A 144179-nucleotide genomic window follows, 5' to 3' on the forward strand; every position below is an offset into this window, starting at 1 on the left:
CGCAAAGCTTCCCCCTTCTTAACTTATCTTTGATATTTTTGACCCACCCAAGTTGGGTGGTGTGCTGCTTTGCTGCTTCGAATTGTAGTTAGACCGCTTTGTCAAATCGCCTACTGGTCTGGTCATCGTCCAGTGACAATCGACATTCTTTGTTCCATTGGGACTGTAGCCTGTGGTCGTTTTCGTTGCGCTTGCCTTCCCCTCTTTGGTCTTTCCATAACCTTGAACCTTCCAAGTTGGAAGGCTGTCGGTTAACGCTACGGAAATGTGTTGAAGCTAGGTGTCAGGACGTCGAATGTCTCAGTACTCTGTCAGTTTTGTGCCTAGTTGTTGCACTTTCTGACTGTATATAGTATCTAGTTACAGTGGTGGAGAGTTACTCTCAACTCGTTTCCATATGTCCTTTTCCTTTCTACTATTACTATTACATGTATTACTACCCCGTGCTTTAGGGACATGCATACACATGGAGCTAGAATACAATATAGACACACGCATGAAGAAAACAACACTAACATTGCCACACATACCGGTATGTGCATTCCTGATGCATTAAAATCATTGCTAGCGTAGTAATGAGAGAGACTAACGGAAGTAAAGACAACGCTGAAGTCGCAGAGGCTATTGGGGCATTCACTGAGCTGCCCCACTGCCTTGCGAGGTGGAAAACTCCTACTACCTCTACAAATATATTGAATACTCATTCATTATGTACCTCCATTGAGGAGCTCTCAATGAGTGAACTGTCTGGAGGATATGCTACATCTACCAACAAGTGAATGTGGGCCAAGAGCGCAGTTTGGAGTAGTGGAGAGTTCCAAAATATTATTTTGCATTTATTTATTTATTTCTCTCAACTCGTCGTCCATGACAAATTGGCACGCAAAATGCGTTATTACATGAAAAAGGGACAGTTTCGTTGGCACCCACTTGTTATTTCATACAGCTTTTCAACAATCTAGATATCATCTGTGACGGTGGATAGTGTTGAATTGCTGACGGATAGTGACCATCGACCCTTTTCCACCTATAGGGAAGCATAACTAGGCGCGAATTGATTATTATGATTTTTATCACCAGCTTTGTCGTGTTGGCATCGTGAAGCAGGCTTGCCTAATTTTCGCTTAGGCCAAAAGGCTTTTTTTATCACATTGCACGTACCTACGGAAGAAGGTGAAACAACAACACAAAGACAAAACAAAAAAGAACAATGGGAGTGTAGGCGCTACATGAGCTGCGCTGGTGAGGTGCGGAGGACGCCTCTGGCCAAAGGTCTCAGGATCGGCGTATACAGCTAGCACCATGGGGGTGGGTGGGTGGAGGAATGACGGGGAGAGAGAGAGACAGACAGACAGATGCGTGAGTGAGAGAAAGAGAGACAGAGGTGAAGAGGCATAAGTCGAGAGAATCTGTCCAAAGATTCGAGTCGAGAGAGAGAAAGAGTTCTGGGGTCATATCACCGTGTATAACTATAATGCTAGAGGGTTTAACAAAATATTTGGATCTACTGATGGCAGGCCAGTATGATACATGTGTGCCTGTGTATCATCTTGACCTTGTGGTCCATACTTGTGTGTTCTTTGCGATTTTTCTATCCTACTATATTAGATCTTTGACATACAACTATTGGCTAACATCATTGCCATCCGACCTGCTTGCAGATTTGCCTAAATTGACGGTATTGTGAGTAATTATTTCTTCTTTTTTTGTCGCTTGTAATGCGATTATCGATTTCCATCAAAATATCGCCTTGTACATATGTAAATTCAGTGACCAAACATTGGATTGCACAAGTCCGATGCAAGACGCTTATAGCCGTACTTCCCGCCGAATAATTGTGTCTCGTGGAATTATTCCGTTGTTTCGGGTCACTTCATTCATTCGTACCAGGGTCGGTCGATCGGGTTTATTTTTTATTTATTTTATTTTATTTTGGTTACGACCATGTGCATACATGTACAATTGTGGATATCAAATAGCTTTTGTCCATCAAGCCAGTCGATCAAATGTGACTGTAGACGATGCAACGCAGCCATTGTCCCACCAGATCCAGGTCCCCTTCAGCACCAGATCTTGGCCTCGCCGGCAAACGAGTATGACGAGCAGCTCTCACCTTGTAAACTTCTGTCAATGAGCGACGCAGTGTCGGAGCTGATGCTGTTTCAGGACCGATTGAGGAGATAGAGGAAATTTCGTCAAGCGCCGCATCCTGTCATTTGGCTCCTTCTGATGTTGATGCCAGGACTGCCATGATTGGAGTGGTGTGTGTTAGGCATCAACCGGCTGGCCGAAAATTGACCTAAAACAGTGGTTTTATAGAAATCACAGATCTTCTCGCCGAATACGCAATTTTCGCACTGAATTCCCCGAAAGTCGATGTTCTAGTGCCTCAACAGCATGCAAATACAATTTATGTAGCCATTATCTGCGAAAGATGACTGCGACTTTAGCATTTCCGAAAACGATCAGCGGGAAAAGACCCCGAAATCAATGGCTGTGAAGAAATCGCCGATAACTGCGCCGAATTTACATCATTTTTTGGGAATGAACTCCTTGAGCCTCTTGTACGGGCAAAATAACACATTTTGTGAAGGATCAACACAATAATACATAAAACGAACCATCAAATACAGTCACGATTATACAGACTCTGTCACTCAGTAGGATCACTGCAGGCTCACTGAAGGCGTGCCTCCGCCACCACTAGCACAGCAAGGGACTCACTGAAATTCCTGTTCTAGTGCCTCTACAGCGTGCGTATAAACGTGCATGTATGTCGCGAGGGGTGTTTTTTTTAAGTACGGCTTTGAGCCGAATTCTGACTTTGGGGCTCATAATATGGCCGAATTTGGACATTTTATTCTTCTTATTATTATATTGACTGATTTGAGGGAAAGAGACAAACGGGAAAAGTCTGAAGAAAAAATTGACTGTCACCACCAGGACTCGAACCAGGGACCCTCGCTTGTAACCAGCGATGCTCTAACCACTGAGCTATGGTGTAGTCGTCATCCCAGCAGAGGCCGTTCAACATTTTCTTCAGACTTCGTAACTCACACTTCCTGTGAATCCACACAGGCGGGTGGGACGCAGCCCTCACTGTAACCCACACACTTCACGTACAAACTAGCACGCGGGGAGCCCCAAGTCATAAAATATTAACTTGTTTGAGGGAAAGAGACAAACGGGAAAAAGTCTGAAGAAAAAATTGACTGTCACCACCAGGACTCGAACCAGGGACCCTCGCTTGTAGCCAGCGATGCTCTAACCACTGAGCTATGGTGTAGTCGTCATCCCAGCAGAGGCCGTTCAACATTTTCTTCAGACTTCGTAACTCACACTTCCTGTGAATCCACACAGGCGGGTGGGACGCAGCCCTCACTGTAACCCACACACTTCACGTACAAACTAGCACGCGGGGAGCCCCAAGTCATAAAATATTGACTGATTTGAGGGAAAGAGACAAACGGGAAAAGTCTGAAGAAAAAATTGACTGTCAGCACCAGGACACGAACCAGGGACCCTCGCTTGTAGCTAGCGATGCTCTAACCACTGAGCTATGGTGTAGTCGTCATCCCAGCAGAGGCCTTTCCATAGCCTTTCCAGATCCTGCCATCGCTGCTACATCCGCAACCTCCGTGCCACGATATCTCCCACAAACCCTCGCCTCCCATCCCTCCCTGTGCTCATTCGTCAACTGCGAAATCCTACCAGCGCCCGGGTCATACCTTCGAAGATGGTGGGCCCCAATGGTCGAACAAGCACCTCTCCGGCATCCATTGGTAACTTATTGAACCGCCACTTCGTCAGTGCTGGCTTACAGGTTGACCCCGATGCTCCTATTCCCACTATTTCCTCCATACCTCCTCCAGCAACTACATTGCACTCCCTGATCATCACCTCATCGACTGTTCACAAGTATATTGCAAGACTGCCTCTGAACAAATCCCCCGGAGCTGATAGGATCACCAATGAGATCCTCAGGAAACTGAGCTACTCAATTGCCCGCCCACTCTCCATTCCTTTTAACCTTTCCCTCTCCTCCGGCACATTCCCGTCACGATGGAAGTCAGCCACTGTCATTCCTGTGTCCAAAAATAAAGGCGACAAGAACAACCCGTCTAATTACCGACCAATCTCCCTCCTGTCCTGCGTCTCCAAGCTGCTAGAGAGAATAGTGTACGACCGCTTGTACGACAATATGTCCCCTCTTCTCCACCCCGCACAATCTGGCTTCCGCCGTAAGGACAACACATCCCTGCAATTTTCCCGCATAATCCAAGACCACTGCTCCCTAAAAGACCAGCGGCAGGTCTCCTGCATCTGTTTCTTCGACCTCTCCAAGGCCTTCGACACCGTGTGGCACAAGGGCCTGATCGCCAAACTTCGTGCCCATGGTGTCTCCGGCTCCCTACTCGCCTGGATAACTAGCTACCTCTTGGACCGAAATCAGTGCGTCACAGTAAATGGAACCTTATCTGACCCCGAGTCTGTGACATCCGGAGTGCCCCAGGGCTCCATTTTGGGTCCCCTGCTCCTCCTCACATACGTTAATGACCTCCCCTATTCAATTCCCAATATTTCCTTGTTTGCAGATGATACCACTGTCCTTGCTTCCTCCCCATCTCACGCCACCCTGTACCCCAAAGTTCAGACCTGTATCAACGACGTTGTTCACTGGATGAGCACTTGGTACCTTAAGCCAAATGTGACCAAAACCGAGCTCCTCCTTTTTCCCCCTCCCACAGATCCAGTGCCCATCTTCCACTTCCCCGATGATTCCGGTCACCCTATCTCTGTAGCGCCCCACCATAAACACCTTGGCATTGTCATAGATTCCGCCCTCTCCTGGTCTCACCATGCTGATCATGTGTCGTCCAAAGTATGCCGATCTGTCGGCATAATGTCAAGTCACTTGTCCCATTTGCCCCAAAATTGCCGGATTAATTTTTATAAATCAAAACATTCTTCCCCTCTTCACGTACGGCTTCCCTGCCTGGTCCACCATTAACAAAACCCACATAGGTAAATTAGAAGTTCTCCATCGCCGTATACTGCGCATCATATTTCGTACTGATCGTTATATCACAAATCTAGACTTGTATGCTGCTGCATCCACTACCACTCTGCAACATTACCTTGATGCTTCCAAGTGCACCCTGGCACATTCATTTTTTCTTGACCAGCACCCTGCTCATTTACAGTCCCTTAATTGGTTCAATTCAGGTGGCACCACCCGAAGCTGCGTTCGTCTCCCCCTAGCTAGGTCTACCCTATTCGTAAATTCCCCTTTTTTTCCTCCTACTCCACGTGGCTCCAACTGCCTCCCAGTGTTAGACAAGCCCCAGATATGCCCAAATTCCGTACCCTCGTCAGACAGCACTTCAGTATCTCCCAGTAAACAAAGTCACAGTCACCACTTCCGCTGCATAGCTCGCTGAGCATCCTATTGCTTTTTAAGTTGCTAATCCCTTCCCACTTTGTGTACGTGCTCTTCATTTTCTTTTTTTCTCTTCTTCCGTGGTTGGTCTCACTCTCTCCTCAATTCAATTGGCTGTCTTGACATGCCACGAGGGGCAGAAATAAATAAATAAATAAATAAATAACCTTTTCGCGTTGACATCGCCAAGCAAGCTTGGCTAGTCTTCGCTTAGGCCAAATGGAATGAAGAATGAGGAACGAGCGGTTTCAACGAGGTGCTAACAGGCATGGAACAGCAGAATAGGAAAGAAAGATAAATTATATCAAAACACAGTCCTAAAACACAGGGACTGTCAACTATTTACTTGAACAAATAAACCCGAACACTGCTGAGTACATGTACTGCAGTCTATACTGTAACTTCTGTAAGTATGACACATGTACAGATAATTGATATTTTCTTAGCCAATCGAAAAGCCGGTTAGGTGTAAAAATCGGGCCGATTTGGGAAATGCATAGCGTGTACATAGTCTAGTCATGTACGTTTGCATGCACTATAAACAAAATGCGGTCGGGTGAAAAAAGACGGTCGGTCGTGTGACCCGAAACAACGGATTAATTCTGGGTAGCCTGACTTGTTAGTTCCGCCAAGCCCAACTGCTAGTAAGATTCCAGTCGTATCTGGTTCAGATATTCGTACTGTTTGTGCTCAAGATTTTCTGTGCACATAGCGCTGACAACGATGCACCAGGAAGTATAGTATATATGACTGTCTAGACCGTTTAGATACCAAATTTCTATAATCGCTGTTATTAGCTGTTTTCCTCTTCTCTTCTGATTTCATTCAGGTCGCTGCACAGCAACACGCGACTTCTGATACCGGCAGGACTGCTGGACAGTGTCCCTCTTCTGACTTTTCTGTAAGTTAGAAGAAGTTTTTCAGGCAGACTAAAATTGCAGGAGAAATTATAAATTTACATCCTCAAATCAAGAGTATATAAGCCCTCAAGAGTGTGCAACTCCTGATACCCTTTCTATCGGGTGTTCCAAAGGCGAAAACTCCCATCACGTGGTGTAGTGTCCCAGCTGTACGTTTCCAGCTCGTTTCTAGCGAGCGGAGGACTTATAATAAATGCACTCCCTGGCAGAAACACACTGCGCGTATGAAACTCGCCAGCATAATCATGGCCGATTTTTGGATTGCGCGCACCCTATCCTTAGTTGTGAGTACGTAGTACAAACCGTACATGAGATACGTGATGTGAGTTTACGCCGTTGGAGACCCCATATGCAGAGTTGCACACTCTTCGGGGCTTATAAACTCTTGATCAACTGTGTCGCTATTTATTTTTCATGGAGCATGTATTGCAAAGTCAAACAGATTTTGCATAGACAGTTCCAGAATCATCTTTCGCATTATAACATTGCCAACTCCTCCTTCTATGAAAATGTCTTCATGATGTAAATCGTACTATGGCCTTCTGGTGGCTTTTTTTCAATATCGTTTCAGTTCATTGGACCATACACCAACGAGCTCAATCGATGCTGATTTATTGTCCAAGGTTCCAGGCCTCACTATATTGTAAGTAGAAGGACTTCATTTCTACCCGCGTCAGTAATCTGTGCCGAGAAGTGAACCAGTACTCTTGTCACTTTTGTGCCTAGTTATTGCACTTTCTGACTGTATAATTAAAGTATCCAGTTACAGTGATGGAGAGTTGCTCTTAACTCGTATCCATATGTCCTTTTCCTTTCTACATATAAAATAATGACGAAATATGGCGTGGGGATTGGATAAGCTCGGTGTTCAAGGGTGGAGCAGGTTCAGCTCGGGGCGAGCCGAATAATCCCACCTTGCCATGTAAATGCGCACTCTTAAATGACTGCGTGACAGATCAACGCGGGTCAAACGTAGGCCTAGAGTTGAAAAAATAAAATAAATAAAAAGAAATTCGACGGGTTCGCGTACCGGGCAGGTCAAGAACAAGGAGTCGTACAACTCCCTGGTCAAGAACCACCTTTCCGCTTCCGTGGGACGCCACCACCCCATGATCAGGCGCCAGATGCGGCTCCTAAACGGTGGGGGAGGATAGATCAGATCCACCAACCATAGGCCAAAGGTCTAAATCCCATTTGCCACATCCATGATTTACTCGTGCCAGGCCACGAGTTCCCAATTAACTGTGGGTCGCAGCACGGTTGGAAAAATCCTTCCGCTTCCAAGCAGGACTTGAACCTGGTACCTCTCGTTCATTAATCATGGTCTTAGACCAACCCACTGTGCCTGCCTGCAGAGTTGAATAAGCCCACTTGTTTTCTCATGTACACGGTTTTTGCTTCACCAATTCCTACAATCACGAAATGTTATCATTGGTTTGAGGGAGAGTTGCAAGCAGTAAAAGTCTGAAGAATAACATTTGACTGTCACCGCCAGGACTCGAATCAGGGACCCTCTGTAACGGCCCGCAACGCTAAGCTATGGTCATCCAAGCAGGGACAGTTCTACATACTTCCTCACAGACAGTTATGGACATACTGACCAATCTTAACTCCTACAAGTCTGCTGGTTCGGATGGCATTCCCCCATACATGTTTAAGTCATGTAAGGCGTCCATTGCCGCCCCGCTAGCGTCAATTATCAACCAGTCTCTCCTCTCGGGTGTGTTTCCTACAGCGTACAAGCACGCACATGTCTGTCCTCTATTCAAATCAGGAGACAAACTGTCGGCTACAAACTACCGTCCCATATCTCTGTTGCCACTTGCCTCCAAGGTATTGGAGAAAATCGTTCATAGACAGGTTGTGGAGTTCTTTAGTGATCACAATGAGCTTTCTGCCCTTCCACCGGAACAGTTTGCATATCGCTCCAACCACAACTGTGAGGATGCCCTTGCTCTCTGCATTGATAGATGGAACCGAGCATTGGACGATGGTCAACGATGCGCAATAGTGTTTGCAGACATGCGTAAGGCATTTGACCGCGTTCAACATCAGCAGTTAGTCTATGAGCTGGCTGATGTTGGGTTACGGGGCACTGTATTGCAGTGGTTTGCAGATTATCTGTCACGCCAAAGTCAACAAGTAATAGTCAATGGCGAGCATGGTGAGACTGTGCCTTGTACCAGGGGCGTCCCGCAAGGGTCGGTCCTGGGTCCCCTGCTCTTTTGCATTTATATTCGCAAGGTGCCGGAAATTCTCAGGCACAGCATGTCACAACTCTATGCTGATGACATTGCCTTCTTCATCATCGGACTGGACCTTCCTGCTATGGTACAGGATCTCCAGGACGATCTAACTGCCCTGGAGGTCCATTTAGATCTGAAGGGGCTCATCATGAACCCCCACAAGACGCAATTTCTAATCCTGCAGCGGTCACGCCTGCCAGCAGCGCAGTTGCCACAGCCCTTGACCTGTAAAGGAAAGGCTATTATCCCTACGAGCACTGCCAAATACCTTGGTTTATTGATAGACGAGCATCTCACCTTCCAGCCACAGGTCCATAAATTGTGTAACTCGGTTTTTGCTAAAGTTGCTGCTTTCCGACATGGCCGTAGAAATTTAACAAATGATGCAAAGCGAACATTCTATTTGTCTATTATTCAGTCTACCCTAGACTATGCCAGTAATGCTTACCTACATTGTTTAAGCACAACTCTGTACAATAGGATTGTGACCGTTAGTCACATAGCAATGAAGAGAGTGTTTGGACTCGATCGTACAACGCCCATTGAACTAGTTCTTCGCTTATATCACCTCTATTCTTTGGAACAGCGTATTAGCCTCAAGCTCTATGTTTTTGTGTACTGCTGCTTGGCCCAGCATCTTGCTAGTCCTCTTCTTCAGTCTTTGTACCAGCTTCGGGCAACTGCACCTGGTCACCAGGCATGCACCCGGGGCAAGGCACAAAGAGCCTTAGTTCTCCCACTCGTTTCTACGCAGTATGGCATGCGCTTTATTTATTTTCTGGCGGCAGGCAGGTGGAACTCTCTTCCAGCTGACTGTCGACAGGCCCACACTCTTGCTCTGTTCATTAATATGGTTAAACTTCACCTAGGGTTCCCAGTAAAAAGGCAGTAGCCTGTTGGGACTCCCCTAGTAAAATAATAAAAACTACTACTACTACTCCTCAGTCTTCGAGACTCACGTTTCCTGTGAATCAATCTAGACTGACAAGGCAAGTTCTGGAATACAACTGTGGTTGCCCTGTTCATGATACTAGCACGCACATTGTTGCCTCTATTGCATTACTACATGATCCTGAACACACTTGCCGAATTCAGATCGGCTTCACTCATGTCCTTTTTGGGTCGATCCCAGAAACACATCTTTAATCAAAAACGCGTATCTAGGTAGGGGTAGGTACGCGTTGTTCGAGCTAATGTGTGGCCATGGTTTGCCTCAGATTGCAGCCAAGTGTCCCCCGCTATGCCGTCATGTCATCACCGCACATGAGCAGCACAAGAAAAGCACCATCTCTCTCTCGCTCTCTCCTTCTCTCTCTCTCTCTCTTTCTCTCTCTCTCCCTCTCTCTCACTCTCTCTCTTTCTCTCCCTCTCTCTTCCCGAAATGCCTCTGCCCCCCCCCCCCCGCCCCACGATGGTGCTTGCTGGGTACGCCGATCCCGAGACCCTTGGTCGGGGAGTCCTCCGTACCTTGGAAGTGAACACGCTGTGTCCACTACGGCTTAGCCGCAGCCAGTAAACCCGGAAACCTAAAACATACCCGTGGTGAATATCAGCGCTCGCATATCTCTTCACCCGTCGCAAATATCTTCACCACGCTGTTATGAGAAACCAGACAGACACCCAGCTATTGGACCAGTACCGAGCAGCAAGAAGAGAAGGCACGCTGCTTAACAAGCACCTAAAGAACCAATATTTCGTTAGGGAGTTTTCAGACTGTCGAAATGATCCTGGCCGCCAATGGAAACTGCTAAACAAATTCCTTGGTCGGAACACCATTCGGACACCTCTCAAAGCCGAAGTTTCTATCTCTACTCGCCATCGTACCTAAGCTTCTAGAAAAGGTCGTCCTTCATCAACTTGAGCGCTATTACAACACCCATCCACAGCTCAACATTCGTTCTTCCCAACAGTTCGTAGACCACTCCGATTACTCCACAGAGGATGCACTTTCACTGGTGATATCAAAGTGGCCACAACGTTTGGATGACGGTCAGTACACCGGAGTGTTAGTCTTGGACATCAGCTAAGGCTTTCGACCGGGTCAAGCACCAGCCACTGATCAAAAAGCTCTACTCCTGCGGTATTTGTGGCACAGCACTATCTTGGTTCGCTTCCTATCTAAGCGCTCGTCGACACACAGTGACGAAGCACTCAACTAAAGCTTCAGCAGACTCCGTGAACGGTAGTCGGGGTCTCTCAAGGCTCTTTCCTGGGCTCCGTTCCTTTCACGATCTACACAATACACGTTACAGACGTCACACCAACTCACACATCTAACATACTCTAAAGCAGACGATATAGGAATCTACACATCGAGCAGCTGCATCAACACGACACCGAACCGACTATCAGAGAACGTCGATGTGGTTCAATCACACCTCACGGAACTGGGCCTCCTGCTGATCCCCGACAAGACTCAATTATCGATCGTCCACCGGAAGACAACCCCAGTTTTACCTTCACCGTCCTCTGTGGTAACTTTCCACTGTCCCCTTCCCAGTGTACCCGTTACCTCGGAGTGCTAGTCGACCACACCTCGCCTTCAAAGAGCAGGTCTGGACAGTTGTTGCTGATCTCAACCGTAGGCTGGCCGCAGTCATCAGAATACAACACCACATTACTCCCCGGGCACAACGTTCCTTTTGCCTGAGCATGATCCAATCCCACATGGAATATGCTAGCAACTGCTACGTTCACATTATATCAGCAACCCTATACAACAAACTCATTCGATGCTTAAAGCGTAGCCTGAGGATAACATTTGTCTAACCGCCATGCCACCCAACATCCACCATTTGTCAGCGCCACAAAATCATTCCTGTCGCCAGCCGGTATACTCTAAACACGTTTTGCCTTATCTATGTTAATGTTTGCATGGCCGCCGCAGCCCTCTACTCGTCGAGCTTTTGTGGTTAGATAAAGTTGCAACTGTACGGATGCCTTGACCAGGGGACAGTCCAAACGCTCGCTTTAGCCTTGCCTAATGCTTCGTCCGGTATGGTTTCTATGCTTTGCCCTACCTGGCTGCTGCCAGTTGGATTTCGCTTCCAGCAGCATGCCGCCAGGCAGCCTCCTTTGCAATGTTCAACAGTATTCTAGGTAGCCTCTGTTGCAATACATAATGGCACAGTATGCAGCCACCGTTTTTCTTTACTCTATTTCACTCACTTACCTGGGGTACCCTAGTAAAAGGACTTACAATCTGGCTGTGGGGATTTCCCTAGTAAAAAAATAAATACTACTGAGAAGTTCAACTCGGATGGTGAGCCAATTAAATTATGGTGAAAAGGAGAAGGACAACATGTTACGAGTTATAACTAACTGTCCACCAACGTAACCAGATCTTATACAGTCAGCGAGTGCAACAAAATGGCACAAAACTGACAAGGAATACTGAGACATTTAGGTCGCCGAGTGTGTCAGTGCTCCTTGTCAGCTTTCTGATGAGCTCCGACAGGGAACGAAACAGCTGTCTAGAGGTGTGGAACAATGTTATCCTAGTGAAGCAGCGGCGAAGGTCCTACACGGAAAGTCTAAAACATAACAACCACGCACTCACAAGCAAGGAGAGTTCCAAGTTCTTTAACCTCGTGTTTGTTTTTTCGCCTCGCAAGCAACCCCGTGTTTTGTTCACGCTTTCTTTCGCGCTAAATCGCTAAACATTTATTTATATTTATTTTTGTTTATTTTTGTTTTCCTCCCTGCCCACTCTGCCTGTCTTCTGGCACATGCGAATACGTGGACTTACTGTTGACGTAAACGCGGACGTGCGTATAATAATAATAAATCGCTAAATTGCTTTTTCGCGCTAATTACTCGACAGTGCTCAACGCCTGTCTGTCCAGTTCGCTGGTTATATTGAGTTCCATATTGTCATTTATCCTCATTCCTCTGATGAAGTGACTCATGTCACAGAAACGGGTCAGGTTAAAGAACTTGGGACTCTCCTTGCTTGTGAGTGTGTGGTTGTTATGTTTTTAACTTCCCGTGTAGGACCTTCGCCGCTGCTTCACTAGGATGTCTACTTCTGGCAAGTCCCTCGGCTTAAAACGGAACCACAATACTCTAACGCCCCTGACGCCCGTGACGGACCATTCTACGCCCCCACTTGCTAAAAGACGAGCCATGGCGAGGTGTGTCACCGCCAAGGATGTTTTGTGCCACGACCTGCCCCAGGCCGTGCACTGTTATGTGTCCTGGTGTTCTAAACTCATTGCTGATGCCAACGTCAGCATGTCACGTCTAAAAGAAAAGGTCAAGCGACTTGAATCACAACTGAAGGACAAGGACTTCCCGGATTTCGTCCAGAAGAAGTTTTGTCGTCTCACTTCAGAAGCCGCTACCCTACAATATATTGCCTTCACTACGCAAGCTGTTGAAAAAGCCAGAACGTCACTCGACGCGACTACTACGAAGAAAGAAACAGCAGAACACGACTTCAAAGCGTTGATGAAGGAGTTCGAATCCGCAGATATTTCGTCTGCACTCGTCCACGAGGCCCATGCCTTGTTCGAGAAACAACTCAACGAAGCCGAAGCCTCTGAAATTGCCATAAAGCTAAAAACGGATCTTATCACATCGCGTAAGAAGCAGAATTCCAAAACTACGATTACGCAAGCTACCACTGTGCCTCCCTCTACTGAGGAAATTGGACACTTAATCCAGAGAGAAGTGTCTGCCCAGTTGGCACTTCAAAAACCGCCTCTACAACGGCAAGCTAGCCGGAACAAAGCCAAAACGTCTTCCAAGTCTTCCCGGCAACCACCCCGCCCCATATGGCAAGTTCATGAATGGCAACAACAGGGACAGACGAGACAACAACGGCATCAGCCGCAGCGGCAGCAGCCGCAACGGCAGCATCAGCAGTGGCAGCAGCAGCAGCAGCAGCAGCAGCAATGGCAGCAGCAGCAACGACAGCAGCAGCAACGACAACAACGAGAACAACGGCAGCAACAACATCCACGGCCATCGTCCAATGTGCGTCGCTACAGCGACGTCGTGAAAGATGGACGTGCGCAGCCAAAACACGTGAGGGGGCGCTCATGCTCCGCAGTGATACCTGGAAACGTGGCACCTGCCCGCCAGCACGCTCGAAGACAATAGAAGACCTGCGACTGCGGTGGATATTCCATTTGCGTTTGTCCACGCATGAGCGCCTTGTCACCAACTTTGGTGTTCACAACCTCAGCCGTTTTGAGTTCTCTGATGTACAACGCTACCTGCTTGGCTTGGGATCACGCTTCCGAGTCACATCCTCATTCGCGAACCACAACAATTTCTCGACTGATTTAGCGCATTTTGAGCGACGTGTACGCTGGAAGGAAGCTATCGAGGAAGGTCCACACGGTCCCCCTCAACAAAAAGGATCCATAAAGAAATTCCACATCGCCAGTAAACGGTTGCCGCCACCTGCATTCCATGGTACCGAACTGAAACTATTTGAGCTCCGGTCGGAGGCGACCGCCTTGCGCGACGCCTGCAAGCCACGACGTCGAAACACCACCAGAGCCCGGCAGTATATTGTTCTGTCACTGCGACAGGATCCACGTATCATTGTCCGTGACGCAGACAAAAATCTGGGTACAGGTATCCTGAATTCCGATCAATTTGCCGTCGAAAAGCCCGACAGCTCGCGGACACCTCAACATACGGCATAGGTTGCCCCGTTGGCCGGGACACTGCCCTCAATCCAGAACTCGAGGCCATCGAAACGGAGCTAACGAGGATCATTTCAAGCTATAATGTCACTAGGCGAGACGCAGAAGCCCTACTTGCGAATTTCCCTTTCAAGCCAGCCAAGTTTCGGCTCATTCCCAAAATCCACAAGCTCCTTGGGCCCTGTGGAGTCAAAGGCAGGCCCATTGTGTCGTGTCAGGGCTACTGCACAACCCCAGCTTCTCGCTATGTCGACTACCATATAAAGAGTCTCATGAAATCAGCAGGCATTGTGTTTACTTCTACTAACGATGTTGTAAAGAGTTTGATCACTCCGTCGAACGATGACTTGAGTGACTGCTCCCTTTTGACTGCAGACGTCGAAAGTCTTTACACATGTATGTCGTGGAAAGACACGACCAATGCCCTGCACGTGTTCCTCGACGAAAATGGTCACCCCATGAAAGACCATCTCTCAACGGAAGTGTCCTCGCTGGTGTCTGTATGGTTCGGCTTACAGAGCGTGGTTGTGATGAGTTGGAATTGCAATAAATTGGAAATATGGCCGAAAGCTCTGTAGCAATACTTGGTTCTGGAGTTTTGATGCGCCGTTAGTGGCAGAGCAGAGTGGCCAAGACGAGTCGGTGAAGAAGCAAGGAGAAAAGCAAGACACATCTGCAACATCCATGTTTGATCAAACTGAGCTGAGCTGCTGATACGAAGCGTCGACCAAGCAGCCCAGACTGGAGTGAATGCCCCAGCTGACCTCTCGTTAGGCAGTGGTGGCTACTAGACCTGCTAGTATTATCACACTCACGTGACTACAAGTTTCCTGGTGCACACTGACATCGGCATCAGTGGGGCCTCCCGCTGTCGATCCTGTTGACGGACGGACAGGTCAGTGTGAATCCTGAAGGGCAACGGAGCCTGTGGCGTTGGGGGATCTCGGCAGTGAATCGCCCTTCGCCTGCACACATGGACATTGCAACATCATAATGATAAATAACATACATATAATTTCCAGTGGCATCATTATTCCGCGTAAGATTCTCGTCGCCTGTTGGTGTGTTCCTCTTCCAATGAGTGCGTACTTAACATATTTTATCGCTGTTCTCACACTTTACCATTTAGCAGCTTGCATATGCCATTGTGATAATTATGTGGAAAACGCGCTCTTGCGCCATTTCTGGTGTATAAAAATGATAACAATAAAAATAATAATGACAGTTCGCATATCACTCATTGCATGAGGTCTACGCATCTGTTGACAATTTCGAGCCAAGCAGCTCTATCAGAAGCAGATTGCACAGCATCCAGAAGCGAGAGATTAATGCATTGTAAGTCTTTCTTGACAACGTCAGTCCATCTCAGATGTGGTCGTCCGCGGGGTCGTCATATGTCTGTTGTGTTGATTGAGATTAGGAGGGCTTGGAAAGAGGACGATTCTGCGCCTTCCCTCACTACATGGCCGAACCACAGAAGTCTCCGTTGCCTGCAGACTTGGGATAGTGGGGTCTCCTCGGTTCTGGCATACAGCGCTGTGTTCGAGATTCGTTGTGGATACGTGATACCAATGATGGTACGTAGTTTCTTCCGGTGCCATACATTGACGACGTCAAAGAATGATCATTTCTCCATTATCATCATTATCATCCTCTACTGATGAGCTCCGACAGGGAGCGAAACAGCTGTCTAGAGGCTTGGAACAATATTATATCTCTCAACGGAAGTGTCCTTGCTGGTGTCTGTATGGTTCGGCTTACAGCGCGTGGTTGGGAATGCAATAAGTATATGTTATCGCATGGTTGCAAGGGCCTTATGGCATATTATTGCCCCGAGAGGTTAGCCCGAGGGCCGTAGGCCCGAGGGCTAACCTCGAGGGGCAATAATATGCCATAAGGCCCGCAGCAACCATGCGATAACAAATTTATCACATGGCCCACAGAGCAGACCATTGGGCTGCTGTTGAAATTAGCCCAAATGCCAACACATTATGACCACAATGTATATTGATGTGCTATCATTATCAAAACAGGAAAAATGAAGATATTTCTCCTACACCCTAACAAAAAGTCTGCTACAGGCCATCAGAGAGTATACAGTACTGAAAGACGGAGACAGAAAAAAAGTGCCGGCACCGCATCGTCATAGCAATAGACATGGCAACGACAATAAAATACAGCAGAATCATAATTTCAGTTGAAAAATTAAGAGTGCTACCACAAAGATTTTCTTCATGTTTACATGTGTATCAGGAAGTTGTCAAATACAGTACTGCAACAAGTGCAAGTATTTGACGACTCCCTGGTGTGTAATTTTGAGGACAATTTTTCTTCTTTTTTTCAGCTCCAGATAGCTGTATTTTTCATTGCAAAACATTCCTGAATTGTTGTGTTTGTTGTTCAAGCAAAGGTGAAGGCAGAGGACAGATGAGCCTGGTAAGAGTTTTGCGTGGCACATGAAGACCACACACAGGCAGTGACTTTGCGAGGATTTGAAAACGCACGACGCTGAGTTGAATTTGTGTTATTTCAAATAATTGTTTGTGATCACAGTACCACTTCGAGCAGAACTGAATCTTATCCACAAGCTTACCGACGGTCAGGCTGCCAACATGACTGAACAAATGATCCCTGCAAGCACCACACGGCAGACGTCCGAGGCCATGTCCATTGCCGGGATGTCCATCTCCAAAAAGAATTCCATCTTCGTCTCAATGCTACACTGCGACTCGTCGTAGAGTCGTACAGTCTACAGAGTCGTCGTAGTCACGCGATCACTGAAATAAACTATTTTTTTGCGGGCAAATAAACTATTTTTTTGCGGGCAATATCGCATATTATTGCCCGCGGCGCGAAAGGTGCTGATTCGCTGGAGTACGGGCAACAATCACGTGCCATGTGATAAAGTGGAAATATGGCCGAAAGCTGTGTCGCAATATTTAGTTCTGAAACAAAAATGTTAATTCTAATAAATTCTACTTGGCTTGACACTGTTGACAGATGCGTCGACTTGGCTTGACACTGTTGACAGATGCGTCGACTCTGCTCCTGTCTAACAGGTTCAGGGAAGATGCGAGCTGTTTATTATTATTATTATTATTATTATTATTCACAGGAAGTGTGAGTTACGAGCTCTGAAGAAAATGTTGAACGGCCTCTGCTGGGATGACGACTACACCATAGCTCAGTGGTTAGAGCATCGCTGGCTACAAGCGAGGGTCCCTGGTTCGAGTCCTGGTGGTGACAGTCAATTTTCTCTTCAGACTTTTTCCCGTTTGTCTCTTTCCCTCAAACAAGTTAATATTTTATGACTTGGGGCTCCCCGCGTGCTAGTTTGTACGTGAAGTGTGTGGGTTACAGTGAGGGCTGCGTCCCACCCGCCTGTGTGGATTCACAGGAAGTGTGAGTTACGAAGTCTGAAGAAAATGTTGAACGGCCTCTGCTGGGATGACGACTACACCATAGCTCAGTGGTTAGAGCATCGCCGGCTACAAGCGAGGGTCCCTGGTTCGAGTCCTGGTGGTGACAGTCAATTTTTTCTTCAGACTTTTTCCCGTTTGTCTCTTTCCCTCAAACAAGTTAATATTTTATGACTTGGGGCTCCCCGCGTGCTAGTTTGTACGTGAAGTGTGTGGGTTACAGTGAGGGCTGCGTCCCACCCGCCTGTGTGGATTCACAGGAAGTGTGAGTTACGAAGTCTGAAGAAAATGTTGAACGGCCTCTGCTGGGATGACGACTACACCATAGCTCAGTGGTTAGAGCATCGCTGGCTACAAGCGAGGGTCCCTGGTTCGAGTCCTGGTGGTGACAGTCAATTTTTTCTTCAGACTTTTTCCCGTTTGTCTCTTTCCCTCAAACAAGTTAATATTTTATGACTTGGGGCTCCCCGCGTGCTAGTTTGTACGTGAAGTGTGTGGGTTACAGTGAGGGCTGCGTCCCACCCGCCTGTGTGGATTCACAGGAAGTGTGAGTTACGAAGTCTGAAGAAAATGTTGAACGGCCTCTGCTGGGATGACGACTACACCATAGCTCAGTGGTTAGAGCATCGCTGGCTACAAGCGAGGGTCCCTGGTTCGAGTCCTGGTGGTGACAGTCAATTTTTTCTTCAGACTTTTTCCCGTTTGTCTCTTTCCCTCAAACCAGTTAATATTATTATTATTATTATTATTATTATTGTAGAAGAGAAAAGGACATATGGATACGAGTTAAGAGTAACTCTCCATCACTGTTACATGATACTTTATACAGTCAGAAAGTGCAATAACTAGGCACAAAACTGACAGAGTGATGAAACATTCGACGTCCTGACACCTAGTTTCAACACATCTCCGTAGCGCTAACCGACAGCCTTCCAACTTGGAAGGTTCAAGGTTATGGAAAGACCAAAGAGGGGAAGGCAAGCGCAACGAAAACGAGCAAAAGCTACAGTCCCAACGGAACAAAGAATGTCGATTGTTACTGGACGATGACGAGACCAGTACGATATTTGACAAAGCGGTCTAACTACAATTCGAAGCAGCAAAGCAGCACACCACCCAACTTGGGTGGGTCATAAATATCAAAGATAAGTAAAGAAAGGGAAGCTTTGCGAAAACGAATTGTACAAGCCGAAATCCAAACTCCTACAGTACTCCTCACGCATGACATTGTGATGGACTAGTTGACTACAAAACAAGTTGTTTCACACGACGTACGTTTCGCCGTATGGTTCGTGACGGCTCATCAGGTGTGCAATATGAAACTCGGATGTTGAGCCATAAATAAATGTAGAAGAGGAAAGGACATATGGATACGAGTTAAGAGTAACTCTCCATCACTGTAACATTCCCCTCTTTGGTCTTTCCATAACCTTGAACCTTCCAAGTTGGAAGGCTGTCGGTTAGCGCTACGGAGATGTGTTGAAACTAGGTGTCAGGATGTCGAATGTTTCAGTACTCTGTCAGTTTTGTGCCTAGTTATTGCACTTTCTGACTGTATAAAGTATCATGTTACAGTGATGGAGAGTTACTCTTAACTCGTATCCATATGTCCTTTTCTCTTCTACATTTATTTATGGCTCAACATCCGAGTTTCATTATTATTATTATTATTCAAAGGATCAGTCGGGGAAGTGAACTGCCTGAAAAGAGAAAAAAACGCCAGACCCACCAGGATTCGAACCTGGGACCCTGCTTGTCATAAGCAATGCTCTAACCACTGAGCTATGGGACCAGGCTGAACCTAGAAGGCGCTGACAAGTTTTTCACTCCAAAGGCAGCTCACAACACGTGCCACACATACTGATGGCACTTGGGTCTTTTTCCCTCCCCAAGGGGACCAACCACTGTGGTTCGAGTCCTGGTGGGTCTGGCGATTTTTTCTCTTTTTAGGCAGTTCACTACCCCAACTGATCCTTTGTATTTGAAGTTCTCCCAATCCGTTCAAAAATGTATCACTTTTCTCTCACTTCTGGTAGGGTCCAGAAACTGACCGTGGTTGGTCCCCTGGGGGAGAGAGAAAGACCCAAGTGCCACCAGTATGTGTGGCACGTGTTGTGAGCTGCCTTTGGAGTGAAAAACCTGTCAGCGTCTTCTAGGTTCGGCCGGGTCCCATAGCTCAGTGGTTAGAGCAATGCTCATGACAAGCAGGGTCCCAGGTTCGAGTCCTGGTGGGTCTGAGCTATGGGACCAGGCTGAACCTAGAAGGCGCTGACGAGTTTTTCACTCCAAAGGCAGCTCACAACACGTGCCACACATACTGATGGCACTTGGGTCTTTTTCCCTCCCCAAGGGGACCAACCACCGTGGTTCGAGTCCTGGTGGGTCTGGCGATTTTTTCTCTTTTCAGGCAGTTCACTTCCCCAACTGATCCTTTGTATTTGAAGTTCTCCCAATCCGTTCAAAAATTATTATTATTATTAATAAATACTACCAGTACTACCCACGAGCGTAGCTCATGTAGCGCCTACACACCCATTGTAAATTTTTACTTTATTTTTTTGTTGCCCCTTATTTATCAGGTATGTGCAATGTGATAAAACGAAAACAAAAATAATAACGTACAGGCCATAAGGGGGTATGGGTGATGTGTCGATGTGGTGGGTAAGGCTCTTGCAACCGGAGGCCTCGGGATCATAGCCTACGCCCAGGAATCAATAGTAATGCATCTAGGGAGGGAGATAAATAGAGAAAGAGATCTACAAGAAAGAAAGAAGGTATAGAGAGTAATACAGTACTTGTAAAAAAGACATTTGTGCTGACGTTCCATGAATATAACGTCGCGCACTCGAAGGCCAAAGTTGCCAGTGTTTTGAAGTATTCAGAAAGAATCATAGTGCGGCGGTGATGCAGTATCCACACTATATAAATGAAATCCAAGAGCTGCATTTGTAATTGAAAACGTCGAAACGGTAGTTCGCTGTCTTACTTCACATGCAAAGCAGCAAGTACACGCAGTCAGGTCGTAAGATAGTTGTTGCAATTGACCATCGCCAACTCTGTGGTTTCTTCTTTTTTGTTGTTCAGGGGTTTGGCAACATTACCCAATCTTAAAACGCTTCCCTACAACCTCTTCACAGCCAACAAGAAACTGTCAAAAATGTAAGCATTTCAAAGGATAGAATAGCAATGAATAAATTAAGTCTGAATTCATAACCATGCATGTGTCGCCCCCTTTGCTCCTGCAGTCGGTGGCTCCTTTGTCAGTGACCACGGACGCTTTGGTTGAGGCGGTACCACTTGCAAGAGAGTCGGCTGAAACTCCTGAGAGTCACCTTCGACAACACTCTGAGCTACTCCTTCCACCTCCGCTCCCTAGCTTCCGGTGCTAACCAGCGGATTGGCTTCCTGAAGCGAGCATCTCCCATTCTGGACGTCGAGAGCCGCCAACGCCTCTACAACGGCTTTGTGCGACCCACACTCGAGTATTGTCACTAAGAGTGGTTGGGCTCACCCTCGTCCCATCTTAAGAAGCTTGACCAGATCCAGCGAAGGGCCCTCCGCATCATCGGAGCAGGTACTTGGCTCCCTAGCCTGGCACTCCGTCGCCTGATAGCTGCGCTTGCCTATACCTACAAGCTCTGCTATCTGGATGCATCCAGCCCTCTGAACCAGATGCTGCCCAAACCAGCCACTCACCGTGCCCCCGAGAAAAGACCCACCCGTCACTCTCTCCAGCTGCAGGATTCCCAACCATGCCAGATGACAACTGGCCTGCCTGCCAACATCCGGAATAGCTGCCTCAAAGGATTCCCTGCTTGCACCGTCGCAACGTGGAATGCCCTGCTACCAGACCTATTGCAACACCCACCCGCCCGGCTCCACATGCAAAGCTTCAAGAAAAGGTGTACCGTCACCTTTTTGCCCAGGACTGGCTCTCTGCTACTGATGCACTTTGAATCTACTCGCCAACGCTTTCCCTGTTCTTATTAGATATCCTTAGCTAAAAATACGCTAACGTAAACGCAAACCTTTCCGTACTTCGGATCGTTCAAGCTAACTTTTCCCTTAGCACAAAGTACGTTATAGTTGAGACGAAGTAGTCGTGACAACCATGGCGATATGAATTTTCGTGGAAACAGGTGCGGGAAATTCAAAATTTTGAACCAGGGATTAGTTTGCCGTCGTTCCGAAAGAATACCTTGGCGAGGTCTTTTACTCTGGAATAGCAAAAGCACAGCGAAAATGAGTTTTCGCTGTTCCCAGGTCCTTGGAAAACCTTTCCTAAACGCAGCACCGAAGACTGTAAGGGTTCTCCAGCTCCAGCACGTCTGGCCCGGGAGAGGCTGATGAATTTCTTCCTCAGGAGTGCCGTGGAACTGGTCCTTTGTTTCCCAGATGGGATAGAGGGAGAAAGGCACGAAGCAGAGGACGCAGACATTGTCAACTGAAAGGCAAAACTCGCCAAAAAAGCTAAATGTCACAAGAGGAAGCAATCTCGACTCTCATCTCGATCTGCACGTGCTTTTTATCTCCCGCCAGTTACAAAACAATGCGAGTTTTTTGCATTTTTTGCAGAATTTCCATAACGAACGTCGGCCCGTTATTTTGAGCTCTGTAACGTTTTTCCGTTATCCGATAACGTCTTTTGTCACGGCTGGGAGTGAGTACCGTAAAAGTTAGCGTTATCGTACTTTTGCTAAGGATGTCTATTAGAGTTCAGCTGCTTACCTTATAACCTTGCTGTCATCACCACCAATATTCTGATTCTCGTCCACATGTCCCAGAACCTGGTATCCTTCGCAGTCGCCATCACCAAGAGAACTGTGCTTCTCTATCTCCCAGCTCTCTCTCTCTCTCACTCTTGCTCTCTCTCTCTCTCTCTCTCTCTTGCTCTCTCTCTCTCTCTCTCTCTCTCCCACTCTCACACGCACACTCTCTCCCACTCTCACTCTCTCCCTCTCACTCTCTCCCTCTCTCTCTCTCTCTCTCTCTCTCTCTCTCTCTCTCTCTCTCTCTCTCTCTCTCTCTCTCTCTCTCTCTCTCTCTCTCTCTCTCTCTCTCTCTCTCTCTCTCTCTCTCTTTCTCTCCCTCTCCCTCTCCCTCTCCCTCTCCCTCTCTCTCTCTCTCTCTCTCTCTCTCTCTCTCTCTCTCTCTCTCTCTCTCCCCCTCTCTCTCTCTCTCCCCCTCTCTCTCTCTCTCTCTCTCTCTCTCTCTCTCTCTCTCTCTCTCTCTCTCTCTCTCTCTCTCTCTCTTTCTCTTTCAATCTCTCCTTTTCTTCTCTTCTAAATCAACGTCAAATACAATAATCATGCCACATATCTGCAACTACACGAGGGTACTGGCAAAAGTCCTGCTGCACGGTGGCGGGGGGCTTCGCCCACCGCCGTGCAGCCCAATACGTGTTTTTTTACGTGATTTTTCTGACTTTTTGAACTTGGAGCAAAATTCTGCACACTTTCGCGTGTTTCCATGATACGACAAGTTGCGCACGGTCTGCTCACATTCAAATACAGTGCTGCAAACAAATGACAGCGTGCAACAAAACAATCTTAACTCGCAAGGGCACAATTTTGGCCATAACTCTTGAACGGCGGGTCAGATCGGGACACAATTTTCAGAGAATTTGCAACTATTCATACTCTTTCAACTGACGAAGCACTCAATGAATTTACAAATTCGATTTTTCAACTAATTTTTGGGTAGTCTGCCACCTTAAAAGTTCTTGCGCCTCACTGACAGGCTTTCTAGGTTGCCTTTCCCAAATCGGCCATTTATTTTGGCCTATTCGGCTTTTCGATCGGCTGAAAAAATCGCCAGAATCGGCTGAAAAATTATGTAAAAGGTTGAAATTCGGCTCTAAAGTCGCAGCCACCTTTCGCAGATAATGGCTACAGAAATTGTATTTGCATGCTATTGAGGCACTAAAACATCAATTTTCGGCGAATTCAGTGCGAAAATTGCGTATTTGTCTCAAAGATCGGTGATTTATTCAAAACCACTATTTTCGGCCAATGTTTGCCGATTTGGTAAATGCCCACGGGCCGTGACGCAGGCGCGCACGAGTGGTTATGCCCAGTTGCCCACGACCCTGCAAAACATGTATCGTCGGCGATTTCTTGTTAAAATCGCAGAATTCGGCCAAAAGATCGCCGATTTTCTCAAAAGGCTCCTGTTCGGAGAATTATTCTGCCGGCCGATTTGGGAAGGGCCTACTTTCCAGACCGGAAAAATTGAAAATTCCGGCATAGTGCCACGGGGTGCGAGCCACCCAAGAGCCAAAAAAATGCATATACAATATTTTTCACATTTTCTTGGCCATTCTGTCCGTGCTAGCCCTTTCCCAAAAGTGCTCGCCCTTTCCCAAAAGTGCTCGCCCTTTTTGGAAAAGCCCGTTTCTTTCGCCCTTTATTGCGTTTTTTGGTGAATATTGATTGCTCTTTTTGAGTTTTTTTAGCTGAGAAAGTGCTAAAATCGGTTTCCGAGTGCTCGATGGGCCTTGGCACGCCGCTTTTCTGGGGGGCAACAAGTTGGTGTACCCTACACAATGCTGTAAAAAGTTGGTTTTCTTGAACTTTACTTCCTGTTTTGCCTTTCGTGGACCCATAAATAAAAAAAATAAAAAAGTGTGTATTCATTTCTCAGCTTGAGTTCATATCTGAACATGTACCATGGCTATGTTTTACTGAAAAAGAGCACTTTTTGCCTGTTTTCACTGAAAAAAAGAGCACTTTTCAGCATATTTTGAGGGACGCGAAAAGCACCAAGAGCGAATTAAAAGAGCACCTTTGGGAAAGGGCTAGTCTGTGGGCGGGATCCAACCCTAACAAAAGTCCAGAAGCAGCCATGGGTGGTGGGATAGGGCCCCTCAACGTGGCCCTGAAATCTGTCACAACGGCAGGAGTAGGGCGTTCTCTCACAGACTCCCGCAGACCGAAGTCAATTTTTTGATTTTTTAGGTTTAGCACGTGCTACGAGGTCGTACATTTGATACAACATCCAGTGCTGGGATCTCCACAGCAAGCCATTTCCACAGCGCTGCACACCGAATCCAGGATACCCTCAGAAATCGGCAAAGACTACCACTCACGTTTCACTACTGCCTAGTACTGAATCCTACCTGACTTCTTGACACGACTCAAACTTGCCAAAGTCACTAAATCAACGTCAACTACAATAATCAAGCCACGTATCTGCAACGTCACGAAGGTGCTTGCAAAAGTCCTGCTGCACGGCGGCGGACTTTTGCCTTCAATACGTGGCCAAAAAACATGATTTTGACTTGGAGCAAAATTCTGCACACTTTCGCGTGTTTCCATGATACGACAAGTTGCGCACGGTCTGCTCACATTCAAATACAGTGCTGTAAAAAAAAGAAAGCGTGCAACAAAATATCTTTCCTTGCCAGGCACATTTTCGGCCATACCTCTTGAACAGATGGTCAGATCGAAACAAAATATATAGAGATTTTGCAGCTATCCATGCTCTTTCAACTGATGTAGCACTCGATATGAATTTACAAATTCGACCTTTCAGGGATTTTACGACCAGTCTGCCCCCTTAACAAGCAATTGGAAAAGGTGAACCCTATTGCTCAGCATTTCGCCAATCAGTGTACGTTACAATAAGAAGCAAATCCCTTTTTCCCTCGTTAAGATTCCTCCTTGGACACTACCACTCGAAGCAAGAAAAATTGTAATACATTCAAATTATATTGATGAAAAGAAAGAAATAATAGCAATGAAAAGTATGAATGCCGCAGACATCACCACGCAACATGACAATTTGTTCAAGGTTTGGTTTTGTGTGTTTCCAAAATCGATTTTCACGTTGCGATCATCAGTGGAACTTTCTGCACTGTTCATGCCCGTTTGTCACACTTACTCTTTATTTTAGTTCTCACTTTTTGTAATACTTACCACAAGTTACCCGTCATGTGTCACACTTCTTTGGATTTTTAACCTTTGTTTTTCCCTTGATCTCTTTAGTTGCGTATTTCCACTGATGATCGCAACGTGAAAATCGATTTTGGAAACACACAAAACCAAACCTTGAACAAATTGTCATGTTGCGTGGTGATGTCTGCGGCATTCATACTTTTCATTGCTATTATTAAACTTTTATCTCCACGTAGATTATTTGTAAAAGAAAGAAAAATAAAATTTTATACAAAGTGCAGTGAACCTCAGTATGAAATGGAACGCAAAGTGCAGTGGAACACAATGGATATGGGGCCACCAATCGGAGAAAACCTCATCAAGAAAATGACCAAAAGCCAAACAAACAAGAACAACAATATAAACACGGCACGGAGGACGAGCTTAAGTTACATTTGAATTACTTCAGCACATGCCTTATTGCCATTTTAAAATTTGTCGAATATTTTAATACTTCAGGTCGAGATATAGCTAGACCCAGATAGGTATTCTGAACAATGTGCTGAAATAATCCAAATGTCACTTCAGCTTCTCCTCCTTATTGCCATTTTAAACAAGAACAATCTGTGGAATAAAACAACACACATAAAAAACAGCACCTTAAACGTGGATATGAGTGTATAGTCAGTTTTAACCACTCCTATTTTACGATTGTTAGGTCCTTGTCGGTTATTTATGAGCGCATTTGAAAACAGAAAAACGTATAATTATGATGGCTTTCTAACACGGCAATGAATAACGGGCCAGTAAAATTTGACTGGAATGATGGAGTGACATATCGCTTGAAATTGTACCCTTCGTCAATGCATTGGATAATTGGATGCATTGGCCAGTGACACTAAGTAAGTAACGCTACATTATTTTTTCAAATAAAATAAATCCACCACAGGTTACATTCCACATGTACTGATATAGTATGAAGAGGTAGTGGCGTGCGGTCTGTCTCACTTCGTGCTCGCGTAACTTCCCCTCTTTGGCTTATCTCCGATAACGGGGGGGGGGGGGGGATCTCACGTTGTGCGGTCGTTGTTCCGCGTTCTTGAAGTGAGTCGTGAGTCGTAGTACTTCCTCATTTTTCATCAATTTGTCATAGCTAACATTCTCAGTTCGCTATGATGTTAAGCTTATTCTCGTCTTGGAAGCGCACACCTTCACCTTTCTTACGATATTTCAATAACACAGAACCTTCCTAGTGGGAAGACTGTGGATTTGCGCATTCTAGACGTGATAAAGCTGAGCATAAGGTCATTTAAGGTCAGTATAACATCATTCGATGTTGTGCTAATTGTTGAATTTTCTGACTCACCGTATGTTTTCTTACTTTAATTATAGTAAATTGTGGTAGTGTTGGATACAATGAATGGATTGTTTGTAAACGTTTTCTCATTCTTTTTTCACTTACACCCTTGGCTCTCAACCCGAGTCTAAACATAATATACGTGACAATGAAACGAATTGGTAGCGTAGCAAGTAGTGTCGCATAGTGGAGATGATGATTGTGTTCTTTCTCGCAAATCGAAGCCCTTTTCAAAGTACAGCATCTGATTATTAATTTTCGCCTAGTTTCGTACACGTGTTGAAAAACTGGCGAAAATCTAAACTGGCCTCGTCCGAAATCCTTTCTTCCGAATGTTCTGACATTGGCAATGACATTTTAGTTCGAGGATTCTCCAGAAGCAAGTGCATGCTAATCAAAGAGAGTTTCCTAAAGAGTACGAGGTGAGAGGGATGAGGTGACTTTGACCCCCCCCCCCCCAGGGGTTTCTATAGATTCTTGGGGGATTAACTCCCTGATGACAGGCTGTGTTCCTGAGATCCTATTGTTTTTGGCACAGATATCTCGACAAGACATTCATCACCCTTGACTTTGCCAGCGCATGTCCTCTAGGCATGGCAAAGGAAAGTACCTCAGGAGGGACATTCAATGCTGATACGCCCACCAGGAACTTTTCTCAGGAATGTAAGTTGCAGCTAAATGCTAGCCCGAACAAACCGTGTTCTAAGATGGTGGACATGCCTGTGTCAACAATCGATAGCAGATAAAACATCTAACAAGAACCATTAAGAGTGCAATCGATGCAGACACGGCCACACAACATCACGACGTTGTAGAATTTTAAGTTTATTATAATCACACAATGTGAAGAAGAAGTAGTACGAATTCTCACTTGACTGACTTACGCTGCGATCCAGAGCACACGAGAAGTCCATGGAACCGTCCACTCGGCAAACCTGCAAGAAAGCACCACTTCCTGCTCAACACACAGTGTTTCGGGGAATTCACCCCTCATCAGTTGAGCTTGAGTAGGCTGAGGATGATTGTGCCTGAAGAGTACCGCTTATAGTACTCTCCAGGCACAAGGATCACCAGGGATATAAACTTACGGAGACGCTCCGTTTCCAGCGCGACAAACACCTCGTGAACACCAGATAGCAGCGTGAGTCGGTGTCGCTCATGAAGGTGCTGAACAAGCGCTGAGGACCGTTGGCCATTCACAACGTTGTCGCATACAAACCATCTAAATCGCAAGTCCGCGCTTGGGACAACAAGAGGTTGGTGCGACTTCGGCGATAGTAAGGAGGAGTGTGTTGCTCCCTACAAGGGTACTCGCGGTTTTCCTGCGGACTTGAATTCTCACTTGTAGTGATCAACACACTCTTCCCCTGGTATCGCCGAAGTCGCACAAATCTCTTCTTCACATTGTTGCCCCCCGCGCGGGCTTGCGAATTAGATGGTTTGGAGGCAAAAACGTTGTGAATGGCCAACGGTCCTTAGCGTTTGTTCTGCACCTCCATGATCGACACTGACTCGCGCTGCTATCTAGTGTTCACGAGGTGTTTGTCGGGCTGGGAACGGAGCGTCTTTGTAAGTATTCATTGTGATGTTTGTGCCTGGAGAGCACTATAATAATTATAAGTGGTGCTCTTCAGGCACAACCTTCCTCAGCCTACTCAAGCTCAACTGATGAGGGGTGAATTCCACAAAACACTGTGTCAAGGGTGTCTTGCTTTCTTGCAGGTTTGCCGAGTGGACGGCTCGATGGACTTCTCGTGTGCTCTGGATGGCAGTCGTGAGTCAGTCAAGTGAGAATTCAAGTAGGCAGGAAAACCACGAGCTCCCATGTAGGGAGCAACAGACTCTTCCCCTATAATCATACAAGTAGACTAAAATCTAGGTGGTCGCGTTCAGTTCATCACTGGATCATATCAGAACCTGGGGTAAGATAAGCCGGGAGTGAGATAAAGAATCACTTACCACATCCGTAACATTTCTAACGATAGCCATGAGTGGTTTTGTTAGGTTCTCAGCAGAGAGTATCACCAAGAAGGGTGAAGAATTCTATTGTGCTGTGTTGACTTCGAACAAGTGGAAAGGGAGTTCCTTGGAGCATAGGAACCGAGGCTTCCCGCTGTAATCGTCAACATCATGCAGAAGACCTTAGTTAATAATATTATGACCTCGCGGTTGTGAGAATATTACTTTGCTAATGATTTCTTGGCATGTCCTGCGTTTGACAACTGCTGCAGTGGTTGATCGTTGCAATGGCATCTCTACATTTCAATGCTACTCCAACAAAGGCAAGACGGACTACTTCTGCCAATGCCAAGCGGGGTTTGTATATGATGGAAATACATGCGTCAGCATATTGGTGTGTAATCCTGAAAACCGCACCATGGCATGCAACAAGTACCCAGTGTGTCAGTTGAATCAACGGTCCAGTGCGTACGAGTGCGGCTGCAGAACGGGACTAAAACTAGGCAGCCATCTTTGTGAACTGGCGGACGAGTGTTTGGAGGGGACGCACGCATGTCACGTGAATGCTAGTTGCCACAACACCGAAGCCAACTACACGTGCAGCTGCAAACCTGGCTTTACCGGTGAGTGCTCGAGTCGTTTGGAGAAAATGAACCATTGCCCAGTTACATGATTTTTTAATTTTATTTTTTACGATGCAACACAATATAGTGGAAAGTACACAAAAATAAGAGATAAGTTAGATAAGATACTACACGGAACAACCTTAGGCGGTATCCACACTACAACAAAAACCGCGTACAAGTCACTTTTCCTTGTAAGTTGTCATGGAGAACCGTGGGAAACGGCGCGAAAGTGAAAAAGTCGCTTGAACGTAATCAGCAACTTCCGAACCCCGATACAAGGCCACTTTTTACTTTCAAGTAGCTTTTCCAGGTTTCGGAAGTAGGTACTTGTTGAAGTATTTGTTGAAGTATCTTGAGAAAATGCCGAGGGTTGTGTTCTGTGAAGAGCTGGAAGGAAAGCTCATTGAGCTGTGGGCTGCAGAACAGAAAGCGAGCAATGGGACGATGAAAAAGCGGTCGGTGAAGGAGAAGGAGATTGCCGTGAAGTTGAATATATTCGGCCGCGAGCTGTATGGCGATAAATTCCAGAATGAGATCACAGTGCCGATTGTTCACAACAAACTGGACAACCTACGTACCAAGGCCAGGGAGCAGTACAAGAAATATCGCCGCCACACCGCCACCGGCTCTGGTGCTCCAAGCGAAGACTCCGGCGATGCCGACATAGATCTGGAAGCTGCTTGCAGAGCTTGGGGTAATTTCAAGACCTGGCACTCACTATTCAAATTGGTGCCGGGATATGGCCCCATTACGAGTCTTAACTCCGCTGCCCTGCCCACTGAAACTGCCGTGGAGACCCTACAGCGACCAGCTCCTCTTCGTTTTGGAGTGGCCAGCTCTTCAAGTTCAAGTCCACTTGAAAACCCATCCAGTGGTAGTGCGCCCCCAACCCCTGTGATACCTGCACCATCACCATCACCACACACCGTGAACATGCACCATGGGGGCCAGTCTATTGGCGATGACACCGACCATTTTGCACTGGATGAAGCAATGCTTGCAAGGGCCAGTGGCAGTGCAGCTGCCACAGCAGCAGTTACCAGTGCATGCAGCACTCCAGGTCGTCCAGCGGCATACAAACCAGGATCCCATGGCCAAGCATCCAGGAAGCGGTCAAGACACATTGTGCTGGACTCTGACTCGGAGAGCGATGAACATGGGTCCGACAGTGACCATCACACACCTGTCACTCCCACCGAACAGCCAAGTGTGCGTACAGCGGCGGGGAAAAATGAGGCAACCAAAAAGACAAAAAAGACGAAAAGAAAAGCTGCAGGCGAGTCCTCTATATCCGATGCTGTCACCAAGTTGTGTGACACTCAAGTCCAGCTGCAACATAACCAGCAAACGTTTTTGGCTGGAGTTATGCGGCAACAGCAGGATCATACGCAAGCGCTGATTCAAAGCCAAATGAAGTTCACGGCGGATCTTTTCAAGAAGTGTACCTCTGATGATTGATTTGCTCACGACTTATTCACTATCGTACAACTTGTGATTTTGTTTTTATCTCTTCAAGAAGATCTTCATAGTTTGTTTTGACACGTGTATAATGAAATTATGTTACCAAACTGGTGGCAGTTTCTAGTTTGTACTCCCCTGTCCTTTTTTCTCCTTCACTATGAGCATGTTGGATATTATGAAGACTTGGTGTGTGGCCGAAGAACTACTGCACTTGTCGTTTTGTTGCATTCACTTTGCGTATACTGTCTTTTTCTCGCTCCAAGGTTTTGTAACTTTCAATACTTGCTCACTTTCTGCATACAATTGAGTAGCAATTATCATCGTGTGACCAGCAGCAGAATTGAATTACATGTACAGTCATCCCTCTCTAATCCGGCACCTTTTGCTACGGCGTTTTCTGCTGGATTAACGAGGGTGCTGGATTAAGAAATCCTGCCCTCTGACCCGGCCCAACCCAATTGCATGCATGTATCATATGTACGTCAAAACGCAGGGTTTTTCCGTGTCGACCCAAGTATTTGGTGCACGGCTTTATATTCTCAATTGTTCTCCGGGAATATACACAGTGATAAAGTGATAAAGTAAAACAGAGAACATGTTCACATGTACTCCTGCACACACACGCACACACACACACCTGAAAATTGGCAGGACACTACTCCTTGCTAAAATAAGAAAGTATGGTTGACTGCCGTTGTCTCCTGGACAAGCCTAGCCTGGCTTGGCAAGGAGTGCACCTGTACGGTACGCGATTTACGATTGCCGGATTATGAATTTTGTTTTCCAGGTTTGAACAGCACTGCAGATCTTCTGAGTAAAATCAGTGAGCATGTCATGAAAATAAATCCGAGAAGAAAGAAAAAGGCCCAACCCTGCCCTGCCAGTTATTTGGACTTACGGGGGTCGCCATGGCAAATAATAAACATAAAACTGCACACGTTCGGGCTCTCCGCCTTCTCCGTGAAATTATAATACCGTAAAAGAGAACTAGAGGGGAAAAAGAAGCAACAATGAGGAATAGGAACTGATTTAGGAACCACTAGCAGTCAGTTACACATGGCAGCGGGCCTCGGCAACGGCCAAGGTAGCAGATGCATCCGCCACATCGCTGACGCGCATGGGCGGATTATGAAATCAAACTACGTGCAGTTTGAGCGATTCGTTTCAAAAAGTCACTGCCGGAGGCGGAATTCAAGTGCCGGATTAAGATGTAGGAATTGAACGAAAAAAATCGGTTTCGTCAGAAAGTGCGCCGGTTGGCAAGGGTTCCGGATAAACAAGTGCCGGATTAGAGAGGGACGACTGTACTACTTTCAGCACATTCAGTGGTCCAATTTATGTAGTGGTGCCAGTGGTGGCAGGTGTGCGAAGACACACTGTAGTGAATACTGTATGAAATTATCTATCGTAATTCTTGATTCACATTGATATGAGATGAGGTGAGGTTCAAACATTGTGAACATGGAGAGCCAAGCAATTGCGAATGTCAATTGCAGGTGATGATAGCAACTCAGCAGGTGGCAATGGTGCATAATTTGCAAGGCAAGGCAGGTATCCTGAATGCCTTCGTTCAATAATGTTGTGGAGTGCACAACTCAGCATGCCAGCTCGGCTGGCAAATTGAGGATCACAGCTGTTGCGCTTGGAAAGAACTGCAAAGCGTTCTTTGGCTCGTCCAAACGCGCACTCCACTACACGTCTAGTGCGAATCTGAGCCCAGTTGAATGACTCTTGCTCTGGTGCCAGGTTGCCATCATCTCTGAAGATACGCATCAAAGTTGTAGAGAGTGGAAATGCGCTATCTCCCACCAGATATGGGCGAATGGTTGTTCCATCCGGGCAAAGCCAGACAGGTGCGTTGAGCCAAATTTTGTAATCTATATTCCGCTTCAGTTGACTGATGTTATAGACAGCAGCATCTCCCGCTGAGCCAGGCGCATCGATGTCCACATAGGTAAACAGACCACGGCTATCAACACACGCTAGGAGAAGGATTGACGTGTAGCCCTTGTAGCACCAATAACGGTCACACAACAGAACTGGCTTTGTTATCTGCGTAAAAGTCCCATCTACAGCACCGCAACACATTGGTAGATTGCTCAACTCCTCGAAACGTCTCATGGTGCGTAGGAGTTGTGGCCCAACAGGAAAGACGATGGACTCTTGCGCGACTTCAGCATAGAGGGAGTCGATGGTCTGGTGGACAATTTCCCCAACAGTGCTCGAACCAATGAAGAACAGGGCAGCGATCTCAGAATATCTTTCAGAATGAGCAAGAAAATACAGTGTAATGGCAAGGCGCTTGGCGGGGGAAATCGTCTTTCGAAGATGTGTTGTGTCCCTCTCAAACAAATGTCGATATCGGCACAGTAGGAACTTGAACGTCTTCTTGCTCATCCGAAAACTAGATATCCAAGCCGATTTCCACCAACGCCTGGACACCAGCCTCACGCTCTCCCAGTTCCCCAGCACTTCTCGTTCCCAGAAACCTCTGCCACCGTGGGTTTCATTTTCTGGATGAGCGGTCCACAATTGACGGCCAAGCGAAGTAGTGCTTGCACTCAGGAGCAGCAAGAGTCCTGCTGTGGGAAAGAAAGAAGATTCTGACTGTTCATCCATTTCCAAATCGCGCGTGCAGTCAAAAAAACTTGATCGGCTCAATGATTGGCTGAGGTATGTCGCAAACAGCAACCTCTTTCGTCTTCGATTGTCCATAACTGGAGGCATTCTCCTCTCGAATCAACAAACAGGGAGACATAGGTAGGAACAACAAGATAAAGCCTCCACGAACAAATTTCTGAGTTGATGGTTTCTCTTTCAGATCAATGTGGAACTCTCTGAGATAAAATTTTGAATATGAGGGGAAATTCCCGCGGGCGCTCCTCAAAAGTCACGTTTCACGCTGGCTGTTCTTGCGAGTGTGGATGCAAGTGCACTTGCACGCCCCTTGAAAGAGGACGCTACTACGTTTCACCCCTGTAGTGTGGATAGGGCCTAATGTATATTAATTTTAGTGTATCTCCGCATATAAGCGTACGGCGTCTGCTGCATAAAAGCTGCTGCGCATTTCTGTTTTAATTAGATTAGATTAGATAGCCACGAAAGCTAACTCGAAGAAGAAGTAGTCAACCTCTAGGTGAGCACCGGAGAGAAAGTTATTCATTTTGCCGCTTCTTCTTTCACTAATAATTATATCTCAGGTGTGTACCCGAGAGAAGTAGAATAAAACTAATTCTTGTTGATTTCACCGCGCCTACCACTTGGCTACCCATTACACAACTACCGGTAGATCTTCACATACGTAGTCATTCGACCTCTTTTAAGTTTTCCAAATCCTTACTAATGTCTTCTGATTGGTTTCCGAGTTAGCCTAGTCAGCTCATGGCGGGTTTTGACGCGGACGGGCGAACCTTCTATTCTGCTGAAAGAGGTGACATGTTTTCCGATTTCAAATCTAATGAAAATGACAAAAGGTTGTGAAAGATAATTATCTGCTTTTGTTGATAGCCAATTTCTAAAAGCCTTCTCAGGGAATAATGTTGCAATGGAAGTGACATCACCGTTCTTATCCTTTTATAAGCGACGTGCCAATACATCTCCAGTCACATTAGGGCTCAGTGAGAAAACCTTAATTTCATTATCAAAGACATGGTTAGTTCATTCCCGCGACAATATTCATGCAACCTCCAAGTGACGACGGGCAGGAACGGATTCCACTGCCCATCGTCACTTGACGACGGGCAGGAACGGATTTCACTGCCCGTCGTCACTTGACGACTGACTCTCTACTTCATGGAATAATGGTCTTTCGGAATACTAATAAAATAACTAAAGCAGAAGAGCGACTGTTTGCAACCACAACTGTCATCATGGCGCTCCAACATTTGATCTGGAACTGGGAGAAAAGAAGCCCCTTTGTTGAACGATATTGGCGATGTGAATGAGCTCCTCCGAAAAGTTGAGGAAGAGACTGAAACTTTTATTGCGGAGTCGCTCGCGAAGGAGATCTTGGCCGAGCCGGATGAGCCTCAACCAAAGCGTGCAATGCTCAGCAACCTGCAGGACCCGCGCAATTTGCCGAGGTTTCCGATCAAGACGTGGGAAAAATCCGTAGGAACAGAACAGTCAGAATGCCCAATCAATGGCACCACGAGAAGAAAAACACTATGGACTATTACAAAAACTGTACCAGAAAACAATCACAATGCAGGTGTGTCTGTCATGTATCTCTTTATTTGGCTTGGATGCACACGGGAAACACGTTCTAGTCACTCATACTCGGCCAGTACCTCTGTTCATCCAGCCCTTGCCGCTATCGCGGCGCGGGCTGGATTCTGCGGTACTGCCCTCGTACTCGTGCGGGAACCTGTATGTAACAGTTTAGACTTGATTGATTGGAGAATTCGTCGAATGATGTTCAAACCAGAGGTTATAAAGCAAAAGAAAGGTGAGAACCGCAGGAGTGAGAATAGTAGGAACACAAGGTGTTACAATAAGACAAGCAAGAAGTGTCAAGGTAAAACTATTACACTGTATGCTATTGAGTCGTTTTCGTTGTTCAATGCAACTGTGTAGAAAGTATAAATTGACACATTAAGGACGTTTAGCAATGCGAAAATTCGAACTTTTTGTGGTGGTGAGATTTAGCGAAAATCTGTTTCGAAAAAGAAAACTTATTTATTTATTTATTTATTCAACATCTCCTGGCCCGTCCGAAGACTGCCAATAAACATGAGAGGTCAGGTGATAGCCAACCACGGCAAGCTAAAAGGGAAAAAAAGAAAAAGAAAGATGCTGTCAGAGAGGGAAAGGAGATAGGGAGAGAAAAAGAAAGGGAGGCACATTAATAATACATGGGATCACTTCGGATGAGACAGTGTGGAAAGCTGGACTGTGAATTTCCTGATATCCTGGCATGTCTTAATGCTAGTAGGCAGGTTAGACCAAAGGGAGTATGCTGAGAAGAAAGGGGATTTCAAAAACAGAGAGGAACTAGCTCGGGGCAGTGATAAGGCATTGCGTGTTGGTCTAGTGGTAACAAACCAGTTGTACTTGGCAATATGTTTCGGGACTTGGGCTAGGAAGATTTTTTGCACAAGGATACAAAGATGCTGCTGATGTCGGGCAAGAAGAGGGTGCGTGGAAGCAAGTTTATAAAGACAAAGGGAGGCAAATGTTTGGTCTTTTCGAAACAGAATTTTCAGAAGCAAGCGTTGATGTACCTCCAGTCTGTGGAGTAAAGTCTGAGACAACCCGCACCAAGCTATATCGCAATAGTCAAATATAGGCAAAATGTACGACTTAAAGAACAATTCTCTGCAGTTATCATTCAAGTGTTGGCAGTGGGGTTGTAGCATACCTAAGGACGCACTCGCACGCTTGCACACAGACTGGACTTGTGGAGACCAGGAGAGTTGGCGGTCGAGAATAACGCCCAGGTGCTTGTGCTCGTTAACAACTTTAATAGGTGTACTATTTAGACCAGGAAAATACAGAAGTTGAGTGGGGGGCGAGGGAGAGAAGAACATGGCCTCGGTTTTGGCGAGGTTAGGCTTCAGTTTCCAGGTTTCCATCCATGTTACTGTAGCGTTGACCCCGGACTGCATGGAGGCCGTGAGGTTGTCTGCCGAGCTGTCGGAGCACATCAGAGCAGTGTCGTCAGCAAAAAGACTTACATTTGGTACAAGGGCTGGCAAGTCATTAACGTACAGTAGAAATAGGAGCGGCCCAAGTATGGACCCCTGGGGTACCCCAGACACGACTAGTAATGGGTCTGATAGGGAGGTAGATACTCTGACAGTCTGGTGGCGGCAGGAAAGATAGGATGAGAGCCATTGCAGGGCTGGACCGTGTACCAAGAAGAAGAACTCTAGCTTTGCAAGCAGACCACGATGCCAGACGGTGTCGAAAGCTTTCGCTAGGTCAAAGAACACGATGCCAACATGCCGCCTGAGGTTCCGCTGGGTGTAGATGTCTTGTACTAGACGTGTTAGTTGGAAAGTTGTGGAGTCTCCACGGCAGAAACCGGATTGAGATGGTGAAAGCGCTGGGGTGACATGGCAGTACAGAGACTCAAAGAAAATACGTTCACAGACCTTGGACACAGCGGGAAGGAGAGAGATTGGTCTGTAGTTGCCAGCCTGAGAGCGTTGGCCTTTCTTATAGATCGGGACGATAACAGCAGATTTCCAGACGGACGGAAATACTCCTGTACGATATGACATGTTAAAGAGCAGGCACAAGGGATAGGACAGAGATGGCGCAAGCCATTTGAGAACCTCATTGGGTATGCCATCTTCGCCAGGGGACTTACAAACTTGTGAGGTTTAGCAATGCGAAATGACCTTTTCTCGAAGTTATGAATCTTGTAGTACCGTACCGTATATGCAGCTCAGTCTCAAGCAGAGGCTGTAAAATTACTACTCCCTGTAGTCAAATGCGTACCGAGAAAAGAGAAAGTTACTTTCGCAAATCACAGCAACTTCGCTTCCAAGTTTTCGAAGTTTCGAGCTTTTTCTGTACCCATTCCCAGACTGGAATTTTCTTTCGAACTTTCGTTTTGCTCAACGTCCTTATTGATAGCAATGAGAGAGCTTCGAAGAAAGATAATTCACATTACTTTAAGCGATTATTGTCCTTTAAAAATTGAGGAGGATAATCTTGCTTATGCCCATAAAATGGTCAAAATTATAAGTCATTGAGAAAAGAAGCAGTAAACTGACACCAATTCGAGATTAGCAATGGAGAGAGCCAGCTGAATGGACAAATGTGATTTGTTAATCACTGTCAAAGGAACCTTTTGCCCTGCGACTGCAGGACATCTTAAACGCACTACTGTCATCAGATCTACCGTTGTTGCATGCTCCTTTGCCGAAATATTCTGTTCTGTTCATGCAAACGTGAAATGTACATGGTAGGTGCTGACTTGGAATGCTCGGATATTGACGAGTGTAGATCAGTGAACGTGACTTGTGAAAACCACAGCACATGTATCAACTCAGTTGGTAGCTACTCTTGCGAATGCAACGCTGGGTTCATCACATCAAACTCATCGTCTCCAACAGGTAAGAGAGCCAACGTGCTTGGTTTGGCTTGACTGGGTGCTAGTGATGAGGTGAAACTGCCTTCAACAGTAGCAAAGAATTGCAACACGAAGAGGTGGGATATGGTATTGTGACTCGGAGTTTCACGCACACATAGGCGGTCAGCTGTGGTCGTAGCTGGACGCCTGCATGTAGAGGAAAGATGGGTGCTCTCATCTTTTACCCAGGCCACTGGCAACAAGCTTGAGGTGGCCGATGAAGCCGACACAGGTTCATGTCAGACCAGGGTGGGCACGGGAGCTAGATTTTCTTGTCGCAAGCCTAAGAGACGTAGGTCTGCAAAAAATGGAGTTTTCGATATAATAATTAACTTTATGCTCACTATAAACTCGGGTGTTTAGCCAATAGTAATACGTAAAGAAATTATTAATCTCGTTACCTCGGTGGGCTGTTAGTTGTAACTAGTCCTTTTCTCTTTACTTTATGCTCACTTTTGTATATTGAGGCCTACTTTCTGGGTACTACCGGTATGTCATATGCATCCAGTTAAAGAGGCCTCCCAACTACCCCGTGGAAGTTTCCCAACAATCGCCCAAGTCATATCTGATAGTGTGCCAACTTGTTCCGGTGTTCACGTTTCCAGCTTGTACATGAAAATCTTACTTGAGTAATATTCGTTCTCATGATACCTGTAGACAAGAAGGGAGCTACACAGTGCTGGCAACTGAAATCCGACTCCTGAGCGGTGCGCTCACATCGCAAAGACCCAACACGCGGTCGTAAAAGTACGAAATAAAGACCGCTTGAATGCGAACGCACCGCTCAGGTGTCGGATTTCAGTTACCAGCACTGTAGACGTATGCACTAGCGAGCGGGTTGTAGCGCCTATATGGCAGGATGTGAGCTATGCACCAAACAATGGAGAAAGCCATGACCGCGTGGGAAGCAGCTAGGGTACGGATAAAAGGAACTGTTGCGACCTAGGCATGTCTACGTCAGGGATGGCAGGATATACTTACATTATTGTTTCTCTCAATGTTCAACCAGATGATGACGTCATGTGCCTGGATAACAACGAATGCATTACAATCACCACGACCTGCGGTTTCAACAGCAAGTGTATTAACTCCATTGGCAGCTACTTCTGCGCGTGCTATGCTGGTTTTGTCGCCTCAATGCCATCGACTGAACTAGGTAAATGCTCATCTGTGCAGTCCTATAGTGGACGTTGTGTGTCGCGCAAAGTATCTGGTCCGTCGTTTGAGCTACATGTAAATCATGCGTGTGGGATTGTGGGCGTTCATGCATGTGTGCGTGCTAGCTGACAAGCTTGTTTCGTAGCATTTCACAACAATGTTTGCCCACTGCTGTGGCTCCAACGTAACACCACACCATTTAATAGAAAATGGATAAACAACGCGGAGACAGCAATTTTTTATTGCAATAAATCGAAATTACCCTGCCGTCATCAACATGTATTAGTGTAGTCAAAGGTTTGTCCAGAAACGATCTTCAAGTCACTTTAATCAGTGGAATGTCGGACAATTGAATCTGGCAAAACGTTTGACTTCGCAGTTACTAGGTGATGAAAGCAGAATTAGTTCGATTTATTGCTACATTTAATAACAACTCGATATTTCACACTGGCATCCAAACGCAGGCAAAGCTACGCACTTCTCCGGCCACCCCATATTACTAACGTTAACTCCTCACTCCCACACATGCACCATATTGCCACATTTCCCAACATCTTTCACCGAAAGTGTGCAAGTTTTCTTTGGAACTTTAGCTCTCAAAGGTGCACACCGACGCCTTTGAAAGCAAAGGGAAACAAGCCAACTGGACCATGATTGTAGCAGTGTGACTACGAGTGCTGCATCACAGCTGTTACGCACCAGCTTACTGTTAGCCTACGCGCTGTGAGCTCAATATGCGCGCGCCTCCATCTATAAAATTTAATAACCCTTTTTGTTCCACGAACAATGTCGAATCCAACAGCATTGTCCTTCGGTGCGTGCTAATCGTTTACAATGATGATTAAGTTTACATGCAATTCTCCGGGCAGCTCTAAGCTGTTTCCACATTGTAAGGTCTCCTGTGCAAATATCAGAGATACTGGCTATGTGTATGTGTGTTCTGCTAGGAGAACAAGACTGTGTCAATGTTAACGAATGCCTTTCCCAGCCCTGTAACCACGGTTATAAATGCTTGGACACAATCGGATCCTTTTCGTGCGTATGCAACGATGATACCCCGTTGAGCAATGGAACGCACTGCTTTCGTACGTGTTTACTCCAATGTTTTACTGTCTCGCTCTTTTTCTTTGTCGCTGGGTACAAAACCAGTGTAATTTTACCATGTGCGGTTTATCCACCGTCCGCGGAGGGGTCAATTTGCAAAGAGCGGAATACACAGGCAGAAGAACGAGCAGTTGCCGTTTCATAACTCTGAGTTTCACGAACTAAATCGATCATCAGACGCTCCAGTGTAATTTTGTTTAACATTGTGATCTACATCACAAGTATGCAACTGTGATCTCGTTTTGGGTTGTTCAATATTGCTTAGTATAATTGGCAGATGGTGGACGTAGCAAACCTAAAGCCTAAACACTCTCCATAGTACACGTAAAACGTGTGTGCATGGTCCACTGCGCTATGAAGGACCTGATTGTTGGCCACGATCATTTCAGTGGCCATGCTTCAAGCAACATTCATTTTGATAATGCACATGCACTAAGCGTCCCCTTGTAAAATAATAGCAAAACCATGCTTTTCAACTCCCATCTCCCACTGCTCTATTTCCGTGCAGGGCTACCTTCAAACACAGGACATTCGGATACAGCGACCGAAGCTCTAACCTCTTTGACCATGATTGCAATGTATGCGAGTCTAGGGGTTGTGTACATCGCAGTGTGCATACTCGGCGTGCTTCTGTGCAAGTCTCGTCGGGACAGGAAACTCACCCTTCTGAAAGCATCCCTGACTTCAGGCCATGATAAACGATCAAGTCAGGAGGACTACTCCAGGCACATCGTCCAAGGCAACTGTGGGGCGAGTACCGGCGTGGCCGAGTTACCGGCTACAACAGAGCTTCCAATGGGCCCGATCTTCTCGTCAAACGATTGCGATGGTTGTGATGCTGTGTATGAGTGCCCGGAGGAGATGGACAACATGGTCGACAATGACGCCTATGGTGTTAGGGAGGGCTGAACATGCCTACTCACTACTCTCCAGATCAAGAGAAGATCTGGCAGGTGACTTGCTATACGCGTAGTTGACGTAGTGCTGTTCACCCTCCATTTGATGTGCCATATCCCATCCAATGATAGTCCCGAATCGTCAGTAATTTGGATAAATTCCCAGATAACCCTTTCATAGAATACCTGTGTATACACTTTCAACGTACTGCCTTATTACAAAATAGGACGGGACGTTACAAATCCATAACCCATGCACTTCAAAACGCTTCATTTAATAATATCACCTCCTTTGCCTCTTTCTGTTGCAGATGCGTTGTACTGGTGCATAAACCAAACCTGTTGTATTTTTCCTACTTAACCCTTTACCTTCTGTGTGTACATGAAGCGACCGAATTTGGTCGATGGACATGCATGCACTAAAACAATCGTAACTCGATCACTTCTTGACGGAATCTCAAAACTAAATAGGTAGGAAGAAGCCGAAGAGCCCAGCTGTTCATTGCAACAAACTAGACAGATCCGCAAAGGAATGAAACCTTAGGCTAAGGCTGTACTTCGCAACGTATCCGCTTCGGCTTTAGTATATTATTATTAGTATTATTATTTGAGGGATTCCCCAAAGGCCGGAGCCTTAATCAAGGGGGTCTCCGAGAATAAATATACGTGTACAATGCGTGTACAATAGGGTGCATTTCTCAAAAGGAAGAAAATATTAAGATAAAAAGAGATTAATTTGAAGAGGTTAATTAAGAAGTCTGAGTAGAAGAAAGCGAAAAGGGAACTGGTAAAGAAGGGGGGTAATCAGGAAGTGAGAAAACCTCGAGGATGGAATCTATACCTTTGGATATGGGACGTAACGAGCCGGCTAAACACACCACGGGTTTCAGATATCCTAATCTCGGTAGGCAGGGAGTTACTGAATCTGATATTGGAAACCAACTGTCCATGAGCGATCACTGCCATCCGTCTGTTACTGTTCGAACACCAGTTAGTGCGATCTCTATCATGTGTTAGCTTGCCTGCGGCTCACGGCCGCGTTGCGTTGAGCTGGAAACGGCTAGCTCGATGAGCTTTGAACAAATATTCACGTGGTCATGGAAGCCAAATGCCTTGTGATCACTCTTCGCACGCGGTTTCGCAGCAACGCACCCGTATATTTTGGCATCAGGTAACCGATGCATGAGGTCAAAATCCGAAAAATCATATCCACAACAGCACAGCAGCATGTTGTCCGCTTAGTTTGTCGTTGATGCTGAACATCAATTGCTTCAAAAGACAGTCCGCTCCCGGCGCCCCTGGTGAAATTATTCCTTGGATAGTTTGGCCACTCTGTGGAAACACCAATATTTGGGAGCATTTCCTCTTGCAATCTCTTCGAATTCTCCTGGAGTAAAAAAGAGCAGCCTGCAGCGGACGAGCGATACAGCTATCACGGTGAGTACAAACGCTTTGTGACATCATGGAGGCATGACGTAGGTGTCTTCCCATTTTTTACTGCATCTCACAGCAGTGATAAAGCCTCTTTTCAGGCAAAAGAAACACAATGGATGAAAATTCAATGCAAATGCAAACCCAGAAAGCAGAAAAGGAAACAAATTTAACCCAAAGGTGTCTTCCGTTGATTTCCAACCAGGATTCTTGAATGAAATTATGTCATCGTTTTGCGCGATGTAGCCGATGAATGTTTTTTTTAATTTATAGCAATTTGTAAACCAAAACGACCAGAATTGCCCTATTAATAGGTGCATGACAAATTCATTTTCGTCATTTAATTAAACTGGAGCTACAAATGAATAATACATTTTTACGTATATTGTAATGACTACTGCCCTCCGACGCACTGACCTAGACTTACCCCAATCCTCTTTGGTGGTACCCCTTTACCTGAGGAAACCAGCATACCACTGCTGCTTGGAGTTCGATTTGACTCCAAATTGTCATTCGCTAGTCGCCGCAGGACCGTGACCATACGCGCCCAGCAGAGCCTGGGCATTACGAGCGGGCTACATGTCATTCAAAAGCCAGCTGGTCGAACGACTGTCTATAAGGCATTCTAGAGGCCCCTGAAGAAGTATGCCCCACTTGCGCGGAAGTGCGCGCCAGCCAGCCACATCCAACGCCTGGATAATTTTCAACGACGCGCACTGCGGATCATTGGCCCTGGTGCAATTCTCCCCAGTCAGCTGTCCCCACGACTGTTGCTGCTCTCTTGTGCATGTACAAATTGCATTTCATCATGGGTCCTCCTCAGCTACTTGATGTATTGCAACCCTAGGAATGAGCACAATAATGCCACTACCCACGCCTATCAACTGTCAGACACGCAATAACATTTCCTTCTTCTTTTTTTCGTCTTCTCATTAACGGCTTTTTTCTTTTACCTCAAATAAAAAAAGTTAATTATCGTGTCCATTCCCGAAGGGAACTCACGACGGCCGCTAACATCCGGTAAACCCTATCGGAAGATGCAGCGCCTAACGGTGGGGGTGAGTGGATAACTCTCACAACCACTGGCACAAGTGCTGAGAACGACCCCATTAGTTGCATCCATGTACCCCTTGTGCCTGGCCACAAGTTCCCAGTTGACTGTGGGTAGCAGCACTGCTGGAAAAACCGCTCCCAGGCAGGACTTGAACCAGGTACCTCTCGTATCTCAATCATGGTCTTTGACCAACCCACTGTGCCTGCAACGGTACCTCAAATGGTCTTTTACATTCTCATTGTGTATTAAAATTTGTGGGTTCAGCAATAAAGGATTATGATACATACCGGTAACCCCAAAGGGTTATGTACTCTTGATGTCGGTGAGTGGTACTACAACAAGTTCATCAACAATCGCCTGCTACTTTCCTCATAATTTAGCAGGCCCGTGCATGTCTACAGGATCCCTGACTATCCAGCGTAGAGATGCCACTGCAGCTAGCCCCATACAGTGAAGATATAAGCCAATTAATTGTTAGGGGGCTCTTGTATTTTGCAAACATTCCGTGCATTACGGTTAAATGGTCCACTCGAGGTAGTCACTCACTAGCCGAATCACTATTGAAGGATGAACCGACCAACATAGCAAGGTATTGCTACATCATGTAGCCTTGCTAGTCAACTAGTGCAGAAATCTACTTCTTAATGACAACGCACAGCCTGAACCATGTGTCGGACAAGAGCGGTAACTACTATGTGGAACGGTAGCTTATTCACGCAAAGTGGAAGCCAATGCGGTGCGGTCTGGCAACGACTCATCCACATCCATTGCACAAATCTAAACAATGCACAGAAATATTGCCTTTGAACACTCACGCACAATGGGATGAAGTGTAAGGTTGCAACTACATGTACGCGAAGATAAGTACATGTATTGCCAAATTAATACATGTACTATCAACCAGATTGAAGCTTATCATTCGGTAAAAGAACCCACCTTATCAGGTTCAGTTGATGTAACCACCTGCTCTGCCAATGATGCCATCCATGATCAATACCTCGCGACAGTAAATGCGATCTGCTACGTTTGAAATGCCCTTGAATTGGGGCATGCCAGGTAAAGTCTCCGAAAAGCGAGTAGCTTTTTCTTTTCTTTTTTTTCTTCCTTTTTTTACTAAGGCCACAGCTTCCAATCATGACATGCAAAGCAGCGGTGCAGCTTCTATTGAGCGAATCCTCCAAAACTGCTTAATGAACGCCTTGTCTTTTTAAGCAGAAGCGTGCTTGCTGGAGAGTGCTCCTTTGCTTGTGATTCCACCGAAGACGCAACAACCAAGACTTGTTCGAAGGCCTTAGGTTTTGGAGCCGTCCCATCCCGGACAGCGGACTGAGAGGACCAGGTAGGTCTACGTGTTGGTGGTTTGTGTCCAATGGAATACTGAACATTTTCTGAAATTTGCTCAAAATGCTAGGTATTAGGGCAAATAACCATGGTAGATGAGCAGAAGATTGACGGGCCGATAAGCAGTTTGGATTTTGATTATGTGTCCCAATGCCGCTCTGTGTTTGAAAAATTATGGCATTGTCGAATATACCTACCGGTAATTATATTAACACTCAATCTGCGGACAGCATGCTGTTTCGTTCTTTGTGAACTCATCAGTGCAGCACAGAGGAAATGAGACCGAACCTGATAGCAATGAAAATAAAAGTTTCCACTCAGGCCCGAACGTACCTTGCCAGAGTGCTCAAACTGACAAGTCAGATTATGACAAATTATAATAACAAGTAGTAGAATTAGTAGTATTTTTTTGTTTTACTAGGGAAGTCCCAACAGGCTACTGCCTTTTTACTTGGAACCCTAGGTGTAGTCTAACCATGTTACTGAAGAGTGCAAGAGAGTGGGCCTGTCGACAGTCAGCTGGAAGAAAGTACCAACTGCCTGCCGCCAGAAAAGAAATAGAGCGCATGCCATACTGCGTATAAACAAGTGGGAGAACTAAGGCTCTCTGTGCCTTTCCTTGGGTGCATGCCTGGTGACCAGGTGAAGTAGCCCGAAGCTGCTAAAAGAGAGGCGAACTTGTATCAAAGTGTCGCCAAGAGAATAATTACAGCTAATACGTACAGCTGTACTACCTTCGGAACTTCAATCCATCCACAGGCACCACCGAATCAAGTGGCAGACAACTAGCTCCAATTCCTGTCACTTGAAATGTTATTCACGCCATGATACAATATTTCACAACTTCTGTCATTTACACCTTTCCTTTGGCTGTATATAAACCAGTATCCAAATTTTGCAATAATACTTGAAGTAATAATAATAATAAAACATTGCCTGTAAAATGGAAAGAGTTACTGAGTACAGTTATCCAGTATCCATATCCATTATTTATAATAAAAATAATATGCTGCATATATAAAACTTTCTCATGATCTGTGTCATCATCTAATACTTGTATTAGCGATAATGATGTTGATACTCTTGTACTTCACAGATGGCTTCTAGTGGAGTGATGTGGGTATGCCTGATGGTTATGGTCACCGTGGAGTTCAACAATGCGACAACAACATGTTCATTGTACTGCACATGTAGTGGGGAATCAATGTCGTGCAGCAATCTTCCGAACTTCAGCTCCATTCCTGATCCCCTGCCTCGCAGCGTGAAATATTTGTAAGCTATAGTTTGTAGTGCCGTACATTAACTTTAAACAATTTTTCGTCTTCTTGCCATGAAACGGAGAACACCCTCAGTTTCAAATGGAGTGCCAGGTTACGCATCAAAGGAGGCAAATTTGCCTCGGGGTGACGCAACTTTAAGTATATATAGACCACAATATAAACAACAAAATCACCAGGCAACTGGTCTAGTAATTTGTGGCTACCAACACCAAGAGATACATCCGACAGCCAGTAGTCACAATCTTTCGAAAAACGTGTTTTCCTACCCAGCTGCTCATCTCGTCCGTTAAGGAATAGTCACCTGTGCTTTTGCCTGGTGACAATTAAAAAAACCTGAGGGCAGATATAGGAGAGAAGGACCTTGGGTACATCATACAATCGCTTAGGTACAAAGGCTCCCTGAGTATGCTGCAGGTGTAGCGTAGAGGTGTCAAGGCAGAAAAAGGAGAACAGGAAATCAGCGCTTCTCTCAGGTTCAAATTTGTGTGAGCGGATGACAGAACAGAACAACAAGGTTTGTTGCTTGTTTGCTGCGACTTGAAGTTTCATGCTCTCGCAATCATCAGGCAACATCCCCCGTGAGCGGATGACGTAATATTCTTACCTTGTAGGTGTGCTAAGTTATATGTATTGTTATTACAAGTTCCTAGAATATGAATGCCTAGAGAGACGAAACTAAAATGTGGAGACTCAAGCTCAAGAAAAAACATGAAGAGTGAAAACAGCTAAAATTACAGCTGGTGAGCATGCATGCATCCAATCAGTATTATAGCGTACGCATGACATCACAACATGTGTGCGCGTGCATGCAGCACAAAGACAGGAGCGCGAGCGTAGTATGCATATACATCACACGCGCCCTCGAGATTATACTGGATAACGAGAACAGTACGATCTAACAAGAGAAATCAAATAAATAAATACGAGACTGCAAGAATACGAAAAGCAGTAGAAATACAACAGAAATCAAACATATGACTGGGGAAGAAATGTCCAAACGGTCCGTAGCACGGCGGTTGCGAGTGCTCCGATGTGGAGCTACAGGAGCCGGTGGATCAGCAGGTAGATTGGCAGGCACAGTACCATCAGGAGTAGCAGACACAAAGGGAATGAACGGGCGGAGAAAACGTCAGTTACGCAAGTACACTCTTCACGTAATAATCAAGGTGACGACCAACACTAACGATAACACCACGCTTGCACCACAGCTTCGACCTGGGGTCCTGTACGTCCACATAGGTGCCGACACGGAGCTCGGACAACGGGCGAGCAGAGACATCGAATTGAGCCGGAACAGAAGATTCACATAATGGGACTGGCCAATACCCATGACGTGCAACAAGCTTTGTGAAGTAGTGGCCACTGATGCTGGCAATGACGCCTCTTGGTGGTTGCATCGGATGAGCAGGGCGTTGAATCTGGTCATTCACCTTCGTGAAGTCGACTGTCAATCGCTTCCCAGACGTGCCATTTTTGCCTACAATCACAACCGGGTGACACCATGCGGTCGGTGTGGAAAACTGGTTCAGTAATGTCATCCTTCACCATTCCGTCCAGCTGGTCCTTGATGTGGTCACGAAAGGCAAAGGGGACTTGCGGCGCATGATGCGTGCAAGCTGGCTTAGCATCGGCTTGGAGCTCAATATCCATTGGTGAGCGAGAGATGAGTTTCAAATGGCCATCATCGAACACGTCTGCAAATTCTTGCAGGAGTTCATCACGGATCTCGTCAGCAGTACGGTCTGGCGCTGGTTGAATTTCAAGTCGGGAAACGTTAGGCCAGTCAGCTGGAAGCAGACCATGCGCAAGCAAAGAAGTCCGAAACAACTGAGCATCAGACAGATCAGGGAAGACATGGATCGTCGTGTCTTAGCTCCAATGGCGAGAGAGGAGTGAACCTGCTCAGCAGATTCAAGACTTTGACAATTTACACCAGTCACTACATCATAATCGGTGGCAAGATTATCGGGGAATCCGCCAAGCAATTCCAAATGCTGTAAACCGGTGGCATCCACATCACTACCGGTGTCGGGGATCCAGTCGATCGGTGCACCAGTGGTCTCCGCATTCAGGGTGGCATGGACAGTCACGGTCCCTTGGTTGCCTGACGATGCTTGCTGCAACTTCAGTTGGCCGATCTTGTCATTACGGTGCGCAGACTGCGATTTCCTTGGGCACATATTTTCAAAATGTCCCGACGCCTTGCAGCCATTACATGTCTTGCCTGCAGCAGGACAGTAAGACTTGGTGTTAGCGCTGTGACCACAGTTCATACACTTCTTGGGTGGCTGGGCTGTTGCGGTTCTGTCACTGAACTGAGACTTTTGCTTCTGGTAAGAAGACTTTTTCGCAACAGCGGCCTTAAAGGAGCCGGAAGTCGGCATTCCATCGTTGGTCTGCTTGGCGGCTTCCTCCGCACAACAAATCTTGGCCGCGCTGGAAAGGGTCAAGTTCTGCTCGGAAAGCAGCTTGTACCGTGTGTCATCGTCCAGGTCACCGACAACGATCCGGTCAAGAAGGAGCTCTTCGTTAGCTATTACTAGGATCTTGGGGCAGTCAGTACACATACGCCCAGCGCACGTGGGAAAAACACGTAGTTCCACAGAGTCACAGGCGCTAAACAATTCTTTCAGACAAGTAAAAAAACTGTCGAAGGACTTGCCTTTATGTTGACGCCTATTGTAGAAATCGATGCGGTCCAGCAGGGGGTTCCGTTTTCGACGAATGTACTTTTTGATGGCAGCAATCACTGCTTGCACTTAAGAGAGCATGTCTGAGAATACCAAAGTATGTGTGCAAGTGGATCTCTTCGATTTCGCTCAAAATTTGCATGTAGGTTGCCTTTGGGGTGTGGATCGACTGTGCAAAGCCCTTGAAAAAGTTTCTGAAGGGAACCTTGAAATTTGCATACCCCTCAAAAATGGCCGAAATATCACATTATTTATGGGTCTAGAAACGAGTCACGCCACAGCGTATACGAACAAGCTATGAACAAAACTACATCAAGCCAACATTGCCTCACCTTAGAAGAGTTCCTGGAGCAGTACCGCTTAGCCACGCCAGCATCCCAGAAGACGAGGTCCATCACCCCCTGACGCCACAAATGATCGTCTTGAAAATAGCCAATTTACAAGCGCTGGCAAAACAGCCAGCTACGTCCTCAATTGGCCAGAACTATACACCGGCAGATAGTAGAACACCTCTTCTAGCGCTGAGGACATGTCCCCCATCTTCCTTTTGGGGTTTTCTTGAAATAAACATTTTTGAATTTTTCCACTCGACCATGCTGAAATACGGCCAAAGTCATACCTGCGCAGGAAAGCTCGCCCCGTCGCGACGTCTCCTCAGCAATTTCTACTCCAACACTACTCCCAAGGCCGCAGAACAAAGTGTAGTTTTGACTCTGACAAGGAAAAGCAGCGGTGATCACTTGTCACTCCAAACGACAAGCTTCTCCTTGCGCCACCAATAATTTTTTGTGCGACTGTTGATGCAAAAGTGACTGAAGGCCTGAGCGCAGTTTTTGAATTTTATTGCAAGATGCACGGTGAAATCACGTGCCTTGTGACGCAAGAATGCCAAGTCGCATGGCCCACGGCTCACGAGATTTCAGAGTCACCTTCGTCAAGTGCGCTTGTTACTCGCCTTGAACGCCCGTTGGTCTGGAAGTCATCCCACTTGTGTTGTTACTGCGCTCAAGAACACGCTGGTAGTGTTGTAGGCCTACGAACCGGGACTTTCCCTGACCATGTAGGTCGAAGACCAGTGAAATGATGATGAAATCACATTCTTTATGACGTAAGAAATCTCTCATGCAGTTCACGCGACAAGTGCGTGCAGTCAGTGCTACTCGCGTGCCAGTCAACACAGGGACCGAGCTAGCCGCTTTTGTCGAGCATCGACATGAAAACAAGGGACTTTTACTGTTGGACTATGTTCGGGATTGCAGGAGGTAAGTGTGAAAGACGAATAACTCTCCATGCTGTACGGGGCATATTTCAACGGCTTGCTGCCATTGCAACACTCCTAGGACAGTTTGTTGGGGTACTCAGCAGTTCAAGCAGGAAATGAAGCTCATCTTACCTCTGCCATCATGGTCTGTTCCGAGTAGCGTTCCAGGCACTTTCACGATCGTTGGCCGCGTATCGTGATGCAGGAAGCGTCATCCTACGTCACAGAGCACGCGATCTCACCGTGCATCTTGCAATAAAATTCAAAAACTACGCTCAGGCCTTCAGTCACTTTTGCATCAACAGTCGCACAAAAAATTATTGGTGGCGCAAGGAGAAGCTTGTCGTTTGGAGTGACAAGTGATCACCGCTGCTTTTCCTTGTCAGAGTCAACACTATACTTTGTTCTGCGGCCTTGGGAGTAGTGTTGGAGTAGAAATTGCTGAGGAGACGTCGCGGAGGGGCGAGCTTTCCTGCGCAGGTATGACTTTGGCCGTATTTCAGCATGGTCGAGTGGAAAAATTCAAAAAAGTTTATTTCAAGAAAACCCCAAAAGGAAGATGGGGGACATGTCCTCAGCGCTAGAAGAGGTGTTCTACTATCTGCCGGTGTATAGTTCTGGCCAATTGAGGACGTAGCTGGCTGTTTTGCCAGCGCTTGTAAATTGGCTATTTTCAAGACGATCATTTGTGGCGTCAGGGGGTGATGGACCTCGTCTTCTGGGATGCTGGCGTGGCTAAGCGGTACTGCTCCAGGAACTCTTCTAAGGTGAGGCAATGTTGGCTTGATGTAGTTTTGTTCATAGCTTGTTCGTATACGCTGTGGCGTGACTCGTTTCTAGACCCATAAATAATGTGATATTTCGGCCATTTTTGAGGGGTATGCAAATTTCAAGGTTCCCTTCAGAAACTTTTTCAAGGGCTTTGCACAGTCGATCCACACCCCAAAGGCAACCTACCTGCAAATTTTGAGCGAAATCGGAGAGATCCACTTGCACACATACTTTGGTATTCTCAGACATGCTCTCTTAAGCACTGGTATCTAGAGGAATGACTTCTTCCCTCAGGCACCTACGAAGTTCCTCGTCAAGCGCCTGTCGCACGGCGCTAACTTGTGTCCGTGTGGCCTGGATTGTCAGTTTTTGGCAAGGGACGTAGTCGTCCCACGCTTCCTCCCAAGCGGGGAGGTCGTTAAGCGTGGCAGAGGCCAGCAATATCGAACGCTCCACTGATATTGGCTTGCCTGTAGACGACGGTTGAGTGTTCTGATTCCGGAGTAACGCTGTCAGTCGGGCCTCGTGACCATCAGCAGCTTTCATTTGTTGCTGCGTCAAGGTCATGAGAGCCAGTACATCTGGGCTCAAGGCAGGTTGGGCAGCACCGTCCAGGGTACTTCCAGCATCACTTATGACGAACTAAAAGAAACGAAGTACTCAACTACAAAAAAATTCAACTAGCCTAGGCCGATCACAACCGGGTGAGCTAAAGCACGGTAAGAAATGTTCACTGCGCCATGATTATGAATCTAAAGACTGCTTATAGATTCTGATTCTGATTATTATTGCTACTACCTAGAATATGAATGACAAGAGAGACGAAACTAAATGTGGAGACTCAAGCTCAAGATCTACAAGAAGACTGAAAACAGCTCAAATCACAGCTGGTGGGCGTGCATGCATGTAATCAGTTTTATAGCGTACGCATGACATCAGAATATGTGTGCGCGTGCATGCAGCACAAAGACAGGAGTGCGAGCGTAGTATGCATATACAACACAGCTCTGTTCTCGTGTGTCCCATCCTATCAGGAATGTACAAACCTCCAATTTGGGATCCCTCATTGATCAAATGTTCCCAACGGTCGAATCTATGTAAGTGATCAAATACTACATTCTTATATGCACTTTATTTTCTTCCAGTTTGACCTCACTGCGGAGTCTTTGAAAATAGTAGGAGTCATTCCACAAAGTCGTTTCCTGGTTCTTTCCATATTCCGAAAATAGTCACTACAGAACACGGAGGCTCCACTGCAGCCAATTTTTTTTTTTTTTTTTTTTTACTACAAAGCACTGGCCAGCAACATAAAAGGGGAGGTAGACAAAAGTGGACAAGCGAACTTTGACAACACAGAGGAGCGTGGCATGCGTGCCGATGAGGTAGGTCAACCTCCCCCGACCTAGTGGTCTCCGGTTCAACAGTTGGTCTACGCATCAGGAAGGGGAAATGGACAGAGAAAGGGAGAATGAGCATGAGGAGCTTCCCAGGAGAGGAAGAGTGAGAGAGAGAGAGAGAGAGAGAGAGAGAGAGAGAGAGAGAGAGAGACAGAAAATGATAATAATAGAGACAACCGGTTATTCTCAGTGCTGGTGGACTTCAGTGGCCCATAGCCAATTGGTCTGGCGGAGGTGATGGTAGGCCTTGGTCTTGAATGTCGGCAATTTCTTGAGAGTTGGGCGTTCGGCGAGGATTGGGGCAGGCAGTGTGTTCCAGCTCTCCAGGACAAAGTATGGGAAGGAGCGGCGGATGAACTCTGGACTGGAGGCTGGCAGAGGAGTTGCGAGTTGGAAAGAGTGGCCACCGAGGGACTGGCGTTGCCGGCGCGTCCGGGGTGCAGCGTTAACTCTTGCTGGGGGAGGTACCATGTTGGTAAGCAGAGCTGGACCTGGTATGCATTGCAGCTTATACAGGTAGCACAGCCCGTAAACATGCCTTCGGATTGCCAGGCTGGGGAGCAATGAGGGGCCAATAACCTTCATGGCTCGACGCTGGACCAGGTCCAGCTGATGGAGGTGACAATGTGCCGCACTTGCCCAGACGAGAGGGGCGTACTCCATTATAGGCCGTACAAATCCTTTGTACACAGTTAGGCGCCCTGCACTGTCCAGGATCCGAGATGCCTTTCGGAGCAGGCCGAGTCGCTGGTTGGCTCTAACGGCAAGGGAACGGATGTGGGCCCGGAAGGAGAGAGTACTGTCAAATAACACTCCTAGCAGCTTGAGCTGAGGGCTCTCAGGCACCTGCATGCCATCAAATGTGAGCTGTGGGACATCCAGGGATGGTCTGTGGCGGTCAAGGAGTATTGCCTGAGATTTTGATGGCTCGAACTTTATCTTCCATTGGGCACCCCAAGTCTGCAGGCGGTCAATAGATGCTTGGAGGCTATTGCAAGCAGCAGCGATGGTATCTGGGTTTCTGATTAGGGCATAGAGTGTTGTATCGTCCGCGTAGACAGCTAGACTGGAGCCTGGGGCTAAACACTGTTCTGCATCGTTTACATATAACAGGAAAAGAGTGGGACCTAGGAGGCTACCCTGGGGCACTCCAGCCTTGATCGGGAACAGTGGGGAGGACTGACCGCCAACAACTACAGTCAGTTTTCGGTCATGGAGATACGACCTTAGCCAAGCCAGGAGTTGGCCGTGGATGCCACATTGCTGTGCCTTCGCAAGGACACCTGGGTGGGAAACCTTGTCGAATGCCCCGGCAATATCAACTGCCAGGGCATGCACAAGACCGCCGCCAGCCAGGGTAGTGGCCCAGGAATGCTGGAGAGCCGTCAGTAGGTCACTTGTGGCCAGTCCACGTCGGAAGCCAAACTGGGACGAGGAGAAGAGTTGATGGGTTTCCAGGTGGTTCACAAGCTGCCGATTGATGATACCTTCCATGATCTTAGAGATGATCGTCAGGAGAGATATAGGCCGGTAGTTCTTCATCATGGATTTGGGTCCTTTCTTGTGCACTGGAACGACACGGGCAATTTTCCATGATTGGGGCTGGACTCCATTTGCAAAACACAGGCGAAACAATCTAGCCAGAGGATGTGCTAGTTCAGCTGCACACTCCTTGAGTACTCGTCCTGGGATCTCATCTGGACCAGTGGATTTGGATGTGTTGAGACGCTTCAGGCACTGTTGGACTTCAGAGACGCGGAAGCGGACGCGCTGCAGGCCCGGAGTGGTAGTGCAGGGTGTTGCTGGTAACTCAGCATTGTCGATGTCATTATCCCCAAGGCTACATTTTTCAGCAAAGAATCTAGCAAGGCACTCGCTCTTGGCTTTCGATGTACTGTGCTCGTGCCCGTCAGCATCAGTGAGTGTTGGCACGTCTGTAGTCCTACCCAGACCGGCGGCGCGCTTGACATTCCTCCACCAGTCCTTGTCTCTCATGGAACCACGTGTGAGACGCTCTCGGACTGTCTGCTCTTCAGCTTGTTGTGCACGATGTTGGGTTGTAATAGATTGAGTGACAGTTGTCATGAACGACTGCTTCAGGCATTCGCTGGGCCCCTGGTGACGCCAGGCCTTCCACGCTTTCTCTTTGGCACGTTGAGCCTCAGTGCATTCTGGTGTCCACCAGCTCGGATCGGACGGCCTTGTTTCCAGCATCTTGTGGGGAATAAACTGCAGCATCCCAGACACGATGTGCCTAGTAACAAGGCTGCATGCTTCCTCTGGGTCCTCCGGAAACTCAGCTGCCCAGGCAATGCGACGGTAGTGGGCACGCAGTCTGTTCCAGTCGGCTTGGCCATATCGCCACACACGTCTCCGTGTGCTGGGCTCATTTTCAAGCGGGGCTTGAGCGAGCACAGCGTGGACAACACAATGGTCTGACCTTCCTATCGGCGGCGAGATACCGGTGGTCACAGTACCAGTGAAGTCAGAGAGCACTAAGTCCAGGGTGTTGAGACCTCGGGTTGGTTCTTGGACATGCTGCATGAGGCTGTGGGCAGCGCTTAGTTCCTCCATGTACTCCCCTGCACGGGTGGTCTTAGAGCTGCCGAGCCAAGCCGTGTTGTGGACATTGAAGTCTCCGACCAGCATGGTGTGGGTGCCGTGTTTTCTGACGCTATCCAGGATGCCATCGAGGTGCTCAAGTGTTGAGATATCAGTCTCTGAGGCGGATCCTGGCCTGTATACAGCACCCAGCACTATCTTACCATGATGGGCAGACTGCACTGTGAGCCAAGTTACTTCGTGAACAGATGAGTCATACTGATCTAGATGATGGTACGCCAATGGGCTGCGTACCCAGATTGCTATGCCACCACCATGTTCAGTCCTGTCACGCCGGAGTGGGCCGGAGTACCCTGGGATGGCTGACTCATGAAGGGAGAATTTCTCTGCGGTGATCTTGGTTTCAGTAACAACAGCGATATCAGCTTTGGAGGATACAAGCGCGTGTTGAAACTCTCCAAATTTGGACATGATTCCACCAGCATTTGTAAGGAGGATTTTCATTGTTGCTTGCTTGCAGTATCTGCGCTGCTGCTTTTGTTGTTGCTTGCAGTATCTGCGCTGTTGCTTTTGTTGTTGCTTGCAGTATCTGCGCTGTTGCTTTTGTTGTTGCTTGCAGTATCTGCGCTGCTGCTTTTGTTGCTACCTGCGCTTTGCAGTGGATTGGGCAGGGATGGGGATGTCTCTGGCGTGTCAGTTGGTGGGCAGCCAGGCTGAGCTGACCCTGGTACTGTCTTGTGAGTGTCGGATGTGTGGAAGGTCCACCTCCTGCAATAAAGTGGCCTTGGCCAGAAGTTGGCAGCCAGCAGGATATGCAGGGAGCTGGCATCCACAAACGCTCTTGCAGACATGCAGCCGCTAGCATTGACATGCATGCTACAGGTGTGGAGCACTACTGGTGTGTCGGAGTTGACGGCCCTGCTACGCAAATCAACAAATTCGCGTAACCGGTCTTCAGTTGTCTCCCTGCTGAGGTTACCAACATATACGGCAGCTCTCTTCGCTCTGTGGGGCTCATCTGCAATTAGTTTCCATGCATCGTCGGAGATGGGCTGCAACACCTTTGTGCTCTTGTTGCGCTTTCGCCTCCGTGGCTGCTGAAAACCGTCATCCGCGTCACTCTCGCTCACGCTGTCCACATTGTGGCCAGGGCTGGCTGCTGGGCGAGCATCATTTTCAGTACGGGGCGCATCGGATGCTGGACCTTGGTTCAGCGCGCTGCTGTAGCTGGTAGATCTGCTCGTACTCGCACTCATGCTACACTGCCTGCAGGCTGTGCGGGGGTCAGTACGGGTACGGTCAGGGTTCGTAGTACGTCCTGGCTGGCATGGCTGAGGAGCTTTCGCCGCGGCAATGGCGGATTCTTTGAGAGAAGCTACCTCCTCCTTCAGCTCAGATACTTGTCTGGATAGCACATCGAACCTATTGTTCAGGCGATCCTCGCGATCGGCGGCCTCGGAGACAAGTGCGGCCAGACTTTTTAGCACTGCCGATACATCCGACTCGATACTAGGCAGGGAGCCCAACATTTTCGTCTCAGATTCAGTCAAGGCTGATACACGAGAGTTAGTTCTCGTGGTAGCTCCGGGCATGGCAAGTTTCCGACACTACTCTACTTCTATCTGCTATTTCTAATCACTGATCTAGTCTACTTCCAGTCCGGCCTGATGCCGGCTGGGCTGCAAAAAAGGGAAAAAAAGGAGAGCCCGAAAAACGCGTGCCTCACTTTTCAAAATCCCCGACGGTTTGGGTCTGGAGGGTTGTTGTTGTTTGGCTCTATTTAGAGTGGAGGTCCAAAACAGGCTTAAACCTAATGATGAGGGTCATTGTCAATATCCCTATATATGCCTCCCTTAATGAGCTCAGGAGGAGCGAAACAGGTGTCTGGAGGGTCATTGTCAATATCAATCTATATACCGGAATTGACCTCGCCGTGGTCATGTTGATGTGAGTGCAGAGTTTAGAATTTGCAGCGTCAACGACCTTTGTATAGTGGTGGTGACTGGTCATAATTATATAACCACTACAGGGTTCAATATTATCGTCTTGATTGTTTAGCCATATTATACAGGTACCTTTCATGGGATGTACCATTTACAGAGGAGTCTCACATCATCTTTAGTCTCACCGCTGCTTCAACCGCTCGTTGTGACTCCTACTTACAGTATTTCGCATGCCACGTATTGCTGACGCTCTGGGACTAAAGGGCTTATTGGGAAAGCTAAGACTCGCTGACAGCCTTGTCCAAAATCCAAAACCCAGATGTTTGAGATTTAAAGAGGGTTTTTGATCCTCAATTCGGCCCAAATCGGTCTTTCAAACCGGTAATCCGTATAACTTCTCTCGAGGTTCAACGTGAACAATTTTTACTATTATTAGAGCAATATCCATAGCCTGCACAGTCATGGCTGCCAACATCCCCATCCGAGGCAGCGCTGCAACGCGTCAAGGTAGCAGTGTACAAGTACCTCCTCGAGCAAACTTGTGGGACTGCTGTCGACGTGCACACCGCAGACTAGCGTACTACCTGATGGCCTAACTCTTTCTTCTTTCTTTCTTTTTTATCCCCCCCCCCCCCCCTGGTGCGCGTTGTGTGCAAGGATACCCAGACCTCTGGTCGGAGGAGTCCACAACACCCCAACTACACAGCCCCACCTACACAGCTGCGCTAGTGGATACCAGTAGTCAGCCCCGACTCAATAGTTGTTTATTCTGTCAACCCAAAACGTCTGTGCTCTAGTCGTTTCCTCGTTCTCCCTGCGTGCAACTTTGTTATCTTTCTTGTTCTTATTTTGTCTCGAGCCGGGTTTGTGTTCTTTGTAGAAGAAAAATAACATCCAGTGGTCATGCCTCTTTAAAGGGGAAGTTAGGCCTAAAATCAAAATTTCACCAGTTGTAGTCTTCGGGGTGCTGGGTCAAATAGTCTTGGACTCTTGGTCGGAGGAAGCTGAGACGCTCCCTTCCTCCTGTATTCCCAATCGAGCTCGCGCACTTCCACCGCAACTGGGTAACTGCGCCCTACTAGATGGGGATTTGTATGCAAAATGTCACTACAGTCCATTCATTGGAAACTGGCACCCTAACTTTTTGGTGTCTCCCTCACATACATGTGGTGCCCCAGCACTGCGTGTGGATGCTGCAGACCTATGTCCCTCGACTACCCACCGCCATCTAGGAATCACCCTGGATCCCCGCCTGTCTTTCCAGACCCACATCAATAGTGTCACCTCCAACTTTCGTCGTCGCGTTGTTCTGCTATCCTACATGTCACCCAATCTGACCCCTGCTCTCATTGCCCGCCTCTACAAAGGATACGTCCGTCCCTCCATTGAGTATGCTTCACCTCTGTGGAATAACAAACTGACCGCAGGAAATATTGACACTTTGGAGCGATTGCAAGCACGCGTGGCCAGGCAGTATTTACACCGTCGGAAAGTGCCCATTCCTCATGGCATGGAGAACGTGTTTGAAGCTGCTGAATGGGAAAGTCTTGCGTGGCGGCGGCATATACATTGCCTCAAACTGTTTTACCATTTCACCCGCCAATACCCGGAAACCCTCAATAATCTCAACATAGTTCTATCCAAGAGTGCACGACGTCCCCACTTTTACCTCCTGCCCACTCACACTGGTCCCTGTTTCCGATCCACTCTACTACATTCCATGATCACCACGTGGAACTCCCTGCCTACCGAGATTAGGATATCTGAAACCCGTGGTGTATTTAGCCGGCACGTTAAGTCCCATTTCCACAGGTATAAATTCCATCCTCGAGGTTTTCTCACTTCCTGATTACCCCCCCTCTTTACCAGTACCCTTTTCGCTTGCTTCTACTCAGACTTCTTATTTAACCTCTTCACATTAATCTTTTTTATCGTAATATTTTCCTTCTTTTAAGAATTGCACCCTATTGCACACGCATTGTACACGTATATTTATTCTCGGAGACCCCCTTGATTTAGGCTTCGGCCTTTGGGGAATCCCTCAAATAATAATAATAATGTAGTTGTAGATGTCGTGAAAACAACAGTACATCCTGCATTGGGTGACGCGTGCAATTACTCCTAGCCACATTTGAGGCCAGAAAAGTCCAAGAACAGGGAAATAGAAATTCAGGCAGGTTTACGAAATTGGGGCAGGTATGCCATGGAAAGATGTATGGAGAAGCAGATCCCAAACCCTTATTTGGGAGATTTAAAGTGGGTTTTTGATCCTCAATTCGGCCCAAATTGGACTTTCAAAAGCCAGCGGGACAGTTTCCGATGAATGGACTGTAAAAGCGCCATTTAGTTCTTATAAGCATAGATGATCGCGATTAGCCCATAAGCTGTAGTCTTTTGGATGCAGAGCCGACTAATTTTAGTCCGAGAAGGCTGCGATGTATCATTCCTCCTTTACTCCCAATCGAACATGGTTGAACAAGCGGTCACGTGCTCCTGTGTGCCCAAGTCACCTGGTCACCGCGCCAGCAAGCTACAACTTTCACACCAACGTTCAACTGGAGTTCAACTCGAGTGACAGGAGCGTGTCCAAACAAGGTCAAACAGGCTGTAAGTTGTACCCTGCTGGCTCTAGGCTAGGCAAGGTGACTGGTGTACGCAGGAGCACGTGACCGCTTGTTCAACCATGTTAGATTGAGAATAAAGGAGGAACGCTGCATCGCAGCATTCTCGGACCAAAACCAGTCGACTCAGCGTCTAAAAGACTACAATATATGGGCCAATCGCGGTCATCCACGCTTTTATAAGAACGAAATGGCGCTTTTAGTGACATTTGCGTACAAATCCCCATCTAGTAGGGCACAGTCACCCAGTTTCGGTGGTAGTGCGCGAGTTCGATTGGGAATAAAAGAAGAATGGAGCGTCTCAGCTTCCTCGGACCAAGACCATTCGACTTTAACATGCTTCGTGTAAATGTATGCGGAGTTTTGCGGACTTCCCGTCACTATCTTGTCTCCGGATACCTGATGAAGGCTGATTCACTCGCATCTTCTGCTTCATTTATTGTATCAGTGTGTGAAAGGACTTTGAAGAAGACAAGTTCGGATGATGTGATGCCCTGATTTCCACCCTGCTTTTCATTGAAAACACTTTCTGCATGACCTCCGAACCCTTTAGCATGCAGATCAGCAGCACTGATCAGGTGCGTTGTTCACAATAGTGAAGATTACATACTAGAACTGTGGTACAATCGTGTAGTTATGCTCCTACCTCCGAAAGAATGCCACATTCTGCTCCAAATTGTCAACAACCAAATTATGCCAATAATAATGCCGGCATAATGCGCCGGTGCTTTGTATAGAGGCGACTTGTTCTAAATTTATTATTGTTGTGTGCGTTGTTGTAGCGCTCCCTTTGAGTCCCAAACGTCAGTCCTTTTTAGGCTCATATTTTGAAGCACCACCCAGAGTTTCCATACGTGATGAAAGAAATCATTAATAATAATTATTATGCATACCGGTAGTTGATTTAAACCCAAAGGAAACATACCTGCAATTGTTGAGGGAATATGGGAAGACCGCCTAGCCTACACACTAGCCAGAAGAGCTGTGCCAGATGAAATGATGCTGGACATTTTGGTTTCAATTTCACTTTTTGTTTATATTCCTTTTTGGTATGTGCCGCAGATACTTGCGATGGTGCAATGTCACATCCATCTCCCGTGATGCATTCAAGAACACTCCTGATCTGCGGTTTTTGTAAGTTCAATTTGCCACCATGACGATATTAATGAGGAAAGTATTTTAAAAGAAGAAGCAGTGAGTGTACAATGTGTTTTCTGTTATAATCATGTTTAGTTATTCACGGGTGATCTCTTGCACGGCTAGAGATTTCCTTAAGTGTTTATTTGAATTCGGATAGCTCAACAGTACAGAAGTACAACTACAAAGAGTACCGAATAGAAGTCCCGGAGAACGGAAAACCAAAAAGAAAAAGAAGAAGAAAAACACAAAACAGCAACATCAATTTACTGATTATGCACATTGCTTGAAAGCAAATCTCAAATTGGCAATTTGGCTAAAAGACAGCTTAACACTTGAAAGAGTTAAGTTGTTAATAGCCAATTTGACGCGGAAATCTGCGATAGTAGTTCAGGACTTCTGGTCGTCTGGTAAATAATTCCAAACAAGAGCCGATTTACTTGAAAAGGACAGAAAGCCAGACATAGATCTATAGCGATTGATACTCATGTTATGAGTTGTTGAGCCGCGAGTAGTTCGAGTAGACGTACAGATGGGAAAGAGGGACTACAAGAAAACAGCCGGCTTAATACAGTAACAGTGGAAAATAAATACAAGGAACAAAAATACTGAGAAAGTACCCGACGGGCGATAATTTCAACAGAATAATTGTCAAAATAAATTTTCTGCCCGCGTGAACGACTTGCCGAAAACAAATGTGTCCAGCAACCAGGAACTTTTTAATGTTTTTGATCTTTTCGATGTAGCCCAATCAGCTTCAGCCATGTTAAGTTAACCATGAACTTCAGTGTCAGACCTAGTGAAATGTCAGACCGGACTCGGCCCAAATTGTCCTAAATTGAGGTTAAACATATCAGATCTTTCCAACATACCTGTAGTCTGTTGAAGGTTACGTAATTACGTGCCAGTTCTAACAATGTCAGAGGTGTGTGCATCCTGGTTGGACCAGACGATACTTTTTGTCAGTAGTAGGGCTCTTCGCATCGAATACACCCAGACGCTCGACTTTAGACCAGACCATTCCTGAACCTGCAGATCGCATCGATTTTCGACTGTCCAAATAAATCAGCCTCTGAAGCCGCCTGGTCGCTCATTGACATATTTCTGGAGGCGAGTTGCTCGTCAGACTCCCTTGACAGCGAAGCCAAGATCTAGTCCAGCCCCGAGAACTGACAGCGCTGGATCGTTTACAGTCAGTTTTTATCGAATGGTTCCTAAATCCCTAATGTACATGATATATGCGTGGCAAGAAAGAGGGAAAGCAAACAAATCGACCGAACAACCCTGGAACCGAAAGGTGACGTCAGGGGCGTAGATCTACACAGGATCCAGAATGAAGGGGGGGGGGAGGGGGGGTGCTCCAACCCTTTCCCAAAGAACCGAATAATGCATTATCACTCTGCATGGGATGCATGGATGGTTGATATCTTTAGTTTTAGTGCGCTATTTACCATGATTTACCAAGCGGAGGAAAAATGTAGGACCTGTTCTGTAGGATTGAGCAAACGTGAGGCCTTGAAGTACCCGATCCCAAACAACTGATAAATCGAATACGGTATTTTATAGAAGAAGAAAGAGGACCAACGAACTACAATTTACGCTTTAATGTCCACTAATAGCACCAGTTACTAAACAATCAGCTCATGCGATAACATTGCACGACACTGACCAACGCTACTGACGTTCTACAACTAACTGGCTAACATCTCTTGCACATCTTGGATGAGCACTCAGCTTTCCTACTAGGAAGGTTCTAAGTTATAGAAATACCATAACGAGGGGAAGATTAGCGAAAACAAGATAAGTACGAGCTGAAAGTCTCAGCTGCGAAGGACGTTGGCGGATTTTCATGTATATTGATGACGATACGGAAGCGGAAAGGTGGTTCTTGACCAGGGAGTTGTACGACTCCTTGTTCTTGACCTGCCCGGTACGCGAACCCCGTCCAATTTTTATTTTATTTTTGTTTGATGACGATACTGACAAAACCATTGGACAATACGGTCAAACCACGATTCAAGGACGCAAAACAACATTCCACACAATTTGCGTGGCACAAATGATGCGAAGATCACGAAAAGGGGGCAGCTATGAAACCGAACGCCTCAGTAAAACAGCACCGTACTTCGACTATGCCAATTTAGATCTACAATAAGCAGCGGTAAAAAGCAGCAATTTCACGCGACGATCCTTTAGCTATAGATATAGACGGCTTGTCAGTTGTGCAGGAATGGACTCGGATGGAGAGCCAAGGATTATATTAAAGAGTTTATAGCCAGTTAGTTGTAGAACGTCAGTACCGTCGGTCAGTGTCGTGCAATATTATGGCATGAGCTGATTGTTTCGCAACTCGTGCTGCTAGTGGATGCTTGAGTAAATTGTAGTTCGTTGGTTCGTTTTTCCATCTATACATTAATCCTTGGCTCTCCATTCGAGTCCATGGGAGATTTATATAAATTAATGAGTTCCAGAACGAGGCAAGCCTATAGAGGAAGGATGGCGGCAACTGCGGGAGATGGTGAAGCTAACATGGCTAAGTAGTGATTGAAATCGATAGAATACATGATGAAAATGCGCTACAGAAACGATTTGACGACGCCAATGGCGCGATTCCTAGTCAAACAGATAATTCAGAACACTCTTGGATGTTGTCCAAGTAGGAAACTGTCGGGTCTTATACAAGAGCTAGGATCGCGCTGAAGTAGTTTGCAGTCGGTCCAATGTGCAGAATTGCGTAGACGAGACGGCAAAGAGCCAAACAGGGACAGCATACTCCAGGGAGAGTCTTTTTTGAAACGCTCTTTCCGCTGCGAAGAGAAGGAGTCCACACTTCACTCCATGGATGGCACAAAGCCTGCTCCAGAGTGCAGCAAATTGACATAGGTCGGGCCTCGAGGTGCAAGATATACTTCCAAACTTTCGTTTCAACGCCATTTCGCAGACCTTTCTCGCACAACTCTGGATTTCTGAATCTCTGTAGAGAAAAGTCCATCTCGCGTTATTTGACTCGCGCGTTGGAAAACAACGCTAGTGACACGCAGCACCCGTCGAAGTAAGGAGTTTACGCCAAATGTGACGTGAAATTGTCCATCACGTCAGAAATATCATGCAACTTATGGAAGCTCGGAGAATGAGCCTGTACGTAAAATTTAAATCTTCGTCTATGTTTATACTATCACACGGCGAGGAGACAATAATTTAATAACCGCAATCAATAGAACTAGCTGAACCGACATTTGTGTACTTTATTCATGTAATGTAAAAACGGTGGAGACGATGTGCAATAAAACGATGAAAATATGAAGAAATGGTGTAGGAAAAAAAATGGATTCAAACAAGTTTTCGTACAACACTCATCAGGAATCGTCGTTGTACTAAAGGACAAAAATTGAACTATTATAGAAAATCTAAGTTAGAGAAATAACACTAAGAGCAACAGCAGTGAAATTTACAGGTGTGTATTTTAACAACCAAAGCGAGAAATGAACAAAGGAGAAAGGAAGGAAAGACAACGTGATAACACATAACAGAAGTACATTACACCTAGAACATTAACGGCCGAGCTTGGCCGCACTAAACACGACACGTTACTTGAACAATTTCAACCCAATTATACTATCTTTCTGTACACACAAATTAGGCTTATACAGACGCTGATAGATAGCTTCCAAAACTAATAACCACAGCTAATCCACCATCCAAGCCCATAATTGAAAGACCAAGACGATCAACAGCCAACTACAACAGAAGCTACGCACTCAGCGGACAAGGGCGAAATGAGGGACGTGATAGCGGCGTGACGGCCGAGTTGAGTTCAATGGATCCGGCCAGGCGGGATGGACGAGACAGAGAGAGTACAGAGGAAGCGGAGGATGGAACGGACGGCGGAGGGAGCAGTGAGTCGGAGAGCAGTGATGGGAGTGATGGTGAGAGTGCCGGTGAGAGTGTTAGTGTTGTGCGTAGGTTTCGTGGTAGCAAGTCTTCAGTGTACAATCATCTGCTAGCTAGTCCTGATTGTTGCAATTCGTATTCCGACTCTTCGTTCACTGTATTGTGCCGTGGTAGTCATGGTTATGGACAACAGTTAAAAGTTTTGGAAGCTATCTATCAGCGTCTGTATAAGCCTAATTTGTGTTTACAGAAAGATAGTATAATTGGGTTGAAATTGTTCAAGTAACGCGTCGTGTTTAGTGCGGCCAAGCTCGGCCGTTAATGTTCTAGGTGTAATGTACTGCTGTTATGTGTTATCACGTTGTCTTTCCTTCCTTTATCCTTTGTTCATTTCTCGCTTTGGTTGTTAAAATTCACACTTGTAAATTTCACTGCTGTTGCTCTTAGTGTTATTTCTCTAACTTAGATTTTCTATAATAGTTCAATTTTTGTTTCAGTGTCCTTTAGTCCAACGACGATTCCTGATGAGTGTTGTACGAAAACTTGTTTGAATTCATATTTTTCCCTACACCATTTCTTCATATTTTCATCGTTTTATTGCACATCGTCTCCAACGTTTTTACATTGCATGAGTAAAGTACACAAATGTCGGTTCAGCTAGTTCTTTTTTTATATTTAATACTGGCTCATTAACCGAGTTAAAAATTTACATGCCTGATGAGCCGTCACTAACAACACGGTGAAACGTACGTCGTGTGGAACTACTGTTAGTGTAGTGAACTCGTCCACAATAGTGTCATCCATGAGGTGTACCGTTAAATAACGGCGTTTGGTTTTGTACAATTCATTTTCGCAAAGCTCCCCCTCCTTTATCTCTGATATTGCTGACCCACCAAAGTTGGGCGGTGTATTCCATTTCTGCTTTGAAATGTAGTGACACCGCATTGTCATGTTATTAACTGGTCTCTGCAACACTCGGCATTATTTGTTGGCGTAGGACTTAGCTTGTGCACGTTCTCGTTGGGCTCACTTTCCTACGTAACCATTAACTTTCCAAGTTGGAAGGCCGTTGGTTTGCGCACTGGAGGTGCATTAGAGCTAGGACTCAGGTCGCTGAGTGGCCCAGTAGATTGTTAGTTTTTGTGCCCTATTATCGCACTTTCTGACCGATTATCATCTTGCTACAGTCGTGGATAATTGCGGCATAACTCGTTCTGATGTATTTTCTTCTCTTTTTTATATTTATTACTGGCTCAGTATCCGAGTTAAAATAATTGTAAATGACCAAATGTTGCAGTCATCGACCTTCTCTCTGGCGGTGCTAAACCGATCGCACGTCATCTTAGCTATGGTCGCTATGGCAACGAATATCATACAATTGGCGAGTGTGGCTTTTCGCACAGAAGCCAGAGATGTGCCATTCGCCCCGATATCTAACTATCTTTCATCTGAACCATACTTAATCAGTAGATTCTACGTCAATACAACCACACCTCATGAGCTGACTATATACCACCCGATCCACAGGAGATCCCCAACGCACGCAGCATAACATTAATTTTTGAAAAGTTTGAACAATCTATGGCCCTGATCCAGATTGGCGTAAACACACCTGCAGATTTTTGGTAACAACAACGACGACGACGACGACGACGACAACAGGCGTGTTTCTGAGATGTTCAGCGTGGTGAAACGAACAAATAACTGCTGGCCAGAGGCGAGAAAGGTCTGCCCAGATCCTAGAAATCACAGTTGCCACCATGTTGTGTTTCTCCTGCAAGCCATGCAGGACTCCATTCCATGACAAGACAAGGACTTATGTATTTGCATCGATCATGCGCATACTATATCCAGATGAAAGAGAGAGAGACAGACAGACAGAGGAACAGGAAGAGAAAGAGAGACAGAGGAACAGAGAGAGAGAGAGAGAGAGAGAGAGAGACAGACAGACAGACAGACAGACAGACAGACAGACAGACAGACAGACAGACAGACAGACAGACAGACAGACAGACAGACAGACAGACAGACAGACAGACAGACAGACAGACAGACAGACAGACAGACAGACAGACAGACAGACAGACAGACAGACAGACAGACAGACAGACAGACAGACAGACAGACAGACAGACAGACAGACAGACAGACAGACAGACAGACAGACAGACAGACAGACAGACAGACAGACAGACAGACAGACAGACAGACAGACAGACAGACAGACAGACAGACAGACAGACAGACAGACAGACAGACAGACAGACAGACAGACAGACAGACAGACAGACAGACAGACAGACAGACAGACAGACAGACAGACAGACAGACAGACAGACAGACAGACAGACAGACAGACAGACAGACAGACAGACAGACAGACAGACAGACAGACAGACAGACAGACAGACAGACAGACAGACAGACAGACAGACAGACAGACAGACAGACAGACAGACAGACAGACAGACAGACAGACAGACAGACAGACAGACAGACAGACAGACAGACAGACAGACAGACAGACAGACAGACAGACAGACAGACAGACAGACAGACAGACAGACAGACAGACAGACAGACAGACAGACAGACAGACAGACAGACAGACTGAGAGAGAGAGCAAGAGAGAGAGAGAGGGAGAGAGAGAAAGAGAGAGAGAGAGAGCGATAAAGAGAGAAACAGAAAGAGCAAGAGAGGGAGAAAGGGATAGAAAAAGAGAGACAGAGTGACAAAGAAAATGCTGTGACGAACTACAGGCTCTCTAAAGAAAACATATTATTTTCAATTGCCACACAGAGATTAACCTTTTTTCATTAACTCTAAGGGTCTCACATGATACTGTGTCTGAACCCGTTGGTCTTATTATTCTTTTATTGCACGATGGCGTGACGCCAATAACAACGATTGATAAGTGCGATAGAACTGGTACTAGCCAGAAACAGCTAGATTGAAATTAACCGGGGAGCCAAGAAGCGATGGATCATGAAAAACAAGCGGGGGCAATAACGTTAGCAGGGATGATGGAGATAGTTTAAAAGTACACGTTCGAGATATCAGAAACCAGGAGGATGCGCGGAGCAGGAACAGGTACTGCTAAAAAAAAGACTGGATGCATTGTTTCGAGAAGAATTTCTACGAGGCTGCGTTGTGATGTCGATAGCGAGTGAGTTGTAGAGGGTGAGGGCACTGTTGATGTGGGAATCTCGGTGCCTGTTTGTGTTTTAGAGTCATCAGTGCGAACCCTTTACTTACCAGTTTGCCATCAGACTTGCTGGCAAACGTGCCGAAACTGACTCACCTGTGAGTACAGATATACATATCAAACCCCAATTCCTTTGTTGTTCATTTTCTTCAATAGCTTTCATGTTCTTCTTATCGTGTATGCAAGTACACACACATGCACAACCATATTATAGAGATTTTCACGCAAAAGTGATCGTCAATGATCACACGATCGCTTTTGTGTGAACCTCTGAGAAATACAACACTAACGAGTAATTAAAGCAATATTATTTATAACGAGTGTCTCCTTCCCTGGGAGACGACCAATCAGAGACGTCGATACACCCGATTACACAATTTTAGCCACAGACATGAATTGCATCCCAAACATATAACACACCGCTGAAATTTAAAGATGTTATTAGCCTCACCTGTTCCGGATTCCTTCCTAGCACGGCATTTTCTGCAACCATTGCGTTGACTCAATGCGCATCCAGTCATAAAGCGGCTAGCGCAATTAGGTCAGCAGGCTGTATAAGCAAATTGCCTAGTTTCACGAACTCAAAAAATACAGAACATACTGAACTTATTCAAGTAGTTGAACTACGACCTCGGTTTAAGTCCGGAGCGCATGTTCTGAGGAGAGTGACATAACGGTAGTGTGCATATGTAGCGAGCCCCAAGGCGATAATGTTATCGGCAGGCGGACAAGAGAAGCAAGAGGAATATGCATGAATCTTGAAGAATGTTCAGGAACAGGGAACAGCCATTAGAAGATGCTATAGGCGGTTTCATGCAAGACGTATAATTATTATAATTTCGCTCCTTACAGACGTGTCAACAAAGAAGTGCGCGAGCATGAAAACAATTACTAATAATATTAGTAATTGTGTGCGGAGGAAGTCCACATGTGTGACAAGTACAATGTACAAGATTAATTTAGGTGACAGTTCCTTCCTGACACAAAGCGCGATGGTCAAACGCTATAATATCACACTGCATGATAGTTGTAATTGGGAGGTAAGTACCGAGCATCTAAATGGTGTGGTCATGGTGCATGTACTACACTGGGTTCACGTGCTAACAGTCAATGGCGGATCTTGTTCCTTGACCTCTGCTCGTTCATACTTGTATACTAACACAACCTCCATACATCATCCCAGATGTTACTATCCACCCGAGCTTGATGATGCTCCTCTAAGTTTCTGTAATGATTTAATTAGTATTATTTTTTTAGAAAGGGTTTGCTCCCCACACTGGAGCTCGCGCTATTCCGCCGACTTTACTTGACACTTGCCTGACTCACGACTGCCATCCAGAGCACACGAGAAGTCCATCGAACCTTCGACTCGGCCAACCTGCCAGAAAGCACCACTCCCTGCTCAATACACAGTGTTTCGGGGAATTCACCTCTCATCAGTTGAGCTTGAGTAGGCTGAGGAAGATTGTGCCTAAAGACCACCACTTATATAGTGCTCTCCAGGCACAAACATCACCAGGGATAGGCCTCGGCGTGTAATGCTAGCTTTGTAACTGGCATTACGAGCATCGTTTTGAGAACTAACAATGCTCCAGCATTGTACCCGGATTTGGAGCCAAAACAAGCATTAGCGCCCAAAAGTGTCATTTCCTCACTTCATGAGTGTGCATTACTGAATAAAACAGGAGCTCTACAATGTAACGTACACACTGTACTTTGTACCAGCGGCTTTTGGCAGTTTTGCTTAAACCTTAGCCTGCGACTTCGCAACATGCGTCTCTTGTTGCGAATCTTAGTGGCAGCTGCTAGGTATAGACGTACCACGTTGATGCCATCATGGGAAACGGAAAGAAACCTTGTCTTTCCTATTCATAGAGTCATGCAGTGCTAGCTTGCACCATGAGTACATCAAATGGAAATGTGTTGGAAGTCTCTGATTCTTCGGAGGAAGAGAGTGAGGAAGATGAGCACGAGACAGAGGAGGATAATAAGGAAGACGAGAACGAGGCAGAGGTGGAGAATGAGCCCGGTGAGGCATGCACACGACTGCCCAAAGCAAAAGGAGCAAGCATATCGAGGGTTAGATCACTTATATTGTACTTTTTCATACCACACAATATACTAAATTTCCAAAATAGCATTCCGTATGCACCCTCAAAGTACTTTGAAGACTGTCGACGTAGGGTTCTGATTTACTGGTATTCACTGCTAGTTCATGATAGCAACTTCAGTTCCACATCATTTTGAAATAGCATCACCAATATAATCTACTTTCAAAGTACTAGGTACTTCCAATAGCAGTATTCCGTGCAGTGTGACTTACATTATGACACAATGCCATATGAGTGGTTCACATTGCCTTTTAAACTAGCATTACAAGTCCAAATTAGTATTCTAACGAGCATTATATGACCGAATAACTAGCAATGCTAAAAGCATTTTGAGCTGAAATAACTAGCATCACCCGCCGAGGCCTAACCAGGGATACAAACCTACAGAGACGCTCCATTTCCAGCGCGACAAACACCTCGTGAACACCAGATAGCAGCGTGAGTCAGTGTCGCTCCTGGACGGTGAGACCAGACGTTTAGGAACCTCCGTCATTCGCAACGCTGTCAACTCCAAAACCAACTAGTCGCAAGCCCGCGCTGGGCACAACAGTACGAAGTAGTGGTTGCGACTTCGGCGTTGATTTGTAAGAATAGGGTTTGCTCCCCACACTGGAGCTCGCGCTATTCCGCCGACTTTACTTGACACTTGCCTGACTCACGACTGCCATCCAGAGCACACGAGAAGTCCATCGAACCTTCGACTCGGCAAACCTGCAAGAAAGCACCACTCCCTGCTCAATACGCAGTGTTTCGGGGAATTCACCCCTCATCAGTTGAGCTTGAGTAGGCTGAGGAAGATTGTGCCTAAGGAGCACCACTTATATAGTGCTCTCCAGGCACAAACATCACCAGGGATACAAACTTACAGAGACGCTCCATTTCCAGCGCGACAAACGAGCTCAAATGTGGGGAGCAAACCCTTTCTTACAAATCATCGCCGAAGTCGCAACCACTACTTCGTATTATTTTTTTACTTCGAAGTAAGATTTTCAAACGAAACACAGAAGCCACAATACTTTTCTCACCATTGCTATACAAAGTCGGTGAATTGCTAATACAAGCCGCAGCAAACCGGTGCTTATAATCTAAATTTTGTAGAAAATCAGAGCAATTACGAAGAAGAGTACAAGTGGAGAACGCCTGTATAACTCAACCATCAATACTCGTACTTGTGCAGAAAGTAACATGGAACAACAGTTGGCTAGGGGACTGAAACACCAAGCAGTCACCAATTTCGCACGAACGTTTTCTGAAAATATAGTTCAGGTTTCATCTTAGAAATATACACCGCGTGGAGGTGATATTGCTAGTTAGAGGACGGGTTTATCCACAACACCACTAGTGTAAGACCACTAAGTAAGAACCAAAGCAAAAAGACAGCCAAATTTCGGAAAGAAGTAGAACAGTCAATTGAAATGTAACATTGAACGCACAAGCTGGCCTACCTGCACGCAAAGGTGAAGACACGCCTCTCCCTGAACTGATATTGCTAGCTGCCAAGATAAAGCACACACTGTGTTTGATTGCAGTAAACCGAATAGAATAATGTCGTGCTCAGCACCGCTTCGTTGTAGATTGTTCATCCAATAGAGGATTGTTGTCTGGTTTTATTCTCATCATTTGGCAGCGTACTGGGTGACAACTGGCTACTGACGATTCCGCCGGATTTGCTTCGCAGTGTTCCACTTCTTACCCTTCTGTAAGTAAGCATTTACCGGTAGATCGCTACTTGCCATGTCATTGAGTGTAAGGTCATTTGAGTGTGTTCAGAAGAGGAATTGTATAGCGGAATGCGCTTCAGGATAATCTGATTACCTTGTGTGAGTGCCTTCAGCTCTCGAGACCATTGAATAGCTCAATACCATTCTTTTCTTAAACTTTTTCTAGAATAAGGGTATACAGTAGAGGCTAAAACTAATAGCGCCACTGGCAAAGGCAGCATTCCTTCGGCACATCATATTCCAGGAAACCACCATAAGTATACAGTAGTGGCACACCTTCATGTGTGCCAAATAACTGCCAATTTTGCTTATTCGTGTTCCACTAGGGTTGCGTTCACACACACACACACACATTCACACACAAACACACACACGCACACACACACGCACACACACACACTCTTCTCTCTCTATACTTATATCTTTCCACCTCTTTCACTTTCTCACTCACCAATCTCTCTCTCTCTTTCTCTCTCACTTTTTCTCTCTCTTTCTATTGTTTGATTTTGTTTGAAGTTTAAGGTGACATTGCAAACCAAGTGAGTCTCTATCTTTCTTCCCCCAGTATCTCTCTCACACACATACTCTCTTTCTCTCACTCTCACTCTCTCGCTCTCGCTCTATATCTCTTACTTTCTCTTTCTCTCTGTCTCTGTCTGTCTCTCTCTCTCTTTATCTCCATGTCTCTGGTTTTACTCTTTTTCTCTCTCTCTTTTTCTCTATCTCTTTCTGTCTCTTTCTCTGTCACACAGACACACAGATACAGACACACACACAGACACAGACACACACATACACACACTCTCTCTCGTCGTCTCTGTCTCTCTTTCTCTCTCTCTCTCTCTCTCTCTCTCTCTCTCTCTCTCTCTCTCTCTCTCCCAGTCATTTCTCTCGCCCCCCCCCACCCCCCTTGGTGCTTGTTGTATACGCAGATATCGAGAGCCTTTGCCAGGGGAGACCACCGCACCTCACCAGCGCAGCTCATGTGGGGTCTACCAACCCACTGCTATTTGTTTGTTTTGTCTTTGTTTTGTTTCCCCTTCTTCCGTGTATGGGCACTGTGATAAATCATGTAAAAAATTAAAACACCGGGGAACCGTGTGCCGCTACAGCGTCTCCATCGTGGTTTTCATATTTTCAGACGTAATTCGTGATACGTTACGAATCTATAAGTCACGCTAGAACGTCCACTGACACCACCAGATATTTGACAATCATATCCTGCGATGACATTGCACGACACTGACCAACGGTACTGACGTACTACAACTACGGTAATTGCCAATCAGCTCACGTCTTGGATGTGCACTACACTGCTACTTGTGTGAGAGAGTGAGAGAGAGAGAGAGAGAGGATAGGTGCGGAATGCTGTTGGAAGGTTCTAAGTTATCATGGTTATACTGTAGTAGTAACGTAGGAGAGGGAAGGTGTTTTCAACGAAGACAGTTGTTGAAAAGGTAGAAATGGTTAAAATAATACTTCAATGTATAGGAAGATGAAATGATACAAGGATCAGTGCGAACAACGAGAGGTGAGAACAGAAGCTGATAATGAAAAAAAGTTGAAATCACAAGCAAAGAAATTAACACCTACAAGAAGATGCCATATCCAACACTGAAACCTACAGATCTAAATTTAAAAACAACTTTAAAATGAACAAATTCTTCTTTTCTAAAAAAGAAATTCCACGGGTTCGCGCACTGGTAAGGTCAAGATCAAGGAGTCGTACAACTCTCTGGTCTAGAACCACCTTTTCTTTCCTTTCCTTTCCTTTTTTCTTCTTCTTTTCTAATTGTCCGTGAACTCCAACGCAGCCGCTTACACATTTAAACTTCACTTCTCAACTCCAAAACGGTCTCAAATAAAATTTAGATTTATATTACACCAAATGTGCGGGCCTGGCATCAGGGTAATGAATGACAAAATATCCATTGCAAAGATACTAATTGAACTACATGTACATGTATATGAAGACAACAACTATTGACACTGAGAACGTTAAAATATTGGTGTGAATATGTTAGTTGAAGAATAGGAAAGAGGTAAGTGTAGGTGGTGTATGTCTCAGCGGTAAGGTGTGTTTGTGTTGCAAGGAGGGAAGGGGTTCAATAGAATCTCAGTGGACAGATGTGAAGACAGAGTGAAACAATGTCTACCTATTGCTACGGCCCCCACCCCCCCCCCCCCTCCCACAACACAAACGCACCTTACCGCTGATACAGAAACCACCTACACTTACCTCTTTCCTATTCTTCGCCTATGTAGAAGTGTCCACCTCTCCACATTGCGTTGCACTCTTAGCCTATAATCGCCTCACTATAGCGAGGATGGTCGCTCTTGGGTAGATGTTCCATATCCTCCAGACAGCTATTCGCTCAGTGGTAGCTGATAGCCAAGAAGGGCAGATAAAGGAGTGAGTATATTTATAGGGCAAAATTGGCGCAACTGTGCACTTTCTGCATAGAAAAGTGGCATACCGAAAGACTTTGAAGGTGGGCCAAGAGCGCATTGCGGAGAGTGGGCTGAGGCCTTCATAAACGAATATAATGAAAAACCACGCGAGACCAGTTTTACAGGCAGTACACGTTTCCAACGCTCGGCCTTCGCTGTCGAGAATGCTCCAGAAAGGTAAGGTGGGTATTTCAATGGCGACTTTAAAAACAATACCCGTACACGTTAATGCGCATAAAAGAGAGCCTAAGGGCCCGTGCACACTACATAGAAAATCCCATTTTTGTTGCGTTCCTGTAAAAGTTACCATGCAAACGGTCTGCTTTTCGCGGGAAACCTAAAATGTTGCGCAAACGTATTCAGCAAACTCTGGACGGGTATACAAAGGCGCGTTTTTGTTTTATTTGCATTTCTGGACTGTAGTTTGCTTTGCACCTTCCGTGAGGCTTCTTGTCGTCAGCTCTTTCTTTCCTTTCGATTTGTTCCTTGTTTTGAGTAGTTGCACGTTGTTTGTTTCCTTCTGTCGCGTTGAAGCTAGTTTGAGAAGTTGAAGTTCAGCATGCCGAAAGTTGTCTTCAATGATGAGATGGAGGGGAAGTTGATCGAGCTGTGGGCATACTATCAGCGGGTGAAAAGTGGAACAATGAAGAAGAGGTCACAGAAGGAGAAAGAGATCGCTGAAGACCTCAATCTCTATGCTAGGAGTGTTGGCCTGGACATGGCATACGATGGGAAGATGGTCCACAATAAAATCGATAATTTGAAGGCCAAGTCCAAAGAGCTGTACCGAAAATTTCGAAAAACTACATCGACTGGCAGCCCAGCACCTGGACCAGACGATGCCATCGACCTTGAGGGGGCCTATGCTGGGTGGGCCAATTTTAAGAAATGGCACAAGCTTTTCAAGGACGTGCCTGGGTTTGGGCCCTTGACCAGCATCTCATCGCTCTCTGTTGCTGCCGCAAGTTCCAGCAGCTCGGTCAGCAGCAGATCTCCAAGTCCAATCGTTGACTTGGAGAGTTCAACTGGTCTTGTAGAAACTGCCAACGCCGCTGCAAGCTTGGGAACTGCAACACCCCATGACCGGCACAGAAGTTCCCCTTCATCTTCTGCAGCTGTGAGCATCCCCGCGACCCCATCTAGCACCGGGCAGGCTTCACAGCCAACGACACCTCGTGTCAGTCGTCCACCACTTCGTCTAACTGGCGACGACAGCGATGACGATTTTGTTGGCGATGTTGTAACCGCGACTGACAGCGAACAGCTCGCCACAACGCCTGCCACCCCAACGTATCAGCCAGGGCAGCACAGAAACAAGCGTCGTCCACATGACGATACTCCCGAACCATTAGAGGGTGACGAACCTGGTGCTGCAGCAGCTGTGGGCGGAAGAAAGAAAAAAAGGAGAGCCGCACCAGGTCACACGGACGCAACTCTCACGACCATCGAAGATGTCGGTATGAAGATGGTGGAGAAGCTGACCACTTCTCAGGCCAACCTCCAGGCCAACCAGCAGACATTTGTGTCTGGCATGCTCCAGCAGCAACGGGAACACACGCAGATGCTCGTGCAGAGCCAGATGACATTTTTGAAGCAGCTATTTGATAGTGACAAATAATACTTCGCATCTCCCTCTCTTTCTCTCTCTATTTCTCTATCTCTCTCTCTTTCTCTCTCTCTCTCTATCTATCTCTGTATCTCTCTCTCTCTCTCTCTCTCTCTCTCTTTCTTTCTGTCTCTCTCTCTCTATCTATCTATCTCTGTATCTCTCTCTGTATGTCTGTATCTCTCTCTCTCTGTATCTCTCTCTCTCTCTCTCTCTCTCTCTGTCTCTCTCTCTCTCTCTCTCTCTATCCCTCTCTCTGTATCTCTCTCTCTCTCTCTGTATCTCTCTCTCTGTATCTCTCTCTCTCTCTCTCTCTCTCTCTATCTATCTATCTATCTCTGTATCTCTCTCTCTGTCTCTCTCTCTTGTCTCTGTCTCTCTCTCTGTGTCTGTCTGTCTGTCTGTCTCTCTCTCTCTCTCTCTCTCTCTATGGCTTTGCTTCCTGGCTGTACATCTGCTGTCTGTCTGTACATTCAATATTCAGCTGTTGAGCCCCTCACAGCTCATGCATACCAATATTTCAGTGGCAGTGACCACAAAACAAAGATGTCCAACTGTGCGAAGCCAGCGATGAAGAGCGAATGTTTGCGTGTGGTGTCTCGTATGGATCCATGCCTGTGTAGTTTCGTTCGAACTACTGTGTAATCACGATGTACCAAATAGACTGTCATCATAAATAAAATTAATGATCTTCAACAAAACTACAAGGGTGAAAGACATACAGCACATCAAGAGATAACAAACTTTCATCCGACTACATGTATCATTATAGTTTTCCATTCTACCCGCAGCATGATTCAGACTGTTCTGCACAATGACACGGCAAAGCTGTTTTCAAGGTACGTGAATAGCACGTGACGTCAGACCACCATCTTCTTCCAAAGTACTATTGTCCAATCAGTATAATAAAAAATAGCACCCCAAATTGCTATATACACAATTTAGAAAAAGGGAGTCATAAACATAATATAGCGCTGCACTTGCACCAACAAATTTAATTGATAAACAAAAGTGAATGAATAGCCCAAGAAACCACAACAAACAAAATAACTAAGAACATCACAGTGAATGCACAAAGGTTGCCAACGCATTCCGCATGTCTTCTCCGGATGATGAATGCATCTCAAGCAGTGGCGTTGGTGCATAGTTCCGGTAGCACGGCAAGTGGCCAAGATGACGTCGCTCAATGATGTTGTGGAGTGCGCAACAAATTAGACCTGCCTTGCTCACAAACTGTGGATCATTGGAGTTGGTCTCATGCACCAAGTTGAACCTCTCCTTCAGCCGGCCAAACGCACATTCAACAACACGCCTAGTTCGAATCTGCGTGTAGTTGAAGCTTTCTGCAGCGGGAGTGAGGTTGTCTCCAGCGATGATTTTCATCAGAACTGGACTCAATGCAAAGGCACTGTCTCCAACCACAAACGGCCTCACTGTCTTGCCATTGCATTGCCACGTCGCAAAGTTTCCCCATTCTCCAGCAATCAGCTTGGCCTTCAGGGCACTGCCATTGAATACAGCGGCATCACCAACACTTCCAGGTGCGCCAATATCCACAAATGTGAACAGGCCTCTGGAGTCCACACATGCCAGGAGAAGAATAGCCGAATGCTGCTTATAGCACCAATACGAATCTCCGTAATCTTCTGGTTTCACCATGCGGATAAATGTGCCGTCAACAGCACCACAGCATAGGGGCAACGTGCTCATTTCTTCGAAACGTCTCATTGTGCGCTGCAGTTGCTCACCGACTGGAAATACTATGCTGTCTGCAGTCAGTGGCGCAACCAAAGACTCAACCAACTCATGCACAATGGCCCTGGCAGTAGTCGTTCCTACGTGAAACAGTGCACCAATCTCTGAGAACGTTTCACCCTGGCCGAGGTAGTACAATAGAATAGCCAGGCGCTTGCCAGGGGAGATGGTTCGTCTCAGATGCGTTGTTTGCTTCACGATCAGGTGGCGATACCTCTGGAGAAGAAATCTAAATGTTTTCTGCTCCATGCGAAAATTCGCAATCCACGCAGTCCTCCACCAGTCGATAGATTGAAGTTTGGCACGCTCCCATGTCCCCAAAACCTCCTTCTCCCAAAATCCACAAGGCGTTCCAAACTCGTTCTCAGGGTGAGCTGTCCACAAGTTGCGACCAATTCTGTATTTGACGGTACCATTCCGCAACAGCATGCTGAACATCGTCGTGACCATGAAATTTGAGCAACTGTGATCAGTCATCTTGAAAATATCAAGAACAGGACCGCCATCAGACGAATTCACTAGCTTCTGCAGGTCCTGCAACATCATGGCGGCAACAATTTTACGTCGTCGCTTTCTCCTTGCCGGAGTCAACCTGAGGTCCATGGGCATGGCTCCAACACGAAAGATGCAGAACGAAATAGAAGAAGAACACACAGCATGCACTCGTTCTGAGAGCAAAAATTTTCATCCCAACTGCACTACATTTTCTTGTTGAATTTCTCGCCACCACAAGGCTACCATGGCAATGAATACGTAAAAAGCAGATCACCTGCTAGTGTGCAACTGCACTTGATCAGGCTGGCGCATACGCAACGTATGCTCAAGTTAGTTGCGTTTTACATGTACGTAGTGTGTAAGGGGCCTAAGCAAACGAACGGATATGCTTCTGAATACATGTTCCCAATGTTTTTGTTGTTAATGCCTTGTTGCGCAGACGACTGGAACACAGTCCACGGATAACTATTCCTCCAAGATTTCTGGACAATGTTCCCCTTTTGGAGTACCTGTAAGGGGCAGGAATCGGGAAACAGGCTAAGTTTACGTGGCCTTTTGATGTGCTCATCGCAATACCTGATTAATGATATGATTGGATGTTGAACAGTTTCATTACATGATTTTTTTCATTCTCATGGATGCCAAGGGTAAAAGTGAATCCTGGGGCCCCACCATCCGGTGAATGACCATTTTCGTACTTTTAAACAGGGCTGCAGGTTTAGGGCCTCGCATTACAGAATGCCCTTCCCCAGTATGCTATTATCGATAACTGGAAGAGGGTGAAAAACTGTAGACATGATGCCGTCTACTAACGGCATTGGCCTGCAGGGATATCGCCAAGCAGTTTCCATCAGTGCCAGTGAAGTCAATTGATGTCCTCGCTCGGTAGAATATAATTCCTGCGCCACCATAACATTTCTCTTGTAACATGGCTCCGGTTTATGTATTATTTTCGCGGGTTTCGCAACAAGTTGCAAGAAGCACTAATTCGTACTTTTAACTTTTTCTATAATATTGGGCCATCCAAAGCAAAAACAGACCTAAGGGGTCAAATTTTGGAAAATTGTTGTTTGATTGGAATTTGTTTATATGGACATAGTGAACCTCTGTACAAAATTTTAGACTGATTCGACACGTAAATCATGCTTAAAATCACATTATTATGTCTTGGGGTCCATATTCTACTATCGCAAACAGTATTTTCATCTTTCACTGTCGTTTGTTCCACATACTCAGTACACGATGTTTTCTAAGCCCAGGTTACCTTTTTGCCTTGGCTAAGATAGGGCAGTATTTCCAAGTTCCTTGTTGAGGAAGGAGCAGCGCTGGGGTCATGATCCACTGGGCGCAAGGATGGCAGGGCACAAGCTGGAATGCCAGCATTGGCTTTCAATAAGTTTTTCTTAAATTCAGTACCATCGCTGATCTCGCGCACCCACACTGTTTCCACATTGCACATAAATCTGTTTGCGGCTTTAAAAACTCCACATCAGAGCACTGATTGACCCAAGTCCTTCTGAAAACGTCATAGGACACTCCATCATCTTCCTCACACGCTGCAGAACACGTGCACAAGGAGCTTGGACAGTGATGCTGGCAGGAATTTTGGGGCTACTCCTGCTTTGCCCCGTGGTGCAGCTGGCTGTGGCATTCCATGGACGGATGCATACTTCCTAATGAAGGTCACAACACGCTCAGCAACATCCGCAGGAGTCACATTCACAGGCAATGTGCCAGCCAAGCCATGCAAGGGTGGTTCTGCTTTTGCATCTTCCACAATGCCCTGTAGCGACTTCAGCATGTAAGGATGGAGACCAAACACATCGAGTGCCCCAGACTGACAAACCTGAGATCCCAGCAGTGAATACGAATAGTGGTGTCGCGCAGAGCCAGGTTCAGAGCGAAGCGCAGTTGTCAGCACGCCAACGATGAAAACTGTTTTGCCTTCTTTTTCAGCTGCTTCGCACTGAACTTCTGTAGCTGCTTCGCGCTGAACATATCTCTTCCAGCAGCTTGGGCGACAGCGATTCATAGTGGTTATTGCCCTTAAAGCTGCAGCCGGATGATTTCAGGTCTCGAATATCTGCAGCGATTAGGCCTTGCTCTTGATCTGCTGATCCCTGCCCTGTCGTGCCGGCGCCGTCATCGCTGTAGGAAGCAGCGTAAAGTTCGCTTTGTACAGACTCACTGGAATCGCCGCTGAGGGCTTCTTCGTAGTCGACGCGTTTTTTCTGTAACTCGATGCTGCTATGACTGCCAGGTGAGCCATCTGAGTGCTCCTCCGCGGAAACTGCTTGCTGTACTTGACCTTAGCGGAGCTCGACTCGCCCGACTCGGAAATTTGATAGTAGCTCGCGTCAAGTGGTTCAAGTGCATTTCGCTCTTCCGCAGCCAGCCCAATGGGCTCCAAACTGCGACGACGACTCATTCTGCATGTGCACGCGATCCAACTATCTTGTGAGCTTTTCTCAAGATCGTCTTCTTCAAAAGCTAGTCGCCCACTCGCTTTCTTGTCGACGACAAAGATTTAGTCGAAACAAAAACAATCTGATCACTTCCAAGCTGCGCACGCTTTTCCAAAAAGTTAGTTACGTCACCTTTGAAACGTCATAACTTGATAATTGATATCAAGGTCCTTACGTCGTTTTCTGCTTTGGACGGCCATAATAATTATTATGGGATACCCTCATTACTTTCAAAGCATGTAAGCTTCACTTCTCAACTCCAAAAATGGTCTCTTCACTGCCATTCAAACTAAATATTACATGTAACATTACACCAAAGTGTCGGGCCTGGCCCATCATCAGAGTATTAAATGGCAAAAATATCCATTGCATACATCATATTAAACAACTTCCCAGGGGGGTAGACATGGGCGGGTAATGCTGGCATTGTGGCTGGCATTATAGTCCTTTTTTTCCAGATGGCATAATGCTGGCATTATAACACCACTCATGCAAAATTGGCATTACAAGCATAGTTGCCTGTCGACAACGGTGTCATGCCTGAAGCTGGCAAGGTCCAGTTCCGAAAATCGTGCATCTAAACCCCGGGCCGTCCGGCTTCGTCCGGAGACTTGACGTTGCAAATCAATCTTCTCAGTGGATTGCCTGTGGAAGCTTCCTCACTGCTAATTAAGTTTTTTTCTTCTACGCTTTGGCCTTGATCCAAGACGGCCTTCTTAATTCGACTGTTCCAACTTTCAAACTGGCATTATGGAGTAGTGTGAGCATTATAAGTGGCATTATATCCTCATAATTATTATGAGCATTGCCTTTAGCATTATCGCAGCAAAAAACTAGCATTACCCGCCCATGCCTACAGGGGAGAGTACGTGCTGGACCTACAGGATAAACTTTTCTAATTGTCCGCAAACTCCAACGCGACCACTTACACATTTAAACTTCACTTCTCAACTCCAAAAACGGTCTCTTCACTGCGATTCAAACCAAAAATTAAAATTAACATTACACCAAATTTTCACGCCTGGCCCATCATTTTTATTTTATTTTATTGTATTTTATTATTTTACTCGGGCATTCCGACCCTAACGTCTTCTTACAGGGTGCCCATCATCAGGGTAATGAATGACAAAAATATCCATTGCATAATAATTATTGCTAAGTCCACCAAGGTAATGAGATATTATTATTATACAATCAAGTACTGCGACAACAAGGCACGAAACTGACAATGACTGGTGGACTGCAAGCCATAAGTCGTAACTTACTGGTGCTTTCTCTTCACTTTTACAAATAATACGGTCATTTGGCTCAACATCCGAGTTACTTACAATACTGGCTGCACATGTTGTACTTTTCAGTGCGATTCTTAGATTGTTGTCTCCTCGTCGACTTTGTAAAACACTCCTTCTTCTGTCTTGGTTCAGATCTCTAACGCAAACGAACTTATCTGTGCTTCCACCTGACATGATTGTTCCTAGCAAAAGGCTTACTAGATTGTAAGTGTGAGTGCCGATCAAGTAATGATGGTCCGAGCCCCAACATGTTTGTGCCATAAAAGTTAAAGTAGTTTCTGATAGCACCTTGCTAACCGTTCGCTTTCCCTGCCTGAATCTATGCATTGAGATGGAACACTTAAGGCACCCTCCCATTTTCATAAAAAACAACTTGTCACACCGTATCTAACCACTCAGGACACGCCTCATCTCAAAATGGTCTTCACTTCTGTTTCATCCATTTTTTTGTATTGAACTCAACCCTATGAATAGTCCGTTCTTTGTTGGCTCAGATGTCCACCCAAACAATGTTGCTCCGTAAGGTTGGTACACATCATCTTCTCACACGTGAGGCTAGCCGTTGGGCGTTGCTTCAACGTCGGAGTAGTTCAGATGGGTATTCGTTCTGCCATGATCGACATGGTAAACATATATCTGATAGCTAGTTCCCAATAACATGGCACCGTCTGTTTTTCGTATTGTAATGAAACGCCCACTCTACTATTCTAAATACGACAGTTCCACGACAGTTTTTGTATCTGGCTGAATCCCGGAAAAGTTTTGACCACCTGTTGTCATAAAATTGCATGTCATAAAATTCTTCGGAGGCCGGTGAGTTGCGATGTGGTTCCTATGACCGCCAACAGGGTATCATTATCGTGATGGTTTGTGAATGATCATCGGGATTCAAACCGGCGTCCGGATACGTGATTGCTCTTCAGAGATTTGTGACTGTGTGGCAGGTCACGGGGATTTTGATGGGTCCTGGATACGTGACCTACCACGGATCCCTACATATCTTCGCCTTTTGTTCTCTATGCTGATGTTCAGAGAAATGGAATTGGCGAATCTGGCTGAGTTTCCCTTTAACATGTTCGTGGCCAACCAAAATCTGACAAAACTGTGAGTATTTACCGAAATTGAGGCTGTATGGATTGGTTTCTGCTCTGACCAAGTATGCTGTGCCGATGAGCGGAACTATGAGCACCAGATATATCGAGCATTAGATGATAATGGCAGTATAGTGGCACTCCTCACTCAGCATAGATCACACAGATTCACCACCATTATTGTTCTACTACTCGTTTGAACCCGTTTACCGTTGACCTGTTAGACTGGTCAAAGTGCTACATGCTGTTGCGCTTTGGTATTTTAGTTCTACTTGTTCAAGATACGCTGTATCCACAGCCATCATGGGGCAAACGCCTTAAAGAAACGCGCAGGGAGGCACCTAGCGATGGCAGCCGAGACCGTGGAGCAGGAGCAGCTAAACCGACCAAAGGCTTAGTTGTCAAAACTGCTCATGAGCACCAAACAGAAACAAATTATAAGAGAACAGCGAACAGAAGTACTACAGAGCAAATGTTCCTTGAGCGGGTGGTTGGGGTCCTGTTCATTTACTTTGACTTCATCGAGTTCGGTTTAAGTTGCATTTTCTTTTCATTAACTTTAGATTTAGTTTTGAAGAAGAGGTTGGTGCGACTTCGGCGATAGTAGGGGAAGAGTGTGTTGCTCTCTACATGGGAGCTCGTGGTTTTTCTGCCGACTTTAATTCTCACTTGCCTGACTCACGACTGCCATCCAGAGCACACGAGAAGTCCATCGAACTGTCTACTCAGCAAACCTGCAAGAAAGCACCACTCCCTACTCAATCCACAGTGTTTCGGGGAATTAACCCCTCATCAGCTGAGCTTGAGTAGCCTGAGGAAGATTTTGCCTGAAGAGCACCACATACACAGTGCTCTCCAGGCACAAACATCAGCAGGGATACAAACTTACAGACACGCTCCGTTTCCAGCGCAAAAAACACCTCGTGAACATCCATGAGCGACACTGACTAACGCTGCTATCATCAAATCATTATCCCCTTACTTTAATCTATCCGGCCTGAGCGAACTTGTGGGTGGACCGAATGGGATCCAGCGACTTGAACGCGGCAGAGCTTAATGATAATGGTTATAAAATTAATAATAATAGGAATGGATTTGCTCCCACACTGGAGCTCGCGACCACTATTATTTTAATAAATAATAATTATGAGATTTTTTTCCTACCAAGTTCATCGGTGGTTATTTGTGACTGAATAATAGTGTATCCTGTACAGAAGAACGATAAGTGAGTTTTGGAGTGATATAATAACACAATATTGTTGTTCTTCTTTACAGTACTGACGTATGAACATGACGTAGTAAACAAGAGGCATTAGTTTACCTCGATGACAATCCAGAAACTCTTTCTCAATTTCATAAATCTCCAATTTGTGTGATTTCAGATACATCCGAGTAAATCCATTGAAACTGACCCTTTTGAGTTCATGTCCACTTGGCGTTGCCATGCGACACGTGACCGAACTGCTTGCGGATCCAGATGCTCTGCAGTTTGCCCGGAACTGTGAGTAAAGTCCGGCCACGCACCACTACTATATCCTATGGCATGGCAGTGTGTACCACTGGGCCATTGGAAGTCCTTTACAAATTGAACGACCAATACGTGGGTGAACGGAGTCAGTACGCGTTTTTCCTCAATAGTTGAAAACCACTGGGCTGTCATTATGTTATCATACAGAGAGGAGGAGCTCGGTTTTAAGCCAAATGTGACCAAAACCGAGCTCCTCCTGTTTCCCCCTCCCACAGATCCAGTGCCCATCTTCCACTTTCCCGATGATCCCGGTCACCCTATCTCTGTAGCGCCCCACCATAAACACCTTGGCATTGTCATAGATTCCGCCCTCTCCTGGTCTCACCATGCTGATCATGTGTCGTCCAAAGTATGCCGATCTGTCGGCATAATGTCAAGTCACTTGTCCCATTTGCCCAAAAATTGCCGGATTAATTTTTATAAATCATACATTCTTCCCCTCTTCACGTACGGCTTCCCTGCCTGGTCCACCATTAACAAAACCCACATAGGTAAATTAGAAGTTCTCCATCGCCGTATACTGCGAATCATATTCCGTACTGATCGTTATACCTCAAATCTAGACTTGTATGCTGCTGCATCCACTACCACTCTGCAACATTACCTTGATGCTTCCAAGTGCACCCTGGCGCATTCAATTTTCCTTGACCAGCACCCTGCTCATTTACAGTCCTTTGATTGGTTCAATTCAGGTGGCACCACCCGAAGCTGCGTTCGTCTCCCCCTAGCTAGGTCTACCCTATTCGTAAATTCCCCTTTCTTTTCCTCCTACTCCACGTGGCTCCAACTGCCTCCCAGTGTTAGACAAGCTCCAGATATGCCCAAATTCCGTACCCTCGTCAGACAGCACTTCGGTATCTCCCAGTAAACAAAGTCACAGTCACCACTTCCGCTGCATAGCTCGTTGAGCATCCCATTGCTTTGTAAGTTGCTAATCCCTTCCCACTTTGTGTACGTGCTCTTAATTTTCTTTTTTTCTCTTCTTCCGTGGTTGGTCTCACCCTCTCCTCAATTCAATTGGCTGTCTTGACATGCCACGAGGTGCAGAAATAAATAAATAAATAAATAAATAAAATAAATACTCACCCAGGAATGACGCAACCAATTGCTTTTCTACCGTTAACCAGAGGTTTGTGTTTGGAAACACTCATCAGAGAGAATGTTTATTGAACGTGTCATGCTGTCTGTTGAGTTTTCCGAACACGAAACTCTGAGTAACGGCAGAAAAGACTTGGTTGTGTCATTGCTGTGCTAGCATTATTTTACTGCCTCTGTCCACTGGCCATAAAACACTATACGCAGCCAGTAGACCTGAGATAGCTGTCTATTACATGAACGTTATCATAATAATATACAGGTTAATGAGATTTACCGTTACCTCCCGGCAGTACTTGCAACAAAAGATGAAACAGGCACTGATTTGTACCTGTCTGTAGATGGCTTTTCTCAATTCTAAGGGCATGTAATCAATTTTATGGACCAAGTTTTGCCAGCAGTGTCAGATTTCTATATTCATTTTACTAACGATGTTTTTGGTACAACATGGACTCGCTATACTGAGGGAAGACCTTTGACTCGGACTCCTGGTCTAATTATACCCTCGGTGTCAATGAACGCTGTCACACGCTTGTTCTGTTACTGCCATACTGCTCAAGACACAATCGAACGTGCAGAGCTGCCGGCACACAAGAGTAAAAGTGGAACAAAGTCTTGCCTGGTGATCGCCCTTTGGCGTAAAACTAGGAGTAAATTAAACTAGTAACCTGGTCCATTTAAGTATTGTGTGAGAGGCGCTAGAGGAGATGGTTGAGTCGACAAAAATCGCATTTCTCCATGAAAGTCAATTGTTCCGCACCTCAGTTAACTGTGGTTGCAATACTATACGTTCACCTATCATTGTATCGTGAAGCCGTGTATCAAATCTACAATCTATAGTTACCCACATTGGTTTTCCTCTCATTATTTGGCCTTTTTTCCGCTGTAACAACTTGCATTTCCACGCAATACTGAAGTAGACTAAGGTTACGTAATTTCAGCCCTCAACGTTGCTATTTTCGACTGCACTTTTCTTTTCACAACAAAAACTCCAGTGCTGGCCATGTGCGGTGGATTATCTGCATTTCAATGCTACAACAACAAAGGCAAGACAGATTATTTCTGCCAATGTCCATTAGATCTGGTGTATGATGGCAACGACTGTGTGAACACAACAGTTTGTGATCCTGATAACCGAGCAGGAGCATGCAACCAGTACCCAATATGCCAGCTAAACGAGCAATTATCTGCGTACGAGTGCACCTGCAGAACAGGTTTGAAGCTCGGCAGTCATCTATGTGAGCTTGCAGACGAATGCGCAGAACGGACTCACGCATGTGACACCTTCGCTTTGTGCAACAATACTATTGCCAACTACACCTGCAAGTGTAAAGTGGGTTTTACAGGTGAGCCTAATAGACATGAGCTGCACAATCATACATAATGTGCAATAAAACGAGGAAAGCAGGAACAAATAGTGAAGAGGCCATTACTATAAATATATAATATGATTCCAACACGTTTTGTACCACACACAACGGGAATCATCGTTGTACTGAACACAATTGAACTGTTATAGAAAATAAAAGTAAGAGGTATAACACCTTAAACATCAGCACTGAAATAAGACAAGTGTGAATTGTATCAAGGAAGGCAAGGGCAAAGACCAATGCGTGTGAGAACAATTAACTCGCAAATCAAATAGGATGAATTGCGGCTACTGTGCTACTTATAGAGCGTGGTTCTTTCACCTCTCTAGTGTTCGGTACCCACGGTGGTTGTAGTCCGTTGTGCACGGATGTTTTGAACGTCTTTCTTTGTCGCTTACAATGTGAGTCTTCTGGTAGCGAATACTCCGTTGTCATGAGTCTGCTGCGTGCCCGTCTCTCTTTCTCCTTACTGAGATCCAGTAATCTTTATATCCGTGGCGCTCGTTCTCGTCGGGGTTTCACCGTGCAAGGTTTTGTGGATAGGTCTGTCGTGGTGGCTGAGTCTCGCCTTGTTACGTAATTTTCTGATCTTCTATACTGTGTATATTATTTTGTTTATCAAGTTTTTTTTAATAAAAGGGGGTTTGTCAAATGACAACCGTTCTATTTCGTTGCTATTCACTCTTTAGATGAAAATTCTTTTATTAATGATGTCGACAATTTATTGACGTTTCGGGCCAGTCACCCATTGTCAGAACAATGTACAAGGAGCGAACCTGGCCTTTTTAACTAAAGCAAGCGAGAGCGTATGTAAAAAACAACACAACAGCCGTATGGAATTGAGTGTCTGAATTTGCATGTACAACCGACCAGGAGAAATGCACTGAAAAGGTGGGTATGCATACTTGAGAGGTACACGGAATAGGTTGCGCTCAAAACTACACGTCACAAAGTATACTGACGTGGTGACAAAGATGGGTGTAAAGCAGACTACCAGTGACAGCCAACAAAATCATGGTGGATGTCTAACGTCACAATTGAAAATTGCTAGCTGCACAAGACAAACACTTCACGAACCTCGAAAGCTGACGTTAAGTAGAGAGGGGTGTGTGGTACAATGACGAAATGTGAGATGCTAAAGGGACGTTTCCATTCAGACCTTGACAACATGGTTGGCGTTTGACGGTATCATCCTTGCAGCAGATCATCCTTCTTCACATCAATGGCAGATTTCCTGATATTATAATAACATGATGGCGAACCCTTAGCCTAGAAGTGGCTCTGGAAGTACATGGTCAGAGATTAAGATACTAACAATTGAAAGTAAACGGGAGGAGGGGGGGGGGAATACGATGCATCTGTAATGCTATGTGAGGATTGCTGGACTGTACGGGGGGGGGGGCATTTCTGTTTAACATGACGAGTTTCATGGCAAAGGGACAAGTCTTTAGACAGATAAGGTGCTGGGTTGCACCTGGGCGTAACAAATGAAAAGTCTACTTTTATGGTGGGCTTCTCTTCCTGGGTTGAGCGCATTCGCAAGATTTCGCAAGACAATAGCATCTCTGTTTTGTGACCCTACGCATATAATAGGTAATGGCTGGATGTGTTCGGACATTGATGATTGTGGCACTATGAATAAAATTTGTGGTAACAACAGCAGATGCATCAACTCACTCGGTAGCTACTTCTGTGCATGCCACCCAGGGTTCATGACATCAAAGTATCCATCAGCAATCGGTAAGTTTGTTTGGACTAGAACGACGAATTTACAAAATGTAAAAGACATGGTGCGCTTTCACAACAAATTGCTGAAGCGCAGCGCATTGTAGCACCTTGTTTTCCTAACAGTAACACGCCTCCACCAAACCGTGCTCCGAATTTCCTATAGAAATTATACAAAAATACCCAATGCTGTAGTCAGCAAGCTGTTTCGGCCATAAAGGCCTCATCAGTACAGCTATGAGCTAAATAGGCCGAGCTGCCAGCCATGGTGCAAAGGAGGCACCACAGACAGCTAGCTCGTCGCTCTAGCGCCAAAGTGCTCAAACTACAACAAGCAGCGGACATTGCATTACAATAATACCATCAATAGAGATGGTGTGGTGAAGTCGCCGACTCGTGGCACAAAACTGTACTTGCACTAGCGACTCACTCTGCTTACTTGCAGTGCCCATTCGAAATTTGCTGACTCCTGCTCGAACACCTGTGTCCATTTGAAAATACCGATAAGATCATCCGCATAACCTCAATTTGGTGCTCGAGTGTCCAAAGGTTAATGCTCATTTCCTGGATTTAGGGGTCCGTGTTGTTTGTTTCGGACATCGCCATTCTGTGCTCGTTTTAATGCCGGCACTGAGTCTCCAGGCCAAACCCCTCCTCAGCAGGCGTGCTAAACAGTAATCCTTGCGCTAATATTAGTAAACCTTGACATTATTCTGATCGAATCTAGCATTAACTTGGAAGTGGCGTCTTTGGCGATAATCATAAACGAAGTCGGTTTCCACTTTAAGGAGTTCGCGCTCCATGCTGGACTTGGCACGTGACAGGATATTGAATCGTGCCTTCAAGAGCACACGAGGAAGCTCTTCTCGAAGAAATATCCAATCCAAGACAGCACCAATCCCAGCAATACACCCAGCGTTAGACGAATTCACCCCTCATCAGTTGAGCTTGAATAGGCTGAGGAAGATGCGCTTCTTGTGGAACTCCAACAAACTGTTGCCTCAAGCAACGAGTCATAGGGCCGCATGGGGAGCAAGAATATTACCTAAAAGTAACTACGTCGGCGGTGACAGTAGACGGGATTGGCTTCTTTGTAAGTTGTGTGAGTTTACCTGACCTACATGTAGGAGCTATAGACTTCATCCTCTATTTTCACAGTGTTCCGCAACGACAATTCCAGGCTACAAACATGTCGGGACCTAGTGGTCCTTTTCTTCCTTCACATGTACGTTGTTATGGGGTATTCACATGACAGGCACTTGCAAGTTTTACTGGGAGTCACATACGAGAAAAGTGACTGTGTGGATTCACCCAGCTACACTCAGCGTCGACGACAGGCACGTTTGCATTTTTGAATGCTTCACCGACCAGTAGCCATGGGTATTTCAAATTTTCAATCCACGCATACTATAATTATCATGCTCTAAAGAGCCGCGTAAAAAATCAAGTCTTGGTTCGAGCTTTTTGGTGTAAATGTACTCGTGCACGCCACGATTATCTTGAAAGCGGGCCCCCAGCTCGCTTGCACTTTTCAGCCATTTTTCTCCTTCACAGGTAAAATACCATAGCAACTTTCCGGTGCACGTGGATTTGCCTGTCGCGTGAATACCCCTTTAGCATGTTTTCGGACGCGTGTACTATTTTCTCTCACTATAAACGACTTTTAGCCACGCTACCTGTTCCGTATTTTATGTTCCATTTCCGTGTGTCCCTAGGTGAAGAACACTGTGTAAACGTTCAAGAATGCCACTCCCAACCATGTGGCAATGGCCGTACATGCGTTGACACCATAGGTTCCTTTGTATGCATTTCCACTGGTACAACTCAGCCAAGCAACGCAGGAAATAACTCCGGTATGGCACCTCGCAACTGGCAACATAAAGTGGCTCAAGAAGCCACCAAAGGCTTCCAAAATGTGGCATTTCCACTGGCTGCGAGAATGGAAAAGGGAAAATCTGAAGAAATGTTCTATTCTATTCTTTCCCCATCGCTAAACCTACATATGTCTTTAGGACGAGTCTTCTTTGCACACGAGAGAGCTTGAAAGCCCGGGAGCCCTCGCTATGCTTTGTTTTAAATTACCTAGGTAATGTGTTTATTCGAACTGAGAGAAACATCTTGCAAAACGATTGTAGTGCAAATGTGTTTGTATTGCAAAGATGTTTCTACCAATTCGTATAACACACATGATGACCTTAGCAATTAAAAAACATGGTTTAACTGCTGTTCACTACAATCACACCACGCTGGTTATGTAGGTAACAGTATTTTCTGGAAAGCATTGACATGGTCACTCGTGTATTCCTTGCGAGAAACATGTTCAGACATTTCTCAAGTTATCTGGTGACATCTGCGCTGTGCTAACTTATTAACAACACCCAGCATATGAGTCGGTGGAAACCTGTGATTTTTCACTAGTTTAAGACATGTCGTATTCCTAGCACGGAGGTAACATGTGTAGTCATAGAAATATTATCAACACCTAAGAACACCAAATTAGTGTAAATAACTGCTCCTTGGCAGATTCTCTTCGGGTTATGAAGCAGCCGGATGCCTTACCGCTACTTCGTTACCTACTGATTGCTGTTTTAACTCCTTTCATCTATCACGGCATGTAAATTCCTATATCTCTCTCTCTCACTCTATCTATCTATCTATCTACACGTGAAAAGGCAATTGCTCCTTTTTATCAACCTGTAACTCTATCTATCTATCTGTCTATCACCATGCTGTCCGTAAATTGAGTATTTGTCTCCTTATTTTCTGTCTCTCTCTGTCTATGTCCGTCTCTCCGTCTCTCTGTCTCTCTGTCTCTCTGTCTCTCTGTCTCTCTATCTCTCTATCTCTCTCTTTCTTCCTCTCTCTCTCTCTCTCTCTGTCTCTCTCTGTCTCTCTCTCTCTCTCTCTCTCTCTCTCTCTCTCTCTCTCTCTCTCTCTCTCTCTCTCTCTCTCTCTCTCTCTCTCTCTCTCTCTCTCTCTCTCTCTCTCTCTCTCTCTCTCTCTATGGCTCTGCCTCTCTCTGTCTAGTGGTGTCTTTTTCAACAGGTAGCCATACCCCGTTGACCGTTCCAGCGGCCTCTATCTCAAGCCTAGCTGCGTACGCTGGTATTGGAGTATTGCTGGTCATTGCAGGAATATTGACCATACTTCTGGTCAAGTCTCGACGGGAAAGGAGCCACAGGATTCCTACCATATCCCTGAACGCCACCAATGCGTTGCGACTGTTCGCGAGTCATGAACGAATGGACCAATGCCACTCAAATCCGAGGCACGACGATCAATCAGCTGGACCTCATCTTGAAATGACGCCCAACCAAACTGCAAGTGGAAGTATTCTCGATGCCTCATGTGGGTTTGCGGGGGATATCGGTAACCTGATGGATAATGAAGCCTACGGGGTGAATGTAAACCTCAGCAGGCCTTCGGAAGGTCAGAGTGGCAGTGAGAGAGCTGACGATTGTGTTTATGAGACTCTATGATTTAGCAACTCTACTCATTCTGTCATATTTTTGGTTTAGGCTTGCTCCCTAACTACTTGAAGAACACCAGTCATGGATTGTTCTTTCTGGGCTCAATTAAAACCCGTTCTGTGGCAGTTCGCTCCCCTTTCCCTTTGTTATCTCTCACTGCATCACCCTCACACCTTCTCCCACTGCAGCCTTCTCATGTTCTATCCTTCATTATCCTCTGTAAGGCTTGGAATCGCTCTTTTCTCCTATACTCGAGTCCTGACCGGTTACACTGGTAGCAGAGGATTGTTTCGATCCATCGACGTCTGGGTTATGGGCCCAGCACGCTTCCGTTTGGACTGCCCGCTCGTTTTTCGCGAAACTTGCTAAAACGATACACTCCACTGGCATGATTTTACCTTCATATCTCTATTTTAGCTGCTCTCCCTGCATCATTAATCGCAATGACGAATTGTCATATTGTGGAGATGCCTCAATAGGATCGCATCCTTCCCATAGCATTTCTTTCTTCAGCTCGTCTCACACGCGCAGCAGATGCCATCTGCTCCGAGCATATGCACACAGCTTCTTCCGAAGACACTTCCTGCGCCTCGGGGCCACCAGTTATGGGCGAGCTACAACCGGTCCCCTAATTCCTGCCACCAAATGAGTGTGATGATGGCCATGAAGTGTACGAGAGTGCAGAAGAGATAGAGCAGATGGTGAACAATGGGGCCTACTGTGCTACGGAGGAGCTGGACACGACGACTCGCTATTGTACACCTCCACGACCGGGCAATGAGAAACCGCCTGGTGATTTGGTTTACGATAATATTATAATTATTATGTTATCAATTTTGCTCAGATGTGGCCGACCCCGTAGAATGATAGTGCCGGTGGACGGATGTGCGGCTGCACATTCGTATCCTTTTCACGTTCTACGCACTGATATTGTGGAATGTCTTGCAATCCAAAATTAATGTCTCTCTCTCTCGTTCTCTTTCTCTCTCTCTCTCTCTCTCTCTCTCTCTCTCTCTCTTGCTTTCTTTATATCCTTTTTATCGGTTTGCGTTTCCTGCACATATAATTTTTGGTACATATAAACTGATTGTGACCTATCGCTGTCCTCCAATTGACTAATAATGCTGGTTATGGCTCATGCATGAACCAATAGCGTTAAAGTGTATTTCTTAGTTTCTTTTCGCACTAACTCAAACAAACATATACCTGTCGACGTTCACCTTTTGATGATAGTACAAGTTTTGGTTCTGGATGCACGCATGTCTATTTGTGCACCCGTTCTACCGAAGTCCAACCCTGAATCACCGACGTGAACACAATATTCAGAATCTAACTCGCCACAGTCTGCACTCACGCTTTGGACTCTGAGCTGCTAAAATTAAATTTCTTCTTCCCTACACATCACCTAGGCTAACAGTACATGTCTTTTCTTTCTTACTCATTATCCGCTACGTTGCCTACTTTTTCTTCTTTTTTGGAACCTTAATTCTTCTATTTTTACCGTTTTCATTATTTTGGACCTGTTTCAGGATACTTTCCTTGTTGTTAGAATCCACTGGCTTCGGCTATTTGCACTGCAATCGTTGGGTCCCACGAATACTACAATACTGAGGCCTTTCCTAAAACTCAATCAGTAATTTCCCTACCTCAAGTCGAGCTTTTTCCTTCTATTATATCTACAAAATCCACATACCTAGTATCTCCGAACGTTGAAGTGTATAAAGGAGTATGGCGGTCGGGCTTATTCAGCTCAGGATACCAGAGTTCTCGGCTCCGCAGCTCAATGAATTCACCAAAGGGAGGTTTTGGTAAGGAAAATTAGACTGTAAAAAAGGAAGAGAAAAACCTGAGAACATGAGTATTGATGATATGAGTACTGCATGCTTGAAACAAAGTGCGGACACGAACGGGACGAGCAGGGGGTGACTTGAATTACATGAGGACAAGCATTGAATGCTGGTGGCGGGGACTGGACCATGCAAAAGGTGGAGCACGTGGGACACGCTTTTGACCACAAAACCTTCCCACTACATTTGCAACACGACCACATACTGCACAACAATGTCAATACAACCGCTCCATTGGACGCACAGCTTTTTTTCTACTAAACACAACCCTTTCTCTGTACACTGATATCCTTAGGACACGAACATCCACCGCTGAACACAACAGGTATTCATCAATACTTTCCAAATCCTTTGCGACTTCCATGTTGTTGGGTGATGGCTGCCGCATTTATAGTACAATACTGCTATGTTCAATCTGCGCACAGATGATTCGTACTCTGTGGACTTATCAGCGCAGCACGGAGAAGATAAGGCAAAGCCTGATAGCAATGAAAAATGCATTTTCCAAAGTCAGATTAACACCCTTTGATAAATAGCATACTTGACTATCCAACTGGTACAGTTCGCCTTCTTGCGATCCAGATAAAAATAATCCTTATCGTTTCAGTTCGCATGTCACTCATGGAAGGAGCATGGGCTTAACGCATTATGTCAATGCAATCCAAGCAGAAGAGCCAACAGAAGGCATCTCATTATTATCAGAATGTATATCAGTAAAGAACGACGGCTCAAGTACAGCACATTTTACACAAGCATCAGCCATTTTTCTTGCCTAGAGCCAGTTCAGGACAGATAATACAGCCATTATAAACACAGCCCAACGAGGTTCACCCCAGTGTCGGGCATTGGTCGTGAAACTTACTATCTCACCCTCGCCGTTAGGTGCCGCAATTCGCCAAGTGATGCATGAAGCTGCCGAGAAATCAGTTGCTCAGGAACACAGAGCACAATCCTCCTCCGGGTCCAAGTAATAAATGAATGAGGGGTCACACAGCAGCTGTGTGTTAGCATTGATCTGATCTTGATATTTGCTCCGCAGTTTAATTTTGCTGCGCACCTGATCAGAAGTACGTGGACGCCGGCGGGACGATAACGACTTCTGTGATCGGAAAGCTCTGGCATAAAACACCAACTTCCCACGAACTAGCATGTGATCTGACCAACAAGAAGCACTGCGGATCACCCTCGCATCAACACAGTTGTACGACCTGATCTTATGCAGCTTGATGAAGGCAATAGCATGGAATGCTTTAGTTTCTGGGTGAATCCAAGTACCAAGACGTATGACTATCTTCTTGAACACAATGTTCACGACGGTAAGCTCCCTCATTTCGCAGAACTGGAGAAGATCTTCTCCAGCCGTGTAACCAGCACCCTGACCAAACTTCCCAACAGTGCCTGTCCAGTCTTCCTCCGGCTTCAAGCTACCAACACGTGCTTTGAAGTCTCCTAACACAATAATTTGATCGCGCTGGTCGACTTCATTGACGGTATGTTGACGTTCATTCTAGAAGTGCTCTTTCACAGCATGAGTCGATTTGAACGTTGGTTTTGTGCCGATGTTGAGGGAAGTAAGCGAGAACCCTTCCACGCATCAGTCATACGAGCGTTCAGCAAGATACCACCTCCCTCGCGACGAATAAAGTGTCGTCTTTTTGGGATGTATTGCCGAAAGAATGAAGCAGCGTAAAACCATACATATCACACACACATACACCATGTATCCATGTATACGTCCGTCACAAGAAAAGCACGCAGATCTTCAAATGCACTGGATGTGCACCGACAGATTTTCTCTTAATAGCAACGATAGCGAGCAAGATCTGATTGAGACAGATCAAGACTTGCGCCAGATAACTGTGTAATCCACACAACTGGCGAAGTCATGTGAATCGACCGCCAATGCACACCTGGTCTACACCACACGGAGTACACTGGCATAAACGACCAACTTGGGACAATTACCTCTGCACACCCTTCACCTGCTGGGATAACCAGCATAGACAGCACGCGGCTTTAATAGAAACAGACACTAGATGCACTGGTACCTTGAAGTGAAATTGGACTTACTTTACAAAACAGCCTCGGCTACTGAGTAATGGGAACCCAGAGCCAACAGACTTACCAACAACCTCAGCCACGAACGCTATTATAGTAACGACAGACTGGATTGTGGAGCCGAAACTAGTCCCACTTCCAAATGATTTGGCAAGAAGGTAGCCTTCTGACAGGTTGACAGGCACACACACACACACACAAACACACACACACACACGCACACACACACAGAAATATACATACACACATACACACATACACACATATGCGCAACACAAAAGATGTCGACACACAGTAGCCACTGCGATTGAGCAAAAGCCTTTCGATCGCAATAATTTCTCTTCTTTGGCATTGTGTATAGAAATCTGATAACATACTGATACTGCTGATTTCAGTGAACTGAGCGAAGCAGATGGGATCAAATGATCAAACACTCATACAAACGCTCATATACTAATAAGGAGAAGGAACTCAAATGTAGTTGGTTGGAGCCAAAACGACAGATTGAATCGTCTGTCCTAAGAATCACAGCAGCACGAGTACACTAACCATGATGCCCGATCGATGTGTTAATTTAAATGCAGCAGCTGTGATTGCAGGCTGCTCTTGAAATGGTCTGGGAGAAGCACAAGAGTACAGATTCACAGATTCTCAGAACAACTACCTTGCCTTCGACGGAGCCTCTCTATTTTGTTGTTGAATGTTCAGTGACAAATGATCCACACGTTTCTGAAGTCTTTTTTGGTGGCCACGCTTAATCGGTAGAAAGGAGGGAGAGGGACAGGTGCGTGCTGGTAAATAATCACCTGCTGTCTAGTAGATTGCATTGGCGATTGTCAAAATTTGATTAGCATCATTGGTGGTCTACATGACATTTCCAAGTACATTTTTCTCAGCATGATTGCTAGTTTTCCTGTCATTCCCTCCGACATCTCTAGGAAAATCCAGATTTCGGAATACCAGGTTGGACGTTGTTGGCGCTGGGTTCAGCTAAGGTGAGTTACAGTAGGTATTCACACTTATTGTTCACCCAAGTTCGTGAAGCTTTTTTTGTAAAAGGTCGGCAGGAAGGCAACTCTTTGTTTCTCATCAAAGCACGCTTACTTCTGCGAAATACAACAGAATGATACCTAATGGATGATGTGTCGATCAAGTAATCAGTGGCACAGAGTGTTTGGAGTATAGATCTCACTAAACATGGCGTGGTTATAGCGGGGTTCATCAGGTCCAGTTCCCACTCGGGCAATAGAGAGGTTGATCTTCAACGTAGAGGCAGCGGTACATCAGAGGGAGATTGGGTACAACAGAAAGAGAACAGAAAAAAACAGAAGATTTCGCTTGTCTTCAGCATCTACAGGGCACAGGTGTAGGGGATTTTCTGCGTGCGAAACTGCCGAGCGTGATGGATGGCACGGATGTCACTGTGGAGGGCTTTCCATAATACAGCACCCTTGCAAGCAAAGCGCCCCCACCTCGCAACCGAATAGGAAACTGGCACGCACAGGCCCATGGCAGATTCGAGTAACGAAAGTTGCTGCAAACATCCGTCCAAACGCGACCGAAACAGAGCAGATCTACGAAAATAATTTTCGTTACATGGAGTACTAAAATACGTATATTTTACAACTCATTGTCTTGAATCTTCACACCCGCGCGGCCGCAGCGTCGACCCACTACGAAAAGGTTCATGCGTTGTGCGCAACCTCCCCGTTTACGAACACTCGTTAGCATTTATTCGTTCAAAATAATTATTCCTTACTGCGCTACGAATTTCCGTTGCGCGCAACCTCTCTATTGAGAGGCATCAGCGGGAAACTTAGGATTTTCAGACCTGACAAAATCGCATGTCTAATGCTTGGTAAAAACTAGGCCTATTTTCCTGCCGATACTCCCACCCCTACTCCGACAAGAAATCGACCAACTGTGTGGTAGTAATTGGACTAGCTGTTCAAACACAACGGTTGGCAATTTCGCTTGTACTACAGTTGTTATACAGCGTACTTTGAAAACCCAAGTTCCGCTGCCACCTGGCGGGGCCGGCCATGTACCACTCTGCCACTGAGTCTGCACTAGGACCTGCAGCGTATCGGGGGGGGTCACTCAAGAAACGCGAGGAACTTGAGAACCTCCATGCCATCGCCAAGTCACGACAAGACTGGAAAGACATATGCAGCAATGTGATAAAAGCATGCATCAAAGCCTAATACTGCTTCCACCTGTGGCAGCTGCATGGCTGTGCGGTGTACCATAACATAACTCATTGACTAATATATTTTGTGAAAATATTATCCTGTTAAAGAATAGGAATGTAAACAATATACCTGTGAAAACACAACCTTTAATGTTACTAACACAACCTGTGACTACAAACATCATGAGATCAACCCCAAAACATTTCTTGCAGTTTACTTTCGTAGAGTTTGAAACGTTGTTGTTGTTTCTTTATTTTACTTCACCATAATTATGAACAGGTAAGACTGCCTTCTCACCGGGGCTATTGGCCCACGGCTCTCACAATATGATGAAAATGTTTAAAATGTGAATGAAGAAGAAAGGAACGGAAAAAAAGATGAAATGAAAGGAAAGAAAAGGGTAGGTATTAATTTTATGAAGGGGGGGGTATGAAATGGGTATTATCATAGTTGATGAGAGAAGTATGATATCCAATAATCTTGTTCTATAGACTATTTAGTACGGGCATTTCATGAGAGTCATGCATGGGCAAGGCAGGATTTGGACTAGGATAGAGGACAAGATCATAATTGATGAGCATCTATTCAGGCAGAATCTGTGAAGAAGACATAGTAGGCACAACAGCAATGCTTTAAACGTGTGGCGTACGTCGCAAGTGCGAATATCAGCAGGGAGAGAGTTCCATGTGGTACTGCCAACAAAGGCGATAAAGGTACGGCCTGAGGGACCAGCTAGGAACGGCACTCTGAGCAACTGGCTGACCTGACCACGCGTAACACAACTTCTGTCCACATCCGTGGCAATGAGGGAGTAGTAGGATGTGAACAGTGAGCTGGCTCTGCCATGAAGGCAGCGGAAGACGAAGAGAAGCAGACTTTGCACGTACAGCTGGTTGAGCTGAGGCATTGATAGTCTGGTAAATAGGGGAGCAGTGGGGGTCCTTCTGGGGAGTTGGAAGTTGGCTCGTATGCTAAACTTAGCAATGCGTAGCAGTCGATGTAGCAGCAGTTTGGATAGAGCGGGAAAGAAACAGTTTGAGGCATAGCAGAGAACAGACTGGATCATATTCATGTACTGGGCCCGGCGGGCATTGAGTTAAAGGCACCATCCATGGCGCCAGAGCTGCCCGATTGTAGTAGCAGTCTTGCTGGCAATAAAGTCCACTTGGGGCTTCCAGGACAGTTGGTCATCAAGCATGACACCGAGATACTTCGTGAATGGAGTAACATCAAGCACTGTGGTATCACACTTCACTTCAGATGGCCAATCCAGACACCCAAGGAGTATCACAAACATAACTTGGGTTTTACTGGCATTTAATAGCAAACCAATGTTGTCCAAGTACTCAGCGAGGCGTGTTACAGCTTTTGAGAGAACAGAGCGCACTAAATCAGGCTGATAGTCGGAGTAGTCCAGAGCCACATCATCAGCGATTTTTTTGGTAGCATACACTACCTGGTAGAACTGATGACATATCACTGGTGTACAGTACGTTGTGTTCCTCAAAACCACTTACAGCTTTCTTCAAAAATATCCTCAACCTTTGTTCTATCCTAGATGGCATATATATGCATTCATTGTTTCGTCTCATCATTATGGAGCTGCCTATGCGAAGGCTAGTCAAGCTTGCTTGGCGATGCCAACGCGGAAAAACCTATAATAATAATAATAACTACAGTTGTAAGCTTGTATGTTATGCATGTATACGAGGTACACAGCTGAGCTAGACCGTAGTAGACAGCGGAAATGCGACAGTGTTTACCCCAGCTACAGGGCCAAAGGAGTGCAAAGGCTAGTGTCTAGTAGTGATCCAGTGCAGCCAGTTCACTGTCTGCACCTCCGCTCTCCGCTGTCATGGTGAAAAGCGTACAACGATTGGTCCGAATCCCCCTCCATCAAGTGCGAGCACTAAAATCGGCCGGCTTCTCGGCTAAATATCGACCAGTCGAGACTAGGCGATGAACGAGTGCGTCAAGAAAATCACCGTAGATTTGTTGGAAACCTGTGCAACAACACCGTCCATACCAGGCAATTTTCGCCTCGATCTTGAAAATTGTTGGTGTACGAGTCTATGTTGGGCGAAAAATCGGTCGAGTTTGTACCAGGCATACCACGTGAGGATAATTACATGTATATCGGTTACCACACATTGCAGTCGCAGGATGGATGTTAGAAGTTGTTGTTGATGTCACGCACTTCATTGTGCTTGACGGTCAGGAAGCCCGCCGTTGCACAACAGATGGCATGTAAAGTAAAGTCTTCATGTCCGCGTTACCACCGGCTATACAATTGCGTTGAGAAACACAACCAGCTTAGGAAGTTTCGCATGTGCCAGACCACCACCATGCCTGTGCTACCAGGGTGGCAGATGCAGCGCAGTTGCAATATATGTATGAAGCTATTTTGTATATAGTATATTCCCATTCCGTTTTTGCTTTGGTCTAGCCCTGAGGTTGATTGCTTATTTATTTCTACCCTTCCTCTCTCCATACTTCTGTCCCGCCCCCCTCTCTCTCATTCCTTCTGTCGTCCACATGTATCAAAGGAGGCGAAATCGCCTGTTTGTGGTGCGACGTTAAATAAACGTTTACAACAGCGCCTAACTGCGAGGGTGAGGTTGTAAGTCTCACAACCAATGCCCGACAAAGGGGCCGACCTCGTTAGCCGCATCCATATTACCCTCATTCCGAGTAGTGAGTACCCAATTGACCGTGGGTGTCGGCGCAGTTCACTGCATGTAAAGTGGTTCACGCATGCATCACCGCATTTGCTAGCACAGTACTCGCTCCCCGCTCCCAGCGCGGGTCTCGAACTCGGGACCTTGTGATCCACAGGCAAGCCTACAACCACTCGGCCAAAGTGCTGGTGCATGTGCTGGAGTGAAATCCTTGCCACAGACAAACACATATGGCACATCTTTCAGAGGCCACCCATCCCGCAATGCAATGACATCGGGGAAGTCACATCTCGAAAGGCTGAAACCATGCTTCCTCAAGGGAAGAATGTTAAGCCAGCTAGAGACACCCTTGGCAGAAAGGTGCTCAAACTGGCGAACATTTCATTTCAAGTGTGTATCTAGGGTCCTCCCCACATCAGGCTATCGCTGTTCCCGGGGGTGGGGGAACATCTAGTGGTACATGTATTCTCTTTCTTCACGAAGTTGCTGTTGCTTTTGCTACTCTATCGCTTTCCCTCCTAACCCCTATTTATCTTTATCGTCGTATTTTCTACCACAAATTAGCCGGTGGGTTTTCCAGTAGCTAATGCCGAAATACATTATCTGAAAATTGACCAGCTTGACACTTTTTTTATTTATATCTTTTTTGATTCGGTTGAGTTGGGTAACTCCGCTCTTCTTCCTCGCTCACTGGAGGAATTTCTCTAGTCTCCTCGCGCAACTAGGGGGGGGGGGGCACTCCAATGGAGAGAGAAAGATTTTCATAGAGCGGCTTGCTGTGAGAGGTGGACTGATACTTGACGGTACTAACGGTGAATATCAAGACCTTATGGCCACGGAGCTTGCGTACTCTGCGCTGGTCGTCTATCTATGTGGAGGCGGAGCAAACGTGGGCAACATTCTTCTGAAGCGAGTTCGGAGCTGAAGCTGGATTGGTGACTGATCTGCTTACTTCACAACACCGGCGCATAATGATGTACATGTCCAAGACTTCGTGCGTATTCAACTCAAATTCGTGTTCCGTCAGCGTCAGTGTCAGCAAGTACATGTAGTACAATTTGTTACCAAAATAACTTCGGGGCAATCTGTTCATGGTTTTCATTTGTATTGGAATCGTTCTCTACACTTGCGATAATTTAGCGGCAATTCTAATGCTGTAGCGTTGTTCTCTTGTAATTTCGTGGAACCTGTATTGAGTAACTGAGTTTTATGTTTCGTTACATTGTCGACAGATCTCCTGTGTACCGGTTTTGTGGCACAATGATTATAGCCGTTTAATTTTGTCGTCTGCATTCTTGTGCAATCATGCAAATGTAGGTTGGTTCTCTTCATGTTATTGTGACCTATTTCATAGATGTTGGTTGCCTTGTCGTTTTCTCTCCCCTCTCTTCTCACACAAGCCATTCTGCATAAGCGAAGCTGTGGACGCAGCATACTGCTGCTATACTTCAAGGCGGGAATGCGTATAAAAAAATAATAATAATAATTAGAATGGCGTAACTCTTCTGTAGCCTTGTCATGATTTTAAAATTTTCACCGCCCACGGCCGCACAAAGTCCTTGGCTACAAAAAAAATCTCTCCAAATCTCTCCAAACCAAACTTCAAATTCAAATGGGAAGGAATTTGAAGTTTGGTTTGGAGAGATTTGGAGAGATTTTGGTTTTTTTGTAGCCAAGGACTTTGTGCGGCCGTGGGCGGTGAAAATTTAAAAAAAAAATAATAATAATGACACCTTTTTCGTAAAGCTAGGGGTGCCTAGGCTTTCTCTAAGAAAGAGACATGTGTGTATTCAGGACCTCAAAATGCTTCCAACCACAATCTGTTTTGCTTCATACAAAGATATCAGCATTTCCAAATGGAAGTGGTAGATATTTTTTGTGACCAGAAGAGACCAGAAGACGCTTGCAGACACCAGCACGAACACTGCACCAGTCACACTCCACAACAGTTAGAAGTTGTTCCTGACAAAACTTGTTTCGTTCCAATATTGTGATGTTGGGAATTCATCAGAGGAGAGGTAGATGTTGAATGCAATGGGTTAAGAGAGCATGTCTGAGAATAACAAAGAATGTGTGCAAGTGGATCTCTCCGATTTCGCTCAAAATTTGCAGGTAGGTTCCCTTTGGGGTGTGGATCGATTGTGCAAAGCCCTTGAAAAAGTTTCTGAAGGGAACCTTAAAATTTGCATACCCCTCAAAAATGGCCGAAATATCACATTATTTATGGGTCTAGAAACGAGTCACGCCACAGCGTATACGAACAAGCTATGAACAAAACTCCATCAAGCCGACATTGCCTAACCTTAGAAGAGTTCCTGGAGCAGTACCGCTTAGCCACGCCAGCATCATAGTAGACGAGGTCTATCACCCCCTGACGCCACAAATGATCGTCTTGAAAATTGCCAATTTACAAGCGCTGGCAAAACAGCCAGCTACGTCCTAAATTGGCCAGAACTATACACCGGCAGATAGTAGAACACCTCTTCTAGCGCTGAGGACATGTTCGCCGAGTGACAGCCAATAAAATTATTTTGGATGTCTTTAGGGTACATTTGAAATTTGCTAACTGCACAAAACAAAATACTTCACGAACCTCGAAAGCTGACGTTGGGTAGAAAGAAGCCTGCCTCATAGAAACAAAATGAAAGGCCCTTACATTAATTTATTTCGCGACATAAATGCGAACATATGGGTGCGTTTTTCACAGGCCCCAAGTACAGGGAATAAATCCCTAATCACGAACACTAGCAAAATTTGGGGCATTAGCAGCTTGCCCTCATGGTGCTTCCAACCGGAAAGTTTGAAAATCCGACAAAAGTGGTACTTGATAATACTCATAAAAAGGACACACTTCAGGCTCATTAGAAACATCTTGAAAATTCATCAGAGGAGTGGTACTTGACCTCCGATATTTTTTAGCGGTATAGGCTCGAGCTACCTTAACTTAACTAAGACATAGTGCACCCTTACTTTCATTATGCTTTAAAAAATTAATCCTGAAGAAACACACACCCAACTCTGGGCCAACTCGCAAGGAAAAAGATACTAACGTTCTAAGGAACTGAAAGACCAAGCAATACCGAACCGGACAGCATTGGAGTAGGGCTGCACAAACCAGCAGTGATACTGGGATGCTACAATGCTACAGGTTTCGCCGACCAATGGTCTTGTGACTCCTTTCCTCAATGCCACAATCCCCCACAAAAGAGTTAATCTGTTCATTTTTGGTTCATTTTCTAGCAAACACAGCCTTTCTACTCGAATTAAATATAAAGAAGAGCGGACAGTACACGTGGCAAGACAAACACATCAAAACGAAGGGAATTAGGGAAGACGTGCCTATGGGCTGACAGAAGCTCATCTGACCAGAGGTCATGGAGTACCCCTACCATTATATTACTGCATGATGCGTGTAACATGTTTTAAAGGCTTGCTTAACATTGTGTGTCTCTGTTCAGATGGCCTCACTTTCACACCCCTGTTTAATGGTGCTGATGGGCTTCGGCTTGTTCTTCGCAACTGCAGCACAGACATGTCCACAATATTGTCGCTGTTCGTTACCGAGCGTAATTTGCAATTATAGAAACCAAACCAGACTCCCAACTGCCTTGCCTATCAATATGACCGGTCTGTAAGTTCTTCCCCGAAGTTATGCATGTCCCATACTGGCTGATTTTCTTTTCATGCTATGAGTTGCCTGATGATCGTAGAGATACGTGAAACTCGGAGTTGTGACAAAGCTTCCAAACTCTCTCTTGTGTAATAATAATAATAATGATGTGGAAGAGAAAAAGACATATGGATACGAGTTAAGAGTAACTCTCCATCACTGTAACATGATACTATATGTTGGACTCAGTAGAGCGTACAGCCCCTATATGATGTCCAACCCCTATATAGAGTCCATTGGTCCAAAATCCACTGTACAGAGTCCAAACTTGGAATCAACTGTGAGCTCAAAGTTTAGATGAACATCACTCCCTGTATAGAGTCCAGCCAATGGGCTTCACCCGTGTCCATTGGTTCAAAATCAACTGTACGGAGTCCAAACTTTGAAATCAACTATAACGAGTCTTTATGTGGACAACACTTCCTGTATAAAGTCCAGCCAATTAGGCATCCCCTATCCAGAGTTCGAAATTAGACATAGGATCTGCTGTAAGCAGTGAATATTAACCAGAAAACGGCCTCTCCCTTTAATCCTTTACATCATTCACTTCTCAAGATAAAAAATAAGTATTGAGGCGCCACTGCAGCCACTTCATTACATGAAAAACCCTACAAACACCATCCTCACATCAAGTGGTCTCTTCGCAGACGCTGCAAATTACAATATCTCAATCATGTAGTGTTGCCAAATTATTGTGCACGCACACACACACACATGCACACACCCACACAACGCCGAGAAAATACCTAGAAAAAAACCAAGAATCGAAAGATAATAATGGAGAGCCAAGGATTAATTATTTGTTTTCAAATTATTGTGCGGGCACACACACACACACACACACAAACTTATACAACGCCAAGAAAACACCAAGAACAGAGTAGAGACACAATACACACTCAACTCCAACAGCCATGCAAACATCCACCCATTTACACGTAAAGTCCAGAGGGATAACAAATAATTATACGAAACGAATGCATACATGGCCGTGGGAGGATGCACGCACGTTTACATACATGCACATGTAGTAGTGTAAGAGAGTAACATAGTGCAGTAGTCAGCATAATACTAGCACATGCTGAGACTGCAATAGCAAGCTTCACCATTGCTCATGGTCATGCAAATGTTCAGCAGCACTCAGTTCCGCAAGCTTCTGAAGATCAGCACACCTGCAACAAATAAATAGCACAAGGATACGCTTATTACCGTAATGATGCATGGGAGCACACAACTACCAAGTTCTCAACAAATGTGATGCTCAATGAAAATCCATCCACTCAAAGACCTGTGAACAGGTGACGGTGGGGACAATAATCTATTAGTAATACGAGGAATAAGGTCGTTTGTGCACACTCAAGACGCACAGACACACCACCATACATGTAGTGTACACAGTGTTTCACTTCACTGCAACTAAATTGAAATGAGATGATTTGAACAATCTGTACAGCGTTGCCGTCTGTCAGTCTTCCCCAAGATGGAAATGCAATGATTTGTTGTCACTCAGAGGCAGTTTCACTGACACAGTGTCATGTTTGTCACATTAAAACGGTTACTTCATGGAATACGAGTACATGTATTAGCTTGAGAAGCTTTTTCTTGTCATCGGCATACAAGGAATCCTCCTCCTACTACTACTAGTACACTGGCACTGCGTTTGTGGATCCCATTGTATTTGACATCATACTAGAGCCTAGTAGAGGAAGAGTGTCGTGGAGTTCACATAATTATCATAGGGATAAAAATACATTTCTCATGAAACAAAATAATATTTGATGATAGCTAGACGATCGTATACGATTGATGCAAAGTCCTTGCAGTCCTTGAGGACTATTACGAAGTGGTTGATTACTTTCAGGGCATTCATTCAAGCAACATCAAACAAACGCGATACACTCCTTGAAAAATGGAAAAAAAATCAAGCATATTACGACAGAACAGCAGACCAATCGAAATGAGTAAAAGCTTCCTTACCTCAGTCATCGTCCTGCCATGTAGTTGGACAGCCTTTTGACACGGTGGTACAGGCAGCTCTTGTCCAGACAAACAGGATATCCTTGTGGCGTCGAACGAAAGAGAGTGTCAGTGTATCTGACTCGTCAGATTGGAACTGTGCTGAACTTTTCTCGTTCTCCGCTTTCTGCTTTCATCCCTCGCTCTGATGAAACCGTTCAAACGTCTTACTGGCAGCAATGGCCAGCCAAACAGGGGATCCTTGTGGCGTCGAACGAAAGAGAGTGTCGGTTTACCTGACTCGTCAGATTTGAACTGTTCTGAACATTTCTCGTTCTGCAATTTCTGCTTTCATCCCGCGCACTGATGAAACGTCTTCCGAGAACCACAAGACATGCTGGCAGAAACCTCTTTTACGGGCCAATAAAAAATAAAAAATCCAATCTGAAGAGCAATGTCAATAAAGCCGCTCATAACGCTAATAATCAAATCAATTCAGGAAAATTCAATTCAATTCAAAGTCGTGACACATCCGGTAAAAAACAGCAAGAAATAATATCTCGGTGCAAAAGAAGAAAAAAGGAAATAAAAAGCCGTTTCATTTTAAAGGACCAAATGAAGAAAAGCAAAGAAATACCCACATCAGCGCTCAATTGCACCTTTAAATATAAACAAAAACATGACGCGTCCATTAGCATTGAGGACACTGCCATTAGCGAGGTTATACACACCACTGATACATCCGTCCCTCAGCCATGGAGAACCACAAGACGCTTTCCAGATTTGATTTTGAACGTCTCCTTATCCTCCTTGGTTACCTCGAGAGAGATTACTGTCAGCAACTGCACAGCAGAACTGGCAGCCATGGCTGAAGTGAAGAAAGGAATGCGCTGCCACGAGGCAAGCAAAACTGAAACTGAGGTGTTTGTTCTCTTTTGGGCACAACTCACAGGACAGCGTGACTGGATAAACTGGACTCCTGAGTCCTGGACCGTGAATAGGGGACTTGTAGAAAAAGTGTACAACTTATAGGGGATTGCGCGGCAGGATGAAGCTGATCAAAACTGAGTGGACTCCTGGACTCTGTATAGTGGATTTTGGACCAATGGACTCTATATTGGGTGCTGGACATCATATAGTGCATGGACTCTATACTGAGTCCTACATATATACAGTCAGAAAGTGCAATAACTAGGCACAAAACTGACAGAGTACTGAAACATTCGACGTCCTGACACCTAGCTTCAACACATCTCCGTAGCGCTAACCGACAGCCTTCCAACTTGGAAGGTTCAAGGTTATGGAAAGACCAAAGAGGGGAAGGCAAGCGCAACGAAAACGAGCTGAAAAACTACGAAAACTGTATAATAGTGTCATGTTACAGTGATGGAGAGTTACTCTTAACTCGTATCCATGTTTTTTTCGCTTCCACATTTATATGATTTTTTGCGCACGCGCAAAAATATGTTAACAGATAAGGCGCATGCTCTGTTCCCAACAAACTCTCACACGCTCATTGTTCTCCGAAGTCCACTGTTCCTGACTTCAGTTCTTGCTTTGTCCGCATTGGCAGTGGATTTCTTTCTCAACCTCAATCTCAAGGTTTACCACAGCTCACGGACATGCCCCGTGCACGTAAGCAGTCGGCTCCCGGGCCCAGGCGTTCCAGTCGCAGGCGCGCCTCGTCGTCCCCGTATGCCGACACTCCAAATCGAGCCCCTGCGGACCATGCGGCCGATCGTTCCGGCAATGCCCGTGCGGATCGTTCCGGCAATGCTCGTGCGGAGCAGGACGATATCCCGTCCGCCGTTCCCCAGCCGGCCAGCTTACTCACAACTGGCCTAGATCCACGTTCCGTTACGGCGGCCGTGTCGACGGCCCTGCACCCCCTGCTGGCTCGAGTCGAGCGCCTTGAGGAGCGAATTTCAGCTCGCCAGGATCCGGACGGCCATGCTCAGGCGGCGGTCCCCTCAGTGGCAGATGTGGTCCAAACCGCGTCCAACACCGTCACCCATCACCCGCCGCAGGTCGACTCCGGCCCCATGGACATTTCCCTCATGCAACCCGCGCTGCCTCCGATCGCAGCGCCCATGGCGAACACTCGTGAGTCCAGCTCTATTGTTCCCACGGTCCCGCGTAAGTTGCTTGACAAAATCACACGCGGCCAATATATTGAGCTGGAGGATCTTCTCCCAGAGAATGTGGGCGCAGGGTCCGAGCCCTTGGAGCTCAGGACCGCCAACGGAGAGGGCCGGCGTGTGTCCCTCAATTTATGTGTGACTAAGAAGCGCTCCATTGTCGACTTCACTGCCTGGCTGGAAGCCTACACAATCTACATGGCCTGCGCACTGAAACATATGCCATTCCGAGCACTGGAGCTGGTGACGTACCAGCACATTATCTGTACTGCCAACCAGCAGTTTGCGACCCCAGCTGTACTGGGGTATGACCGTGCCTTCCGTGCAGCGGTGGCAACAACCTCGGCTCGTTGGGACGCAATCGACCAAAGCCTCTGGAGCCTGCACCTCTGATCCGGGCACCCCGACCATCATGTCCGCGCTGCACAACGCACCACAGCCGTGACCAATGCCCACAGTATTTGGCAGGGCCACATGCTCCAGCTGGCACCAACACCAGCCGTTCTACGCAGCCATTTCTGGCCGGGGCGGGCAGCACCCGCCAGATCTGCCTCAACTTCAACCGTGGCCGCCCATGCCAACACCAGCCCTGTGAACGCTTGCACGTCTGCTCAACCTGCGGCGACCGAGGTCATCCCGCCGCTCGCTGCACCGACGACGATCGCCGGGGACCCCGCCAGACGGACAAGCCCGTCGCAGCGAAGTAGTCTCCCCACGCCTCTGTACATAGCCCGCCTAATGACTCTTCTGCCTCGTATTTCTAATCGTGTCCTCTCTGACTTTATCCTTAATGGCTTGCAACACGGGTTCCCCATTGGCCACTCTGGTGCTTCTGTATCTATCATCTCCGGCAACCTCCCAACTGCCATTGAACATGCTCAGTTTGTACAACAACAAATTGCTGACCGGGTCCGACGTGACGAATCGGCCGGTCCTTTCTCTGTCCAGCCTTTCCACCCATTTGTATGCTCTCCGCTCGGCGTAGTGCCCAAGAACAACGGGAAATTCCGCCTCATTCACCACTTGTCTTACCCTGACCGTATGTCTGTCAATGATGGAATAAACAAGGATTCGTTCTCCCTACATTATGTCACAGTGGACGATGCCATTGAGCGTCTGCAACGTCAAGGTACCGGTGCCTTGATGGCGAAGCTCGACATACGCAATGCTTTTCGACTGGTCCCGGTCGCACCCACTGCATACCATTTGTTGGGTTTCCAGTGGCAGGGCCAATTCTACTATGACAAAGTACTGCCATTCGGGCTGAGGTCAGCACCCTACTTGTTTAACTGCATTGCGGACGCACTTTGCCAGATAAGCTGTGAACTGTTCCAGGTTCCCCACCTCCTGCACCTTCTGGACGACTTCTGGCTCTGTGGCCCTGCAAACTCAACGCTATGTGCGCAGCGTCTGAACGTAGTCCTCTCCGTATTCCGCTACCTGGGAGTTCCCATTGCCGACGAAAAGACAGTCGGCCCAACCTCCTGTCTCACCTTCCTGGGCATCGAACTGGACTCCGTCCAGAAAGTGGCTCGTCTCCCACAGGACAAGGTTGACGACATCCGCTCCAGACTATTGGCCTTTCGCCAACGCCAATCCTGCCGTCTACGGGAGCTTGAACAGCTGTTGGGCAAGCTGAACTTTGCCAGCCGCGTCATCACGCCGGGCCGTACATTCATGCGCCGACTGTACGATGCCACGCGCAACGTTTCCAAGCTCTACCACCGCATCCGTCTCTCCCCAGAATGTCATCTGGACCTTCTTTGGTGGTCTCACCTACTCGATGGCTGGAATGGCAAGTCATTCTTCCTCGATCTCCAGGAGACTCTGGCCAGCGACATCCTGATAGAAACTGACGCATCTGGCGCCATTGGGCATGGTGCAGTTTACGGCACGCATTGGTTCGCCGACACCTGGTCACCACAACACACTCCGCTCTGCATTACGTTCAAGGAGCTGTACCCCATCTGCATTGCATGTGCTACGTGGGGCCACCAGTGGTGTCGCAAGCGTATCCGCTTCCATACCGACAACGAAGCTGTCGCCGCTGTTCTCAAGTCTGGCACCAGTCGCTGCCCTAATGTGATGTCACTCCTACGGCAGCTCTTCTTCATCTGCGCCAAGGGTAATTTTATGGTCACCGCCCGTCACATATCGGGAACTACCAACATCCTTGCTGACGCTCTCTCCAGGCAAGATTTCAAGCGATTCCATTCGTGCCACCCTACCGCCGCTCACATGCCCACTCCCGTGCGTGCTCTTCCGTCCATTCCTGGGGAGACTTCGGCCGTGTCTTGCACAGCCGAGTGACGGAAGCCCACATGCAAACTGCCATGAAAGCTGGCAGCACCGGTCCTGGGTAAGCGCTGATCAGACAGACTGAGCCCACTTATTGTGGGTGCCAGAGCATAACCGAATGCCACCTATGTACCGACTGTACACTCAGTAACTCAATATCACTCTACTATTGTCCACAATCTGTGGCACCCCCTCTACAGTTAACAGTGAATAGGAGGTTCTCTATTTGGGGAGTCAACCTTGCTTACCAGGCTCCTCATACGGCTCATTCAGCCTCTCACACTCAGACGGCTCACTCAGCCTCGGCTCACTCAGCCTCTCAATACGGCTCACTCAGCCTCCGCAGCCGGGCCCTGCCCGGCTGCCTCCATACGGCTCACTCAGCCTCCGCAGCAGGGCCCTGCCCAGCTGCCATACACACACATTCACACAGCTCTAAGCTGTCACTCACTCGGAGCCTGGCAAAGCAATTGACAAACCCTCCTATTCCCCAAACTGGTTGCTCGTTGTGTGAGTGCGGCATGCAGATGCTTGTGTTAAATGATTTTTTTGCGCACGCGCAAAAATATGTTAACACATAAGGCGCATGCTCTGTTCCCAACAAACTCTCACACGCTCATTGTTCTCCGAAGTCCACTGTTCCTGACTTCAGTTCTTGCTTTGTCCGCATTGGCAGTGGATTTCTTTCTCAACCCACCCACCCACTCCACTATTGTCATCATCATGTTTCCTATTCTAGTTCTCTCCTGTCGGTATCCATTATCATACCGGCCTACAATAACTACACCGATGCCGTCTACCGGCGAAACTCTGTAAATACATGGAGGGGAGTCAACCTTGCTTACCAGGCTCCTCATACGGCTCATTCAGCCTCTCACACTCAGACGGCTCACTCAGCCTCGGCTCACTCAGCCTCTCAATACGGCTCACTCAGCCTCCGCAGCCGGGCCCTGCCCGGCTGCCTCCATACGGCTCACTCAGCCTCCGCAGCAGGGCCCTGCCCAGCTGCCATACACACACATTCACACAGCTCTAAGCTGTCACTCACTCGGAGCCTGGCAAAGCAATTGACAAACCCTCCTATTCCCCAAACTGGTTGCTCGTTGTGTGAGTGCGGCATGCAGATGCTTGTGTTAACTATGGCTCAACATCCGAGTTTCAAACAATAATGATAATTATAATAATTTTAATATGGCAATAAGTAGGACGAGCTGAAGCGACATGTGGACTACTTTGTTAACAATGTAAGCGATGGAGACGATGCAAGAAACAACCTAAAGGGTAAGGAAAAATACATGTAAGAAGAAAAAGGCAATGGAAAAAAAGATGATTCGAACAAGTTTTCGTACAACACTCTTCAGGAGTCACCGTTGTACAGAAGAACAAAATGAGAACAAAGGAAATAATATAGCAATTAAGGTAGGGTGACAGGATAAAATGACAGCACTGAAATATCGAGGTGCGATTTCTCACAAAAGTGTGCAGAAAACAAGGGTATACAAGTAAGAACTAAGCGTGACAAGTGTGTATCAGCAACAAAAACAAAAAAAGTGAGAACGAATGATAATATTAACAATAATAAACAAGAAGGTGACAAAACACATTTAGGCACAAGTGGCAACGTTGCCACACTACACAAAAGAACATTATTTGAACAATTTTAGGGTAATAACCCTATCTTTCTGGACACACAAATTCGGCTAATGAATGCGCAGACAAACAGCTTCCAAAGCATGTAACTGTAAAAGATAACCATGACGAGCAAGGCACAAAACAGAAAAACAGGAATCAGAATAAGTACGACAACAGTCAGTACTGGAAACAAAATGATTGTATACTGAAGACTTGTTATTACGAGACGGACGCACACAATCTCGACTCACGCGCACACCCTCACACTCACTCTCACCCTCACTCAGCTCACCTTCTCCCTCACTGTCCGAATCAGAACCTGCTCCGTCATCCACAGCGGTTTGACTCTCCTCCTCACTTGCATCGTCCTGCGTCTCACCTTCACCACCCACGCCAACCGTGAATGCCGTTGCCTTCATGTCAGTCGTCGTCCTTTCCGATTGTTTCCTTTGTATATTTACCGTGAACTCATAGGTCCGGTTGTAATCTGCTGTAGATCTCCATGGTCTATCATTTGCTGCTTTGTTTTGTGGATTAGTTGTTGTTGTTGGATGTGAACCTGGTGTTGCTGTTGGATGTGAACCTGGTGTTGTTGTTGCAGCCATGGTTGTTGGTATTTCTGTTGAATCCAGCTCTGGTTCCGGTGGGAGCAATTGACTACCACGGGTGCTCCCCACCAACACAGACCTCGAATGAGGAGGGTCAGGGGGAGGCAGAGGTGCTGTCATCACTCGAGGCACAGCCCCATGCAAAGCACCCAGAGGCACAGACTTAGGCACACCCGAGAGCTGCACCAATGGCGGTTCCGCACGCACCTCCAAAGAGCTGTCAAGCTCAAGCCCGTCAAACACAGATGTCAGAGGGGGAACGGCAGACAGCTGCAGGGAACTATCCTGCCGTGTAGGTGATGGGTTTTTCCTAAGCCTCCCGCGTTTGGGCCTCTCAGATTGCGCACTGGGTGGAAGGTGTTAATACCGTAAAATTGTTCAAATAAGGTTCTTTTGTGTAGTGTGGCAACGTTGCCACTCGTGCCTAAATGTATTTTGTCACCTTCTTGTTTATTGTTGTTATTATTATCATTCGTTCTCGTAATTTTCTTTTTGTTGCTGATACACACTTGTCATGCTTAATTCTTACTTGTATACCCTTGTTTTCTGCACACTTTTGTGAGAAATGCCACCTCGATATTCCAGTGCTGTCATTGTATCGTGTCACCCTACCTTGATTGCTATATTATTTCCTTTGTTCTCATTCTGTTCTTTAGTACAACGGTGATTCCTGGAGAGTGTTGTACGAAAACTTGTTCGAATCATCTTTTTTTTCCATTGCCTTTTTCTTCTTACATGTATTTTTCCTTACCCTTTAGGTTGTTTCTTGCATCGTCTCCATCGCTTACATTATTAATAAAGTAGTCCGCATGTCGCTTCAGCTCGTCCTACTTATTGCCATAGTAAAATTATTGTCTCCTCGTCGAATTTTAAATAATTTTAATAATAATAATAAATAATCGACGCGGAGACAACAATTTTATAATAACTATAAAGAGAACAAATTCTGCTGTCATCCCCACACTACAACAAAGTCATGAAGGTTCACCAAAATCGATTTTCTTTGCACAATCATCAGTGGAAAGCCGTGACTGAAGAATGACCACGCCAAATCAATATTTTATATACATTCAATAATGTGTTACGAGAACAAAACAAAACGGACGAGTTGGAAGATAAGATGGGGGACGACGATGCGGTTGGTGGAGACGAGGAATCGGATGGTGATTGTGATCGTAAGAAGTCTGCCGTTTTTCTTCATCTGTTGTCTCATCCTAAGAGTCTGAAGGTGTATGAAGATTTTAGTTTTTCTGTTCTTTGTCGTGCACGGTACGCTAGTCAGTTGAAAGTACTTGAGGCTGTTTGTATTCGTTTGCATAAGCCTGATCTTTGTAAGCAGAAGAAACATGTAGTAACGTTAAGATTGTTTTCGTAGGTGCACAGCATGATTTTTTGTCTCGCTACACAGTTTTAGCGTTGTTATTAGTTCCTCACCCCTGTTGCACTTAGCTCTCACTCTACTTATATTGTCTCACCTTCCCTCATTCTATTTTTAGCACTTTGTTTTGTTTGTATTTGTATTTATATCATTATGTCATGGCACATCATAATGACGGCCAATAAAACTGAGACAAGGGTGAAAGCCAACCACAGCAGTAAAACAGATAAAAGAATACAAATAAGAGGCAAAGAAGGCAAAGAAGGAGACAAACCAGCAGGATATACATGAAACCTATAATTGAGCAGAGATTTTAGCAACAAAATTATCCATCGACGTGCTGGTCTTGGCCTGCGTTTGTAATGTTGCCCAAAACACATAGCCATCAAAGATCGGGGATCTAGTGAATAGGGTGGAGGCAGCGCGTGGGAGCCTTAGTGAGTTCCGGGTATTCCGTGTTTCGGAGAACCAATTATAAGCCTGCATATGAAAGGGTATTTTATTTAGTAATATTTTATGTATGAGAACACAAAGCTGGTACTTATGTCGAGTGGAAAGGGGACTGATCTTGGCAATTTCGTAAAGACTAGCGGAGGGAAAGCGACGATCTTTGCTAAATAAGATTTGAAGGAGCATGCGGTTATGGGTTTCTAGCTTGTTCAATACAGTAGTAGTTATGCCAGACCAAGCTGTATCACAGTAGTCAAGTAAGGGCAATATATAGCAACGATAAAACAAGCTTTTGCAAGAAAGAGGAAGATGTCTACAGTGGGCTTGAAGAGCCCCAAGCATGGAGCTTGTGCGGTTGCAGACATACTGTAGTATCCCTGCCCGACCAATACGGAAGTAGTACGGAACTAATACGGAGCTTGCCTGATGTATATTTAGTGTATCTCCGTATGTAAGCGTACGTCGTCTGCTGCATAAAAGCGGCTGCGCATTTCTGTTTTGATGAAGATTAGATTAGATTAGATTGGATAGCAATGAAAGCTAACTCGAAGAATAAGGATTCAGCCTCTAGGTGAGCACCGGAAAGAAAGTTATTTATTTTGCCGCTTCTTCTTTCACTAACGATTATATCTCAGGTGTGTACTTGAAAGTAGAATAAAAGTAATTCTTGTTGATTTCACCGCGCCTACCACTCGGCTAACCATTACATTGGTGGCAGCGGTGTAGTTTAAAATAGAACGACGTGATTCGACCCCAGACCCCCATGGCTCAACCTGCTGCGGCTCCCTGCGACGAATCAAGATGAGAATCATGTTTCTTGCCTTCCTGGGCTTGGCCCTGCTTATTAGCTTGCCGCACAGCCAGGGTGCTAGCGTGGATCACCCTTCTCTCCGCACGGCACACACTGGAGACTCTGATGGCGATTCCAAGCGACCCGCTACCTACATGTATACTACCGGTGGTGATGGCGAAGCTGATGAGGACGACAACAGGCAGGCTGGTACCCAAGACAAGGAGGGTATTCCCCAAGACCAGCAGCGTTTGATTTTCGCCGGCACGCAGTCGGAAGCAGGAGCCCACTCTTCACTTGGTACTTCGCCTCCGTGGTGGGATGCAGATTTTCGTCAACACTATTCCTGGCTACACCATCACTCTTTACGTCGCGCAAAGCGATGCTATCGACAATGTGAAGAACACGATTCAAGACGAGGAGGGAGGTCAATCAGGTCATTTGTCTGACGCCGAGCTAGCCGCTCTGAGTGACCGGCTCCACCAAGATGAAGATAAAACCTGGCTTGCTCTCCGCCGTAGCTCCAGCCGCCGCCGTGGTTACTAACGCTGATTCCAGGTATGGCATTTTCTTTCCTGTCTTCCTTCAGTCTCCCTGTTCTCTTCATTCTTCCTTTATGCGAGTGTGTGAATCCAGTTTAGTTTGGTAGGCGTCTGATCATGGTGAGCCACGGCTTACCCAGCTAACGTGGGACAATGTGTGTGACAACGCCCCTTATAGTTATAGTGTATTCAGTTAGGTTTTTGAACTGCGATGTTCCTGGCGGGTTGTGCCAGCGTTGTGCAGCAAGAGTGCTGTAGTTTTTCAGGTCCTATTTGGAGGACAGTTCTTTCCCCTTTTGACCCCGCGAGATGGTGTGAACTTGGTGTGCTTTTACTTCTACTTTATGATTTGTTATCAGTTCATTTCTTCTGTCTACTCTAAACGTTATCATTTCCGATATAATTTGCCATCTTTCGGTTGACGCTGTGTTCGTAACTCTTCACTAATTTTTTGAAAATCACGAGGGCGTGATAATCTGTAGGAAGGGAGGGTGTAGTATCCCTGCCCGACCAATACGGAAGCAGTACGGAACTAATACGGAGCTTGCCTGATGTATATTTAGTGTATCTCCGTATGTAAGTGTACGTCGTCTGCTGCATAAAAGCGGCTGCGCATTTCTGTTTTGATGAAGATTAGATTAGATTAGGTTGGATAGCAATGAAAGCTAACTCGAAGAATAAGGATTCAGCCTCTAGGTGAGCACCGGAGAGAAAGTTATTTATTTTGCCGCTTCTTCTTTCACTAACGATTATATCTCAGGTGTGTACCTGAAAGTAGAATAAAAGTAATTCTTGTTGATTTCACCGCGCCTACCACTCGGCTAACCATTACAATACTGCACATGGGGTGACCACGACAATTTAGAGTCAATATTAACGCCAAGATGCTTATGCTCTTCAACAATACGAATAGCAACACTTGAAGAAGGAAAACAAAGTGGCAGGGAAGGGGGAGAAGGGGAAATGTACATAGCTGCCGTTTTATCAACGTTTGGCTGGAACTTCCAATCATGCATCAAGGTTATAACTTTCCCAATGCTATCTTGCATGGCTTCGCGCAGTCGTATAGGGCAAGCATTGGAGCAAAGCAGAGCTGTGTCGTCAGCGAAAAGGCTGACACCAGGGGCAATATCGGAGAGGTCATTAATATACAGGAGAAATAGCAGTGGCCCAAGGATTGAACCCTGGGGGACTCCAGAAGTAACGGGTAAAGGCTCCGATAACACAGTTGAGAGGCGTACAAGCTGATGTCGGTTAGAGAGATACGACGAGAGCCAGCCGATAGCCTTGCCATCAATGCGATATACTGTTCGCAGCTTAGGTAAGAGACCCCTGTGCCAAACAGTGTCGAAGGCCTTTGCGAGATCGAAGAAAATTAAACCAACATGGTTATGGGCGTTCCGGGCGATGTGGATGTCTTGCACGAGGCGGGTAACCTGGTACCTGGTGGAGTCACCCCGACAAAAGCCCGACTGTGCTGGCGAAAGTGAAATGCGAACATGATCATAAATCATTCAAGGGCGTCGGAACCGCACCGGCCGGGGCGGCCATGGCCGCCCCACTTTTTCGGCCTCTTTTTTTTTTTTTTTTTTTTTTTTTTAGCACACTGCAACAAAGCGCGATGATCTCAGCGCAAACGTGGCAAATCCTTGTCCCCGATCGTGGTTTGTTGCAGAATCAAAAGTCCATGTACACTAAAATGGCACCAAATGCCTGGGAATGCTTGCAATTGGCTTCAATTTTTGATTTTTTTCCCAGGGGAGGGTAATGTTTGTCCCCGATCGTAGCATCTTCTTGGTTTTTTGCAGTATCAAAAAGTCTTTCATTGTAGTTACCGTACACTGAAATGGCACCAAATGCCTGGAAATGCTTGCAATTGGCTTTAATTTTTGAAATTTTTTCCCGGGGAGGACCCCCCGACCCCCCTTCCATGGCTGCCCCACTTCCAAAATCGTTCCGACGCGCCTGATGATGTCATATACAACACGTTCGCACACTTTTGTTAAGATAGAGAGCAATGCGATAGTTGCTGGGGGTGGTGCGTGGTCCTCTATTTTTGTAGGTGGCCACGACTACCGCAGTTTTCCACATGGCTGGGAATTTTCGTTCGCGAAATGACATATTCAAAATAATTGACACAGGATAGGCAACAGACGGAGCAAGAGCTCTCCAAACTTCGTTGGTAATTCCGTCTTGACCAGGAGACTTGCCAGTTTTCAGATTACGGAGATATTTCCTCACTTGGGCTGTACCAGTCGACAATGATAGGAGGGACGCCGGTATTGAGGGTGAAGGGGTGAGTGGTGGTATAGGCCACGTAGGGTCGTCAGGAAGTCCAAACGACGTAAACTGCGTGTTCAATATGTATGCTATGTCTGCGGGATCTGTTGCTACCGTGCCGTCTGAAGCTGTCATTGATCGGATCGGCTCCCGACTACAGTTCTTAAGGAGATGGCGGAGAAATTGATGGAGACTAGGGCGATCATGGGAAGACAGGGTGGCATGAACCGACTGTACATACTCACGATGGAGGGTACGTGACGAACATTTCACTTCGTTACGCTTGCGCTTAAAGGCAATGAAGTTTTCAGTGGTTGGATACTTCCTATAAATGCTATACAAATCTCGCTTCAGTTTCACAGCACACCTGAGGTCCGGAGTGATCCAGGGTCGGGATGCATCTCGCATAGTAGGACGAGGCCTAATTTAGTGTCCTGTCCGCGGAATAACTATGTAAGGCAACAGATGACGATGGAATGCTGACTGTAGTAAAGCATCAAACAGGACAATGGCATCATCAACATCAGAATGCCGATGAAGTAATGACCAGTCCAACCTGGATAAGTCTTCATTCACAACCTGCCAGACACGGGTAGGTACTTGTTTATACCTGTACTGAGCCTGGGGATGGAGGGACGATTTAGCAGTCGCTTGTGGTGTCGAGCACGATGCATAGTTGAGCGTGCAAACAACCTGCAGATGATCAGATGTGCCAAGAGGAGCTGCGTGGTCGACTGAGAGGACATGTCGGGGTATGTTGGTTACCAACAAGTCAAGACATGAGTTGGCACCCGCTGATGAAGTGTATGTTGGGAAACTCACTAGTTGTTGGAGCCCAAGCATTGAAAAAACTGTCTGTAGGTTGGTACCGGCTGTAGAGGTGGAGTCAGAAGAGCACCAATCATTATGTTTGGCATTAAAATCCCCCGTCAGGAAGAAGTCACACTCGTCATAGCAAGAGGACTGTATAGCATCGACCAGCATATGCGAGAAGAAGGACAATTGTTCCGCCGTTTGGGAAGTGGGTCGATACATGCAACATACAAGAATAGGGTTAGGGGTGCATTGAGACTTAACTTCCACCCAGGCAGATTACAGCCCTGATGCTGCAGGTCCGGTCTGTGGAGAATATGCTGAAAAGCATCAGTCCGGACAAGCACGGCGACACCACCATATCCTCTAGTGAAAGAGTGTGCATTTCTGTTCTCGTGTGCTGGTCTGTCTCTTCTGAAACAGGAATAGCCCGGTACATGCACGGAAACAGATGGGCACAGCCAGGTCTCCGTGAGGCAAGCAATACTTGGCTTAGTGCTCTCCAGAACAATCGAAAGTTCAGCTAATTTATCGACGAGAGACCGACAATTCATGGTTATCAGCGTTATGTCGGATTCTGATCTGGGGTAGAATGGGGTAGCATGCAAGTTGAGGGAAGACATAGACAACATGATTATGACGAGGAACTATCACCACCACGTTCAGTCACGTTGGTACCGTCGGCAAAGCGCCACTTACGGTTGTTCTCGTCACACATTATTGAATGTATATAAATTATTGATTTGGCATGGTTATTCTTCAGTCACGGCTTTCCTCTGATGATTGTGACAAGAAAATCGATTTTGGTAAACCTTCATGACTTTGTTGTAGTGTGGCGATGACAGCAGAATTTGTTCTCTTTATTTTTATTATTATTATTATACGCATTCCCGCGTTGAAGTGTGGCAGCAGTATGCTGCGTCCACAGCTTCGCTTATTCAGAATGGCTTGGGTGATAGGAGAGGGGAGAGAAAGCAATAAAGCAACCAAGATCTATGAAATTGGTCACAATAACATGAAGAGAACCAACCTACATATGCATGATTGCACAAGAATGGAAACGACCAAAATTAATATAATGGCTATAATAATCGTGCCACAAAAATTCTCTTTATAGCTATTATAAAATAATAATTATATAAATAACATCTTCATTAGTTTGAGGGAAAGAGACAAACGGGAAAAGTCTGAAGAAAAAATTGACTGTCACCACCAGGACTCCAGGAATATAAATAACACTAATAAGAAACTAAAAAATTACCTGACCAGATTCTCACCATCAGTTACGTGAGTTTTTCAACATGGCGCAACCTGCACCAGGTTTGGCGCCATGGTGCTTTCTCTCTCCCTCTTCACTCGTGCTGTGGTCTTGCGCTACCGTCGCCTTTAATGACTCGGTAACACTGCCCTGTTATTGCCTCTATTCTCGACTATATCCGTTAACTCTCACAAAGCAACTCAATACCATTGTCCCAATACCACGTCTTCACTTCGCACATATGCACTAACTTCCACACTAGCATCAAATATCTAGGCCTGCTCGTAGAGAATTCGATAGTGAATGCTGCTGTCTGATGATCGCTCTGATGCGTGAAACTTTAAGTTACAGCTAACACAGCCTTTCGTCTCTGTTGTGTGTGTAACACTAATAATAATAATTATGTCGGTGGAGCATTTTTAATTGTGGTCAGGCCCTGTGGAAATTTTCGGAGAAATTCTCGAAAACCTGCGCAATAACTTGCAGATAACAACAAAACATGTGGCAAAAATGCCGAATGATGCGGAATCTGATGGGAATTCGCGGAATTATTTGCAGAAATTATTTGCTGCATCCGTAGAATCGCTATGTGCGCAGTAGATCTACTAGTGAGCAGTACGAGTCGTAATGTGCATAGCCCTGCGTGATTATGGAAGTACTGCGTGAACAGTTCTTAAAAATACGAACTTAGAAGTTGCGACTTCGGCGGTAATGTCATGAAGTTGGTTGCTCCAACGAGGAGCACACGCTTCTTGCCGAACTTGACACTTGACTGACTCACGACTGCCATCCGGAGCACACCAGGAGCACGTCGCACCTTCCGCTCGGCAAACCTGAAAGAAAGCACCACTCCCTGCTCAATACACAGTGTTTCGGGAAATTCACCCCTCATCAGTTGAGCTTGAGTAGGCTGAGGAAGATTGTGCCTGAAAAGCACCACTTATATACTGCTCTCCAGGCCAAACCATCACCAGGGATACAAACTTACAGAGACGCTTTGTTTCCAGCGCGACAAACACCTCGTGAAGCCCCAGGTAGCAGCGTGAGTCAGAGTCGCTCATGGAGTTGTGCTAAACAGACGTTGAGAGCCAGTATAGCTATTCACAACGCTGTGACCTCCAACAACTAGTCGCACGTCCGCGTGAGGGACAACAATAATACGAACTTAGAAGTTGCGACTTCGGCGGTAATGTCATGAAGTTGGTTGCTCCAACGAGGAGCACACGCTTCCTGCCGAACTTGACACTTGACTGACTCACGACTGCCATCCGGAGCACACCAGGAGCACGTCGCACCTTCCGCTCGGCAAACCTGAAAGAAAGCACCACTCCCTGCTCAATACACAGTGTTTCGGGGAATTCACCCCTCATCAACCTCTGGGAGACCCGAGATGATGGCGTTGTCTCGGATTTCAATCTGCCTGCGGTCCTCTTGAACAATCTCTCGTACCGTATTGCATAGTTGGGGTACGGGTAAGGGTTTTGGGCAGGTGGTACGACAGGGCATGCCTCACAGGGGGTCCGGTTTGGGGTTTCGAGGATCTGAACTCGTCTATGCAGGTCTTGGCAGGTCTTCTTTATGTCTTCGCTTGCAGCTGCTGAGCCACTTGTATTCTGCTTCAAGCTGTCCATGTTGGTGGATAATTGGAACATAGCTTGGTCCACATCTTTAACTACATTGTCAACCCGATTTGCAAGTGAACGTAGTGCGGCATTTTGCTGATCATTGCTGTTGGTGGCAGCTTGTCTTGTTATCTCTGTCTCATCATACTTGGCAGAGAGGAATGCCACGCTTTCCTCTAACTCCCGTACCGTATCATGGTGTGATTTCTCTACCGTATCAATCCGGGTTTCGAGGGTTGCAAGACGTGCTTCCACTGAGAGTTTCAAATCTGATATTTGAGAACAATTATTTTCAATAGCTTTGAGAATTGTTGTCATTTTGCCATCCAATAAAGTGCTCATACATGTACAAAATTGCTCAACAAGGTGGTCTGCACCTACAATTCCCTCGGTAGGTGTCGCTAGGTGGGAGGGGAAAGTGCGACCAGGGACGGGTGAGAAGGCGGGCGTATTGCTACTAATTGAATAATCCGTGTCAGATGGTTTCCTTGGACCAAGGAATGACTGGCTTTGAGGTGACTTCGGCTGCGTTGTCACTATCTCAGCATCAGGTCTTGGTGATGTCTCCACACTCCGGGTGACATGCTTCCGTTTGAGAGAGTCCTCCCCTGGTGGAGCTCCTGCCAGAGCGGAAAGCACCCGTGTCAACCCTTCGAGCGACATGTTCGATTTCGAATTGACCACTGAAACCACCACAGCACAGTCCCACAGACACTGATATTCTGTTCTTACACTGCTACTATTACATCTACAGAAAGGTTAACTCTGGCTTTGACGTTATACACTGGCTTGGGAACGATACATACAGAGCTTCAAATTTTGCATCCGTATCACAGATTGCACCATTAAAATAAAATAAAATAAAATAAATAAAAATACGACGAGGAGACAATAATTTTAATATGGCAATAAGTAGGACGAGCTGAAGCGACATGTGGACTACTTTATTAACAATGTAAGCGATGGAGACGATGCAAGAAACAACCTAAAGGGTTAACGTGTGGTAAGCTTTGGTCCTGCGGACACGGTTCTCTACACCACCTGGACAAACACCATTGTCCAGACAACGTCTAAGGAACACTACGTTAAATGCAACACTACGATAATGAAATCGTGACTTCAGCGCATGGTTCAGAATATCTATCTGAGTCTGGCTATATCTCGACCTGAAGTATTTAAAAATTCGACGAGGAGACAATAATTTTAATATGGCAATAAGTAGGACGAGCTGAAGCGACATGTGGACTACTTTATTAACAATGTAAGCGATCAGTATACAATCATTTGGTTTCTAGTACTGACTGTTGTCGTACTTATTCTGATTCCTGTTTTTCTGTTTTGTGCCGTGCTCGTCATGGTTATCTTTTGCAGTTACAAGTTTTGGAAGCTGTTTGTCAGCGCATTCATAAGCCGAATTTGTGTGTCCAGAAAGATAGTGTTATTACCCTAAAATTGTTCAAATAATGTTCTGTTGTGTAGTGTGGCAACGTTGTTGCCACTTGTGCCTAAATGTGTTTTGTCACCTTCTTGTTTATTATTGTTATTATTATCATTCGTTCTCACTTTTTTTGTTTTTGTTTTTTGTTGCTGATACACACTTGTCACGCTTAGTTCTTACTTGTATACCCTTGTTTTCTGCACACTTTTGTGAGAAATCGCACCTCGATATTCTAGTGCTGTCATTGTATCGTGTCACCCTACCTTGATTGCTATATTATTTCCTTTGTTCTCATTTTGTTCTTTAGTACAACGGTGATTCCTGAAGAGTGTTGTACGAAAACTTGTTCGAATCATCTTTTTTTTCCATTGCCCTTTTTCTTCTTACATGTATTTTTCCTTACCCTTTAGGTTGTTTCTTGCATCGTCTCCATCGCTTACATTGTTAATAAAGTAGTCCACATGTCGCTTCAGCTCGTCCTACTTATTGCCATATTAAATAAAAATAAATAAAAAAATAAAAATATTGCAAGCAGCAGCAATGGTATCTGGGTTTCTGATTAGGGCATAGAGTGTTATATCGTCCTCATAGACAGCTAGACTGGAGCCTGGGGCTAAACACTGTTCTGCATCGTTTACATATAACAGGAAAAGAGTGGGACCTAGGAGGCTACCCTGGGGCACTCCAGCCTTGATCGGGAACAGTGAGGAGGACTGACCGCCAACAATTACAGTCAGATTTTGGTCATGGAGATACGACCTTAGCTAAGCCAGGAGTGGGCCGTGGATGCCACATTGCTGTGCCTTCGCAAGGACATCTGTGTGGGAAACCTTGTCGAATGCCCGGCAATATCAACTGCCAGGGCATGCACAAGACCATCGCCAGCCAGGGTAGTGGCCCAGGAATGCTGGAGAGCCGTCAGTAGGTCACTTGTGCCCAGTCCACGTCAGAAGCCAAACTGGGACGAGGAGAAGAGTTGATGGGTTTCCAGGTTCACAAGCTGCAGATTGATGATAACTTCCATGATCTTAGAGATGATCGTCAGGAGAGATATAGGCCGGTAGTTCTTCATCATGGATTTGGGTCCTTTCTTGTGCACTGGAACGACACGGGCAATTTTCCATGATTGGGGCTGGACTCCATTTGCAAAACACAGGCGAAACAATCTAGCCAGCGGATGTGCTAGTTCAGCTGCACACTCCTTGAGTACTCGTCCTGGGATCTCATCTGGACCAGTGGATTTTGATGTGTTGAGACGCTTCAGGCACTGTTGGACTTCAGAGACGCGGAAGCGGATGCGCTTCAGGCCTGGAGTGGTAGTGCGGGGTGTTGCTGGTAACTCAGCATTGTCGATGTCATTATCCCCAAGGCTACATTTTTCAGCAAAGAATCTAGCAATGCACTCGCTCTTGGCTTTCGATGTACTGTGCTCATGCCCGTCAGCATTAGTGAGCGTTGGCACATCTGTAGTCCTACCCAGACCGGCGGCACGCTTGACATTACTCCACCAGTTCTTGTCTCTCATGGCACCACGTGTGAGACGCTCTCGGACTGTCTGCTCTTCAGCTTACTGTGCGCGATGTTGGGTTGTAATAGATTGAGTGACAGTTGTCATGAACGACTGCTTCAGGCATTTGCTGGGCCCTTGGTGACGCAGCCTTCCACGCTTTCTTTTTGGCACGTTGAGCCTCAGTGCATTCTGGTGTCCACCAGCTCGGATCGGACGGCCTTGTTTTCAGCATCTTGTGCAGAATAAACTGCAGCATCCCAGACACGATGTACCTAGTAACAAAGCTGCATGCTTCCTCTAGGTCCTCCGGAAACTCAGCTGTCCAGGCAATGCGACGGTAGTGGGCACGCAGTCTGTTCCAGTCGGCTTGGCCATATCGCCACACACGCCTCCGTGTGCTGGGCTCATTTTCTAGCGAGACTTGAGCGAGCATAGCGTGGACAACACAATGGTCTGACCTTCCTATCGGCGGCGAGATACCGGTGGTCACAGTACCAGTGAAGTCAGAGAGCACTAAGTCCAGGGTGTTGAGACCTCGGGTTGGTTCTTGGACATGCTGCATGAGGCTGTGGGCAGCGCTTAGTTCCTCCATGTACTCCCCTGCACGGGTACCCTTAGAGCTGCCGAGCCAAGCCGTGTTGCGGACATTGAAGTCTCCGACCAGCATGGTGTGGGTGCCGTGTTTTCCAGGTGCCATCAAGGTGCTCAAGTGTTGAGATATCAGTGTCTGATGCAGATCCTGGCCTGTACACAGCACCCAGCACAATCTTACCATGATGGGCAGACTGCACTGTGAGCCAAGTTACTTCGTGAAGAGATGTGTCGTACTGATCTAGATGATGGTACGCCAATGGGCTGCGTATCCAGATTGCTATGCCACCACCATGTTCAGTCCTGTAACGCCGGAGTGGGCCGGAGTACGTTGAGATGGCTGACTCGTGAAGGGAGAATTTCTCTGAGGTGATCTTGGTTTCAGTAACAACAGCGATATCAGCTTTGGAGGTTACAAGCGCGTGTCGAAACTCTCCATATTTGGTCATGATTCCACCAGCATTTGTAAGGAGGATTTTCATTGTTGTTGCTTGCAGTATCTGCGCTGCTGCTTTTGTTGTTGCTTGCAGTATCTGCGCTGCTGCTTTTGTTGTTGCTTGCAGTATCTGCGCTGCTGCTTTTGTTGCTACCTGCGCTTTGCAGTGGATTGGGCAGGGATGGGGATGTCTCTGGCGTGTCAGTTGGTGGGCAGCCAGGCTGAGCTGATCCTGGTACTGTCTTGTGAATGTCGGATGTGTGGAAGGTCCACCTCCTGCAATAAAGTGGCCTTGGCCAGAAGTTGGCAGCCAACAGGATATGCCGGGGGCTGACATCCATAAACGCTCTTGCAGACATGCAGCCGCTAGCATGAACAGAACTTCATCAAGCCAATAGTGCCTTACCTAAGAATAGTTCCTGGGGCAGCTCCGCTTTGCAACGCCAGCATCCTAGAAGACTAGGGACCTCCCTGTGATATCCGTGCTAGTGAGCTACCTCACGTGATAGATCATTATCTTTCTACTCCTCTACTCTAAGTTGTATCAGCCGCGCATGCTTTTCCGTTGTGCTGCTGAGCTTCTCTGTCGTTCTAGTTCGACGTTCTAGCTTTGATCTTGAAGTCAACAGTTCCCCTTTTGTCTTGTCCTGAACTGCTCTGGTGTGATCATAATATTTGGCGACGAAGTCCTTGATTCAGCTGCCACGATGAGCACAGTAAAATCATTGAACCCGTTTGATCTGGAACCGCCTGAGTCGGTTGGCCCTCGTTGGGAGAAATGGCTGGCTCGTTTCGATAATTATTTGATTGCAGCAAACATCACGGAAGACGAGCGGCAGAGAGCCCAGCTCTTGCACGGTGGCGGTGAGGACGTGTTTGACGTCTACCTCACCTTTGACAGCAGTAGCATTACAAGTTACGACGACTTGAAGGATGCTCTGACGGCTCACTTCAGTCCGAAGCGCAACAGGGAATACGAGGTCTACTTGTTCCGTCGTGAGAAACAATCTCAGTCGGAGACCCTTGATAGCTACGTAACTCGTCTTAGGCGTTTGGGCAAGCACTGTCAATTTGCAGATATGGACACAGAGCTAAAGTCTCAGGTCGTACAGCACTGTGTGTCGTCGAAGGTACGTGAAAAGGCTTTCATGGAGAGCAGCATGTCGTTGGCAGACCTCCTTACTTATGCACGTTCAGTGGAAGTCACGATGTCGTCTGTGGCAGCCATGGCCGGGGCCAGCAGCTTCAGCAAGCCTGAACATCCCCAAGTCCATAAAGTGGAGAGGCGACACCCATCAAGTCGTGACCAGCCCAGTCCTTCCAGTAAGGCCGTTCGCAAATGTAGCGGATGCGGGGGGAAATGGCACGACAACCGCTCGGATTGCCCAGCATGGGGCAAGACGTGCAAGTCCTGCAGCAGGTCGAATCATTTTGCAAAGGTATGCCGGTCGAAGGCTGTGCATCAGTTTTCCGAGCAGAGAGCCCCGGAGTTCGCATCACCTGACCAGACGGCGGAATACAGTGCGGAGCTGCACCACACCAGTTGCTCTGGTCATGTGCGTTCCAACGTGGATCCTTATATGTGTAGTGTGAGTCTGGTTGGCACCCCTGTTGTGTTTGAGATAGACACCGGAGCGGCAGTAACAATAATCAACAAAGCGGAGTACCAGACACTGGCGTCGAAAGATACCAAGCAGCAACTCCCCAGTCTGGAGACGAATGACCTGCCGAGCCTTAGGTCGTATGCTGGCAAGATCATACCAGTTATTGGTCGTCTCATCTGCAATGCCCGTCATGCGAAGAACTCGGCTCAGCTGACCATGTTTGTCGTCGAGGGTTCTGGTCCGAATCTGTTGGGTAGAGACGCGCTGCAGACGCTAAAGCTCAACTGGAACCGAGTCTTCAATGTCACCGGAGATCTGAGCAGTGACCTCCTGAGCAAGCATCCTGATGTTTTCAAGCCCGGACTAGGCACCTGGAAGCACGGCAGTGTCAAGCTTGCAGTCGACCGCAATGCTAGACCTCGCTTCCTGAAAGCTCGCTCTGTGCCTTATGCTCTACAGTCTGCCGTGGAGAAGGAGCTGGACAAACTAGTCGACAACAATGTCATTCAGCCAGTCGAATTCGCTGAGTGGGCAGCACCGATTGTGCCAGTTCTCAAGAGCAATGGCCAAGTCCGCATCTGTGGTGATTACAAGTGCACTGTTAACCAGGCAGCCAAGACAGATAAGTACCCATTGCCGAACATAGAGGATTTGTACGTGAAACTTGCTAATGGCTGTTGCTTCACCAAGCTGGACCTCAGTCAAGCTTATCTCCAATTACCACTGGATGAACAGTCTAAACTTCTTACCACCATCAACACCACGAAGGGACTGTTTGTGTACAACCGACTGCCTTTTGGTGTGTCTTCGGCCCCGAGCATATTTCAACGTACGCTCGACCAATTGCTAGCTGGAATACCAATGGTCGTGATCTACTTGGATGACATCCTTGTCTCTGGCACAACTCGTGAAGAACACGACAAACATCTGAACATGGTTCTGGAACGTCTCAACGCAGCTGGATTGCGTTTGAACCGCACCAAATGTTCATTTGCAAGGTCCTCTGTGACATTCTTAGGTCACATCATCGATGCATCTGGAATTAAGCCCACCAAGGAGAAAGTGCAAGATGTCATTGATGCAAGGGCTCCTACCGACGTCCAAGAGCTGAGAAGCTACCTCGGACTAATCAACTACTACCACAAGTTCATTCCTAACCTGAGCTCAGTACTTGCTCCGTTGTATGAACTATTGTCTTCCAAGAGTTGGGACTGGTCTCATCGTCAACAGTCCGCATTCGAGAGTAGCAAGAAGCTGCTCATTGACTCACCCGTCCGTGTGCATTACGACCCTAAACTACCAATTATTGTGAGCTGTGATGCCTCACCGTACGGCATTGGTGCAGTTTTGTCGCATGTTGTCAATGGCGAGGAGCATCCGGTAATCTTCGCATCGCGTACCCTGTCGTCAGCAGAACGAAACTACGCACAGATTGAGAAGGAAGGCCTCGCCATGGTTTTCGCTGTCAAGCGATTCCACAAGTACCTGTATGGCCAATCATTCACTCTTCAAACAGACCACAAACCTCTGCTGGGTTTGTTCAGCGAGTGTCGGCCCGTTCCTGCTATGGCCAGCGGTCGTATTCAGCGTTGGGCGCTGATGTTAGCCAACTATGACTATGAGCTACAGTACAAGCCCGGCAAATCGAATGGAAACGCTGATGGTCTCAGTCGTCTGCCGGCACCAATGCCCGAATTCCAGGTTCCCGTGCCGGCTGAAACAGTTTTGTCAATGACTGTTTTGGACGGAACTCCCGTAACATCATCGAGCGTTGCGCAATGGTCTCGCCGTGGTCCAGTGCTTGCATTAGTTCTTAAGTACGTCCAGGAAGGCTGGCCTAACGACGTGCATAGTGATTACCAAGTGTACTACCGTCGTCGAAGTGAACTCTCCATCATCGATGGGTGCTTACTGTTGGGGTCTCGCGTTGTCATTCCGCCCCAAGGCCGAGAAAAGTTACTGGAAGAGTTACATTTCAGCCATCCCGGCATAACCAGAATGAAGTCGCTCGCCCGCAGCTACGTCTGGTGGCCATCGATCGATGCCGAAATTGAACTCAAGGTCCGCAGCTGTGAGCCATGTCAAGCAACCCAGAAGTCTCCAGCACTACAGCCATTGCATCCCTGGGAGTGGCCAGGCAAACCCTGGACCCGACTGCACATTGATTATGCAGGCCCTGTGGAAGGCAAGATGCTACTTGTGATCGTCGACAGCCACAGCAAGTACATCGACGTGCATGCCGTTCCATCTGCTACGTCGACAGCTACCATTGGCAAGCTTCGTGAGTGTTTCGCTACACATGGTCTTCCGCAACAGCTTGTCTCGGATAATGGCTCAGTGTTCACCAGCTCGGAGTTTCAACAATTCTGCTCAAGTAACGGTATCAAGCATACCTTGGTTTCACCCTACCACCCAGCAAGCAACGGTATTGCTGAACGAGCAGTTCAAACAGTCAAATCCGGCTTGAAGAAATTGTCAGGTGCTGGTGGAGACCTAGCGTCACGGTTACACCGCTTTCTGTTTCATTATCGCTTAACGCCTCAGTCAACAACAGGCCAGTCACCATTTCAGCTGCTTATGAACCGCACGCCACGTTCTCGTCTTGACCTGACGTTTCCAGATATATCAGCACGTGTCTTGAACAGGCAAGGTGCTGCTGTTGACCGTCGCACAGCTCGGGCGTCGGATCTCTGTTGTGGTGATGCTGTTTGGGTGATTAACTTCACATCGACGCCTAAATGGATGCCTGGTGTGCTGGAAGAATGTCTTGGTCCAGCCACGTTTACTGTACGTCTGGATGATGGTCGCATATGGAAGCGCCATGCTGATCACATTAGACGCCGTCTTCCGTCCGAGGGAGGAGAAATGCTACCCGAGAGTGCAGGCATATCCGACCGGTCATCACCGCCATCAACTTCAACTTCAACTTTGGCAACTGCACAGCCGCCGTCACATGCAGATGCCGAATCACCACAGCCGTCACAGCCAGAGGTTGCCGCCAGCCGCCAGGATGTGGAATCAACATCGCTATCCTCTTCTGCATTTGCTGCACCTTCTGCTGAATCTTCTACTCAGTCTTCTGCTATCTCTGTTAATTCTCCTAGCTCTAATCTGCGCAGGTCTACACGCTCAAGGAAGTCCCCTGATCGTATGAACTTGTAACTGCAGACCTGCTGGGTTTTGCGTTCAGCTCTCTGTTGATATTTGCAGTTCCTTAGTGTGTTACATTGAACTCGCTTCTCGTATCAGCAACAAATTATAGTGAACTCATTTCTCATACTATTGCTTATGTGTTCCTCATCTAATGGTGGAGGGATGTGATATCCGTGCTAGTGAGCTACCTCACGTGATAGATCATTATCTTTCTACTCCTCTACTCTAAGTTGTATCAGCCGCGCATGCTTTTCCGTTGTGCTGCTGAGCTTCTCTGTCGTTCTAGTTCGACGTTCTAGCTTTGATCTTGAAGTCAACAGTTCCCCTTTTGTCTTGTCCTGAACTGCTCTGGTGTGATCATAATACTCCCCCCCCCCCCCCTCACTCTCCGACACCACAAACAAACTTCTTGAAAATACCCAAATTACGAATGTAGGTGTGCTCGGTTTCGACTAGATATTGTAGCCAGCAGGTTTGCATCCAACCAAGAAACATGTTTTCGAGTTGTCGGGTGGCGGGTCCTCGTAGTATCAGGGTTGTCTAGGGTATCCAGGAATGTCTGTAGCCATCGAGTCCCAATCTCATCACAAGAGTCATCCAAAGAGCACACGTTTACAGCCACGAGGTCATGGCCAAAACATTTCCACGCGGATGCCCAGAACGTGACGAGTCTTTGGTTGCGTACTCTGGGGTGCACAGTCGGCAGTGGTTGCCAGGATGAAGATGAAAGCCGAATGGCTACTAAATGATACTGGGGAGACAATGGTCGAACTCTGTACCTTAACGTACTAAAAACGATATCCAAGGTGGTTTATGATCCCGTAATTCCAATTATTGTGGCCTGGGTGACACTTTGTGTCAACCCGAAGGCATTTGTGGTGCCAGATAGGTAAGTGAGTTGTCCACTCCGGCAATTTAATCAACATTGAAGTTACCACAGATTATCACATGCTTTGGCTCTTCCATAGCCTGAGTGCACATCACTTCCAGAGCCTGCAAGGAAGACACTTGCATGTGACGTAGGAAATACAGACAGGCAATGAGGCCAGGTTTCGACTGGGCCTTCACCTGTACCCAGCAGCACTCAATTCTCTGTGTGGCGAACATTTGGCCGGCGCTGGCATTCAGTCGGACCTCAGGGTATATACATGTACAGACACCACCACCGAAGTTCCCGGATCGGTCTAGACGATGTAGAGTGTACCCTGGTATGGACATTTTTGATGTCGTAATGGTGCAATTGGGCCCAGTTTCTGAGACAGCTGTTGCATTGGGCACGATAGTAGACACTAAACTACCCATGATCTGGTAGGTTGTTGATTTTTTTTCATCTACTAGTTTTTTTTTTGACAATGCTACACAGTTATTGTGGAAAGGTCACAACAACAAGAGACAAGATCAAAAGGAAAGCTTTACAATAATAATAATAAAAAAAACGTAGCCTGCAAAATGTAAAAAGTCACTGAGAACAGTTTAATTCAATATCCATGTCCAGGATTTATAATAAAAGTAGAATCCGCTCAGTATATTGGTGTCCACATGGACCAAGATCTCAAGTGGACCACCATGGTCAATACGATCGCCAAGAGAGCTGACTCTAAAAAAGCTGTTCTGTTTATAAACAAGCGCTGCGTGCCCCTCCCATACTACATCACGTACCTGAAGTCCGTTATCTTTGTTGACCTCCTTTATGCTAGCGACTGTTTCTCTGCTGGCCTCACCTCACATCAGCTCGAGCGCCTAGTGCGTCTACTCACGCGTGCAGTCAGCTGGTTTTTTTTTCAATTCTCCACTTGCATGCCATCTGCCCCTAAGGGAGGGGCACGCAGCGCTTGTTTTTAAACAGAACCGCTTTTTTAGAGGCAGCTCTCTTGGCGATCGTATTGACCATGGTGGTCCACTTGAGATCTTGGTCCATGTGGACACCAATATACTGAGCGGATTCCACTTGTGCCAGTTGAGCTCCAGAGCACAGAACATGGACACGATGATTCACAGTACGATGGGCAGGGATGAACGAAATATAGTTTTTACGCTCGTCTAGTACCAGGTTCCTGCTTGCAAGCCATCTGGCCAGGTGTGTAAGTGCAGAAGAAATAATTATTATTACGTTCCCGTTGATGTTTAGCCTTGCTACTAATGTAGAGCATTACTAGTATGTCAACTACAAACTGAACTGTAGGCACACCATGCGATTGCACTTCAGTTGCCGCACCACGGGCATAGAGGACAAACAGCAGAGGACCAAGTACGAAACCCTGTAGCACACCACTGCTGGGGTGAAGTAGCTTGCTGTGCTCGTTCCCAATGGCAATTCTTCGCTCCCGGCCACTTAGGTAGTCTGCCAACCATATCAGCGCATTTCCACCAACACCAATATGGGAAGAGGTCGCAGATGAGGGTGCCATGTTGAATCTTGTCGAATTCCTTCGACATGTCAATAAAGGCAGCGGAAATCGAGAGTTCGAAGTCTTCAGCATAGGCAAAGGCCTCCGATGCCATGACAACACCATCCTCTGTTGAGTGGTGTTTCCGGAATCCGAACTGGCAATCTGGGTGGAGGCTGTAGGTAGTCAAGAACTCAGTGAGTTGTGAATGTACGATGCGCTCAAGGATCTTTGAGATAATAGGCAGCAGCGAAACAGGTCTGAAATTGGAGGCCTTGGTAGGGTCGAGCCTCTTGTACACAGGGGTGATATTTTCAAATTTCATGGATGCTGAAAATCTTCCTTCGGAAAGTGACTAGCTGAAGATGACAGTTACTGACGGAGCCAAGAGGTCAGAGCACGCTGCTAGTACACGAGCAGGTACGCCATCACTACCCGTTGACTGTGTCGTATCTACTTTTGATCCGCAATTACTGATATCCAGTCTCAAGAAATTTTAGATTAATCATATCACCGTAAGTGGGTAAAAAATGCTGTACACTACATCTCTGTACAGATGTTGGAAGTGGCATTTCTGTGTAAGATACAGGTATGAGCGTTGGTATGTGTCTGATCCTGTTAGGTCATGCCATCACTCAGCTGGCTAGCAAGGAGGAATTCTATAGTCCTTGGGGGTGTACTCAGACACCTGCTTGTCCAAGTAATTAAAAAAGTCATTGGCTTCACTGACTATACAGCTGATCCAACGGCATATGGCCAAGTTCCAGAGACTGATATTCCATCCACACCAGGCTCTGTACTGATGATCTCCAAGCCCTTCACTTCCATGACAACATATCCGCACACATGGAGTGCAATCATAGTGGCTGTGACTACTTAGCAGCCAGGCTCATGAGGTACATACTAGGTGCAGATACATTGTTACCCGACCCAACAGGAACATATTTTTGAATATTTCTGGGAGCTGCTGAATGGACCAAACAAATTTTTCAAGTAAAAGCCAACGAAGCAGATTTTGTCTTGCACTAGCACTCGTTGCTCTTCCAGTCGTGAATCGAGGTGACTTTGCTCTGAATCGTCACTGTCGATATCTGACAAACTCAAGTGCTAGTGAAGAAGTCGTTCATCGCTCAACAATATCCACTTCCTCATCCTTCTCATCAGCGCTGTTTTCTTCTACACAAAGTCTCGCCGAGTCGCTTCGCGGCAGATCAGTATAACCCTCCGGAGCTTCGAGGTTTTCACGTGACTCTCTTGATGGGCAATCGCCATTCCTCCAAAAAAGGTCGTGTCGTGATTGGTGTCAACCACGATGGATGCTCGTGCAATGCTCGTGCTACGCTCACGCCCCGTTCACTTATTCGCCAGCCAAGCGCAGGTACGTGGGGTTTCCCAGCCGTGTCTCCTCACTTGCCTGGGGCTTTCCTATCTAGCTAGTCACTGACAAGCAAACAAACGCGGGCTTGTCAGGCGGAAAGAAAGACTAGCGATAAGAAAGACAGAAAGGTGATAGGAAGTAGTTGTTAGGTCGGCGACCTTTCTTTCGCTCGACTTCAACATAAATTTTTGATCAAACACAAGGGATGGTTTTCGCTGATCCGGGCTCAAATGATACTGGGGAGACAATTGTTGGAACTCTGCACAGCAACACACTGAAGACCAAATTCAGGGTGGTTTGGGATCCCGTACTTCCGATTCTTGTGGCCTGACTCACACTTTGTGACAAGCCGAGGGTATTTGGAATGTCAGATAGATATGAGCGTTGACCACTTTGGCAGCTATAGCCAACATTGAAGTCACCACAGATTATTACATCCTTTGGCTAACCTTTAGCACGAGTGAGCGTCGCTTCCAGGGCCTGCCGGTAATATACTCGCATGTGAGGTGGCCGATACAGACAGATGCTCTTTGAGTGAAATGGGTGGGGAATGATAGAGGCAGGCAGCTGAGTCTCGAGGTGGTCAATTCATCGAATGACATTTCGCGACAGTGCTGTTTCACAGCTTGATGTTTTCATAGCCTAACACATTCGGCGAGTACATTTCGGCGAAGTTACATTTTCACAGCTACTAGAACTTTCAGCGGCTTATTTATTTATTTATTTATTTATTCAACATCTCCTGGCCCGTCCGAAGACTGCCAATAAACATGAGAGGTCAGGTGATAGCCAACCACGGCAAGCTAAAAGGGGAAAAAAAAAAAAAAAAAAAAAAAAAAAAAAGATGCTGTCAGAGAGCTTGAAACCGCTAGCAGCACGAGCAACACTGAACCACGAGTCGTCATGCAAATTCGGAGAGAGTGGGTTAGAAAAAGAGTGTGTTTTAATTGCGGGCGTTTCCTTCTTACCAGCTGAGCTGATTTGCTAACCTCGCCCTCCATTTCCTTCATCATCATCATCGTCGTCACTACCGCCTCCACCACTATCGGTATTCTTTTCTCCGGTCTTCGCCTCTCTCGCTAGCTCACCACCGGCTTCACAACCATCGCTGTCCACCTCGCCCTCTTCCTCTTCTTCTCGCTGTCGTCGGGTCCTCTTCGGTCGGGATCTTTCTCTTTCTTTTCACCTATTTATTGTACTTCGAAGTAGTAGTATTCTTTTATTTATAGTGGAGAAACCAAAACAAGCAGACGCCTAATAACAATGGACCCACTGTGTAGGGTGGTGGAGGTAGGGGGGGGGGGGGGGGGGAGACATGGCTAATGGTAAATAGTGGCGACGAAATAGAGCAGTTCCAGCACAGCTACAGAAAAATGGGCCTAAAGCTATAAACAAGCAAGAATGTGTTGCAAAGCGCTTGACTTGAAGGCGGGGAAGTATTTAATTCATTTTCCATGTTGAATTGTTCGTTTGATTTTGTCTGTATTTCACCTTCCAATAAGACATTAAGAGAGCATGTCTGAGAATACCAAAGTGTTGGCTCTGACAAGGAAAAGCAGCGGTGATCAGTTGTCACTCCAAACGACAAGCTTCTCCTTGCGCCAGCAATATTTATTTGTGCGACTGTTGATGTAAAAGCGACTGAAGGCATGAGCGCAATTCTTGAATTTTACTACAAGAGGCACGGCGAAATCTCGTGCCTTGTGACGCAAGAATGCCAAGTCGCGTGGATCACTGCTCACGAGATTTCAGAGTCACCTTCGTCAAGTGCGCTTGTTACTCGCCTTGAACGCCCGTTGGTCTGGAAGTGATCACACTTGTGTTGTTACTGCGCTCAAGAACACGCTGACCGTGTTGTAGGCCTACGAACCGGGACTTTCCCTGACCATGTAGGTCGAAAACCAGTGAAATGGTGATGAAATCACATTCTTTATGACGTAAGAAATCTCTCATGCAGTTCACGTGACAAGTAAGTTCGTGCAGCCAGTGCTGCTCGCGTGCCAGTGAACACAAAGCGAACGAGCTAGCAGCTTTTGTCGAGCATCGACATGAAAACAAGGAACTCTTACCGTTGGACTATGATCGGGATTGCAGGAGGTAAGTGTGAAAGATGAATAACTCTCTATGCTGTACGGGGGGGGGGGCATATTGCAACACTCCTAGGACAGTTTGTGAGGGTTCTCAGTAGATCAAGCAGGAAATACAGCTCATCTTACCTCTGCCATCATGGTCTTTTCCGAGTAGCGTTCCAGTCACGTTCGCGATCGATGGCCGCGTTTCGTGATCCAGGAAGCGTCATCCTACGTCACAGAGCACGCGATCTCACCGTGCATCTTGCAATAAAATTCAAAAACTGCGCTCAGGACTTCAGTCACTTTAGCAACAACAGTCGCACAAAAAAATATTGCTGGCGCAAGGAGAAGCTTGTCGTTTGGAGTGACAACTGATCACTGCTGCTTTTCCTTGTCAGAGCCAACAATACACTTTGTTCTGCGGCCGTGGGAGTAGTGTTGGAGTAGAAATTGCTGAGGAGACGTCGCGGAGGGGCGATCTTTCCTGCGCAGGTATGACTTTGGTCGTATTTCGGCATGGTCGAGTGGAAAATTTCAAAAAAGTATAAATTATTTCAAGAAAACCCCAAAAGGAAGATGAGGGGCGATGCCTCAGCGCTAGAAGAGGTGTTCTACTATCTGCCGGTGTATTGTTCTGGACAATTGAGGACGTAGCTATCTGTTTTGCCAGCGCTTGTAAATTGGCTATTTTCAAGACGATCATTTGTGGCGTCAGGGGGTGATGGACCTCGTCTTCTGGGATCCTGGCTTGGCTAAGCGGTACTGCTCCAGGAACTCTTCTAAGGTGAGGCAATGTTGGCTTGATGGAGTTTTGTTCATAGCTTGTTCGTATACGTTGGGGCATGACTCTAGACCCATAAATAATGTGATATTTCGGCCATTTCTGAGGGGTATCCAAATTTCAAGGTTCCCTTCAGAAACTTTTTCAAGGGCTTTGCACAATCGATCCACACCCCAAAGGGAACCTACCTGGAAATTTTGAGCGAAATCGGGGAGATCCACTTGCATACATACTTTGGTATTCTCAGACATGCTCTCTTAAAGTATAATAAACAATCGACGAGAAGACAATAGTCGTGAAATGGCAATAAATAAGATAAATTGTGCATCCATGACAACAGCAATAAATGAAGAAAGTTAAGCTCCATAACGTGTTCTCGTGACTTTCATCAGTGGAATGCTGTCACATAAACATAATAATAACTAAAACAAACACTGATATACATGTAGCTTATATGGTTTAAGTTAGAAATACAGCAGTCAGCCAGCAAGTACAAAATGAGAAGTTTGCACCTATCCTGTGTGTGAAAATAATGTATGTGTGAAAGGCAGTGGGCGATGAATGTGGTACTGTGTGGATGAACGTGATGGTGCGTGCGTGTTGCCTTATTTTAGAGTGTGAGTACAACACCAATTTCTCTTTGTTAACATGCATTGACAAATAGGATTCAGGCCTTTGGCCTCTGGTTGGTGGATCTAATCTATCCTCCCCCACCGTTTAGGAGCCGCATTTTACGGGCAAACGGAATACAATTGACAATGGCATGGCGAATGATTAGAACACAACACCAAAAAAATGAAAATAGTTGTATGTGTAAACGGTACTATTTGGTAGGGGAAAAATCAAAAGTCCCTAATCCCCTTTTGACATCAAAATCAATGAAAAAACGCAAAAAACGAGAGAGAAAAGGCAAACAAAAAATACAAAGGCACTGTCCTGCCCATCATCATCTCCAAAACCTCACAGCCGGCCCTCCGAGATTGCCAACTCTCGCAATGCATTCACAGGACGGTGATATGATGTTCCAGCACCGCGGATGCACATGATCGCCGACCGCAACAATGCAAAAGCCCGTCGACACCGGATTTACGTCATTGTAACAGGTTTAATCAAACTTGAAAAGTAAGAGGCCTGGTTGAGCGCGCCTCGACCAGTTATATGCAAAATGTGATAGTATACATGTGGCAATGGCGTCATCCCCCTCCTATGGAGAGGAAGGAGCTTATAACCCAAATGCTCAAGTGGAATAGAGTACAATAAGCGCAAACACGTGCGAGACGAAAAAGGCTTCGCACTGAAGTAACACAATAAGACGACTGAAACTCCATGCAAATAAAGTGTAATAAGCTCAACAAATGTGTAAGGTGAAACTAGAAGTTCAACTGCAAAACTCAGCGGGCAGAAGCCAAGGTTTTGTACTTCTGAAGTGGAACAATGTCATTACCAGATTCATCCAACAAATAATGTTCAGGCTCCCAAGTGGCATCAGAGTAGCCTTGCCACTTGACTAGGTACTGAAGCTGATTCTGCCGGCGGCGGTGACTGAGAATGTTCTCCACCACATAGCGGGCATGACCATCAAGGTCCGTGATAGGCGGAGGCGTAGGCTGTCTCCTATTAGGAATAGCGTTCTTCTCGTAGGCACGGAGTGCCGACACATTAAATACCGGGTGACAGCGGCTGGTATGAGGCAACTTGAGCTTGTAGGCATTCGGGCCGACCACATGGGTTTTAGGAAAGGGGCCAAACCACTTGGGGGCGTAATTTATGGGATGGTCGGTCCCGAGCTTCAGGAGTCAGGAGGAAATCCCGGTAGACCATTACCAAATCTCCCACCTTCAGCTTTCCCTCGACCCTTGTCCGATCTGCATAGAAGGCCTGACGAGCTTGAGCTGCCACTAGCGCATCTTGTGAGATCTTGACCGCGTCTTGTCTTGCTTGCAACCAATCAGCTGAATCTCTGCCTCCCTAAATAGGGTTGAGGAAGTCGGGTGGTGCTCTGGGATTTAGACCGTAATTTAAGAAGAACGGTGTGTTTCCTGTAGATGATTGAGTAGCGCTGTTGATAGAAAACTCACAGAGAGGTAGGAGCATATCCCAGTTATCTTGTTTATGATTTACAAAAGCCCTCAGCACATCCTCTACTATTCTGTTTACTCGTTCAGTTAGGCCATCTGTCTGAGGGTGATTGGCAGTACTAAATGCTAGTTTCGTTCCTAAGCGATCAAACAATTCCTGAAAAAATGCTGCCGTAAATCTTGGATCACGATCACATACAATACTAGAACTCAAACCATGAAGTCGAAATACATGTTGAATATACAGATCAGCACTTCCTTTAGCGTCAATAGTAGAGGAAGTAGGTGCTAAATGTACACACTTTGTCAAGCGGTCTACAAATACATATATAGCATCATGACCTGTGTCGGTCCTAGGCAAACCCATGATATAATCCATCGAGATATCCGCCCACGGCTGACTGGGCACTGGTAAATTCTGCAAGAGACCAGTTTTTAGCTGGCCGCCTTTAACTCGTTGGCAGACGTCACATGACTTGACAAACGCCTTTACATCCAGTCCCATTCTGGGCCAATAGAAATATCTAGCGAGTCTGAAGTAGGTGCGATCTCGACCGGGATGCCCCGCAGTCACACAGTCATGGTATTCTTGAAGCAGGGCGAGTCGGAGTTTGCTACTCTTTGGAATGCATAACCTGTTCTGTGGTGAAGATCTGAGATAAAGATAACCGGGTGTTTCATTTAGAAGGTAACGGTCGTGCAGATTGTCATGGCTTGAATTTTTCAGTCTCCTGCTAATGGGAGCAAGATCCTTGTCGCACTTGTAACCGCTGACAATTAACTGCGCTAAGTCTGGATTAATCTCTAGGGTATGCTCTATGGCATTCAACTGAATGTTAGGAGGATGGGATAACCCGCCTATTTCAGAATCACTGAACAGATCTGGACGGCGTGAAAGCGGGTCGGCAATGTTTTTCTTTCCTGGTTTGTGAAAGACCGTAAAGTCATAGTCAGCTAAAAACTCTACCCATCTTGCATCACGCTTGGTGAGAGTCGGTTTGGTTCGTAAATAGACAACACCCATATTATCAGTCATCAGGTCAAAGTGGCGGAATAGATAGATTCTCCAGCACTTTAATGCAAATACCACAGCCAACGTTTCCCTCTCGGCCGCAGTATAGTTGCGTTCTGCAGCTGACAGTTTCCGACTACAATAGGCTACGGGATGCAAATCCATATCTTCTCCCTGCTGCAGGAGCACACCCGCCACGGCAAAGTCACTTGCGTCAGTTTCTACCGTGAAGCTTTTCTCAACATCGGCCAGTTGCAACACTGGCGCCTCGAGTAATGCTGATTTTAGAGACTCGAATGCCTTCTGTCTAGCAGCGCTCCATTCAAAGCGTGAATTTTTTCCGGTGATTTCTTCTAATGGACGAGAGATGGTCGAGTGTCGATCTATGAACCTTCGGAAATAGTTTGCAAAGCCAAGAAACTTCCTCACATCAGTTACTGATGACGGAGTTGGCCATGTTTCCACAGCACTTATCTTCTTGGGATCAGGGGAAATTGATGTGCCGTTGATTTTATGCCCCAAGAAGAGAACTTCTCTCACGCCGAATTCGCATTTAGACTGTTTGCAATACAGCTCACTATTTCTAAGTGTTTCTAGAACTGTTTGAAGATGATGCTGATGATCTTCCCAGGTCTTGCTGAAAACTAGAATGTCATCCAAGAATACTACAACGAATTTTCGGAGATGCGGTTGCAGAATAGAGTTCATGAGTGACTGAAAGGTGGCCGGGGCATTAGTCAGCCCGAATCCCATGACTCTAAATTGGAAGTGGCCGAACGGCGTATTAATGGCCGTCTTAGAAACATCCGAGTCTTGAATTCTGATTTGATTGTACCCCGACCGCAAGTCCAACTTGGAGAAATATGCACTGCCCTGGATCGTGTCGAATAAGTCATCAATATTAGGAAGACAAGCTTTGTTTTTGATCGTAATTCTATTCAATTCTCGCCAATCGCACACCATTCTCAGAGTACCATCCGACTTTTTCACAAAAAAACACAGGTGCACCGTATGGCGACTTACTTGGCTCAATGAATCCCTTCTCAAGTAATTCTGACAGCTGTGACTGGAGCTCGTCCATCTCTGGTTTCGGCAGGCGGTAGGCGGGTCGAGACGGTGGTCTGGCTCCATCTTCTATCTGGATTTCATGGTCGACTGGTCTCTTCGGTGGAAGCTCATTCGGCAGCTCGTCTGGAAATAAATCCTGGTACCTCTTGAGCAGGTTCTGGATGTCTTGTTGCTCTGATTCCTGGAGTTGTGGCCCGGAACGATTCTCCTCGTTTGCAGCAATGACCCATGCAAGAAACCCCTCGGCTCCACTCCTCAGGGCATGACGAGCTTGTCGGCCACTGATAAACATGCTTTCCACAGATGGCCGGTCGGCTGTCGGCGGGTTAGCTGAAGGCAATTTGGCAACAAAGGGCTCACCGTCCAACTGAACTTCGTTCGTACGGAAGTTGATGCTGGGGTTGTTCCTTGTAAGCCACGGCTTGCCAAGAATAGCGTCGTAGCGAGTCAGGGGGTACACAGTAAAGTGCTGTTCCTCACTGAAGCCCCCGACTGTCACCCTTAGCGTGCGTGTGGAAATCTGCGGGACCTCGCTGGTCGAGCCGTCCGCCAATGTTACGCTCAGCACTGCTGAGCTTGCATCCGTGTCAAGATGATGCTTTCGAACAAAACTGTCTGCAATGAAGTCATGCGTCGAACCGGAATCTATCAGCATCACTGCACGGCGACCGCCGATCTTTCCCTGTATGCGCAGTAGGTCGTGTTCAGGTTCATTGCCGACGCTGACGTTGCTGACATGACACCTTTCTGCAACGGGACAATTTCCTACAGCTATGGGTGTCTCCGGCTCCGTAGGTTCCTGGAGAGCAACGTCTTCAACCTCCAGAGCTCCGAACCGGTTAGCGACTGGTACCGGCGTGGGCGCTTGGGTCGTCGCCAGTAAGCGCACCCCCTTTCTTACTGGCGACCAGCGTTTGGGTAGCGCTGTCCACCCTCAGTACAGCCTTTAGCGAGGTGGCCTGGCTTCCTGCAAGCAAAGCAGTGTCCCATTGCTCGCAGTTGGACACGCTCTTGGTCCGTCAGCTTGCGGAGGCCCTGAGTCTCACCACGGAAGCTGGGCACGGAACGCGACTCTCTACTGGCTGGTGGCCCCGACGCCGGTGGCCCTGACGACTGCTCCACGGTGTTTGCTGCCATGACAGCTTGCTCCAGGGTACGTGGATGCTCACGCATGACCTGTCGCTGGATGTGCGGCACTAGACCCCTGACGAACAGCAGCGCTCTGGTGTGGTGGTCGATTTCCGGCACTTGCAGGCTGAGGCGAGTGAAAGCAGCATTGTATGCGTCCAGCGACCCGCGCTGCGCTGCGGAAATTAGTCCCATACGCGATGTTTCCTCGTTGTGCCGTGGTCCGTACACATCGCCAAGTGCCGCTTTCAGAGCCGGCCAGTCGGAAAACACTTGGTTAGCTTCCAATGCCGCTATCAACCAAAGACGAGCGTTTCCAGTCAAAAATCCTGCCGCGTAGTCGACCCTCTGTGCCGCATTTGGGAGCGCCAACGACCGTAGGGTCATGTCCATTGCAAACGTCCATTCTTTGAATGTAGCGGAATCTCCTCCAAACACAGGCGGCTCTTTCGTAAGGCGGGGTGTTGGCTCCCACGGTTCCGAGTTCGGATGTATCGTTCGGTTTCCTTGGCTAACGCGCTGAGCGGTCTTGGTATCGTTTATCAGCCGAACGACGAGTACGAGGAGCGTAAGCAGAGGGACGAGAACACCTGCCAAAAGCAGAGTAGGAACCATCCTCTGCTACCAGTGTAACAGGTTTAATCAAACTTGAAAAGTAAGAGGCCTGGTTGAGCGCGCCTCGACCAGTTATATGCAAAATGTGATAGTATACATGTGGCAATGGCGCCAATGAAGGTGCTAATAGACAGGCGTAAGACGCATGAGGTGCGAGGGAGTGTAAAGTTATAGAGAACAGGGGAAAACTGTTACAGTCATTGTCTCGGCATACAACTTCGTGTCCCCACTTGATATGAGGCCACACAGGCGCTTGACAAATCTGGCTCACAACAACCGGCCGTTGTGAAAACTAGTGAAGTAAATGTCCCACGGTCCACATTGATGATTCGCTCAGCACACCCCAGCTTCTTCTTCCTCTCATGCTCCGGCAACAGTTTGTCGAGGGGTTGGTGGCAAAGGATGGAGCATCGGGAAGAAAAACCCGGACATCCAGGAAAGCATTCTGTGGCCTGGTCCACAGCCCTCGAGCCAAGATATCAGCGCGAGCATCGTTGGCGGTGTTAGTTGAGGCTGCCAGAAGCACCTCTTCCGAAACCGGAGCAAGCTGAAGCTCGACAGCGACATTCGAGAAAACCTCAGTAAGTAAGTCGGCAAGAATATCGCAAATTTCATTGTGCCTAATGATGGGGAAACCATCAGTAGGGCAACACATGGCATGGTCCGGACTCAACGGTTGGCCACAAGAGCAGGTAGTAGGCACATCAACCAATGCAGAAGTTGAAGAACGAAAATTTGAGTGCGGATGCAGATTTTCTCGC

The 144179-nt window shown here is 46.5% G+C and overlaps 2 protein-coding genes and 1 long non-coding RNA gene across 5 annotated transcripts in view; all 3 read left to right on the forward strand.

Moving 5' to 3' along the window:
• Positions 1 to 6275: 6275 nt before the first annotated feature.
• Positions 6276 to 41553, forward strand: LOC135827853 (adhesion G protein-coupled receptor E1-like). Its single transcript, XM_065340284.1, has 9 exons — positions 6276 to 6341; positions 6932 to 7003; positions 20767 to 20841; positions 27452 to 27576; positions 29145 to 29495; positions 37877 to 38023; positions 39050 to 39196; positions 40146 to 40283; positions 40811 to 41553. The coding sequence occupies exons 4-9, from the start codon at positions 27507 to 27509 to the stop codon at positions 41209 to 41211; spliced, it is 1254 nt and encodes a 417-aa protein (XP_065196356.1). The 5' UTR covers positions 6276 to 6341; positions 6932 to 7003; positions 20767 to 20841; positions 27452 to 27506; the 3' UTR covers positions 41212 to 41553.
• Positions 41554 to 44862: 3309 nt separating this feature from the next.
• Positions 44863 to 93482, forward strand: LOC135827854 (slit homolog 1 protein-like). Its single transcript, XM_065340285.1, has 14 exons — positions 44863 to 45022; positions 46121 to 46296; positions 52061 to 52123; positions 60612 to 60683; positions 67806 to 67880; positions 71521 to 71592; positions 78361 to 78432; positions 81811 to 81882; positions 82711 to 82782; positions 84152 to 84270; positions 86388 to 86738; positions 88356 to 88502; positions 90203 to 90340; positions 91515 to 93482. Exons 2-14 carry the CDS (start codon positions 46121 to 46123, stop codon positions 91964 to 91966), a joined length of 1881 nt encoding a protein of 626 aa, XP_065196357.1. The 5' UTR covers positions 44863 to 45022; the 3' UTR covers positions 91967 to 93482.
• A 3044-nt stretch (positions 93483 to 96526) lies between these two features.
• The window catches only part of LOC135828866 (uncharacterized), a 68998-nt gene continuing 21345 nt past the window's right edge, over positions 96527 to 144179 (forward strand). Inside the window, exons 1-4 of one of the 3 annotated variants that reach the window (XR_010555765.1) lie at positions 96527 to 96646; positions 96801 to 96857; positions 104191 to 104363; positions 119711 to 119961. This is a non-coding gene — a long non-coding RNA (uncharacterized LOC135828866). Of the gene's footprint in view, positions 96647 to 96800; positions 96858 to 104190; positions 104484 to 119710; positions 119962 to 144179 lie in introns of those variants that run through there. The other 2 variants (XR_010555764.1, XR_010555763.1) reach the window with 2 other exon arrangements.

Source organism: Sycon ciliatum, chromosome 12 (assembly GCF_964019385.1).
Source record: "Sycon ciliatum chromosome 12, ocSycCili1.1, whole genome shotgun sequence".
In the NCBI taxonomy this organism is placed as follows: Eukaryota; Metazoa; Porifera; class Calcarea; order Leucosolenida; family Sycettidae; genus Sycon; species Sycon ciliatum.

Bases quoted from the DNA above. Each gene is read 5' to 3' on its own strand.
- LOC135827853 (XM_065340284.1), top strand. From the start codon at position 27,507: ATGGCAAAGGAAAGTACCTCAGGAGGGACATTCAATGCTGATACGCCC. The intron at 27,577-29,144 runs GTAAGTTGCAGC...CAACTGCTGCAG, and splicing joins CAGGAACTTTTCTCAGGAAT to TGGTTGATCGTTGCAATGGC. The intron at 40,284-40,810 runs GTACGTGTTTAC...ATTTCCGTGCAG, and splicing joins CAATGGAACGCACTGCTTTC to GGCTACCTTCAAACACAGGA.
- LOC135827854 (XM_065340285.1), top strand. From the start codon at position 46,121: ATGGCTTCTAGTGGAGTGATGTGGGTATGCCTGATGGTTATGGTCACC. The intron at 84,271-86,387 runs GTGAGTAAAGTC...CAAAAACTCCAG, and splicing joins TCTGCAGTTTGCCCGGAACT to TGCTGGCCATGTGCGGTGGA. The intron at 86,739-88,355 runs GTGAGCCTAATA...CGCATATAATAG, and splicing joins GTGTAAAGTGGGTTTTACAG to GTAATGGCTGGATGTGTTCG.